The 144,179-nt window shown below is 36.6% G+C and overlaps 4 protein-coding genes across 5 annotated transcripts in view; 2 read left to right on the top strand and 2 right to left on the bottom strand.

Annotated features, from left to right (window-relative positions):
• Nucleotides 1-11,227: 11,227 nt before the first annotated feature.
• On the top strand, nucleotides 11,228-23,765 carry LOC139141714 (terminal nucleotidyltransferase 5A-like). Of its 2 annotated transcripts, XM_070711322.1 has the most exons (3): nucleotides 11,228-11,425; nucleotides 11,979-12,369; nucleotides 20,602-23,765. In XM_070711322.1, the coding sequence occupies exon 3, from the start codon at nucleotides 20,624-20,626 to the stop codon at nucleotides 21,797-21,799; it is 1,176 nt and encodes a 391-aa protein (XP_070567423.1). In that variant the 5' UTR covers nucleotides 11,228-11,425; nucleotides 11,979-12,369; nucleotides 20,602-20,623; the 3' UTR covers nucleotides 21,800-23,765. The 2 variants fall into 2 exon arrangements, with proteins under 2 accessions (XP_070567423.1, XP_070567424.1); XM_070711323.1 differs by lacking the exons at nucleotides 11,228-11,425; nucleotides 11,979-12,369 and adding an exon at nucleotides 19,392-20,297.
• Nucleotides 23,766-58,299: 34,534 nt separating this feature from the next.
• LOC139141715 (2-oxoisovalerate dehydrogenase subunit beta, mitochondrial-like) lies at nucleotides 58,300-97,478 on the bottom strand. The gene is made up of 10 exons (XM_070711324.1): nucleotides 97,294-97,478; nucleotides 89,650-89,727; nucleotides 88,831-88,899; nucleotides 88,296-88,429; nucleotides 85,682-85,837; nucleotides 66,140-66,248; nucleotides 64,418-64,480; nucleotides 64,041-64,186; nucleotides 61,292-61,378; nucleotides 58,300-60,728 (listed from the first exon to the last, which is right to left on the bottom strand). Exons 1-10 carry the CDS (start codon nucleotides 97,451-97,453, stop codon nucleotides 60,588-60,590), a joined length of 1,143 nt encoding a protein of 380 aa, XP_070567425.1. The 5' UTR covers nucleotides 97,454-97,478; the 3' UTR covers nucleotides 58,300-60,587.
• Nucleotides 97,479-101,161: 3,683 nt separating this feature from the next.
• On the bottom strand, nucleotides 101,162-116,863 carry LOC139141713 (monocarboxylate transporter 12-like). The gene is made up of 5 exons (XM_070711320.1): nucleotides 116,754-116,863; nucleotides 110,969-111,183; nucleotides 109,459-109,602; nucleotides 107,978-108,946; nucleotides 101,162-102,183 (listed from the first exon to the last, which is right to left on the bottom strand). The coding sequence occupies exons 2-5, from the start codon at nucleotides 111,180-111,182 to the stop codon at nucleotides 102,011-102,013; spliced, it is 1,500 nt and encodes a 499-aa protein (XP_070567421.1). The 5' UTR covers nucleotide 111,183; nucleotides 116,754-116,863; the 3' UTR covers nucleotides 101,162-102,010.
• Nucleotides 116,864-137,484: 20,621 nt separating this feature from the next.
• Nucleotides 137,485-144,179, top strand: part of LOC139141712 (mitochondrial pyruvate carrier 1-like) — a 16,279-nt gene continuing 9,584 nt past the window's right edge. The window contains exon 1 of the mRNA XM_070711319.1: nucleotides 137,485-137,500. The gene's annotated coding sequence lies outside the window, so the exon portion shown is untranslated. The remainder of the gene's footprint in view (nucleotides 137,501-144,179) is intronic.

Genomic DNA, 144,179 nt, shown 5'->3' with positions numbered 1-144,179 from the left:
TATGATTGTGAAATGGATTCCATCAAGGTACACCTTATGGGTGATATTTACCATTGCAGACCAGGCGCTTTATATTAACCTGAAGTGTTTGATTGATTTAATTACCATAACCCGTAGCAGTCGCTATCTTCCATACTTGGCCATATGGTTACTTCGACGGAAAATAATTAGGCTGCGATCAAAAAGGAATGGTAAGGGGGTGGAGAAATCGCGATTGAAATCTTATTTTTTTTCAGATCCCCTCAATATCCCCCAAAAATTCAAACCCCCCTCTACCTGATCAGATTTTTTCAAGTTCCCCAGAACTATCACATAGCCGCATATTTACAAGTGATGTACGCATAGAAAAAATAAACATGTATTGCCCATTTCTGCTTCCACATGTTCAACACTATATATATCTTGATTTGCCGCGCACATAGATATTATGTAATGGTTATAGAAATGTTATCAGCAGTTTTTAGAGTCATATTCCTAAACAAGTTATTAAATTAACTCATTTTTGAATGCGTCAGTGGATTTTTGGACTTATCATCTAGGCGATTTGAGTTAATCCAAATCTTGTCTGTCAACAGAACCCGCTGAAGAACACCAACAATGATGATCATGATAGAGTGTGCAAATTGTGAATACCTACACTTTGCCAAATAGTGAAAAAGGCTGAGCTGGTGATATACCGAAGAATTTGTTTATAAAAAGTACAGACATATATGACCTAGATGCTACTTATATAAAGTTTTACAAAATTGAAAATCCTGGAAGGTTGAAACATTCCATAAAACAAAACTTTTAATCTCTGAAATTTCGGGTGTAATGATGTCATATTTGGCGAAAAATAATTCACTCATTTTTTCATTTAAATTAGAATTTTTACTGTTCAAAATTTTACTTTTGTGTACGGTAAGAATGTAAACATTTCATTCCCTAAATGAACTTGTAACGAATAGTTTAACATGCATATATTGATTTAAGTGATTTTCGTGAAAAACAATGACTTTTCATCGTAAGTTTGTAGAAAACCAAGCATGGTGACCCCATCTTTTCCCTTTAATATTTGATTATTCTAATATACCAAAATTCAAAAATCCTTAATGCAAAAGTATAACAATAGCTATCTTTGTTGAACTCTATTGACAAATTAATGTATTCATTGTAAAATGACAAATACAGGTAGCCATATAAGAATAGAAGTAAACTGTACCATTTCATTCAAGGAGATGCACTCTTTTTGTGTACCATAGTCAACCCATCTTTGCGAACATTGATACACCTATGTCCCTTTTGGCCATTGTCTATGATCTTGTGTACTGGTATGTTCCACTGTCATGAGCCGTAAGTGACCCAAACACTCTTCAACTACATTAGAGTCAGAGCAATCTCTGTTACTGTCACTGCCGGTATGAATTGACAGTGACACTGCCCGCAGTAGCAGGGCAGTAGCTATATTAACTTTGATAATTTTGACAATACTTTTGTTCAGTTTATACAACTGCGTTCTTGTTCTACTCCCTACAGCACGTTGAACTGTCCAGTATTCAGCTTCCCAACACATTCTGTGTAAGCGTACTGTGTATTTAACACGATTGGAACAAATTTGGGATAATTGGATGGTGAAGTAATGTCTATAAAATCTGCAAATGTAAGCTAATCTTTTTACGTTACACACTTGTTTTTATGAGTAATTTGTAATATTGAGACATTCAGCTATAGGGCACCTAAGATTTTTGAGAAATTTGAAAAATATGAAGATCCAATTATCCCAAAATAGTTCCAATCATGTTAATTTTGTATTATTGACAAGTGACTTTCAGCCTTGACTCTCATTCAATTACGATCAACAGTGTTTACATTTCCGGGCTTTGTAGACAAAATGAATACTGCGTGTTTCAGCATGCTGTTGGGAGACTTTAAGAAACTGTATTTGATACATTGCATAGAAATATTGAAAAAATATCGATAGTTACAGCTTCTGTCCCGTTACAAGACCTACTTCATGTTTTTCTTATAAAATTAAATGGTATTCGTAGGGGTTTTTTTCAATAAAAATCAGGAAATGCGACAAAATGGCTCTAGATTTCATTTAATTATTACTGACATTAGAACCTGGGGAGGACATAAAAATGTTATTCATTTTTCATTGAATTACTTACCAAATTATGGAATCTGAACATGTAACAAGCAAGGGAACCAAAATATTTACAGGTCCCCCATATACGCATAGCAAAACTTACAAGTCCCCCCTACTACCCTCAAACTTTTCAAATCCATCTGAATTCCTCCAGCCCCCCCCCCCTTCCCATTATATGTGAATGCAGCCTTAGCATCATGGCATTATCCACATTCTACTCCTGAGGGTGAGTTTCTGATCTCTCAAAACTAAAATTAACAAACAGTACAAATATTCTTAGTTTGTAGATGCAAGACCGTCTTTTACATCGTCTGCTTTATTGCAGGCAGAACATTTTGGATTGCGAGGAAAAGACTATGTTCAAGCCATAGAAAGGAATTTGTTTTCAATAGGGATATGCAAACCGCCTTACGGTTTCATTCTGTGTCGATTATATCAGAAAATTCTATACCCTCTGTGTAAACGGAAACCACTCCATGAAAAGATAATTGGAAATAGTAAAATACGTTGTAAACGAACATACGTGTCGTCAGAACACGGCTTTCCAATCATAATAAGTGACGTCAAATCACACAACTACGTCATAACGCCATATTGTCCATTTCCAGAGACGCAGCTTCTGCAATGTATACACCGAATGATTATTTCACCCAATTTATTCTGGAATCAAAGACGTCTACATAATACACATGTGAACAGAATAAGAAATGAATAATGCCCTTCTCGTCGCAATAAATATATCTTATTTAACAATTCTAAATTTGGAAGGTTGGTACCAGTATTAAAGTTTCTCCTCCTATTTTTCAAATCAATATCGTCTACCTTACTATTCTCCATAGCTTAAATATACGTTGATATATATATATATATATATATATATATATATATATATATATATATATATATATATATATATATATATATATATATATATATATCAGATTGAAGCAAAATCTAAACAGAAAAGAAGTTCCATGTAACATTTCAGATGACGGCAAGCATCAATATATTGAATTCAAGTATGATAAGCACAAAACAACATCAGTCAGATCAACTTTTTGATTCTTTTATGTTCATGTGTGGTCCTTTGAATTAATGTTTTTTTTGTTAATGCAACAAAGATATTAATGTCAATTACATAGAATAAAATCGTGCTTGTGCTGTTGTTATCACTAAGATTGTTGTTGTAATAGATTGAACATTTTATGTACAGTATAATTGTTGTGTTGTTGTCGTTGACACTAGTCTAACGGAAAAAATATTAGTGTTAACTATGACATTCATGAAATGAAAGCATTATAGATACAAATATTAAAATCTGAGCATCTTCATTTGAAGGAATACTTTTCGAAGAGATGAGTCGAAAAGACAGGAGCTAACCGTAAAAATATTATATTATATTAATGTTATATGACTGATGGAGGAACCTGACTATCGGTTGCAAAACAGTAGTAATAATGATCAAAATTACCGATCTAACGGAGTGTAGACATTATTTCCCTTTCAATCTCCCTCACACATTGTGATTTTATTGTTACAAAAACATTTCATAACAAATTTTGCTAAGGACTTTCTTCTATGTTCGGAATCCTCTTTGTCAAAATGGTGTAACAAAGTTCTGTAAAAGTTTGGAAACTATTTCAGTGTACTTATGACGTATCCATCACAGTTTTTGCATCGAAGTCGTATCCATCGGTAGTTTTATCGATAGACTTCTATGGCCCCTTGCCTAATTTTAGCATATTTTGAACTGTGGCAACACGTTCGTGCCATCGATCAAATATTTGCTTCGAGTGTTGACTCTATATTAAAATTGGGCTAACAGTACGTAGAACCATTTTATTCTAACAGACTGTAAAATACGGCCAAAGCTGAAATATTTACACGCTACGTATATTTTTATAAGCTGTAGTTTTTAAATAGATATTCAGACTGCTGTTTTTTCTAATGCTGTTCCACAAGATACATTTACAGGTAAATGTATTTTCTATGTATGTATGTATGTATGTATGTATGTATGTATGTAAATGAAAACGTTTATAAACCTTGTCGTGTATACATTGCTGAAGCGTACGGAGACAGGTATGAGTATTTACACGAATTAAGACAATTATAACTCAGAAATAAAATATTACGGCACATTAAATGTAAGTGACCGGACACAAGATCTCTCAGAACCTTGCCTGAATTATATAGTGTTGCACAAATATAGATGCCGAGGGATCATACAGTAAGTTCATTCAGCCACGAAAAATTCGATGTACGACTTATTCAATACTATTTATAGAAAAGATCGGATGTGTTAAAAGGAGAGAAATGTCGATGGTGTCAATATTTCGATCGAATCGATTGAAGAATCGATCTGAGTACACTTTTCACGCGAGATTATTAAGTTGTGTTAGTTTGTTATACACACATTTGCCTTCAATCAGCCAAAATAGCTTGCACTTCTGCTGCGTGTACTGCTTAAATATCTTAATGGTAAATTTAAATGCATTATGCGTCAACTGTGAATGAATCGCAATGACGTCATCAAAGATTCAATTAAATTTTCAGGGCAATGCTTTGTCAAGTCTATCTGTCAATTTTTTTCTGTGTACCATCGTCACACTGTCTTCCTGTATTGGACTCTCTTTCATCACATATCTGCCCATAATGGTTTCATCGTTTTCCGTCCAAATATGGACTCAACATATTGACAAAAGAGGTCAATTAAAAGACCTATTATCTCGTGCGTTGTTTGAAAATCCAATGTGTCTCGTCTGTCTCTGTTAAGAGAATACATACATACATATACATATATATATATATATATATATATATATATATATATATATATATGTGTGTGGGGGGGGGGTGTTTGTGTGTGTGATCCCCACAGTAACGCCTCAAAGAAATAGGGCATGTCGGTCTTGAACTCGTCTTTGTGTAACCTAGCGAAAACTGCAATATTCACTAAAAGCACGCATTATTTTTTTTGAAAATATAAATGGAGATAGTAGACAGTAGTCTGAATTTACCAGAAAAGGTTTACTCATCTGTATATGTTGCCCTGACCTTTCCTTCTGAACATGTAAATTGCTTTGCACTTTCTCTTCATAGCTCTGTTGACTGTCCACTCGACGTTTGGTAATTATGTTTGTCTAGCGTGTCACATTATGTGATATCTGAAAGACAAACAAAGCCAATCTACAGGCCTAAATTCCGATATTAGTAAGTCTTGGATGTAAATTTTATTGAATTTTCAATGCTGTTGGTAATTGCACATCACCATTAATTTTACATATTCAATAAAATTTGTTAATTTACATATAATATCAAATTTGAATCTTGTCACTGAGTCAGTAAGACATTTTATTACAAAATCTTGATAATCCCAATGCTAAATATGGCAAAGCAATTCCCTCAGAGTTTAAGCAGTTTCAGTGATCTTGCATTATGTCGGACCTGAAATTGTGTATCAATAAGCTCACTAAGGGACGGCAAAAGTCGGTTAGCTTAAGGCGTCAGCTTTTCTTTGACGTCAGAGTACGGTGTATTTTTAGATACACAATGTCTGCAGTACATGACAGGAATAACAACACAGATACTAGACAGAAACTTCGATATTAAGTTCCTTTCCTCCACTTGTAAGCCTTCGTAAATTATGTTTAATGCTTAATTTCCATCAAAGCGTCACGGTATTTTTTAAAAATATAAATGCACCAATTTATGGGAGAAATCTGTCGAAATGAAACTGCTCGTGCTTTGAATGAAGCATGAATGAGAGGTGAAATTATTCGATGGACGGAAGATGTAATGAGTTTTATTGATAGAGCTAACCGTTTAAAGATGGTCTGTACCTGTATTTTGTCCTAATTTGTATGACTTGCACTGTGGCATCAAAATGATGGCGGGTTAGCTGCGTAGTTGTGAGGGTAACAAGATCAAAAATGACTAGTATAAGAGGTGATTTGTTTCGGAGACTTCGAACACGGTACGTAAATAAGCTCTACCGTAAAATGTGGACGCATATTGAGTACTATCTAGGAATCTTTGCGTTTTGATCATTCGATGTTTCTCAGTAACTCTTGAACCACCTTTGAGAAATAATGTTGATATCAACATAGCTATCCTTTAGTGTATGTACCTGTAAATATTTTTCCATTCTCCTTTTTTCTCGGATAGAAAGCTAAATTTAAAATGAAAGAAACCTTAAAATAGATGAGCAGCTGTGTACGTATAGGATGCAAAGGTTGTGTTTAATTCAAAGAATTGCGCATAAATTGTTACGTCAGTTACTAGTCATAAATCAATGACAAACCAGATGTAATGTCTTACTTATCCGAAAACAAAGATCATTCACATCGATATTCTATAAGTTCTTATTTTTTTATTCTTGTGCCAGTTATTTGTTTACGCTATGAAAATCGATACAATCTAGCCTCTGCTTAAGTATCGATTAAATATCATCTTTGAAGGTCTTACATTACAAACGGTCGCCAACAATGATTGTCACCTTTGCCTCTGTAGAGTCTTCCAGCATCATAGCCCAAGATGATAAAAATAAATACAAACAAAATCCATGTGTTGATCCGTATTCCTGTTCTTAATAATATGATCATCGTAAATGTTTTAAATTTCTCCTTGAAGAACCAAAAGGACATTGACGGTATTTCTTCAGCAGAAATCGTGTTCTCTCTTTCTGACTCTTCAAATTTTGCTCTGCTGATCTAAATTGCATTGCATAACAAAACATTTTCTTGCTGGAACGCGGGTTGTTCACTGCCAAAGAGATACGCATGGGCCACAATTCTTTTGAGTTGTCACCAAATGAAACATATTTTTAAGTTGAAGTTGTTTATTTCATATACTCAAAATTAAATGAAACTTTAAGGTTTACTTGAAGCTGTTTTTGACGATTTTTGGCAACCACTGTTCTGCAATTTTCTTAACCTTTCAAAAGTCAGTACTTCCGACATAAAATATTTATAGGCATCTTCAAACTCGAAAATGAAGTGTTAAAATTGCGTAATTATATGTTTCTTTACTGAACTAAAATATTTTGTTATTACTATTAAATGATTTAATATTCAGTAACTGACGCAATAGAGGTACATGGAGAGTGCCATGGTTGACAAGAGACTGGTATCTGTGAGAAATTGACAGCATCCATCGAGACGCCTAACACCTGTCGTGAAAAAATGACTATTTTAAATCTGGTATTTTTCTTGTTGCTATTTTCGGAGCAAGAAAATTGGCTTATTTGACCATCCCTGTGTTTCTGTATTAGTTCAGAATGCATTTACGAGATACTGAGCAGATTAATCCGGTTTGAATGCGTGCGTGCTGCTGTGTGCGTACCAAGCTATTGCCTCACACTACAACCTTCCCCATCAATTCATTTGAGCACAACGAAATAAATACCGCGGCCATACATATATTAACTCCGGGAATCGGCGTCAATGAAGAATACGTTTGTTAAGTGTGACGTCACACGATTGAAAATGACAAGAGAAGCGGTTTGTACAGGAGAATACTGATGTTGACAAAACTACAGGTGATGAAAGCGGCTGTATTCCTGTACGGTGACAATTTATCCAGCTTTCAAAAGTTAATACTTCTCTAGAAATCCGCTAATTTCGGTATAGCTTTACAACCTAAATTGTCTTTATTTTTATATTCAGACATCAAAAATGAAATGAGATAATATACTAAGTGCATGTAATACACTTTATGCTTGTATCTATCAGTGTCTGCATGTGTAGATGACCATTAAAAAAGGCAAAGTGGACCAATAAACCACCGAGCATAGAAAATGATGTAAAACACCAACGGTATCTTTGGCATCATTTTGCACCATACACTCGCCACTTTACCACCTACGTCAACCCATGCCCACGCAAAATACATTTATAAACGGGCATCGCTGCCCACGCTTCATGCGTTTGTAAAACTACGCACTTCCGATGAGCCAAAAAATAAGAAGAATAGTATCAGTATGGGATAAAATATGTTGCAGTGATAAAAACAACAATTAAGTGTTGCTATTGAGGGGGAAGACTTTGAGAATCGTGACGATTGAAGACCCACTCAAGAACCTGACTGATACGTTTATTGCACGTAGAATGGCGGTCAATGGCAGTTTCGTCCACGCATTGTAAAGCTAATTTACTTTCCCCATATTTTCACGGAAAAACTATGAGTCCATAATCAACCCCATTATCTTCAGTGGATGAGATACACATGCACATCAACCATCCAGTAATAACTTTCAAAATTCGTCGACGATAATTCTCGGTTGATAATATGTTGAAAATAAACAATTTATATGTAACATGGAAATAAAGCACATCATCATGTTCTTGTTGACTTGCTTGGTCATTAATATTGATTTGTATTACACGGCCTCAAGTAATTCCTGTACTTGGGCGTCATCAGACTTCCAAAATAGGTCAATGTAATTGTCCCTAAATACTGGTGAAGAGTAGCACAGGTTGCAACACTGAGACAAAAAGTGGCTCTAGAGTTGACTTACGTGCGTGTATTTATAGAAACTGGACTGTGAAATGAGGAAGTATGTCGTCATTCACAGAACAGTGACGTAAGTCAAAGGCAAACCAAATATACAACATCCGGGAATGTTGAATAAAGTACTACTTCATTTTGATACATTACGCCAATCCACAGCTAAACACACCGTTACTTTGAAAACGTTTCAGTGTCACGAAGAGTAAGAACAAGGAAACTATGAAGATGATAGTTTATGATTACCTGGAATATTATTTTATAGTATTGCAATTAATATCTTTGGTTATCACTCGACATGAAGTATCTGTGTGCAATATTTGCCAATTCAAGGTCACATTCAAAATTGAATTTTCTTTGAAAGTCATTCCGATGTCTTGAAAATTTATTTGTGTTCCATGATTTTAATCTCACTGCCATCACAAGGCTTTCTATCAGAAAAAAACGAAACATAATTTTTATTAAGGTAAAATGCTACTTTTAATTGAGGAAATCAAGACGATTCCGTTAAATTTATTTATCTATTTATTCACACTTTTAACCAGCAACGGATGCACTTTGGAGTGTAATTTTACTCGGTGTTTACATGATACAAATAAAAAAGCATTGCCGTTACAGAAAAAGCGTTGAGAAAGTATTTACAGTAATATACCAAGATTCTTTTAAATTGGAAAATTGGCTTTGATGAAGTCTTTCAACAGAATATGAAAACTTTAAAGAGTAGCAGCGCTTTTTATACAAATTGGTAAGGAATGCCATACTTGTGTCACAATATAACAGTGAAAACTATTTTGCCCACCTTTATATCGGAGAACATAGCGCTTCATAAGAGGGGTGGAGCGTGTTGTGTAAACATTACCATGTCTGCTGTAAATATAACAGAGAAGCAATGATTATAAGCCGAAGAGCGAGAAAGTAAGAAATTTGTTGTTTAACAGATATCACATCGTATATAAGAAAGAACTCGGCAGAGATAGTTGAAGTTTAGGGAATTTACAGTTCTAAATACATTTATGATCGTGAATAACGGAGAAATCACGATTGCAGAGAAAAATAAGATTGTCACATTTATGTTACTTCAAGTTGCTATATACACGAATATATACAGTACGAAGAGTTATTAGCGTTATAGTCAAATACTTGAAGGCTGTCATGTTTATTCATGATTTAGTCCTGATTCCATCCTACCATAAAGTAAATTAGTTAATGCCCTTCTATTATCGACTTACCCTTGTGGTTCATAATAAGCAAACAAATGCGGCTAAATGTAGTCTCGCCAGCTGACTGACAATAGCTGCCAAATTGACTGGCTACAATCTGATTCTAAAATTTGAGTTTCAGCTTATTTTAAATAGATGTAATGTATTTCTAAATAAGTAACCCAATTGTTTAGACTTTTGAAATGTGTATTTGTATGGATTGAACTCGGAAATCATACATGTTCAAATTATCTACAAGTATTCTTTGCCTTGAATCTCAACAATTACAGAGCAATTCCTGCACAGCTTCTTTCGAGTAATAAATTCCGCAGCTTTCATGATTACAACATTTCTTTTATTTTTACGCGTCACGATAATAATATGAAATGCCATTGCGACAGAAACACAAGCCATGGATTAAAACTGTGACACACATCAGCAAATCATTTCATAATGCCACAGTAGCAGTGTCGTTGCAATGGATTTACAAAGAATAAAGCCTTTGTCGCAAATATTGACGATATTCTTTGAGTCCATTGCCAACATACGACCATCGACGAAATTAATAACTGATCGTATCTGAATGAAAATATTGAGGGGATATTGCTAACATACTGATGATTTGTCGCTATAGTTGTCTGCCAATCTCCTCATAAATTGACTCCACTTTATCATTCCCGTCGATAAACCATTAATAAAAGTGTAATTTGTCATTTGTTTCTGGTTTTCCCAGACAAAATACCAATAAAAGACATACTTTTGATATTTTAATACGACAACAATTGCCAATATTGCAAGAAGAGTTGTCAATATTTCTCAGAGATCAATTTGAAATGTTTACTCTTCACCATTCTGTTAAACATATGTCTATTTCACCGCCATCAGAGTTGCCTTGGCAACAAGGTCACAAGGTCATACTTCCAAGAAACGTTAGAATGATTACTTATTTCTGAAATGTGTCGTAACTGATTTAAAGTTATTGATTGACCTCGTTTTTCAAATACAGTGCTATGGAATTTCTATTTTTCAAGACATGCACTCACACGACCCCAACCACCTTTACTTCAACCATCTTCTCATTCAAAAATAAAGCGACTGACAACTGACACTCAGGATTGACAGGCGACAGTACAGAATACGATACTAATCTATATGTTTTGTCTTTCAAAACAATTGTGCCGTTTAAATGTATCTTCTATGTGTCATCGACATCGAAAATCCTGTTGTCATTTTTCAACATGAACATACCTTTGCCAACCCCAATTAATGCCAAAACAGACTTCATTTATTTCACTGCGTAAGAACATCTCCCGGGCATGTCGCTCTGACGCTCACATTACCATGGTAGCCCGATTGTCACCATGGCAACCGCGCGTCAGCCTGAGAGTCGTCATTTCCCCCAATCTAGGGAGTCATAATAAACCAGAAACGACAGTGAGTTGATCTGTATATGCGATGCAATATTCAGTTCGAAATCAGTGTGTCTGAATAGTCGTAAAAGAGTAACTGAATCTACATTAACACGGAAAGAACATAGAACTGTAATATTATATGCTAAAATTTTGTCATGGCTGCAGCATACTGCGGACCGGTGAGTATGAATTCGAATCATTTTTCCCTCGTTCTGCGTCTCTCTTTTTATGTCTGCCTCTTACTAGCCTCATTATTGTGTTTGCGTAGTTGGTCAGACACAGTGGATAGACTGTCGTAGCTTTATGCATATTGCGCAAGTGTTGACAGCGTTGCAAAATGACAGCATCGCCACATGGACGATAATCCTTGCCTGCTGCTGTTAGTTCTATATTTAAGTTCCGAGGATCGATGTTTTAACTGGAAATTAACCAAAGTTTAGATATTTTGATGGAAATACCAAGCATCATAAGTTTCGTTCTCCTTGATTTGTAATATTATTAGGTCCATAATGATTACATTGATCGTGGAAAATCGATTACCACATTAGTTGAAGTTATTTCAGGATGTGATGATAGTTTGTAAATGTAAATTCTACAAAGATATTATGACTGTTCACAACCCCGACATCTTCCTCATTCCAGCACGTATCTTATATTGCTTGTAGTGATTGTTTTAAAGAAAACATGTTTTAACATCTCAGCATACTAATTTATGTTTCTTTTCGCTTTCAGATAATGTGATGACGGATTACCCTTGACATCTTTCAATTGATTACTCTGTGGTATATCTAAGTATACGATTGATTAAGCCAGTCGCTCACTGACCCAAAACTTTGCCGTAATTTTTTCCTTGTCGACTATTTTAGGTTTATGTTAAATTTATGCTGATGCAAGCTAAGTTCACATTGCATCCCAATTTAATAGTCAACTTTCCGTCAATTTTAAACGACGTTTCCGACGTTCTTTTAATAACGCGTGCCGTCATCAGGAAAGCTGAACAACATCGGAGGAATCTGTGTTCTGAATAAAGACCAACGTACGGCTGACATTGGAATCAAACAGGAAATAATCCGAAGAGAGAAGAAACATACATAGCTGAACGAAACTGCATCATCTGCCAAAGGTAAGTCTTGCATACTAACACGCTATTGTGATGATTGATGCTTTGCAAATTGGTTGAAGTACGTGATATTCACAATTTTGCTGAATGTTGTAATTAACAATATTTGCAGTGTGTCAGAGAATGTGTAGTAAAAAAATTTTAATTTCAAAATCTCATTGCATAAATGTAATAGACACAAATATGAAAAAGGGACTCTGTTCGGGAAACAACTTCAAACAGACGAGTGACATCAAAATACATCAGTTGCGACGACGTCTTTTTGAAATACATTTCCTCGTGTGAGGTCGTGGAAAGATAGATAAAGTTGTCGCTTTGCATATTTATTTACTTACTTGTTTTGTCGAGAGACCGATTTACTTTAGCGAGAAATATTCTTCATGGCTTACAGACATGACAGAGTACACATTCAGAAAGGCATTGCATACAGGAAATCCTAATGGGATTTTTACAAAAATACGGTTCTGCCATTTTAACAGTAGATGCAAAATTAATAACCTGGCAGTAAAGTCGATCCATGGCTGTCGTTGCACAATACTGATTACATATTAAGCCATCTAAATTTATGAATATTTAATCAGGAGTGTCTAAAAAGGGAATTATTCAGCATGATTTGACTGAGTTTAGTGTTCTGCCCAAAAACTGTTAAAATGCATTTAATGCCGACCACGGGTCGACAGGCTAACAACCACGGCTGCATTTTCCGATGAATGACGGTGAAGCTTATTGACTTTTAATACTGAATTATTATTATTATTATTATTATTAGTAGTAGTAGTAGTAGTAGTAGTAGTAGTAGTAGTAGTAGTAGTAGTAGTAGTAGTAGTAGTATGGTGTTTAAATTAACGTTAATGGGAACAACTTCCACTTGTGCAAGTTTGACTGATTAGAAGGATGCATATATCAGTTTGTGAATTCAAACCTAAATTTGGATATGTTGGAATAAATCCTGTCAGGAATTGGAAAGCCACTATAACACTGAAGTTCAATGATGAAATATCATATTTCGGTCACACAATTATGGCGCAGTTTCTTTATGATTCATATTTGCAAATATGATGTTGGCAGCTGTACAGTGGTCAGAACTTATGAACATGATAATTCTGACATTTATTCAGAAATCGTTCGGAAAAGTATGTGTTATGTCATTATGATATGAAATTTTTATTGAAATTTCTTTGGCGATTGTGAAGGATCTTGTCCACATTTGTTACGAAGGACATTTTGAGGTGAAGAGGACCTATTTCAGACAATCTACTCGATTTGTCAGTTACAGATTGTAGTTCTGTCTAAATGTTGTCATTGATGGAGGTTGATCGAAAGAGTATGTTCCTTTTAGCAATGCTTTTCATTGAATAATAAAGAACCGCATTTTTGCCCTTTTCGATAACTGTTTGGATTAGCTTATCTCTCATTATTCTGTCACCTTACGTCTCTAGAAATGTAAAAAGTCTCTAGAAATGTAAAAAGTCTCTAGAAATGTAAAATATCAAATATAAACAAGAAAGGAAGTTATATCGGTTGTTTTCAATTTTTCCGGCTAGCCTGATGTGATCGATGATGGAAATGACGATTAGACAAATACTCCATTTTTATAGGAAGTAAAACCCGCTGTGGGGTGTTTTAGATCGCTAGGAGTATTTTCAATGTCAGAAGGCACACTAAAAGCAGAAGTAATGAAATTTAACATGCGTATATGGGGATTTCCAGCTTTGTAGGTAATCACGCTACGTGCAAACGATGACATGAAGAGCCATTGACGTCATACAAATTACCGCTATTGCACATCCGTTGTTGTGTTGCCATGCAAATTTCAAACGAAACAAAACTTCTCATATTCAGTCAGTTTTTCAGAAAGAAAAGCGAGTTTTTACAAAATGGAAACCATGACAATTGTTTTCACTCTGTTATATGTATTAGTTCACTCCATAATCGATAATCAAATACCCATTAATAAGTAATATTGACATATATGGCCTTAACAAAATTGAGCGTTATTTTAAGGATATAACACAAAATTTAGCGTTATTTCAAGAATGATATAAAGATTACGATAATCATATTTTAAGTAGTTGATGATATTATAGGTGATTGATATTCTTTCGGGTCACAGCAATCATGAGATTAAACATATTTTCTCTAAAGAGAATATTGAACAGCAAAAGAAGATTGTTTGTCATATTTCCCATCAAATATTCACGGCATTATTACTAGATCTTTAGCGACTTATCTCTTAACGTGTATGTCAATACATTAACGAATAATTGCAGTCTTACTAGAAATGCTTTTGTGATTTACTGACATGAAACCATGGAGACTTTGTCAATAGAGCAGCTAGTATTTTAATAAGCCATTCTCCACTGTCGTTGAACTGGTTGAATGTTTGGCTACCCCTCGGTAACCCTAATGGAAAGGCATAAATTATACAAGTTAAAATTAAGGAAGAATCCATTTAAGTTCTTACGAACTTAAGAATATCCTAGATCTCTCCTCAAGTGATTTTCACAAGGTTCAGCTTGAATGGACAGTTAGAAGACCTACAAGGGACATAAACGTAATCAACTTTAATACGCACGGCAGTTGAATAGAAATGTTAAAATATGTTTCTTGAGATGTTGATGATGATGATAGCATTATTATTATTATTATTATTGATGTAGATCCGAAAATTGATAAAATCCAATGAAGATAATGTATTTATATGATTAGTTATTTGACTATCATCGTTGGCATATTAGTTAGCATTCGCTGCCGACTACATAACGCAATCTCCAACATTTTGAAGATGTTTTTAAAAGGGGGAAAATAAAGTCTCCAATGGCGTATATGCAGCTGCGCTGCATACATCACCATGCGACCATCGTTTTAGAACATATTGAACTACAAATTCGATGATGTCAAAATGTATTCAGCGATTGAAGATATGTATGTAGGACTTTGATAATGTCTGATATCCCCATGAACAATAAAAATTACAGTTGCTCGCCTTATATACAAGTAATGTTCGAAATAATCATATAGGGTCTGGCGAGGTTAATTTTACCTAATTGCTCATTAACATCAATATAACTTCAAGACTGTCTTCTAGTTCATCATTTTCGATTGACTCTTTTATTCAGTAATGAATTTGACTTTGAAGGAGGAGGAATTACGAATGTAGGGTCTACCCGACAATAACATGAAATTGCTCCTGCAAACCTTGGCACGTTCAAATAGAGATGGAAACGTATTCGAACTTTAAACAATACCAAATGTAATTTGTAGGCACAGCTGTATTTCAGAAAGTCTTCTACTGTCACGTAAAGGAAGTCTACACAATGTCAAAGCACACAACAGGGAAGCCGAAAGGTACAATTTATTGCCCACAAATCTAGTTTCATGCTCATTAGCATTTCTCTGCGTACCCGGATGTTGACCGCTATATTCATGTCGGTGTGACGGCGCACGACAGTCTTGGCAGAGATCAAACATGCAATTTTTACATTAATTACCACCTGTATCATGTAAGTCTGCTTGATCTCAAACGTTTTAGTGATGAGTGAATGACTCTGGGGTATAATGTCTCCTGTGAGCTGAGCTTCCATCAGAGTACAAGATATACCGTAAGGTATGTACAAGCCAAAGTCCCCGTGCTTGGAAAAAAATGTTTTCATAAATTTTGTCGGACACAAACATGTTATAAGATTGTAAGGTTTTTATAGTACAAAAAACAATACGTCAGTTTTCCGATAAAATCAAATTTCAGCAATAGCAAATATTACCACCTGTATCAACAAGACACGGAATTTTAGAGAGTCAGGCAGATTCTGCCCTCCTATGAAACTGATCGTGCTCAATATCATCTTAACAGGTGTGTTTATTTCAATTGTGATTCTACAGGTTGTAGCTTATAATAGAGATGACTCCCCAACATCTTCAAAGACTAAAGCAACGTTGTCCTCGTTCCACGGCGAAGGAAGCCATAGAATATAAGATTCCGGTTCATTACTCCCTTATAATGATTAATATGTAATTTGTAGTTTGTCGCACAAACTTATTTAGAAGATACATCGTGTTGACTGCTATTATGACACTGTGTGCCACTGTTTCCGCAAAATCACTTCTCCGAAAATTTAGTTCCTCAAATCCCATTTTTATTGCTCGAATATACTTGATAAAGCTGATTGCTCACGCCTCTTGTCATTTCACCATTTTACCTTCAAACAGCGTCATTTTCTACTCCTGCTTATTGACGTCATTGGAAGTTTGATGTGGCACTAGATTTGGTGGAATCTAAACTGTCGTTCAAATGTGGTTCAGTATTTGAACGCTTCATTAAAAGTGTCAACGTAACTACCAATATGCACTATACAATTAGCAATATTACCTCGTTGTTGTTCTGAAGATTGTACATCACTACAGTCAAATGGACAATTATAATAGATATATACAATATACTATATACTTACCTATATCTATATACTTAACAACCATTAGGCCTAAGTGAAAACATTTTTAATTTTCTTTGGTCTTCTGTAAAAAAATTGCCTATTGCTTTGTCGACTTCCTGAATGACGTAATCTGGCATTGCAATCATTAACCAATGCCAAATATTTCAAGTGGGAGATTTCCAACGAGTTGACTGAGGTCTTTGCCATAAAAGTAAGATCGTTCATAACATAAATTGTCATTCTCAAACCCACATTAACATTAATTAAAGATGATTCATGCATGTATTGATAATAATAGCATCTGTCGAAAGGATGAAGGAATGGTTCATCTGTCATATGAATTCGAAATGTTTGGAAATGGTACTATGTTTGTAAAGGGTTCATAAAGCCGTATTTATTTCTGAATGATATAAGTCACCATACATGAGTACGTAAGCACAGTTCTAGTTATCAGCGGCCAATTTAAGTCCCATTTGACTCGGAAGAGTTGAAACAACGTACATCAATGTAAGATAGCGCCCCCCCCCTCTATGCAGTGAGTTCTCTGGGTGTCCCTTGACATGCTGCACTCACTGATCACGTCTAGGATTAACTGTCAAGTCAAGAAATGTCTTTGATTTCTGTGAAGTATATGAAGCCGAGCCATGGGTGGAAGTTCGCCACTCAGTATGAAACCAATTGAAAACGCTCAGGGTAGAAAGTATTGCAGTGGAGAGAGTATCTTGACATATAATGTATTATCAAATCGTGATGAACAATAATAAGTGCTTAGGGTTTTTCACCAATTTCGTCATATTTCTTGTTTAGGGTGTTGTCGGTCAGACCGCTCTGTCATTTTCCAATCCAAGACGTTTTACGTTTCACACATTTTGTGACATAATACCTAACAATTATTTTAATCTGCATGGAAAATCATCATATTTGGAGATACCCATCAGTCAGATAGTCTTCATCAATAAAGACTTCAAATAAAAGCCTCGTTGACAATGATTCCTCAGAGTAATATAAATATGGCACTAGAATATCCAGAAATTCAAATCCATGGTATACAGTCACGATGCTCACAATATCTGTAATTATCATGGCTAGTATTATGACTCAGGGAAATAATGGTGGGTACGCTAGTGACGCCCACGTTAACATCATTCGATCTACTGTACATTTCCGTCATGTGGAAAGGAATGGAAATTTACCTGAGTGTGTGGGGTATTTCATAGAGAAGGATATAGGGGGCGTGAACAACAGAGCCGACAGACTAGTTTGTCGGTACTTGCTATTTCATTCAACAAAAAATATGATTTAATACTTAATAGTGCGACGACAGCAATGTCAGTATATACATTCGCATTAATTTGAGCACATTTCATGACAACAATTTTCACTTCAGATGAAGAAACCATCGCCAGGACAGGACTGTTACAATATTTGTTGGGATTCGACATTCATATTTACATTGAACCTATGATGAAATTGTCCGATGAAATCGTGAAAATGAAAATGTGGCAAAAATTTACAAGCTGTCATTAACAAGTGTTTGAAATAAAGTTTCAGTAATCATACATAAAGTGACATTTACAAACAACCTGATATTCGTATTGTTGTGATTCCAATGTTTGACGGTTGTCTGCATTTTGGTGACGTTTTAATGTGTTTTTTGAAGTACTAAATTTGTGATAATGGTGTTGCGTTACAATAACTATACATGGAATACGCAAACGATGTCACAATGTCTGTTTCATTACACTTGATAGTTGTTTTTGCAATGTGACGTAAAGCTACTAACCACGATTATACAATTGATGTGATGTCATCGCTCTGACGTCACTAAAACGTTCCACAGCTCTATTTGTCGTGGCTGAGGGAAAAACCTCTTAGATGTCAAATATGTAAATTATGTACGCTTTTGTATTCTACTCCAAATTGGCGAACCCTACCGTTTCACGTTTTTGATAACGTACGCGTTTAACAAAGTTTGCCGCTTTGTGTTGGGATGACTGTGGGCAAAATAACTAGGTAAATAAATAAATAAATAAATAAACGAACGACCTTCATGCCCGTGTTTACAAAAAGCATAATAAAATATATTTTACAACGATGACGCGCCATTGACCGAGACAATTGTAATTATTGCGGACAGGATGTGATATCGCACACTGTGAGGGAATAAAATTCGTTAAACTTAAATAAGATTAGTAGAAATGATAAATTATACAAATTAATATTAAAATATATTAGAGTTAACATTATCCATATTGAGACTGGCACTTGCAACGCATGAATCTTCGGCGTACGATAAAGATTTCCGACAAATGCATCGGCAGATAAATAGGAAACACGCCTTTTTTGTGTTGAAAAAACGGTAGTAGTTCAGAGCAATTGGCAGTCCCATATACATTATTCCTGTCTAACCATTGCATTCAAGATGTCGGGTATCTTTATTCGCTTGACGTGAACTTACAGTTGATAATATTTCATTACATACTATGAACATGGTAAGCTTATTTTCTCTTCTGCAATTGCGATGGTCGTGAATTGTCATATAGGCTTGTTGAATAATTGTTTTAGGCTATTTAGAAAATATAAATATTACAATTCCTTCCTATGAATTGGAGGGGACTATCATAGGTTACACAGGCAGTCATATGTGCAGTAAGGCAAATGAGCACCAACTAGCATGATCATAAGCCAAACCCGCTCGTCGTCTTTCAAATCGGGCTGACGATTTATATGTAGATTTTCTATCATTCATAAGTATGCAAATACCAAACCGTTGTCATGGTGACTGTCTCATTTCGATTTGTCAGTCTATTTTCGTGCTCGGCTGCTGCGAAATGACATTATCACCTCTACCATATGGAACGTTGTTCGGAAAAAAAATCGCCATTTTAAAATTATCAGATATTATTGCTTATTTCTTTGTGGTCACTGAAATATGTCACTGAAATATCGCCTTTGATATCACATATTAGGCCTATGTTTTCACATTAGATTTTTTCAAGTTATTTTAATTTTATATATGTTAGTAGGCCTATATTGAACTCTAGGCATTATATTCCCTAAGATATCCCCAGCAGGAATGCCATACATATTCACTCTACCAGCATTGTTCATACCTTGCGTTTTTGACAATCTGCAATTCATGAAAAGTGTGGCCCTTCGCCATGCACTATCCATTTACAATTGGGGTTACTCATCAGGCAGTCAATGACCCAGAAACTCCGAAGGGAGTGAGTGAAGTAAAGCGAACAGCTGTGTACCAGTGTTAGAATTGCCTGTTGATCCGATTCAGTATTTTGTGTCAATCATTTAAGAACCGATCGATGGAGAGATAAATCTTCTCATTAGCATTTCTATACATGGCAACGAGCCCCGTTCAGTTCAGTCAACCAATCAGTGAACTCTTTACGCTGAGAACAATCATGCTGACTGTGCACGCAGCAACGTTACGAAACCTGTTTTACGGAGTTAAAATAGTCCTACACGACAAACTAATCTTTACCGGTAAAGACTATTTCCTATATATTATTTTGTACCGTCTTTCAGTAAACGTGTTATATTGATCTGTCTTTCGACAAATATTTCATATTTTATATCACAGGAGCTCTGAACTTACCGCAAACATCGGCGGATGTATTTCATGAATCCCAGTGAAGAGGTGTTATTTGCAAAATTTGCAGTTTTTGAAGCTTGTAAATGCTGTGTCGACACTTGCGAATTTCGCAAGCTCAAGCACAGTTGACGTTCCACCTGTGGACTTCAAATCACTCTGTAACGCACTCTAAACTTGACATCTCTTTCATTTTAGCTGCTGCAGTTCATCTGTGACAATGGCTTCTACCGACAGTCTGAAGCGCTTCCAAATACTCAGTTACGAGCAAGTCCAACGACTTGATGAAGTTCTGCAAGATGCAATTCCTATACACGGCCGGGGTAACTTCCCGACCCTCGAGGTGAAATTGAAAGACCTGGTCAAAGTTGTGCGGAGAACACTGGAAGCTGAAGGGGTAGAGGTAAGGGATGTACGTCTTAACGGTGGAGCTGCAAGTTATATCTTGAGTACTGAACACCAGTCTTATAACGATCTGGACCTCATATTTGGCATGGATTTATCGGAACAGACTTTCTCGGAAGTGAAAGACGCTGTGCTCGACTCTCTGCTGAACTTCCTACCCGAAGGTGTCAGCAAAGATAGGATGACACAGTCCACTCTGAAGGATGCCTACGTACAGAAAATGGTTAAAGTGTGCGGCGATTCTGATCGATGGAGCCTCATATCACTGTCAAATAACAGAGGTAAGAACGTGGAATTGAAATTCGTGGACACAATGCGCAGACAATTCGAATTCAGCGTCGACTCGTTCCAAATAATGCTTGACTCTCTGCTACTTTTCTATGAGTTCTCCGAAGTTCCAATGAACGCCAATTTTTACCCAACCGTCATCGGGGAGAGTGTATTCGGCGACTTTAACGAGTCTCTCTTTCATCTCCGTAACAAGATCATTGCCACGCGAAATCCTGAAGAAATTAGGGGAGGTGGCTTACTAAAATACTGCAATTTGCTTGTCAGAGATTACAGCCCTGCCAGCCAAGCCCACATTAAACAGCTGGAACGGTACATGTGCTCGAGATTTTTCATCGACTTCAGCGATTTGCCTCAACAGCAGCAAAAACTTGAAAGTTATTTGGCAAACCATTTCATCGGTGACGAACATTGCAAGTATGATTACTTGCTTACTCTCCGGCGGGTTGTTGACGAGAGCACTGTGTGTTTGATGGGGCATGAAAGACGTCAAACGCTGAAGCTTATTACAAATCTCGCGCAGCAAATCCAAAACAACAACAACATGTCATATGTAATACAACACAGTCACCATCGTCATCCACAGCCGAACTTTACGTATTCGCAACATCAGATGTACTACAACAATTATTCGCATCATCAAAATCTGAATTCGTATTACGTACCGCCTTACCCAAACGCAAACTGGCTTCCTTGTGCGTGAAACGCACTTCTCCAATTGTACTATAAGTGCTCGCTTTGACAACGAATATGCTTCCCTAATTATAAAATGGTTTTTTTTTTTGAAAGTTTTTGAAGTGATCATATTGCAGAGACGACCGCGAGAGTCAAGAGACATTGATATAAGCAGCCTTGTCTGAGGAGAGATCTGATTTACATGCTAGAAACAATACAGTAGCAGCACTCGTTCTCAAATTTCAACCAATCGTTATCTCGATCTCTCTGAAGCTGTGTATTCTGTATGCGGACCTTGCACTGTCGAGTCATTTTATTTTAATCTGTGGCGCAAGGTCCTAAAAATCTGCCCGTTAGCTATTCGCAGGTGGCTATACGGAGCATCAAACGTTACAGACACTGAATTTTTTCAACTCCACTATGGAATTTACATGTAAACTACTTCTGATATGACAATGTGGAAATTGACACATTTTTACGAAATGACATTTACTTTACCAGTTGCCACGACCCTAATGACCATGTTTATTCCGCTTTATTTACAAATGTGCCAGGCTGGTGACTTTATGTCGACTTAAAATTCCAAATTTTCAGTAGATTTTTTTTATTTAAATAATGGCAAATATGATGTACAACTAGTATAAACCATTCCAATTTGAAAGTTTCACTTAACATTGTGGAAATCAGCCAATTCTTTGGGCCCATCATTGAAGGTGTCCTGTTAATTTACTTGATGGCTACCAGGTACAGTTTTCTGTACTGTTGTAACATATGGAAAATAGAACTGTAAATTTAGAAATGACTGAATGGCTGAAATAATACAATTTTAGTTTCCACATGAGAAACATTGTAGTGTTTCTCAAGACGTGTGAAAAAAATTGTTAAAAAATAGCTTTAAATATATTCAAGAATGGAATGTGAAAAACTACAATCCAAAGCAACAACTATTCCTCATAATCACTTTATGACTTTCATTTTGAATGTTAATGTATTCATGTTAGTCAGTGTTGAATGGTGGTGGTTTGTTATCTTTATTCAACATGTACAGACTGGACTTATTTTCTCACGGTCAAGTTAGGGGTAGCAGCACTTGATTAGTTTTAGTTCAAAAATATTTTTGCATGTGTACATGTACCTAGTGTTAGAAATGTTATATAGTTTTTCTTACTTAAGTTGACTTACAGACTGTAAAGCCAAATATGTGAGAGAGAACTTGTATTTTTGTTACGGACACTATACTGAATTTGTGTGAGAAACAAAATATGGAAACTGCCAAGAGAGAAAGTAGTTTTAATCAAGTTGTAAGTTGAGCGTTTAACAAAGAGCATGACGAAGTCTAAAAGACTATCAGTTTGCATATCTGGAATCAAAACTTCCATTTTGAGTTCTAAAGAAGTACAGCAGTAATGTTTCATCGCTGTATATTGAGGTTGACTGTAAACTTAATATATTTAGAGCATGGAGGTCATATATATGAAATCAGAAAAATGACCCCTTTATTCTGTATAAAATGTATAAAAAAATTTCACTATAATTTAAAAATTGTAAAAATGAAAAAAGTGTAAAAATATAGGAAAATATAACAAAAACATGATATATGATTATATACATATATATAAATATCTATATATTTGTAGTGATCAATCCTAAAAATCAGGGCTCTTCAAATACAGTATTCTTGTTTCCCTGGAAACATATCATGTGATGACTTTTTAAAACAAATGTTGTGCCTATGATTACCTCTCGTATGCGTTAACCATATCACTCTAGCCCTGATTGTTAGGAATATGATTACTAAACTAGTTGAAATTTCCAAAAATGCCACAATGCTTATGTACCATGCATTCTGCTTCCAACAGGTTCATCAACCTCTTATGGGAATTTCACTTGCATACCTTATAGATGCAGATATTGGCAAAGCTGTTCAGGAAGGAACAAATCAATATTATTTCCATCAGAGTATCAAAAGCTCATTAAATTATTTTACAACCTAATATTGTGTACTTTTGGTTGATGTGTCGAGTGAGTGAGTGGGAGATCCATTGCGTTGACTTTAAGAAAGCCAATACATGTGATGTTCAATTAAGAGGTAAACAAATCATGTTCAGCGCCTTTGCTCATGGGCTAATGGCCAAAAAGATATCAATAGCCCAAGTTTCACTTTCCATTAGCACATTAGTCTACATTCTAGTCTTTTAGTGACCTGAAAAATTTGCAATAATCTAGTCTGTTTGCCAGGAGAAGTAAAATATAACTTGCCTCTGGGCACTGGCTGGCTAGGCTGACCAGTTTACTGCTGCAGTTGCTAATCAACAGATGGGAAATTTCTGTCTTAGTATTCGATAATACGAACAACTTCCATGAATGTAGCCATACACAGTATCTTTCATATTCAACAATGAACATCAGTGGTCATCATTCCAAACATTTTTAGAAAATACATATAACCTAAAATTTATTTAGGTTTTAATTTCAAAATCACATTTACCCTTTGTTCACTCAAGGATGAAATTAGATTTTCAATTCTCACAAAACAACGAGCGTATTACCATCCAAATCAGCTTAAAATGGTCAATGGAGTAGACCATTTCCCTGAAGTGCATGCTACCTTAATCTATGCAAATAAGTAAACTGTGTTCTCCCATTATTCTGCTATCGAGAAAATTAAAGGGACATATACTTTTGGCAAGTTTTTCAGTATTCTGCTTCTGTGTATCAACTACCATGCCTGACCCTAATCCGTTTGTCACGCTAAAATTTTGAGTATTCTTTTTGTCAACACAGCTTGTATGTGTGTAGTGATAATTGTTTACAAATGTTTGTAACTCCTGTAGCTCCATGCTCAGCCAGTATGAGGCTCTCAGCTTTGCCAGGATCCAAGTAATGTTGGTAAAAAGTCATAGAAATATATTTTTGATGGATCAATGTTCAGTAAATATGTCTTTTTACAGCAGGTTATTAATTCTGAGAATTCCTTCATTTTATAGCATTCAAAAATATCTGTGGGAGGCTGGATATTGTGCTTGAGGTCAAAGGCTATAAAGGCTATTGTTAATTTCATTTTCCATGTTAAGCTGTTCCCTTACCAGAAGTCCTCCAGCAATTTACTTGATATATCAATAATAGTGTTGTAATAATAACGAAATGCTCACACCAGCAAAATATCAGGTTTATGCAAATTGCAAAACTACTTGCCTAAATACATTTATGTTTCGCTGTTAACGGCAAAGCAACAGATTTTACAGAGCCAATTCAAGATACACCTTGTTATTTCCAGCTCTCTACACTACTGCTTTACTTGAAAATATGTAGTTCATGGAAGTGCTTCAAGTAACTGTCACCACATAGCCTTCTCCCTTTTCAAGATGATCGCTACATGTAGATACAACTTCATACAAGTGCAGTCAGTGTGACAGTGATATGAATATCCATATATCTTTCTTTCATAAACATGACTTTGTTTGTGTACTGTCTATTTACTGTCTTTTCTGTGCTGTGTTGTGTCTATGTTTACAACTATTGTCTTACGAATTCTGACCTGTCATTGGATTATGGATCGGTATGATTGTGATTATTTTGCATATTTGTGAATATGCACTAGCAGGTGTATATGCCTGTATGTGTGTACATGATAGAAGTACCATGAGCAGATGTCAGAGATTTAAATTCAACAACATAACAGCTCAGTTTTGAATCATATCTTTTTGAAAGGAGATTTTCCAAGGTAAGTTGTTTAATGGGAGATAGTGAGTTCAAATCCCGCATTGTATTTCATGCTCGAGAACTGTTACTTTAAAATAGGTGAACTCAGGGCTTTATTTTCAGATCATTTTTTGCTAAAGATTTTGAACGAAGGTAAATACAAAAGCTGCCTTGGTCTTCAGCTTTCGAATAAATTAAGAAATTTTAATGAGTTTAATCTAAAACCTTAGAAGGTTAAATATGGATTGTGAACAAGATTAGGAAGTACAATAAAATCTTGGTGATATGCAGTGTAAAAAAATCTTTTATGCATGGACATTTGCAGACTAGCATAACTACATAGACAACAATGAGAAAATAATTTTGTTGCTGTAGAAATATTGTTGACTTTGGCTGTACTTCACACACTTTCAAAGGTGGTGATGGGCTGGCATATTGTACCTATGCTTCTGTCAAATAGTCATACACCACCCAGTCACCAACAAAACTGATATCCCCAAAGAATATAATAAAATTTCAAGACCTAACCACTGTTTTAATAGTCTGACTGAAATGATAAGTCCACCAATTGACATCACAGTCAGATTGTTGCATTTTGAATACTGTCACACCACCTAAATTGCCAGAATATAAGGTCATGTACGGGTCATGCCTACTGGTATTGGGTAAGGAAGTGTTCAGTTGTTATATACGAGGGTGTGCCTCCATCAAAATAATAGAAACCCCTTATCCCACTCAAAATAATTTTGATGACCTTCTGAGAAGATGAACAGTTGATAAGACCCCCTCCTTGCTGCATGCCATTGCTAGAGGAAATTTTTGTTTTTTAATTTCTAATTTGCATACATAATGAATTTGTGATGTTAGATTGAATGTCTAGAAGCACTGCATCAAATTTTATGGAAAATGGTACAGGTGATAACCTGTCAGAGTTATAATAGGATACAAAATTGTTTAGCAACATCCTGTGAATTAAAGTGAAGCAGCATGTTGCCAACACAGTTTTTTTTCAAAGGAATATTTCTCATCGTAGATGAAAAGGAAACACCCTCATCTTAGATGACAAGGAAACACCTTCATATTATATATTTTCAAAAAGCAGAGAATCTAAAGTTTAGTATGGTAGCAATAGTTTACTTGAGGGATGAAGGGGATGTATATTTGGGGTAAAGAAAAACCAAAGTTGGTATTAAAGATACAAAATAATTTAAGTCAAAAACTTGACACTATTTTCTGAAATGTAATTTTTCACTTGAAAGAATAGAATATGTAGGGAAAAAATGACTGTTGTATAGCATTTAAAGAACATAATGTGAAAATTTCACAAAACTTTGATCCAGCCTGAATGGATTAAATTCTTTGGAAACATTGAAATTGAGAGAAAAGAGAAGCTGGTGAATTAGGTAATTAACGTTAACTAATTTGCATACATTTAACTTCTTTATCACATAACTTATCACTTCTTTACAAGCTCAAAGGTGAAAACTACCAAAATTTTTATCTTGGGTCAACAAATTAAATTAAAATTGAATGAATATTTGTGAAAAAATGATTTTGGAGCAAAATACATTGTTTGGTGCAGCACCCACTTAAATTGACTTATTGAAAGACCTTTTTGTAATAAGGTTGGCAGGCAAGATTGGAATTACATTTCCACCACCATGGTATGGACCTATTCCTGTGGTGGCCTTCTACCAACCTTTTAGCAGTAATTTCAGTTTATTCCTATCTTAGCCTCAATTACTACTTTCAACCTTTATTTCATTCAGATTTCCTTAGTTAGTGTATAATTTTGTTACCTTAATTACTGTCAACTTAGCTTTGTACCACTCGCGTCGGTGATTGGTCATGTCTCTTGGGAGAAAGCTGTATCTTACTGACTTGGCGAAAACACGAAAAACAATTTTTGCTGATTTCAACAGATTTCGCATAGGTGACTAGCACAGTTACATAGCGACCGCCACATGGTATGCATAGACGCATACCACGGGGTGAACCACACGTAACTGTGTGGCAGACGACAAAATGTAGTCATCAGAGGCAGCTAATATTTTACACGTAAAAACTGATATTTATGTGGTATTGTTTAAAAATATAATACAACTGATTGAGAAAAATGATAACGACAAAAACTAAGGAGAAGTTTTAAAACGTAGGGCCAATGTCCCTGAAGCTACTATGATGGATACAAAATTAAGTATTTCTTAATTGTATGAAATTATCTCACTAAGGTCATCCTATAGATCTGTAAACCAAATATTAAAGCTGCAAAAATACAAAATTGATGATTTGATCATAATTTCAATATATAACATTAAGATAAAGCCTAGGAACCTGTATACCAAATATCAAAGCTATCACATGAGTAAGTTTTGAGAAACAAATATTTTGACCAAAAATAGCACAAATTGCACCAAAAATACAAAATTGCAGATTTCATCATATATTCAATATATCATATTTAGTTGATCAGTAGGAACCTGTATACCAAATATCAAAGCTATCAGACGAGCAGTTTTGATCAAATAAATTTCAGACTAAAAATGACAAAAAAATTCCTTAAAAATACAGATTTGCATATTTCATCACAATTTGAACAAATCCAGCTTGGGTTATCCCCGGGGACCTGTATACCAAATATCAAAGCTGTCTGACCAGCAGTTATGAAGATTTTTTACCAAAAACACCTTTTTTGGAGCTAATTTGCATATTTTCAACAATATCAAAAAATTAAAAAAAAATGTTTCTCAAAATCATATTTTGCATCTACACAGCAAATATAAAATCAGTAGTACTGCGGTTCTCAAGATATTTGAGTGGACAGATGCCTCACAAACGGACATACATACATACATACATACAGACTGACGCCGGACGGATACCTATCCCAATAGCTTCTATAGACTAAAGTCTATAGTAGCTAAAAAACTTACCTGAGGTAAGGGCATAATGCTGTATATAAAGTCTTCGGACGGACGCCGGACGGATACCCATCCCAATAGCTTCTAAAGACTAAAGTCTATAGTAGCTAAAAAACTTACCTGAGGTAAGGGCATAATGCTGTATATAAAGTCTTCGCAGTGGTAGGTAAATTAATTGCATCATTCGAACTTATGGCCCCTAGAATATCATCAATCAGCATAACAACAAACCTTCGGGGGATTTCAGGTCATAATCAGAAACAATCATAAAACTTCAGGATGTGAAAAATACGCTCGTGAAATGACATGTTTTTATCAATATCTCACGATCCGTCATTCTCGCGAGCCAGAGCAATAATTTTCGCTCCGCTGACCTACGCAAAAACTAGCTCTGGCAGATTACGCCGGGAAACTGCGGAAGTATGAATGGGGGTTAATTAATTATTCATGAGAACATATCATCAGAATTAGCCAATCACGAATACGTTTTACAAAGTCATGTCGGATCGTAAGCTCCTCATTGTCTGTGTGTACACAATCGAGCTTTCAGGGCCTGAGATCCTCTGGTTCTGTTGCACCTCTTCCGATATATGTTGCATTAAATCCGACAGCTTTCAAAATTTTGACCGTTTTTCTGTCATGATCGAGAGCAACGGCGACACCATGTGAATACTATGGCTTCGATAGGTACACAGACTACGGCCATCAACGAACCCTACCCGGTCCCACTGCAAGGTCGTCCCCGTACACTCAGTGTGACTATTTTCGGACGATCTCGGTTCGGACATTCAAAGACATGCTGTTCGTTGTACTCACTTTGCTACGTATTGATAGCGTTTTACAAGTCATGATACCGCATATTAAGTCAGGTGATGCTGCTGTCCCATTTTGAATAGTTAGTTTTTTTCGGTAGAAGCTATTTCGGGCGCTATAAAACTTCGTGAAGTTAACACACTGTACGATCTAAAGCAACACACAGAGACAGCCCATATCCGATGTAAGCACCATACACGTCGAAATATAGTTGCGTCGTCCATGGGTTGAACGTAACTAATTTATCACAAAATTTTTACAAACAGTTTTCTCAACACATCGAAATTGAAAATCGAGGGTTTGAAGTTTCAAAATATCAATATTTAGCCCCTATAATCACATTCCAAATACGACGTCCGATTACTATGCACTGATGGAGTCAACAATTTGGCAACTTTGACCCCCAAATACCACTTCCGTCCTGTTAACAGTTTTAGGATAAACACAATAAAGTTTCGAAGGGTATGGTAATAAGATTTCGTACTGCTCGTTATTACCTTCTCGTGTCTATTTATAGACAGAGAAGGTATTAGAGTTGAAAACCAGTATGCTGGTGTCAACTACTTCCGTCTGTCAATACTTCCGTCTGTCAAGATCCGTTGACGTCATGCCATTGTAATGGGTCATATCATAAAGTGGTGGGGGTGTTCATGGTTCAGGTTGAGGTGTAGGAGAACGATTTTGAACTGTTACAAAAATCAAAAGGGACTTAGCGGCATAGCCACAGTGTTTAACATGTAAGCCTTTCTCCAAGGTTCTTAGTTGACTACGATCTATTACAGACTACTGAGCTGACGTTAGGGTTACTCACTTTGTGTTTGCTCACTCTGTGTGCGCTAGTGTTTGGTACTGAGTTGCGTGGATATCCCCTCATGGCCTCACGTGATATGGGCCTGTTGCATAATCTGCAGATGATCATATGCCTCTGAGTCTGAAAACGGTCATTGTGTAAGCCTGTCAGCATTTTCCTTGCATTTTTTCTCATTTAATTTTGCAAAATATCGGCGAGCACCTCAATATTTCAAGATAACTCTTTCTTCCCAATCGTTTCCTGGAGTTTCAGAGTCATATGAACGAAAATGAGTGAAAGTTTTAGATAGGAAAATCGGACGTCGGCCATGTTCAATATTTACAGTACAATCAGAAGTTTATGGTGAGGAAATAACTAACAAACACTGCTCATGATGCCCGCCCTCTAGAGGCAGACCTTCCTATGAAGTACCACATTGATGCTTGTGGAAAGCTTGACTACACAAAGGAGCATTTAACTTTTAGAAAATGACAAATTGAATTAGAAGGTATTCTGAAAATGTCAAATACTGAGGAAAAATGCGCAAATATTCAAAATAAAGAGGTTAACTGACTGGTCAGCTATAAAAAACAATGAAAATTTTTATGATCAAAAGTTTTTGAGATGCGCACATTTTAACAAATACAGAAATTATTAACATTATAAATATAAGACCAAACTATTTTTTCAGGGATGGGACAGGTTGGAAATGAGGGGTGAGAGACAAAGGCACTCCTATTGCTGCATGTGGATGCAGCCACACCATTTCATTTACAGCATACTTATTCACTGTGTTGTGTTCAAGTTCCATCTGACTGTCATACAAGGATAACATAAGCAAATCAAATCAAATTAGAAAAGGATCAATGCTGTTGTGTGGATTTTGCTGAACATGGCTGATTTTAATATTTCGCCCTACATATTTGATATCCAGCAAAGGCATATTTTGATGTAAAGTCAAAATTAACACTACATTGCTGACAATATATGTTTCTGCATGAACTTTTCTTTTTTAAATTATAGTATATTAGTACTTCAAACAGATTAACAATTATCGTGATGTCAACCCATTTTACATCACAAAGGCTGTAATTCTGCCAATTTTTTTTGTTTTTAAGTCATTTTATAAATTTTGCACTGCACAAGATGATTGAACAAATTGCAATGTTTGAATTTGTAAACTCAAAGAATAAAAATCCTTTGGTCACAGATTAAATTATTTTTTGAAAAGAAATTTACTCTTAAACACTTTTAGCATATATTCTTTACACGGTCATGTATTTCAAGGAAAATATGCCTATTAAAAACAGTAATTTCTTCAATTTTTTTGAATACTATGACAATTATCAGTGGGATAATCAGTTTTTTTTGAATACTATGACAATTATCAGCCATGAGGTTTTACAAACACAAGACCAGATAAGCATTTTTCATCATTTCCACAGGACTCTTTGGAAAATCCATTAAAAACAGTTAACAGTGACTTAAAATGATCACTTGGTATACATTTAATTTACAGATGCCAGGTTGTGTATTTCACATGCACTCAGGTCAGTAGGGAAGTGCGTCATTACTATTTTGGACTGTTAATTCTTATTTCTGAATTATTTAACTTTTTTCCACATTGAACTATCTTTAGGCAGTTTATACTGTAGCTTAGAATTTTTTTGATTGATGTATTTATTCTTTTGGGTTCTTTGGGTCCATATCCCACCTCATGCCCCTACATCATCAACTATTTACCAACAACTCCATGCCAACAACCAATTACCTGACCTGGCCACACATTAGAGAAGGTACAGCGTCATTGACGGTATTTTTTGTGAAACGGCTTTGGGCGAAATTCACTATACCCTGTCCGAAAATTGTCACCAGGTCACAGTGAGCGAGTGTACGCATAAGCTTATACGTGTTCGTACCCCGCTGAACTGCAAACCCATGGAACAAACTAAACCTCTCTTGGTTTGATTCCGTTGTAAGCGTAACTTTTGTGATGAATTAATGAAACATAATGGGACTTGAACAACTACGCAATTTCCAGAGATCTGTGATTTCGGCAGTGTTGAGACGATCGGGAGCCTAGCGTACATTTGTGATTTGTATCGCGGAGCACCAGCTCGAATGAAAGGGCCCAATATACCATTCATACGTTTCTAGCTCCATGTATACCCACAGCACGATAAGAAAGCTTTCAGTGTGAACCTTAATGAAGAGATCGATACATAAACGTTTATACATAACTTGTGGTAAAGTAAATTTATGATCAATAGTTTTGACCAACGGGTTTTACACAGTGGTGTTGTTCTACGTCTGGGTCGGACACTGTGCATAGCGAGGCGTGGGGCCAGCTGCTCCAGTTATGCGATACCCTTCGATATAACGCCCGTGAAACATGATGGGCCGGACGGCCTGCCATGCCTGGTAGCATACAGACTTGCCACCGCTGGTCCTTGTGCAAAGAAACCCATCTTTTCCTTGTAAAATAATTATCAATGGCGTCTTTTTGGTGTGAATAGAGCGGTTGAGTCCAAAAACATTAAACATTTACACATTGTGCGCTCTTCGTCGACAGTGAACGCTGTGTGGTAAACACCAAGATCAGCTCTGTAATGGGCAATCTGATTGGCTCGTAGGTTTTTCCTCGACTATCATAGAGCCTTGCAGCAATGCGTGAACGCTAAACGTGGCCAGTGATACCACGGCCTTTTCGGCGTTGGGTGATAAGACTCGCCGAAGAGGGCGTGGTGTACGACGATGACGATCCGTTGGAATTAAAAAAATGTGTTTTAAAAAGGTTGCCAAGTGGAAGTGCCACTTTAAGGATGCCAAAAATAGGATCCGTGGAAATCATGGTGGAATTCACATATGTGTATTTTGGGGAATTTTTTGCAATTTTTAGTCATAAATCTTCTTTGAAACTGTCAATCTCATCACGTTCAAAGTAGGTGCAAAAGCCATTATGAGTTGCAGCATTTCATATTGCTGGGGTATAAGATTAATTTGCACTTGCAATGGAATTTCTGAGTAATCATCCTGTAGGAATGCAAATTGTCATGTGTGTAGAAGTACTTAGTATTTCAGTAAAATGGGAGCACAGTGTCATTGACACTATTTTTTCATGTTTTTGAACCATAGCTCAACTATCCCTGAACAGATTTCTTTCAATGTTGGCACACAGACATTTTATTGTAGTGTTCATGTGCACGTCAATTAATGGTGTGATGCAATCAAATATGGCTGCCACAGTTTATAACTGCCGTAACTATTGATCTTGCCATGGAAAACACCAACAGCCATAACTTTACTGTCCCAAGTACACAAACATGACTGCCCCTACAGACTACTATCATGTGATTTCTAACATTTAACAAATTCACCACTCTCCCCTGTAATGAAGCTACCAAGCATGTAATTCAATCACCGTAATTCAAACACCATAATCCACTTGGGGACTTTGTCATCAGCGATGACTTGTTAATTATAAAGCTTGTATGTGTGGCTTACCTATTATCTCAACCAAAGTCTACCAGGAACATATTGTTTCCACTGTACAGGCACAATTTATGTGAAGGCTAAAGGTACTAATGAAATGTAATTCTGGTATTTAGACTGGAATGAAATGACTTCAGTGAACAAAAACATGCAGCAGTGAAACACCTCTTTCTTGGAAACAAGAATTTCAATAAGACTGAGTGGGCCTTTTTTTGAAAATAAAATTTCTTTGAATCATGAAATGTGTAAATTCTATGGCTTTCTGAAATCATAGGAGTGCCTTGTTTTACAAACTTGGAACATAAACAAGTTTACTGATTATCATGAGTATCTGGAAAGATTATAAGAAACTACAATGTTTGAACAAATGATGCACAAACCAGGTTTTTAAAGTGAACTGTATTAGGTGTAATACAGAAAAACTGTGACACATTTTTTTAATCATGTGACAGCTTTTGTAATGCTCAAGTTCAAAGTGGTCACATAGAAATAGGAATCAAGATTACTATGTTGTTATTGTTTATGGCCATCAATTTCATGTGCGTTTGACAAGACAGATGATTGGTAAAGGGAAAATTGTATCCAGTTATTAAAGCTCTGGCGGTTTTTTCTCTGGAAAAGAGTTTGTATAGTTGAGGAAATGATCTTTGCATACATGCAACTCTATGAACAATTTTTTTCATTGTTTCACATGTATTTTTGCTCAAATGAAGTATATGAAACGCAAAATTATGTATGGCTATCTCTTTGTTGATGTGCCACTCTACTGTTATACTAGCTACTATTTCTATTAACTGGGAAAATTCAGATTAGCTCAACAGGTGGCCTCAGATTTCAAGGCATTTATAAGTTTAATGATGCAATGAAAGCTAGCTTTGATAATATGCGTAATTAAAGTCATTGATAATATGCTTAATTAAAGTGTGAAAAATTCCAAACATTTCTACAATCCTTGCAATAATTTTGCAATAATGAAAAAAACCCTGATATATGCTAAATACCAGTACACCCTTATTAAGAAGTATAGCCTGATATCAAACAAACATGCATCTCAATTTTGTTTATGTCTGTTTATTATTTTTCAGTAACTGATCAAATCACTTTGCTCAAGTAAGTATAACACCTATTTGAAATTATTAAAAATTGTTCTATTAATTAGATGGTTCAGGAAGGGGTTTCACAGTGACAAGCAATTCCGAGAAAAACAGCGGTATTTTATTTGAAGTGCATACAGTTGTGATCTTTCAATCAGTTTCAACATCGATAGAGACTTATTATCATCTTGTGTCTTTATAGCACAGAATGCAAGTGATTCATTGTCAAGGTCTTTATATTACCAGAGTCTCTTGAACAACTAAAAATATAATAGGATTTTAAGGTGATTCACATTTCATACAGTTTCATTTCTTTTCATTTCCAGATTGGTGGCACTACACAACACAAACTCAATCCTTTCTTTAAATGTTCTAGTAGGTTGTCGAACTCACCATTGAATCAAACAACTATACACAAATTTAATAAATTCTCTTCATTCTTCATTTATGTTCTAGATTTTTCTTAGGTCATTAAGCAGTTACCCGGTAGCTGTTGAGAAATGTTTTTGATTAATAGACCATTCTTGTTTTGTTAAAGGATCTATTATGTCTACCCACACACATACACATCGGTGTGTGTGTGACTCATGTTGTACATTGTCTGATTCTAGGTCATCAACTCCCACACAGTATGCCCCCAGTATTGCACTCTGATCTTTAGAACATGTATAGCTTGACGAGGCGAAACACAATACTCGTGTTACAAGAGTGGCCTTCCAGTCAGGGGTGATGCATTTTAGTTTAGTAGGAGGGTTTGAAGGGAGAAGTTGAATAGGAAATACACAAAACATTTTTTTTTGGGGGGGGGGGGGTTAAATTTTGTAGAGTAGCATTATCCAAAGATATCAACCCTTTACTGGTGAATATGGAGCTGTTTACAGAGAATCAGAGGTGAAAAGGTTAAGCATGACAGTTTTTTTACCTCCTACCTAGGAAAGTAAGCCACTCCCCTCTTGCATAAAAAGCTCATTTATTTATTGTATGATAGAGAGTGATACAAAGGTATCACAAATATTAACTCAAACATACTTGACACAATTTAGTTGTTAAATTCCCTAAGCATCATGAGATGGGTGCTATCAATATGGTGCTCAAGTTTCACAAGAAACTTCTTCAAGAAAACTTTCTTCGCAAAGAAGTCAAAGGTCACTTTTGGTACAAGTTGGTTTCATGAGTAATTATGGCATAGATTTAGCAAAACAAATCTGAAGAAACCGCCAAGACTACACAAGGGATATTACCGTATAATGCACACCATGCAGTTCAATAGGATTTGATGGTTTGACCAGATTTTAAGTATTCCAATTGAACTATTTACAATAATCATGATATAGTGATGACTATTATGATGACACGTATGTTGCTTTATTTATAACAAGTAGAAATTACTAAATATTTACATAATCACTGAAAATGAGGATTGACAACAGCTAGCCTATCAAACTAGATGTACTTGGCTTAAGCAAAACTTCAGTGGTTTTTCTGTAGCCTTATGTACAGTGTCCTCCAAGTGACACAATATTGTCATCTATGTAAATCAAAAAGTAATTATCTCGGTGATGCAGTAATGAACATACACCCACATCTTCCGTGAGACCAAATAAGGTATACACAACTCAGATTTTCACTCTGTAATCCTATTTATTCTTTGACTTGCAAGGCAAGTAGATCTGACCTTATAATAATTTTGCTTCCTGTTTCATTGTCCATCAAGTAGTGGAAGTCTGATATATCCATTTCAACTGTTGTCAAATTTCATCATACATGTACTTTTATTGTATCATACGGTAGAATGTAAAATTGAACATGATAATTGACAGTTCCACCTGTTAGCAAATAATTACTGTCCATCATGTACTTAAAAACTATCCAGGCACAATGTTAGGTGACTAAGAAATACATTGAATTAACAAGCTGACATGTATAAAATCGGTTAATCATGTCTTCATTTCATAAAGAAATTGATCAGGAGTGGTTGTCAAACTCTCTTCTTAATTAGGCACAGCAAAACTATAGGGTTTAGGATTAACCATAGCACTATATGTAATGTTCAATAAACACAGCCTGTGTGTGTGTGTAATGAATGTGTGGCATTTTCAAGTGGCCCAAATTTTTATATAGAAATCAAAGAAACAATACTGAAATGTTGCCACATTTCTTCCTTTGATATTTGTTTTAGGTCTGGCATATCAAATATTCAATATTTAATAAATGAAATGTTAATTCTTATCCATAATAGAATTCACTTGTCAACAGCATAATATACACAATATACACATATTGACTGGCCATGAGGGCAACAACATACAGCTGTACCCCGAGGGACTGTGAGTCACCCCCAAAACGGACTGTTTCCCGAGGCCGAAGGTTGAGGGAAGCAGTCCGTTTTTGGGGGTAACTCACAGGCCCGAGGGGTTAAAGACGTATGCTGTTGCCCTCATGACCAGTCAATATGTGTTTTATAACACACCTCATCCGCAGTCACGTATAAGAACGTACCATACACAAAACTTGTAGCATGGAATATGTTGGAGTGGTTCAGTAAGAAAAAGTTTTCCCAACAGGATCGCAATACTTCTGCAAAACATTCAATGCACCTTTGATTATAGTTTTTGTCCATTTCGAGTCCTTATTGGAAACCAGAGTACTCACTAGTTCTTCAGAAAGTAGGATAACCCTAGAAATTTCTCAACTATCGTTACGATCAGCCGCAGACGACATCTTTGTTTACATTCCGGTCCGCTCATGAGTCAATGTCGTTTTTGACGTCAGCGGGCATCATTTTTCGGAACTGATGCCTGGCAGGCAACAGTTCCAACAAATGATGTCTGATGACATCATATGTGGATCAGCACATAAAGAACGCATCCCGCGTGACTATCAATTGCAAATTAGAATACAGACTGCAGATGAGGTGTGTTATAATACGTTTTGTTTGCAAGGAAAACACTGTGAATTTAAACATTGTTTGAAGAAGAAAAAACGATATTAGTTTAGCAGAAAAAAGCTGTGAAAATTTTGTCAAAAATTTCAACAATAGTCCCTGTAATATATCTTTGTAGGTGTTAATATCCCTGAAGGTTTGCCATCAATATTCCTTTGAAAATAAACTGATCTAGGCTAACTATTGTTAAAGTCATTTTATAAGACGCATCTGCATTATAAGTCGCACCCTCGTTTGATTGACTTGAGTAGGATGAAATCCTTAAATTTTCAAAAATGGAAAACGTATGCATTTTAAGCCCCACCCCTTTTCCAGCACAGCTGTCATACTACCAGCCACCATTGAGGTCGGCTCTATTCATCAAAAGTTGAAACTTTGTTGTTCCTTTGGGTTCAATAAAATTGTATCACTTCACATGTTTCTCAACCATGGGCAACCACATCCTCCAAAAGAGAACTACCATAAGCAAACTCTTCTTTTAATTATCTTTTACTGTTATTTATTCAATAAAGGCGAACTTCTATCAGTAGGCCCCCCCACTCCTCTAAAAAAAAATAATCTGAGAATTTCCATGTTATTAGTGGCACGGGGTATACCCTACCCTGTACTAAATATACAACTACGTGTATTAAGTTCCAGCGAAATCCAAAATGAACATTCACCATGTTCACCAAGTGGGCAATGGTAAATATCAAGTATATCAGACAAGTGCAAATCATCGAAAAATAGAAAACTGATTGAAATCTTTAACATACAGACAGGCTATACACATTAAGACACTATGTATAGGCATATGATAGTTGCTACTGAACAATCTTTGTGATCAATAAAACCAAACTCAATGTGAATATGCTAAGCCATCAATTTTATATCCATGTTTATTTATTAAAGTTTATAATAAACATTTACAGTGATTATACTCCAGAATGTTTGTTCTACAATTTTATTCCTCCCCTTCTTTCAGTCGCCATTTTTTAATAACTCCCTTGAAACTTCTCACTCATTTTTTTCCTGACCTCTCTTCCTAAATTCCTCCAACCCCTCTGGCTGTAAACAATGACAGCTCCCTAAAGGTTGGCTGTACTAAGTTCAGTTATCTTACAAGTTTGACATATGGGCACTGACTATATGCATATTCATGTATCAACAACGATTTCTTACTTGAGGCTCACCAGTTCTAAATATTGCAATAATACAAAATTTTTCACTTTATAGTAACTAATATTTGGAAAAAAACATTCAGGATTAGCAAGTTTTGAAATAGAAAGGTTGCATTTTCAGAAAAACATTTTTGTTAGGTCTCAAAGAAAATGACTGGTATATGCCAATGAAATGATTTTTAACTTTGAGATCTTACCATTTCTCTTTTGAATAATGCAGAAATTATTTAGGACTTGCGATCACAATTGGAATTGCAGAACCAACTCAACAAGCACAGTAGAGATTATAACAAAGATCAGTGTACATCACACATTTGTCTTGAGAACTGCTCTTTAACAGCAAACCTAACATCAAAGTTATCAAACAATTAAGTGCCTCTGGAGATAATTTTAGTAAAACATTAATAAATGTATGATGAAAGCTTTACATGTGCATGTGCAGTCTTGAGGGGGAGGTGTAATTTTGTGTACAGGTCTTGCCTTGGCAATTAAGCAAACAGAAAAGTTACAAGGACAATAATAATTTTAATATTTCAGACTTAAAGCGGCCCGTGCTCTAGAAAAAAAAAATAAGGAAAAGATGTATGCCTATCTCAAAGTTACTTGCAGTTTGTATCCATTACATTTTTAGTGTGGCGGTATGTGTAAAGTTTGTGTATTTTGTTGTTTTGTAGATTTTGGTTGTTTTTGTGTGTTGATCAAAGTCAACTGAATGATGTATAACTTTTAGATTTTATGTGGTGCATGCATGTACTTGTTGAAAAGAGATGATATTAAAGTACACTACCTAGAATTGCAGCCAGGTTTGTACCAACCACAAATAGAAGGTATAATCTCATTCATAAATCATGCCTTATTTATTGGCTCAGATGCCATTGTATTCAAAACCACAGAAGAGACTGTAAGTAATCTTTTGACTTCCGGACATGATGACATATTTATATATCCACGACAAGCCCACACGGCTTTGATTTGGTCATATAGCAGCAACTGCTGATGACCTTTGACATGAATTCGTCAGACACATAAGGATTAGATTATCCGTGAACACAAAAGTTTTGTCAGCTTTGAAAGCCATTCCACCTACCCACAATCTGGTAATTCAGTCAGGATTTTTAAAGTTTTACAAGGTGTAAGCAGGCAATGAACATCTATACTATGGTATTTTAGCATTGTTGATAAGCTGTTTACTTTCAAGGATATATTGACTTGCTGGCAACTCAAGTATACAGATCCTGATTCCTGAAATTTTCAGTTGTTTTATGATTAATTGTTTGAACCTCTTGAAGAAGGCAATATTGATATTAGGCTGTGTTCACAAATAATGATTAGGGAGGCTGGAGGAATCGCGATTGAAATCTTATTTTTTTCAGATCCCCCCTCAATACCCTAAAAAATTTTCAAATGCCCCTCTACGTGATCAAAATTTTTCAGGCCCCCCCCCCCCCAACTATCACAAGCACGCATATTTGTAAAGGATGTGCACACAGACAAAATAAACACGTATTGCGCCATTCTGCTTGCAGATGTTCAACATTACCTGTTATCAGTACTTTATAAAGTCGTATTTCGAAGACAAGTTCTTAAATTGATTCATTTTTAAACGCATCAGTGAACTTTTGGGATTTATCAGTCTAAGCCAACTTGAGTTAATCCTAATCTGGCCAGGTCAATTGCTCCTGCCAAAGAGCACACAAAATGACGATCATGAGAGAGTATGCAAATTATGAATTCTGGCTAATCACCATATTGTACCAAAAATTTGTTTCAAAAGTACAAGACACATAAAAATTAGATGCTACTCAAAATTGACAATATTGGAAGGTATAATATTCCATCAAATAAATGTTTTAGTCTCTGAAATTTTGGATATAATAATGGCAAATTCGGCTAAAAAAAGATAAAACAATTTAGTCACATATTTTTTCATTTAGTCTATTGTTCAAAGTTTTACTTTTGTATTATTTTATGATGTGAATATGAAAATTTAGAAAATTGAACATGGTGACCCGATCTTTTTTCTTTAATATATTCTCATATGCCAGAAAGTCTCCTGGTCTTCCATGTGTTGCTCTCTGGCCTAATCTTGTGTACAAGTATGTTTCACTGTCATGAGCATCATTTGACCCAAACTCTTCTTCAACTACCATGTACATCAGAGTCAGAGCTATCTCTATCACTGCTCAGGTATGCAGTGACAGTGACACTGCCATAGCAGCTAGGGCAGTATCTGATAGTGACACTGCCCGTAGACAGTAGCTGTATTAATTTTGATAATTTTGACAATATTTTTGTTCGGTTTATACAACTTTGTTCTTGTTCTACTCCCTACAGCATGTTGAACTGTCCAGTGTATTACATAGAAATACTGCAAAAATCATCAACAGTTGCAGCTTCTGCCCTGTCACTAGGCTTGTTTGGTTTTTTATGACAAATCACACGTTTAGATTTTTTCGAGATAAAAAGCATGAAATGTAACAAAATGGTTCTAGATTTTGTTAAATGATTACTAACATTACAAGAATTAGATGACATAAAAATGGTATTCATTTTCATTGAATTACCTACAAAAATTTGGAATTGGAAAATGTAAAACATAACAGGGAACAAAAAGATTGTCAAGTCTCCCCTACAAGCAGAGCAAAATTGTCAAGTCCCCCCTCTACTACCCCCAAAATTTTTTAATCCCTCTGAATTCCTCCAGCCCCCCCCCCCCAACCATTTTTTGTGAACCCAGCCTTACAGCAAAAGCTAGATGACCGTGCAGAGTTGTCTGATCAAGAGGATTAGAAAGTATCTATACAAGCTGTTAGAATCAATTGAATTTTAACACATTAAATTTTGATCATGCATGTCACAATGATTTGAAATAAATTGGGGAACTTTTCTTTATTTGTAAATTGTGGGACCTTCAAATGTGATGATTATGAAAATATTGGCAGCATCAAAAAGCTGTGTCAACTAGATTTGTACTCTGATTTGATTAGTATAGACGTATATCACTACATAACCATACTAGCTCAAAATGATGAATGCTTACGATTTATCAATACTTATATCCATACCAGCTTCAATTCAAGTAGCTGCATATCTAGGAATTTTGTGGAAAATATAGACGTCCAAAATTTGGGCCTGAAACTTTGAATAGATGCCTGCTCAAGCAAAATCATGCCTGCCAAGATAATGTATTTATTGCATACTGTTTATCCGTTATACCTCTGCCCCAGACCATGACAAGCAAACAATTATTTTCACCTACTATAACATTTAGCCCGCCCAGCAAAACATTTACTTGGCTCAGGGTTGGCAGGCAGGCACTTGGGTATACTTTCCTACTTTGCTAGTTATGGATGGACCAAGCCCAAGCTCAAAAACTCCCGGTCAATTTACAAAGAATCATGACAGCCCTACACTACATATGAGTCTACAGAATGTTGGGATAATCAAACCGTGTGGTTTTTGTTGTAATTTGAAAAAGGAGAACAAGATGGTCAAATCCTATAACATAAATTTCAAGACATGGACAAGACATTTAAACCAAAATCCATCAAAAAGTGACTGATGACAGACTTACATCAGAGTTTCTACATTTATTGTTTTTTATAATTTTGTATAGGTGTTATTTCAAAAGATTTTGCATGGGACCTATGAACGTTAACACATGCATACACATACAGTACTGACAGATAGAAATACATATGATGGCTATACCAAAAGCAACCTCAATATTTCTTCCAGATCTCCACTAGTATCTATATGTCAACTTTTTCTGAAACTATAGAATCAGTTTAATTGATAGTAAATGATAAAACCTTGATTACAGCAGGATCTTATACCAGGCTAAGAAAATTCCAAAAAATAATCATCTGCAAATCATCAATATATGTGACATAAAATGAAGACTGATATATAAAAAAATAAAGACTTGTTCTGTCAAATAATCTAATAAATATTTCAACCATTGACAAAGTTATCTGTAGTCCAATCCCCAAAATAGACCACAATAGCTTGGAACTTGAAACTACCAAACTAATCTCTTCTTATTCTCTTTGGAAATGATTATCTTAATTACTATCTATTATTATACATCTACTATCGAGAACAATAGAATTTAGCATGCACTAAAAAAGCCGTACGGAACGCGCGCCCGTTCCATAACACGTATGGTTTCAAGGCGCCCCATTCCCAGCGGCTGTATCTGCCCGTTCACTGTAGAATGGTTTCAAGGGACCCCTTGGACGAGTGCCAGAACAAATCTCATGCGCGCTCTGTATGTACGTATGTGTGTAGTGCACACACTCCAAACCTTGTAGAAGCGAGTCCGACGTAGCGTTCCACACTGGCGCGATAAAATTGGAAGAAAAATTGTTGACATTGCACGAAAACGGTCACTACTCCGACATTTTGATGCCCCGATCAGGAATGTAAGATGTATAATAATAAGGTTATTATGAAAATACCGCAGGATGCACTCGGACATTGGCGCCGCACATCGCCCGACGCGAATACGCTGCGCCAATGTCCTCGTGCATCCTTTGTGGTATTTTTGTAATAACCTCATATTATTGATGCTAGCTAACTTGTACACTCTACATTGCAATCTGACATTGTATGAGAAAAGGACATTATAAGTCTTGTGCTTCAGCAGTGATAGGTTATTGAAGAGGTATAACTGGAAAGCTGGGAAAGATTAGAGATGACATATTACATGTGAATAACTTACTAGTATCTGAATGAATGAATGTCAAGTTCAAGAATATTCTGTAGTAATCAACATTAACAAAATATCTAATCCTGAGAGTTGATTATATTTTTGAAGATTCATCATCGTAAACATTCAAAAGTAAAATCAGCCTTCTACAACCATCTGGAAAGCAAAATTCTAAAATGACATTTTAAATTGAAGAGGTTATTTGACAAACATTTATTGCAACACACATCACATACCTTGATCCATACAAATATATTGTACATACATACATTGAGGTAACATACAGTTACATAAATATGTATCATACATAAATGTACATGCATAGAATGTCTAATCCTACAAAACATCATTTGCTATAAAGCCTACTTAAAGCTGCTAAAAACTGCCAATGACAGTGTCTGATGGTATATCCGTATGCAAATGAATTAGAAAGGACAACCTGTTAGTTTTGCGGTACCCTGGGAAATGTAAGACAAAGATTGAGCTGTAACAGTACATCACAATGAGACAGGTCACTGAAAGGACAGCTTATAGCTTGTGTATAGGCACTGTAATAGCCGTACCCTGGATATCATCAACTCACAATATGTTTAATCTGTACTGTACAGTATTTGCATGTTATAAACTTCCAATTTTTGTTTTTACATTAAGAATATTTTTTCCTTACTAATAGGATATGATATCTTAAAAAAACAAGTCATTTGATTAATATTATCAATCTACACAATCTCCACATGTGATGTGGCCTGCAATTATTCATGAGATGTGGCCTGCATGTCACACATGAGATGTGGCCTGCATGTCACACATGAGATGTGGCCCGCAATCACACATGAGATGTGGCCCGCAATCACACATGAGATGTGGCCCGCAATCACACATGAGATGTGGCCTGCAATCACACATGCGATGTGGCCTGCAATCACACATGAGATGTGGTCTGCAATCGCACATGTGATGTGGCCTGCAATCGCACATGAGATGTGGCCTGCAATCGCACATGTGATGTGGCCGGCAATCACACATGAGATGTGGCCGGCAATCACACATGAGGTGTGGCCGGCAATCACACATGAGATGTGGCCGGCAATCATACATGAGATGTGTCCCGCACTCACACCTTGGATTGTGGATCAATAAAATGGTGATATTGAGCAATAACATTAACTTAATAATTTACAAAAAGTCAATGATTTGTAGACTTTCAAAGACTTATCAGTCCCTATAAATCAAGTGCTTTATATCAAGGATATTTTCAAATAGGTGAATCATCTAAATATGTTTCATGCAATTCTGGGATCATCAAAACACAGACACACACAGACACACAGACACACACACATATACATATACATATATATATATATATATATATATATATATATATATATATATATATATATATATATATATATATATATATATATATATATATATATATATATATATATACCACACACACACACACACACACACATATATATATATATATATATATATATATATATATATATATATATATATATATATATATATATATATATATATATATATATATATATATATATATATATATATATATATATATATATATATAGGTATACGGTAAATCGCTTTGCCATACAGGTGTTGAGCACACCGTGAAGACTTCCGAACTTTATAGGATATATATAAACAAACGCTGTCTGAAGATTGCAGGATGCATGAAACTTTAATTAGCAACAGATATTACTTTGTACTTGAAGTAATTTGTGTTATACATTTTGGGGTTTGAAATAACCCAAATTCAGTTAAGATGCTCTACCAATTGAACTAACAGATCAGTTCAAGTTTGGTTGATGTGTCCTGGGGCTGTGTCTTGCACCTTTGAGTAACACCATCTACTTGACCTCTTTGTTGAAATGCTGTAAATTACCACGTAGTAATGAACACTACCATTGATGCCTAACATTGAACATTGGGGAAACATGGCATTTATCTTTTCCAGTTGCTGTGAAGACATTTTGAAACTCAATCAAAGGCTATCTAGGATCTGACTTCCTGATATGGTCATTTTGTCTTTAAACAGATTCCAAGTTTGAATAACGCACAAAATGAATATTAAAGTGACTAAGTCAGCCACCACTTCTTTGACAGTGCATCTCTGAATTTGAAAATCTTAGGATGGTATATCCACTTATACAAACAGACATAGTCCAAACAACACCTTTTTGTGTGTAACTCTTAAATCAACCAACAAACAATATAATTAAAATATATCACCATGCCAACCTGCAAACAAGCACTGATGAGTCATTACCAATTGAACTGTGACCTTTCAAAGATTGCATAGAAGTCAACAGCGTATTTACATATTGAAAGGCTACTATATGGGTTTATCACTTCTACAGAACTGTCTATCTGCCAAGGAAATAATAGGATTGTTAATCAGGGAGTAAAAGGGTGAGTTGACAAGTGTATGGTTTTTAGTGATTGTGAAATAGAGTAACAGGGTGAATTGACAAGTGTATGGTTTTTAGTGACTATGAAATAGAGTAACAGGGTGAATTGACAAGTGTATGGTTTTTAGTGACTATGAAATAGAGTAACAGGGTGAATTGACAAGTGTATGGTTTTTAGTGACTATGAAATAGAGTAACAGGGTGAATTGACAAGTGTATGGTTTTTAGTGACTATGAAATACAGTAACAGGGTGAATTGACAAGTGTATGGTTTTTAGTGACTATGAAATAGAGTAACAGGGTGAATTGACACGTGCATGGTTTTTAGTGACTATGAATTAGAGTAACAGGGTGAATTGACAGTGTATCGTTTTTAGTGACTATGAAATAGAGTAACAGGGTGAATTGACAAGTGTATGGTTTTAGTGACTATGAAATAGAGTAACAGGGTGAATTGACAAGTGTATGGTTTTTAGTGACTATGAAATAGAGTAACAGGGTGAATTGACAAGTGTATGGTTTTTAGTGACTATGAAATAGAGTAACAGGGTGAATTGACAAGTGTATGGTTTTTAGTGACTATGAAATAGAGTAACTGGGTGAATTGACAAGTGTATGGTTTTTAGTGACTATGAAATAGAGTAACAGGGTGAATTGACAAGTGTATGGTTTTTAGTGACTATGAAATAGAGTAACAGGGTGAATTGACAAGTGTATGGTTTTTAGTGACTATGAAATAGAGTAACAGGGTGAATTGACAAGTGTATGGTTTTTAGTGACTATGAAATAGAGTAACAGGGTGAATTGACAAGTGTATGGTTTTTAGTGACTATGAAATAGAGTAACAGGGTGAATTGACAAGTGTATGGTTTTTAGTGACTATGAAATACAGTAACAGGGTGAATTGACAAGTGTATGGTTTTTAGTGACTATGAAATAGAGTAACAGGGTGAATTGACAAGTGTATGGTTTTTAGTGACTATGAAATAGAGTAACAGGGTGAATTGACAAGTGTATGGTTTTTAGTGACTATGAAATAGAGTAACAGGGTGAATTGACAAGTGTATGGTTTTTAGTGACTATGAAATAGAGTAACAGGGTGAATTGACAAGTGTATGGTTTTTAGTGACTATGAAATACAGTAACAGGGTGAATTGACAAGTGTATGGTTTTTAGTGACTATGAAATACAGTAACAGGGTGAATTGACAAGTGTATGGTTTTTAGTGACTATGAAATAGAGTAACAGGGTGAATTGACAAGTGTATGGTTTTTAGTGACTATGAAATAGAGTAACAGGGTGAATTGACAAGTGTATGGTTTTTAGTGACTATGAAATAGAGTAACAGGGTGAATTGACAAGTGTATGGTTTTTAGTGACTATGAAATAGAGTAACAGGGTGAATGACAAGTGTATGGTTTTTAGTGACTATGAAATAGAGTAACAGGGTGAATTGACAAGTGTATGGTTTTTAGTGACTATGAAATAGAGTAACAGGGTGAATTGACAAGTGTATGGTTTTTAGTGACTATGAAATAGAGTAACAGGGTGAATTGACAAGTGTATGGTTTTTAGTGACTATGAAATAGAGTAACAGGGTGAATTGACAAGTGTATGGTTTTTAGTGACTATGAAATAGAGTAACAGGGTGAATTGACAAGTGTATGGTTTTTAGTGACTATGAAATAGAGTAACAGGGTGAATTGACAAGTGTATGGTTTTTAGTGACTATGAAATAGAGTAACAGGGTGAATTGACAAGTGTATGGTTTTTAGTGACTATGAAATAGAGTAACAGGGTGAATTGACAAGTGTATGGTTTTTAGTGATTGTGAAATAGAGTAACAGGGTGAATTGACAAGTGTATGGTTTTTAGTGACTATGAAATAGAGTAACAGGGTGAATTGACAAGTGTATGGTTTTTAGTGACTATGAAATAGAGTAACAGGGTGAATTGACAAGTGTATGGTTTTTAGTGACTATGAAATAGAGTAACAGGGTGAATTGACAAGTGTATCGTTTTTAGTGACTATGAAATAGAGTAACAGGGTGAATTGACAAGTGTATGGTTTTTAGTGACTATGAAATAGAGTAACAGGGTGAATTGACAAGTGTATGGTTTTTAGTGACTATGAAATAGAGTAACAGGTGAATTGACAAGTGTATGGTTTTTAGTGACTATGAAATACAGTAACAGGGTGAATTGACAAGTGTATGGTTTTTTAGTGAATATGAAATAGAGTAACAGGGTGAATTGACAAGTGTATGGTTTTTAGTGACTATGAAATACAGTAACGGGTGAATTGACAAGTGTATGGTTTTTAGTGACTATGAAATAGAGTAACAGGGTGAATTGACAAGTGTATGGTTTTTAGTGATTATGAAATAGAGTAACAGGGTGAATTGACAAGTGTATGGTTTTTAGTCACTATGAAATAGAGTAACAGGTGAATTGACAAGTGTATGGTTTTTAGTGACTATGAAATACAGTAACAGGGTGAATTGACAAGTGTATGGTTTTTAGTGACTATGAAATAGAGTAACAGGGTGAATTGACAAGTGTATGGTTTTAGTGACTATGAAATAGAGTAACAGGGTGAATTGACAAGTGTATGGTTTTTAGTGACTGTGAAATAGAGTAACAGGGTGAATTGACAAGTGTATGGTTTTTAGTGACTATGAAATAGAGTAACAGGGTGAATTGACAAGTGTATGGTTTTTAGTGATTGTGAAATAGAGTAACAGGGTGAATTGACAAGTGTATGGTTTTTAGTGATTGTGAAATAGAGTAACAGGGTGAATTGACAAGTGTATGGTTTTTAGTGACTATGAAATAGAGTAACAGGGTGAATTGACAAGTGTATGGTTTTTAGTGACTATGAAATAGAGTAACAGGGTGAATTGACAAGTGTATGGTTTTTAGTGACTATGAAATAGAGTAACAGGGTGAATTGACAAGTGTATGGTTTTTATGAAATACAGTAACAGGGTGAATTGACAAGTGTATGGTTTTTAGTGACTATGAAATAGAGTAACAGGGTGAATTGACAAGTGTATGGTTTTTAGTGACTATGAAATACAGTAACAGGGTGAATTGACAAGTGTATGGTTTTTAGTGACTATGAAATAGAGTAACAGGGTGAATTGACAAGTGTATGGTTTTTAGTGACTATGAAATACAGTAACAGGGTGAATTGACAAGTGTATGGTTTTTAGTGACTATGAAATAGAGTAACAGGGTGAATTGACAAGTGTATGGTTTTTAGTGACTGTGAAATAGAGTAACAGGGTGAATTGACAAGTGTATGGTTTTTAGTGACTATGAAATAGAGTAACAGGGTGAATTGACAAGTGTATGGTTTTTAGTGACTATGAAATAGAGTAACAGGGTGAATTGACAAGTGTATGGTTTTTAGTGATTGTGAAATAGAGTAACAGGGTGAATGACAAGTGTATGGTTTTTAGTGATTATGAAATAGAGTAACAGGTGAATTGACAAGTGTATGGTTTTTAGTGACTATGAAATAGAGGAACAGGGTGAATTGACAAGTGTATGGTTTTTAGTGACTATGAATAGAGTAACAGGGTGAATTGACAAGTGTATGGTTTTTAGTGACTATGAAATAGAGTAACTGGGTGAATTGACAAGTGTATGGTTTTTAGTGACTATGAAATACAGTAACAGGGTGAATTGACAAGTGTATGGTTTTTAGTGACTATGAAATACAGTAACAGGGTGAATTGACAAGTGTATGGTTTTTAGTGACTATGAAATAGAGTAACTGGGTGAATTGACAAGTGTATGGTTTTTTAGTGACTATGAAATAGAGTAACAGGGTGAATTGACAGTGTATGGTTTTAGTGACTATGAAATAGAGTAACAGGGTGAATTGACAAGTGTATGGTTTTTAGTGACTATGAAATAGAGTAACAGGGTGAATTGACAAGTGTATGGTTTTTAGTGACTATGAAATAGAGTAACAGGGTGAATTGACAAGTGTATGGTTTTTAGTGACTATGAAATAGAGTAACAGGGTGAATTGACAAGTGTATGGTTTTTAGTGATTGTGAAATAGAGTAACAGGGTGAATTGACAAGTGTATGGTTTTTAGTGATTGTGAAATAGAGTAAAAGGGTGAGTTGACAAGTGTATGGTTTTAGTGACTATGAAATACAGTAACAGGGTGAATTGACAAGTGTATGGTTTTTAGTGATTGTGAAATAGAGTAACAGGGTGAATTGACAAGTGTATGGTTTTTAGTGACTATAAAATAGAGTAACAGGGTGAATTGACAAGTGTATCGTTTTAGTGACTATGAAATACAGTAACAGGGTGAATTGACAAGTGTATGGTTTTTAGTGACTATGAAATACAGTAACAGGGTGAATTGACAAGTGTATGGTTTTTAGTGACTATGAAATAGTAACAGGGTGAATTGACAAGTGTATGGTTTTTAGTGACTATAAAATAGAGTAACAGGGTGAATTGACAAGTGTATCGTTTTTAGTGACTATGAAATACAGTTACAGGGTGAATTGACAAGTGTATGGTTTTTAGTGACTATGAAATAGAGTAACAGGGTGAATTGACAAGTGTATGGTTTTTAGTGACTATGAAATAGAGTAACAGGGTGAATTGACAAGTGTATGGTTTTTAGTGACTATGAAATAGAGTAACAGGGTGAATTGACAAGTGTATGGTTTTTAGTGACTATAAAATAGAGTAACAGGGTGAATTGACAAGTGTATCGTTTTTAGTGACTATGAAATAGAGTAACAGGGTGAATTGACAAGTGTATGGTTTTTAGTGACTATGAAATAGAGTAACAGGGTGAATTGACAAGTGTATGGTTTTTAGTGACTATGAAATAGAGTAACAGGGTGAATTGACAAGTGTATGGTTTTTAGTGACTATGAAATAGAGTAACAGGGTGAATTGACAAGTGTATGGTTTTTAGTGACTATAAAATAGAGTAACAGGGTGAATTGACAAGTGTATGGTTTTTAGTGACTATGAAATAGAGTAACAGGGTGAATTGACAAGTGTATGGTTTTTAGTGACTATGAAATAGAGTAACTGGGTGATTGACAAGTGTATGGTTTTTAGTGACTATGAAATAGAGTAACAGGGTGAATTGACAAGTGTATGGTTTTTAGTGACTATGAAATAGAGTAACAGGGTGAATTGACAAGTGTATCGTTTTTAGTGACTATGAAATACAGTAACAGGGTGAATTGACAAGTGTATGGTTTTTAGTGACTATGAAATAGAGTAACAGGGTGAATTGACAAGTGTATGGTTTTTAGTGACTATGAAATACAGTAACAGGGTGAATTGACAAGTGTATGGTTTTTAGTGACTATGAAATACAGTAACAGGGTGAATTGACAAGTGTATGCTGGTTGTTCCAGTGAAACAAAAAGCATAAAACCAAAAGCTAACTTTTCATGAACAAAATATCACTCTAGAAAAATTGACTTGTAATCTTAATAACCATGGTTAATTTTCACAATCAAGACAACATGAAATGAGTATTCCCTGAACATATGTTATCATCACAAGTCTCATATATACAATATATATATATATATGCAAATACACAGAGAAAAAATACATCTGCACACTGACTATACCCAAACAACATCAGTAATGACTAAATGCCTAATGGGTCAGGATTAAACCTACACATATAAGTATCAGGCTTTGTTATAGATCTCAATTGATACATTTCTGTAAGGGGTGGACCATTTGATATGCTGGGGGGGGGGGGGCTTGGAAGATTTGGGGGAAAAAAAGATGCCAGGTGGAGTTGCTTGGAAAAAAAATCTGGCTTTAAGTGGCTGATGGAAAAAAAATTATGGACCATTGCGACTTGGAAAAAAAAAATCTTGGCAATTGTTCGATGCACACTGCAGCATCAATAAAAATCAAGCAGTAGCTCTGGAGTTTTACAAAGCATAAACCATTTCAAGCTTGAGGAACAATAATTAAGAATTTATTAAACGAGGAACTGAAATAAATACACAAACAAAAGGCTTGGAAGATTTGGGAAAAAAAAGATGCCAGGTGGAGTTGCTTGGAAAAAAAATCTGGCTTTAAGTGGCTGATGGAAAAAAATTATGGACATTGCGACTTGGAAAAAAAAAAATCTTGGCAATTGTTCGATGCACACTGCAGCATCAATAAAAATCAAGCAGTAGCTCTGGAGTTTTACAAAGCATAAACCATTTCAAGCTTGAGGAACAATAATTAAGAATTTATTAAACGAGGAACTGAAATAAATACACAAACAAAAAGGCTTGGAAGATTTGGGGAAAAAAAGATGCCAGGTGGAGTTGCTTGGAAAAAAAATCTGGCTTTAAGTGGCTGATGGAAAAAAAATTATGGACCATTGCGACTTGGAAAAAAAAAATCTTGGCAATTGTTCGATGCACACTGCAGCATCAATAAAAATCAAGCAGTAGCTCTGGAGTTTTACAAAGCATAAACCATTTCAAGCTTGAGGAACAATAATTAAGAATTTATTAAACGAGGAACTGAAATAAATACACAAACAAAAACACTGAAAAATTGTCAAAAGTTACAGCTACTATCACTGTAGCTTTCAGCAACTGAAAACAAGAACTCGTCTGAAGTGGTCTCATTGAGGAAGATTTTCAGATTATGATCTTTATTAAGCAGGTTGTAATTCAACAGAATTTGTATGCAAATAATAATAACCTGGTGTATCAATAAACATATAAACTCTGAAATACTTCTGTTTGTCTTTCATAATTTATTTCACAAGATTCAATTTCATGTTGCTTTTGATACTTCAGTTATAATAAACTTGACAGTAAATTGCCCTCAAAAGTGCCACCACAGGCCACCAATTGAAGATGAATAATTAGAAAAGCTTCAGCTTCAGGAGGGGGGACACCCCCCTCCTGGCCTCCCCCCGCGTGCGCTTGCGCGCACGCCTTGCTCCGCTTCACTCCGCACAAGGCTGTACCCTCCTGTTCTTTCACTTGTACCCTTCTATTCTGAAAAACATTGACAGCCCTCATGTAGGATACCATCATCTCTTCTGATGACACCAGTGATGTTCTCAGGAAAGTTTTCACTGTAAGTTTGTTAATGCTTAATGTAGAACTCAGTAATCAGGTTGTTTGATTAAATGCCTTGCACAAGGAAAAATTCTCACAAAAAAATGTTTTATTCCCTCAGCCATTTTAAACTCTGAAGTCTAGTAGCTTTTGTATTGTTTACATTTAGCAGTTTTTCTGCCTGCATCATTCATAATTTTGCAAAATCTTGTGTTCTCTACACTTTGTTATATGGCCTTGTAGTAAGATACATAAATGACCAAAAGACAGAAATTCTACTTGATTGTGAGTGAATTTGTGAGTGCATTTTACTGATGGTAAGTATTTGTATAGTTTTAGAGTGGTCAGAAGAAAAGTTTCCATTGTTATAAGCATTCACTTAAAGCGCAGTGGTCGTTGCGCTGGGCATGCGCGATTTTTTTGTTGATAAACATGAATTTTTGTAAACATAAGTCTTCTCAACTTCAATCTGAGTGAGATGGGAGCGGTCCCCCACTTTGTTAACGCTTTTGTAAGACATCATGCAATAGTAAAATATTAAGATCGGAAACGAACTTCAGTGGTGTATTTCTATTTAAAAACTCATGTAAGGCTACGAACATTGCAGGTATGTAAGGGTCCCAAATTCGACAAAGTGAGCGTCGAACTGAGCGTCGAAAATGACAAAGTGAGCGTCGAACTGAGCGTCGAAAATGACAAAGTGCTCGATCGAGCACTTTGACGCTCACTTTGTCAATTTTTGGGGTCTTACATACCTCACATTGAGACACTACACTCGGCACATTATGTCACAGTGAACAAAGGTTTGATCGCGCGCGGTCACGCTGGTTGTACACAATGCTATGTACAGTACAGTAAAAATACATCACTAAAATGATCAACATTGTATATATATGTAGGCTAGCAACAAGCACAACGCCTAACACAAAAATTACACTCAAGAGCATGATCGGCAAGCCAGAGCAGGGCACGGGAGATGTCACCGCGTTGACGTACACGGATATAAGAGAATCCGGTCCCACAACGTACCGACCCGCGACGACTTGGCCCACGACGGACTGTTGATCACCATTTCTAACTTCTTCTAGTAATACGTGGCAAGAAATAGTCAAATGACAGGAAACAACAGACGAAACGAGTGGGTTTTCGCGGCATTTGGCAGGAAAATTGCACAGTATTTCTACACATAGGGACATATCGAGAGATCCTATGCACGGTCATTGCAATGATCCAACGGCTAGCTAGTGTTGGCCTACCGGTGCTACGAAACTTCGTTGTTGTACCTCCTGATTGCCGGGTAGGTCTGAATCCCCTTTCAAATGAGTTAACCCCCCACATAGCAAGAAAACCTATGAAAGTTCCTTCGCTTGACTTGATACCTGTACTCGGATTTCTCGTTTGCATCCCCCAACGGGGTAAACTTCGTAGTGGAGTTGGATTCTCCACGGCCGAGTGTAGCGCGCCATATACCCGGTTCTCTTGACATGGACGTTCATGCAGACCACGGAACGTATGCTTCTTGCTGCAGCGGGCATTGCTCTGACAGCTGTACATTTCTGTAGCTTGCGTTATTGTCAATTGTACTCCTGTTGGGCCTCTTGAAATGAAAGCTCTCGTGCTTGTTAGCGATGTCGTAGACTACAGCCCGATCATTGATAGTCTGTGTGCATATACACGCGTACAGGCAAGTGTTTAGCTTCATGGCTCGAGCGATAACAGTAGCCGAGCCCCATTCAACTGATTCAAGAAAATCTTGATCAAATGTGATCTCAATCCAGCGTGTAATTAATAGATTTGGTAAGTTGGTATGCTTGTGACAGATCAGCCGCCATTTTAACAAGCGGCAATATCGCAAACATTATAATATAATCAACCCGTAACGTATAGTGCACGGCATTCTTGGATATGTTGACAACAGGGGGACCCCCCTCAGGAGCATGCGCAGCGCGACGACCACTGCGCTTTAATGGACAAGAAAGGTAATTGAGTTGAGTTGAGTTGAACTGAACTGAATTAAAATTGAAGTGGCATAGTTTTCTCTGGGCAGCTTAAAGTCAAGCATTTCTAACACACTTGTTTTTCCCACATTAATAGGTTTTCAACAGGTGTCATGCAATACTGAACTGGCAAAGTGCTGTACACTTAAGTCTTGGACAAATAATCTAATTACAACTAGGCATCAATGTTACTTGCATGAAGATTGCCACATTCAATCACATAGCACTCCTTGCAGGCGAATATTTTTATCCAATGGATATTAATATATAGAGAAAGTTACATACGTCATCAGGGTTTCATTAAGAGCTGGCAGCTGGCTGAAATGACTGGTAACTTTTGCAATTACATGGGCCACTTTTTTGAAATTTGATCTTTATGGTTAAAATATTTTGTAAATTCTTGAAAACTGTGGAAATAAATCACAAATTACACAACTGAATTATTCTATGGGTTTTCAGTAAACAGTCGTCTACAATTGTCAAGAGAGTTTTGACCGAATAAAAGAAAATAGTAATGGATTGCTACAATCAGATCTGTTGTGTACAGGTCTGTTGGCTACAGCAATTGTCGGGCCATATGTGCAGATCTTTTCATCTGCCAATGAAAAAGTACACACTACCTCGGCCTCACAATCATTATTCAGAATGGTTGGAAAACAACAGAAGAAATAGTCACTATGTCATGTTGTTCTTTGACATAGGGGATACCAAGCATAGCTAGAAACAAGGGAAACAGAAAAATTTCCAACGTTTTTTATAGAAATATAAGCCTGTTTCATGATGGTAATGTGCATCGTATCACTCAATGAATCAACTGAAGAAATGAAGAAATGTGTACAGTATGCTGTAGGGCCGTTGCATACTTTTAGAAATGATAGATGATTCATACAGATTGCCTGCCCCTTCTCAAAAGTGAACAGTTAAAGATGGCTGTTTCATTTTTAGTTAGCTTTCGAAGTTGGTAATGTCGCGATACTCTGTGCTACACTGTATTTGTACATCAATTTATTTATAGACATGAGGTAAATATACAGTTCACTGCTCTTGGACGTCTTCATCCCCACTATCTCAATTTGCCAACGTTACATGATGATTATTATTTGGAGATTTTCAAATTTAGATCAATCATACTGGTGGTATACACTCTTGACTATTGATGACACTTTCCCATTGAAAAAAGTCAACTGTATAATTAGAAAAATTGCATTATGAAATAAATATATACAATTGTATAAAATGCTGTTCAGAACAATTTTTAAAGCTCAATGTTTCTATGTTTTTCAGCCTTTGACTGGGAGTGAGGTGCACCAATCCCTGCAGGTGGTCAGATGCTTACTTTGTAGTTTGGATCTCTACATTAAAACTTGTGAAACCTTTCCATCATACCAAATGTCACCTTTAAATAACATACATAATATACTTTGGGGTCAACACATTTTTTTTCTTACCAAATTTTGGTTTTTCATCTTTGCTTTTTCAGTTGATTAATCTCTCCTTTGGATTCAATTATTGAACTGGTTACCTACTTGTATTTTTATTCATTGAGAATGTCAACATGCACCAATATTGAGAATATCACAAAAACACTGTCAATCTGAAAAAAAAAAATTTGGTCCGGTATTCACTTTTTGATCAACATGAGATCGAAAAATTTAAGTATGTAGTCAGCTACAAACATCAATTTGCCTTTTTGTTCCACACTGCAATAAGTAAATCACTGGAATTTATTGGAAGACTCCACTAAAACCAATTTAGTTAATTAAATGCATATTGTAGTTTTCTTATTTGTTCTGTCTTTTGCTTTGCTTTGATAGAGGCCTTTGCGAGGTTTATGATTGTTTAAAATTGCACCTGACAAGTCCAAGTTATGGATGGTTTTATCACTAGCACCATGCAAGGTGTAACTTCCAGGTGTCATGGTTGAGATGGTAGCCCATATTTAGATGTAAACAGAATGTATAATGTATCATATTATTACATGCCTTAATGTGAGTGCAAATCAGTGCATTGATTTGAATAGGAACATCCACGGAGTTAGCGGGCCATGTGAATGATGTACTGACCGGTAGTTACTGGTCCGGTGAAGCCCTTCAGCGTCAAGGTAGATGCTTAACACTAGAAGTAAAATATCCATGGGCACACTGCTATTTTGACTTTTGTTAAACCTGTTTGATGCTGGATGATAATGCTAAAATTGTTTGAAAATGCACTGCATGTAACTAAATGTCATATAGCATTAACTGTGAAGAGGCATGTAATAAAAATATTATTACCTAAATACATGGGTTTATGTGACATCGCAGCAGTAGACAATTTGCCCTCCTGGCGATGGACAAGATGTCACCTGTACTGTACCTGTACTGCTCTCGGGCATATAAAGCCATGTATTCAGGCAATAATACATATCATCAGCCAGGTAGTAAATTGTACATTGCACTGAGTGATTCACTAGATCCCTACAGATAAACACATTCTCTGTTAGTTTACTATTCCAACATCCCTAAACTAACAAGCTGCTCATGGCATAAAAAGCAAACTGTCATGGTTTGAAGTATGGCCAACATATTGAATAAAAAATACCGCAATTATACGGTGTCGCTCAAATTTAATCAGAATTGGTATATACCAGTATGTATTATCAATGATCAACAATAAATATTGTTTCTATCTGTTCAGTGGAGGAAAATTCTACGTTGATGTTATGACAATGATTTCTGCACAGTACAACCAGAAAAACAACAAGAAATATTTAAACCAGAAAAACAAGAATGACAAAAGTAATTAAGGTCTGAAACTTTAGGTACTGGAGGTCAACTTTAGCAACATGCATAGCAGAAACAAGCCCCTCTTAGTTTAGTATAGACGGTCTTCCCCCATCTACTGTCTATGGTTTCAGCTGGTCTGTTAATATGTATCAGTTCATAAACAATGACAGGAAATAAGTCAAGATCAGTGGAGTTGGCCTGTTTCTCACTGGCATGCCTCCTGCAAATTTGCAGGATCTCACTTTTTCTTACCTCATTTGCACATTTTTGACACTGATGTGTTCATTTGAACAAATTCACATCTCAACCCCTGCATCTACCTGTACACCAAATACTGAGATGGTAGCTTTGGCGGTATGGAAGCCTTTGTGTGTGACGGACATACATCCGCACATACCCACAAATATACAGACATATACAGACATGCAAATCAGATGCAAATGAACTGATTCAGCTTATACGATAACCTCACATTGGTATACCAAATGTGAGCTAAAAATGTAAATCATTGCTCCCTACTGTAACTGCTATGATACATGAAGCTGGCTAGGAGTTTGATGGTTATGTTGAACAGTAATAGCCAGTTTAAATAAATCCAAAGACAGGTAGCCACTGGAGTTCACAAACAATTTTATTTTCAGTGATGGAGTTGAACTCCAGCTAGGTTTTATACAGAGTTGGGTTTTAGCAATTCATAAATAAATAGAATTGTACAAGAGTGTGAACAAAACAAAGGACAACATCAATGTTCATGCACTGAGAATCTGATAGTCTTAACTTAAATAAACACACAATAAAACTGGAAAGAACGCTTAAAAATCAGCCATTTTTTTGTAAAATGCCATCTATTATCAATGTCTGAACTTGGGAATCAGGTATCCATCATTATTTGTAATTCTCTCTGTATTGAAAATCTGCTATCACACAGAGCTACTCACACAATACTTATAGTAATGATGTTGTTACTATGGCCACAAAAAGTTAAAATCGGTATGAAACTCAGGTGAAATCGAGATATTTACTTAAATAGCTGTCAACTCTTGCAAACATTTTTCTGGTTGAGCATATGGTACACAACAGAAACTCTGCTGAGTATCAAAATATGACGCAATCAGCTGAACTTTATATTTTGTGAATTTCCATGAAATAAAAAACAAATGCTTGCATCAAATGCAGGAAGTGATACATCTTTTTAAGACAATTAGCTTTCTCCCCTTTTTTGGCAAGATGTACATGTAATTCTTCACTGATAACATCATCAAATGGCATAAAATTACACATCTGTATCAATAATGCAAATTACATCTGTGTCTTTCTTACATACAACGTTTATCAAAACTTATCTCTGAGTTTCATACATGATTTGTTGAATTTTACAGTTCAATGAGCAGCAAACCAATTAGTCTGATAGAGCCTGATAAAGTTGGCAAAAACAAATGTAAAATCTTTGCACTGCATGTATTTTTAAAAGGAAAGCAGATACTGGCATTACCTTTGTGAACATGCATAATATAGATAATAGTTATAAAGAAACCATTATCTAAAACCACTGGCTGTTTAAAGGTTACACTTACATGTTTATTATCAAGAGGGGTAATTAGTATTACCAGAAATATTCCAGTGTAAAGAGAATTACAAACAACATATTTCCCATGCCTCACGGCTAGTGTTAATGAGGTCTGAAAGACGCTAATTTACTAGTTACTCATATCCCCTGTGAACATTAATAGCTAAGAAAAGTTTGTGATACAGTCTGTAGCTTGGTTGCATTTTTCAAAATGTCAAAGAACATGATCAAAAACACTGTTCCAGAAATTATCAACTTTAAAATTCTGAAGCTCAGTTCTTGACTTTCTCACTGTGAAAAACTGTTTAAGTTGAAGTTTTTGCATGTTATGTTTTTGTTTTGCAGATTAATTCTGTTGTAACTCATTTGACTTTGTCCAAAAAGAAGTCTGCATACTTGATACTACTCTTTGTATAGAAACATCAATGATACCAAACCATTATTGCAGGAAGTACCGGTATTATCCACTCAAATTTTCCTTCAAAACTAGATTTAATATACACTCCAGAAAAAAAAGCAAATCTCTGTTGAAGAAGTGTGCAACCTTTACAGGCTCTATGAAGGGATATAGTACAAGAAGACAGCACCAGTTCTGTCTGTCATTATTGTTTGCATAATTTTGTACAAATTCAATTCACCAAGAAAGTAAAAACACCAATGGGACTCCTAAAAGCTGTCCTTTTTGGTGTCAATCATTTGCTGTGAAGAAGGAACAACTGAGAGTTGTCAGTGTCAATCATTTTCTATGAATAAGGATATTGCCAAATTCTGTTCGATCTTATGAGACATTAAAATATCTGCTTTCATTCCTTCAAGATAAACACACAGTGCTGGTCAGTAATCATGCAATTGTTTAGGTTATTTCCTGAGAGAAAAAAGTTGCTCTATTTCCTCATCATGTGACCTACTTAAACCAATGACAAGGCAGCGAGAGTACCATGTGAATTCAAAATACTACACAATGTACTACATCATTCAATCCACAGTCGTCATGGTAAGGCAATATTCTATAAATGTACAAAGACATTCAAATATATGTGAACTATGAAGGAAAACTATGTTTTAGTGAAGCAGTTACCATTAATTTTCAGATTGATGTTACATCCTAATTTTTATTTTCACAGTCTTTGATTTCACAGAATTTGACAAAGTATTGTTTCATTGATTTAAAGCCACTGCAAATGGTGAGTATAGGGATAGTTTGATGTTCAACAACACACAGTTGGAGCAACATAAAGTTCAATGGTTTTGATTATACTTTTGGTCAGGTATATGATTATACCATTGTGCATATCAACCTAACATTGAATCCAACAGTGTTAACTTACTCATAATTAGTAGTTGACCATTCTCTTGATGGCATCTAGACATCTCCATTTATCAGGGAGGTAGAATGGCTCAAATACATGAGGGAATGGTGTATCCCATCCACAAACCCTCTCTATTGGCGCTTCTAAGTTTAAGAAACATTCAGTCTGAAAGAGAATTGAACAGTTTGTTCTGATTTCACTGATTATTTGCTTAAATTGTTGGTGTAATGTACTGGTAGCGTTAATCCTTCATTACAAGTACATCATCACTAAACTTTTTCCAAAAAACGTTGGTGTTAAGCATGAAGAATACTTGTACATGTAGCTTTAGAAAAGATCACTGTTTAGAGATGAACTTTTCTATAAGCTGGACAAACACATGGTGGTTTTGGCAGCATTTCATATTTCTGTATTGTCAGATTCAATAGACCAATCTCTGTTTTGGTATTTCCACTATTCACACAGGGATAAGAAATACAGAGGACAGAAAGTTGAAAACAAGCAATTGGTAATGTGTCTATGTCAAATGGCCAAGATCACAGGTTATTTGCATAACAATATGAACACAAGTTACTGAATACACTGTTTGATCTAAGTAATGTCAAGATTTTACAGTGAACAGTTTGGTTTTACTCTGTGATACACAGACCATAGATTCAGCCCTGCTAATCATGTAATATTTGATTTCAATTTGTAATGTGTATAAGGTGCGGTATTTTGTCTCTTACCTGGATTGTTGAAGCTATCTCTGCTGCAAAGCCACTAGTTAATGGGGCTTCATGGGATACCAGTAATCGTCCAGTTTTAGAAACAGACTGAAATAAAACACAACCTTGTTAGACTGTAATATTGACAGGGGAACAAAGACAATGCATTCATGTGTGCTATGTCTAGTTGATAGAGGTGTGACCTCTTAGCTCTATTGGCTTGCCCACAATTATATATGGGCATAATTAACGAGGTAAAGCATGTGTTGTCATAAGGTCTCCCATCCTACTAAATATAAAGGACATAGCACTTGTGGTTACTTATTTATTGACATAATCGTGTATTTTAGGTAAAAGGTTATCGAGGTCACATGACATTTTGTCAAAAAATTTCTATCCTATAGTCTATCCCTATATACTAAAAATCATACATTTACCTCTATTGGCTTGTTCAAAATTAGATATGCACATAATGAATGAGGTACAATATGTGGCGTCATAAGGTGTCCCATCATACCAAATATGAAGGGTGTAGCACTTGTGGTTCCTGAGTTATGGACAAATATGTATATTTGGGGTCAAAGGTCACTGAGGTCACGTGACATTTTGTCAAAAAAATTGTATTGCTAAGTTTTCCCTACATACCAAAAATCAGACCTCTAGCTCTATTGGCTCGCTCAAAATTAGATATGCACATAATTAATGAGGAACAATATGTGGCGTCATAAGGTGTCCCATCATACCATATATGAAGGATGTAGCACTTGTGGTTACTGAGTTATGGACAAATATGTATATTTGAGGTCAAAGGTCACCAAGGTCACGTGACATTTTGTCAAAAAAATTGTATTGCTAAGTTATCCCTATATACCAAAAATCAGACCTCTAGCTCTATTCGCTAACTCAAAATTAGATATGTGCATAATTAATGAGGTACAATATGTGGCGTCATAAGGTGTCCCATCATACCAAATATGAAGGGTGTAGCATTTGTGGTTACTGAGTTTTGGATAAATATGTATATTTGAGGTCAAAGGTCATTGAGGTCACATTACATTTTATCAAAATAATTGTATTGCTAAGTTATCCCTATATACCAAAAATCAGACCTCTAGCTCTTTGGCTCGCTCAAAATTACATATGTGCATAATTAATGTGGTACAATATGTGGCGTCATAAGGTGTCCCATCATACCAAATATGAAGAGTGTAGCACTTGTGGTTACTGAGTTATGCACAAATATGTATATTTGAGGTCAAAGGTCATTGAGATCACTTGACATTTTGTCAAAAAAATTGTATTGCTAAGTTATCCCTACATACCAAAAATCAGACCTCTGGCTCTATTGGCTCGCTCAAAATTAGATATGCACATAATTAATGAGGTACAATATGTGGTGTCATAAGGTGTCCCATCATACCAAATATGAAGGGTGTAGCATTAGTGATTACTGAGTTATGGACAAATATGTATATTTGAGGTTAAAGGTCACCAAGGTCACGTGACATTTTGTCAAAAAAATTGTATTGCTAAGTTATCCATACATACCAAAAATCAGACCTCTAGCTCTATTGGCTCGCTCAAAATTAGATATGCACATAATTAATGAGGTACAATATGTGGCGTCATAGGGTGTCCCATCATACCATATATGAAAGGTTTACCACTTGTGGTTACTGAGTTATGGACAAATATGTATATTCGAGGTCAAAGGTCACCAAGGTCACATGACATTTTGTCAAAGTGTCTGAGATATCTGCGTGAACGGATGGACTCACGGACTGACATGACCCAATCTATGAGCCCCCTGGACTTTATCAGTGGGGACTAAAGACTGTGTCACTGCATCCTTTTTGCAATATGAATACGATGAGAAACTAAATTTTTATTTATCTTGGCCTTATACATGGGAGCCTATGTACTGCCTTATACATGGGAGTCTATGGACTGCCTTATACATGGGAGTCTATGGACTTCCTTATACATGGGAGTCTATGGACTGCCTTATACATGGGAGTCTATGGACTGCCTTATACATGGGAGTCTATGGTCTGCCTTATACATGGGAGTCTATGGTCTGCCTTATACATGGGAGTCTATGGTCTGCCTTATACATGGGAGTCTATGGAGGTGAAAACTAAAAAGTCCTCTACCATGGCCAAATTTGATCGCATTGTGAAACAAATCGACGTGCATCTGTATGAGGTATGTTACTATCCTTGTACCAAGTTTGAACGAAATCGCTCCAGGCGTCTCTGAGATATCTGCGTGAACGGACGGACGCACGCACGGACGTACGGACATGACCAAACCTATAAGTCCCCGCGGACGGTGTCCGTGGGGACTAAAAATATTGCAATGGCTTTCTGTATAGTGAAGAGATTTACTACACCCAAAGCCTTGATCTCCGTGAGTACAAATCTGAACGAATCATTAGATATTTCACTGTGTATGATACATGTGTCCAACCATATTTCTATCTGCACCTACAGTTTTATGTGATAACTCCAAACAATATTGCTTCAGCAGCAATAACTGCATAAATTACACAATAATCTGCACAATCCCATTTTCATTACATTTCATGAATATCTCATCATCACATCTATTCAAATCTACACAAATTCTGTAGATTCTATGAAGCAAAGTGTGTATCTTATCATCTAGTATTGTTTGGATTATGATAAGACCATCTTTCACAGAGTTATTGTGTTGGTCAATTTCTGAGACGCTGAAATATATAATATACCGTTAAGTATGTGCTTTGTACCTGGGCAACTGTTTCTGTATCCCATGGTAGGATGGTTTGTAGATCTATAAGTTCACAGGATACTCCTAACTTCTCCTGTGCCATCTTGGCTACCTCTCTCAGCACCTGAACTTGTGTTCCCCAGGCAACTAAGGTGACATCACTTCCTATATGGAAAAGTCAGAAAGATTGCTAATTTCTTGTAGCATGCAAAACAATACTCTCAATATCTGAAATACCTACTTAATATAACATTTCGTAAATAAGACTCAACTTATCAGTGTCAACTTCCTGTGAGAGAGACAGATACAAAGAGAGACAAACAAAAAGCATCAACTCTTCTCACACTCTGAACACCTTCAGAAACACTTGTAATCTGGTAACACCAATGTACAAACCTTCAATTAGGATGTCAGCCTTTGATAACGGTATTGTATATTCCTGTACAGGAACTTGTTCCACTGAAAAAATTTAAAAGAATCGTTACATGTTGAGGCTCCTATTGAGAAGATTATTCTGAAAAAGATGAGTGATTCATTAGATAAAAAGGGTAAACTCTAATAAGTACAAGTGATAGAAGATAGTTGCTAGGAATATGAATGTTGGCTTTACAAATGTGAATGTCCCATGGTAAAATGAACACTTAAAACAAGTCATCATTGACTAGACAGTGTCTGCCAATAATTTGCCATATTAGATGCTAACATACTGTTTGTTAACATACATGTGAAAGGGCCATATGAGTTTAAAGTATATGTATAGTCCTTTTCATTTCCTTATAACACAGATATGCTGATTTCAGTTTCTAGTCGAAATGTGCCATCAATAACTAATGGCCAAGTAATAAGTACAGAATGTGTTTGTCTTCAATGGTGAAGTTTACTTATACAACTTTTTCATTTTATGAGTCGGAAAAGTCATACCTACAGGCATAAATCTTGTGCTCACTCAAAATTTATAAAAATTTAATTGAGGCATCTCTATGAAATGGCTCAAGACATGAAAAGTTTAAGGTAGTATGCATCGCAAAAGTAAAAATGACAAACACTGTTGCTCAAACTTTCCTAAATGAAGCTTTCAATCATTCTCTTACCAAATCAAGAATAAAACTTTGGGGAAAAACAAAATTTTCAATTTTCAAAAAAATAAGATGGTGAAAATTTTTCTTACACAAAGAGCTTTAAAATGATTCGAAAAGAATTGTAAATATTTGAAAGTCCAAACATCTGTCCCCGTGGTGAATTCTACTGTAACAATAATATGGCCACAGGCAGCAGTATTGTATCATGTAGAGACATACATTGACTTGCACATGTATGTCACGGCACAGTGTTCTTGTGCTGTCTATGAATAATATCTATTCAGGTATGTTTCAGGAATGACTGTGGCTGGACTGATGAATGAATGAAAGTATGCAGAAAGAATGGACAGAAATATGGAGCAGTTTGCCCAGAGAGGCTGTACACTCCATCTTTTGAATAGTTAATGAGATGCCCCTCATTCATAACCTGTTCACCCCCAATTCCCTGTATACAGGTCCACAATTGCCATTGATAACGATGGGTTTGGGCCAAACCATGGTGGTGAAAGGGTTAAAAAGCTGTGTGCTTTTGCTTTTTTAATTTTATTTTCTGTGTTTGCATATTTTGTACCCTAATTGTGGCCTGGCTTTTTTTCTGTTTTCTGCAATTTTAATGTATATATAGTAAATTTTCATTGCTACAATCCATAATTGTCCATAATTATTGTAATAATAATAATAGTTTGTTTTGGTTCACTCTTAGCATCAGCGGATAAATTGAATCATTGTGTTGGACATGAACAATGATATAAAACATTGCTCTGAAGAGGCAGTAATTTGTTATGATGAGCTAGAATGGTATCTTGATAATCAGGTCAAACACTGACACAGGCTGTTATTATTGTGGGACACATGACAGTTTACCAAGCAATTTTTGAATCTGCTTGCAAAGTTATGAAAAATACTGTTCACTTCACTCATATCTTGATAAATTCATAAATAAATTTGGAACAGCAATATCAAGGCAGTTTCCTAATGACAGGACAACAGTAAATTTCTCATTGTACATGTATGGGTGAATTGATATAAAATATGTTACCTGCTGCTCTATAGAGAATCTTGGGTTCAAAGAATATGCAAGGATTCTGATCTTGAATACAGGACAGCAACAGACCTTTGGCTTGGATAGGACCCCTGGGAATCACCACCTGTTACATGAATGGAAATACAATACTTAAAATATCTACAATATTCATAGATACATGTACAGTCATTAACATTTCATTATATGTACAGTAAATTATTTGTCTGCCAAGTAGCATTAAACAAACAAATCCTACTACTTGTTAAATCAACACCTGTAATCTAAAATGGAAGGTAAAAAATCCAGTTTACATTTGAGTGAAGGCATTTCAACTAAAATGAAAAACTAGTTACAAACTTCCAACTAGCTCAATTTCAAATGTACCAGACAAGCAGCTTCACAGAAGAATAATTTCTTTTAAGAAAAATAAGGAAAATTTATTTGTAAGTTTCCACACAAAGATGCCATGCTTTTTTTAGATAAATTTGAATCAGGTAATTCCTAGGAATATCTGTATTGTATATGAAAGGAATTAGAAAATTTCTACATTTTCTTGATAATTTGCATAGTTTGAGGACTGATATGCTCAGTTGAACAAAGTCAAATGTTTGAGCCATGACACATCTCCCTGACAAACATTAAGGTAATACATGCAGTGGTTCCATGTTCTCAAGTGTCTTCCATAAGGTTATTCACAAAATACGGCCCTGTATGGACGAGGGCTCAGTGAGTGACGTATTGCCAATACGTCACTCACTGAGCCCGAGTCCATACAGGGCCATATTTTGTGTATAACCCTATTATTATACACCTCCCTCCATAATAATATGTCTATAACTCTCGTAAAATAGTTTGTTTACATCCGATAATCGCTAGGTCAAAGGTCAAACAGGCGCGTCATACGTCTCCTGTATTCGGGACTCCGCGTACTATACAAAATACGGAAAGTTATTGGACGGTCAAACTCCCATAGGTTACGGCAGTAGGTGTATAATAAGGTCATACACAAACATACATAGAGATATACATGTATGGCAAATGATCCAAATAGCTGCCAATAATACTATACATACATGTATACATATACATATACTATATACATATGCTATACATATGCATAGCTGGTTGGAGCTCCACATAAAAAAGTGTACCATAACACAATTTGTTCTTTGGTACGGTGTAACATAGATAGTGAAATTATTCATAATTATCCTTGATTTGACATATTGGATATGCACTACCAGAGTGCAATTCCATACAGATTCCCAGCAAATGTTTCTACAGTCAGTCCCAAAAAATGTCACATTTGACTTTGATCTACAGGAAATTCCCACTTATTAAGTACAGCTAAACATAACAGCAATGACCTTTTCAGACACATTCACTTACTTTTAACATTTTTAACCAAAAATTATTAAGTACTGCCTTCAACACATGCATCTTGATAAATTGTCTTCAAATCAATGCATACCTATCATCTATATGCACAGACTGACCTTGCCACCACTCTGTCACCAATGACAAGATGGAATTGCATCATGAATAAACCTGACATATCAATTTTCTATCAACAGTTTGCAGTGTGGCCAATATTTACTAATTTCCTGTGTCAGATGAGATTGTCCATGATAAAATGTTATAAATCTGTCAGAAATGGCAGACAGATAATTACTGGCAATACTATGAATCTGATTGCAATGGCGACATTGATATTCAACCATGTAACAGTTTACTGAAGTATCATCAGAGACAATACTTTCATTGCATTTGAAATTCATCAATTTTGAGACAGCCAGCCTGATAGATATCTATGCATTTGCTTATTACTAATGAATGTAATACTCCTACCAACCATACTATGACAGAACCCCATGGCGAGCGAGTGCAAGCGCGCCGTACCAGCGGTATTTGCACGAGTGTTTGCGGGGGATCCGGCGGTCGTGCTTTCACGAGCGCAGCGAGTGAAAGGACAGCCGGATTCAACGCAAACACGAGTGCAAATACCCCAGGTACGGCAAGCTTGCTCGCTCGCCATGGGGTTCTGTTATTATTAGTCCCCACGACACCGTCCGGGGGGACTTATAGGTTTGGTCATGTCCGTGCGTGCGTCCGTGCGTGCGTGCGTGCGTGCGTGTGTGTGTGCGTGCGTCCGTCCGTCCGTTCACGCAGATATCTCAGAGATGCAATAAGCGATTTCATTCAAACTTGGTACAAGGATTACTTCATATGTCATACAGATGCACGTCGATTTGTTTTGTGATACGATCCAATATGGCCGCCAGGCGGCCATTTTATTACGATTTTTTCATGTACAGAGCCATAACTCAGACATGTTTCAACCGATTTTATTCAAAGTTGGTACAAGGACATTGACCAATGTCATAGATATGCACGTCAATTTGTTTTATGATACGATCCAATATGGCCGCCAGGCGGCCATTTTATTACAATTTTTTCATGTACAGAGCCATAACTCAGACATGTTTCAACCAATTTTATTCAAAGTTGGTACAAGTACATTGACTGATGTCATAGATATGCACGTCAATTTGTTATGTGATACGATCCAATATGGCCGCCAGGCGGCCATTTTATTACGATTTTTTCATGTACAGAGCCATAACTCAGACATGTTTCAACCGATTTTATTCAAAGTTGGTACAAGGACATTGACCAATGTCATAGACATGCACATCAATTTGGTTTGTGATACGATCCAATATGGCCGCCAGGCGGCCATTTTATTACGATTTTTTCATGTACAGAGCCATAACTCAGGCATACCTCAACCAATTTTATTCAAAGTTGGTACAAGGATATCGACCTATGTAATATATAATAATTATATATGCACATTGATTTGTTTCGTGAAACGATCCAATATGGTCGCTGTGTGGCCATTTTATTACGTTTTTTTCATGTACAGAACCATAACACAGACATGTATCAAGCAAATTTATTCAAAGTTGGTACAAGGAGATTGACTTATGTCATATATATGCACGTCAATTTGTTTGTGATACGATCCAATATGGCTGCCGTAAGACATTTTGTCATGATTTTTTCATGTACAGAGCCATAACTCAGGCATATCTCAACGATTTTATTTAAAGTTGATACAAGGACATTAAGCTATGTTATACATATGTATGTCATTTTGTTTCATGATATTATCCAATATGGCTGCATGGCAGCCATTTTGTTACAATTTTTTTGTGTCCTTAGCCAAAACTTGGGCATGTCTCAACTAATTTTATTCACCGATTTTATTCATTGTACAAGGACATTGACCTATGTCATACATATGCACATTGATTTGTTTTATGATACAATCCAATATGGCCACCGTGTGGCCATTTTTTCCCGATTTTTTCATGTCCGAAACCATAACTCAGACATGTATCAAGCAAATTTATTCAAAGTTGGTACAAGGACATTGACTTATTTATACATATGTATGTCGATTGGTTTCACGAGATGGTCCAATATGGCCACATGGTAGCAATTTTGTTATGGTTGTTTCATGTCGAGAGCCATAACTCTGGCAAGTCTCAACTGATCTTATTCAAAGTTGGTACATGTACATTGACTTACGTCATACATATACATGTTGATTTTTTAAACAGTAAGATCAAATATCGCTGCATGGCGGTGATTTTGTTACAATTTTCAAATGTACAGAGCCATAACTCAGACATATTTCCACCAGTATCATTCAAAGTTGGTACAAGGACATTGACCTATTTCATACATATGCTCATCAATTTGTTTCACGTCATGTAGCAGTAACATGTCAATTATTGAAGTTTCGTAAGTAGGCTGATATGTCAAGAAATACATACTGCATCAAATTCATGAAACTTTATACAGATGTTACTGATGTTAAGCTCACATTGCTTTAACATTGAAAAAGACATTTATCAGTGTCATTTTAATTAATTTGTAATTGCATAAGTAATGAACTTTCCTAGTTAGGGTGATATAGCCACAAATTAATACAACATCAAATGTGATGAAACTTGGTACAGAAGCAGATCTCAGAGTGTTGTAAATACTGCATCAAACTTTATGAAATATGGTACCAGTGATAATCTGTCAAGTGTTAGAATTGTATGCAAAAATGTTTTGCAACATCCTGTTGATTAATTTCTAGTTGACTCATTTTCTGAACTTTAGGATGGTGGCCTTCATGGGTTTTATGTTTTCATCACCATGGAACTCATTCTTGGCCATTGAGCGCCATCTGTATCAAAGTATTTTTATCACAGACCTAATTAATGAAGAGGACTTTATCCTCTCTGAGGACCTGTAATCAAAGTACCCATTAACAAGTGGGGACTGTGTCATCAACGATGACTTGTTACATATGTTTCCCCCTGTTTATTTTATCGAGAAAACAAAGGAACTAAAAACACAAGCGAACACATTTTAAATAGTTTACGCGACACACATTGAAAGAGCAAGGATCACGCGCTGTTCTATTCATTTGCATGCAGGTATGGAATAATGTTTTTGGTATTTGCACTGCAGTGCAAATACCGGTAGTACGCGCGCGCTTCGATGCAAGTAAACTGTGGTACATATGTAATACTAAATAGTATTGTAGGTGTACAAAAAGGGTACAGAGGTTCATTGACATTCTTAATTCTCAATCTAAATAGACAATGCCATTCTTTCAGAGACAAAAATGACAAAATTGTCAAATAAGAACAACCAAGTCACTTGATCTTGGGAGTTAGTCAGGCCTTGCAATAAATACTGTGATATCATTCTTTGATTGATGGTTTTAACTTTTATAGATTAGCCATGAATGCAAAAATTGTTGTTCTGTGGAAATTAACATTATGAATCAGTCAGTGTCATGGTCTCTACTGCATCAATCAGCTGTCATTGTCTTTGATCAAGAGTGCATGACCTGTGTAAAAGTGCTGAATAAACTCAATCGCAAGACCTTGCAACAAGGATTTCCTTCTTGTACAAATGTACTAACATTTACAAACAGAAGAAAAGTAACCATACATGTAGTTCTAAAGCTGTTTACTGATGTTCTTCACCGAACCTTAGAAATACAGATTCCTGCCAAGAAGCTGTGAGGTTATCACGAAAATGTCACAAAGGATGCAAGAGGATATTGGTGCAGCATTTTGCCTGGCATAAAGCAGGACAATGTGCAGCACCAATGTCTGAGGGTATCCTTTGCAGTATTTTTGTAATAACATCATTATTATACATCCTACATGCGTGACTTGGGTATCAAATGGTCTGGATATTGATAGTTTTAACGCAAGTTCAACATTTTTTTTTTCAATTTATAGCGCAAATATGGAATGCTAGCTTGTACATGCTTAGGTAGGTACATGTAGGTAGGTAGATAGGTAGGTAGGATACATGTACACTATACCATGCATAATCCTATTATGAATTAACTCAATGTGCATGTGTCTGCTATGATGTGCTGTCCATATGGAAAGAATAAATGGTAAATCTGGGAATGAAAGTAAAGAAGAATACCAATGGTTTGTACTTCAAGCCACAGTGGAAGGCATTTCACTTGTTTAGTAAAGAGTCATCAATGACTTCTTTATTGTAACACCACCAAGTGACTTTGAGATGTATTTTGATTAAAAGCTTGGAGTTAAAAGTTCAGAACAAAACCTGATGAAGGAATGTATGAACCACAAGGTAGATTGATTTTCGCAAAGTATTGTGTGTCACTTTTTCACATGAAGATTCAATTAGGGAATTAGACAAAGCGGTGATACATTTCTAAAACCTGGACAGCCATCATGAGTGACAAGCCCAATGTTTTGCTACAACATGTTGAATTAGGACTGCACATGAAGATTCAATTAGGGAATTAGACAAAGCGGTGATACATTTCTAAAACCTGGACAGCCATCATGAGTGACAAGCCCAATGTCTTGCTACAACATGTTGAATTAGGACTGCAATTGTATAGGATCTGCAACAGTGCTACGTGAAGCAAGTGTGTATACATGTAGATCACCGGTATGAACACCTCTTTCAGTATTCTACTTCCAGTAAATGTTACAATCACCTCAAATATAATAATTTTACCGCGCGCTCTCATTGATTTATCAATTTACAAGCAGGGTACCACCATCCAACCGCATGGGTCCGTTTCTTCCCACTGGCTACCCCGCGCGTGATGCATCTGGTACATCGTTTGAGTGAAGTGGGTTGCAACTTCAAAATTCAGCGCACCAATCACAGAGCGTGTCACACATGTTACAAACACAGACGAGACTAAGGTGGCACTGGCCAAATGCTGAATATACAACTGCAACAGTAGGTCCAACACAGTTACTTGGCAAGGTATAACTGTTATACCTTGCTGGTGCGCTTGTTGTTGACTTTGTCACAGTTAATCCGGTGATAATCTGGTGACAGCGTCCACAGATTAGTCATTTACCCTTGCTTACTTTGGCAAATTAGGCACTCAAACTCATCAAATAATAGACTAAATTACTACCTTGCTTGCTTGGCAAATTAGGCAATCAAACTGGTCAGATAATAGATGCAGCATGCTGATAAAACGTTTACGCAAGATTGTCAAGGGCAGTGCAAGACCAAAACACCAGAGTTTGGTAGAATAAACCTTTATTAGCAAAACAACAAAACACCTACCAACGTACCCCTGGGGATGGACACATAGGCTACCCCCTATGCTATGACAGTGCAAGGGACACAGATTACAAAAAGTGATGATACTGATTTGGCAAAGTACAAGATATGCTCTAATGAGGCTTGTTTTAAAGATAATTTTCTGAACATAAACGCTACTCTTTTGATTATCTCTATGCATTTCATCACATAATTAGCCCTTAAATGTGTATTTTTCCACCGTCTATACACTCTCTATCTCAACATTGACTTGCTATGCTAGTTGAGGGACCTTGCACTGGTACATAACTATTGTACCTCTGCTACCATGAGCTCTTGTCCATCCAGAACAATTACTGCACTGATATAACATCATTTGTAATTAAGGATATCAGAATCACCATAATCTGTATAATGGTCTGCAGCTCCATGTCAGCACACATGCATTTCATCAACTTGGAGAAAGACATGATGAGAGTTCTACTTAATGATGGTCCTACTTCAATTTACAAGTCACAAATGTCCCATGGACCTGGTAATGCATTACCTTGAATGGAACTGAGTATTGGACCAGTTTAGTGTCATATTCTACACTAAATACTTGGAAGTCACATTAAAATTTTTACCACAGACCTGTCCAGAGAGTTGGCAATCATAATATGTAGTTGAGGGACATTGTTGAAAGTGTCTACACAGTGTGTCAGTATGAAACTTACAGACAAGGGATTAGCATCACTTGTACCTGAAGTTGTGATTTGTATTTGCAGTTGTGATTTGTGATTTGTAACTGTAGTTGCGATTTGTGATTTGTATTTGCAGTTGTGACATGTGACTTCTTCGTGGATAAGAACTTCTTCGTGAATAAGAACTTGGTTGAAATTCAAAATTTCCTGAGTTATGGTGACAACTTTAATCTCTGAGCACATCAAGCTTGCTATTGCAACTTTGATGTTCATAGTTACTGACATTATTTGTATCTCTGTCGGTCAACACTTTCTTTGAGAGAAAATCTTTCTGGCTAAAAGAACAATTAGAATCAGTCAATATTAACAATTCCTTATCTTGAATCTGCAATAATACCACAATCTCGAAAGGGTATACAGTTTTAATTCATGAAAACAATACTTATTTAAGGATCTGCTGTAATCACTTATCACAAGATGATAAGGCTTTGAAGGACAAAGCTTTAGAGATGAATGAATTACAGTTTGAGTATGCTAATTTGTCGCTGTTGAATAACATTAAACTGACTGACACAATTTATTTAACATTTTGTTTTGTTTTTTATAACGAGGTCAAGTTTGTTTTCCACGACAAAGCAACTGTCTGTCTTTTGAAACAAATATTACTTGATTCTATGGCTGCAAAATTTTGATTTCTGATCAACAGATATCGACAACACAAACAACTTTGCCATGTTCAGGAGATACCATAGTAAGAATCATACTAAGCACCGTAAAGGAGCTAGAGCAAATTAATTGGCATCACATGATGACTGAAATCTTGTCAATATGGACATAATTAACTGTAGAGGTCACAATTTTGCCTTCGTTTTCACCTGTGAAGTTTATTTTATTCACAGAAGATCTCATGAGAACTGTCATAACGATGCATGGACAATGTTGGAAATGGCAAACACATTAGCAATGACCACTGACATTTTGTCAACAGGGGAAGCATGGTAAATATTCCTAGGAGACCACTGTGGCAAGGTCTGAAATACGAAAACAACACCTATAGAGTAATACCTAGAAAATGATACAAGCCATTGCTATACAAGACTTAGTGTATTTGTTAAGTTCCATCAATACTTGATCAACATGTTATAGAGTACAAATTCACAGTATAGGCAAAGTAACCGCTATATTACATCCTACATGTTTCACAGCTTGGAAAACTGAGGGATGACCAAATTTACATAATATACATAATTTGCATATTGTTTTTCAGGGAAAGTGTGTTCTTTTGTATGTTTATTAATATATACAAATAGATTGCTCGAAAACACCCATCAAAAATCCCATTTTGGATAACACTGTTACGGTTTGATTGAAGCTTTGACAAACACATTATAAACATGATTATAACAAACCACTTGTATACTGTAGCATCATAGATCATAAAAAGTTTACAGGTAAAAATGTTAAACGGAAAATAAAAAAAAAACAGCAAGACTCCTATTTTGTCTTCTGTATTTAATTTACTACTCAGACAGTTTTAGGCTTCACAGTCTGTACAATGTTAATAAATATATTCATTATTTAGATTGTCAAACCAATGATTTCCATAAATCATAAAACACATGGCAGAGACCACCTCTGTTATAAGATTTAGCCAAGAAGATGTTACAGGGTTCAAAGTTGCGACCATTTTAGTCGCAAAGGCGACCAAACTTTACGAGATTGCGATTTAAGAATTACAGTTAGTCACATTTTGCGTTACATATTGAATAAGCATTGCCGCGGCGTTACTTAAAGGTTTCAGCACGTTCCCTTTCACTGCACAGCGCTGCCAATGTATCTGCTGAAGTTATCTTGATCTGTCAAAATATCCCATGAATTTAATGATAAATTTTACTACAATCCAATCAAATATCAGAAGCAACTTTAGTGTTGTCACATCACTTTCAATTGAACCAATCGTAGTCTCAGCATAACTGTTATCAAAACATAGCTGACAGAGGAAAACAAGCCCAACAACGTGTAACTGCAACATGTTACATGCATTCAAGTGCAGTGAATACGGCTAGTTAGCTCACGTGTGTAAACACATGGGCTACTGTCATAGCGATGTCTGTCTGTCTGTCCGTGTGTGTGTGTGTGTGTGTGTGTGTGTGTGTGTCTGTCTGTCTGTCTGTTTACACGATAACTCAAAAACGCCTGAACGGATTCAAGTCAGATTTGTTACACGGGTACCATATGCTACTTGCAAGAACTGATTAGATTTTGGTTAGTGTGGCTTGCATATTAATGAAGTTATGCAATATTGTTTTTTTCCGTACAATGGTTTCCCTATGGAGACGGTAATGACAGTGTAGACATATATCAGGAAATACTGCACAAAATTTCATGAAACTTTTCACAGATGACAATCTAAGAACATTATGATGATACTGTGAGTGTCATGTCAATTATCTTCTCATTTGCATATTTAATGAACTTTTGTTATTAGTGAGATAACTCTGAAATTCCTGCACCAAACTTGATGATACTTGCAACAAATATTGATCTGATATATATCTAATTACACTTAGAAGCATTGGGCAGTGTCAAGTTAATAAATAGCTCATTTGCATATTTTATGAAGGTTTGTAATTAGTCATGTAACTCCGATATAACTTCACCAAATGTGATGAAATCTGCTGCAGATACTGATCCGACTGATATCTAACTGTAGTGTAAAGCATTTAGTAGTGTGAAATTAATTAAGGGTTCATTTGCATATTTAATGAACTTTGTAATTAGGTATGTAACTCTGAAATTACGGCACCCAAGTCAGTGAAATTGGGTACAGATATTGTTTTGATAAATATCTAATTGTACTGAGAAGCATTTGGCAGTGTCAAGTTAACAAATAGGTCATTTGCATATTTTATGAAGTTTTGTAATTAGTGATATAACTCCAAAATAACTGCACCAAATGTGATGAAATCTGCTGCAGATACTGATCCGACAGACATCTAATTGTGGAGTAGAGCATTTAGTTGTGTGAAATTAATTAAGGGTTCATTTGCATATTTAATGATCTTTGTAATTAGTGATATTACTCCAAAATTACAGCGTTAAATTTGATGAAACTTGCTACAGATGTTGATCTGATAAACATCCAATTGTACTGAGAAGCATTGAGCAGTGTCAAGTTAATAATTAGCTCATTTGCATATTTCATGAAGTCTTATAATTAGTCATATAACTCCTAAAATAACTGCATCAAATGTGATGAAAACTGCTGCACATACTGATACGACAGATATCTTACTGTGTTGTAAAGCATTTAGTAGTGTAAAGTTAATTAAGGGTTCATTTGCATATTTAATAAACTTTGTAATTAGGTATATAACTCTGAAATTTCGGCACCAAAATTTTGTGAAACATGCTACAGATATTGATTTGATAAATATTCAATTGTGCTATGAATCATTGAACAGTGTCAAGTTAATTTAGGGTTTATTTGCATATTTAATGAACTTTGTAATTAGTGACATTATTATAAAATTACAACATTAAAATAAATAAAACGTGCTACAAATGTTGATCTGATGGATATCTAATTGTTCCATAAAGCATTGAGCAGTGCCATGTTAATTAACAGCTCATTTTCATATTAAATAAAGTTTTGTAATTAATGATTAAACTCTGAGAGTACTGTGCGAAGTTGAAAAGAACCTGCTACATATAGTGATAACATATATCTCATTGTTCTGTGAAGCGTACAACTATTAATGAATCTGTTGTAAAACACGTGAGCATATGCACTTCATATCTGGTTTTCAATCGGGTTTGCGTTAGTAGCATGTGAGATGCCAAGCCCGCTAGTATTGATCGTTTTCAGAAATCGTCCTTTGGAAGGTAGATTGAAGCAAGCTTGAACTTGATTAGCCCGTTTTATAAAGGTTTCCATTTTCAGCTAGATCTGAATAGCAAGCAAAGTTGTTGAAATATCATAACATTATGAGAATCTGCCAGGTAGCGACTGCAATTATTTAGAACAGACTTTAATATCTTAGCAATCGACCTGGGCGATCGACAAACGCTGTGATTTAATGCGCATATACTTTTGAGTTTTGTTCTCTTGCCTACAAAATATCTATCGAAAGTTGATAGTTGCTGCATTTCTATTCAGAGTTTTTGTTTTGAAAAAAGTAATTATCTACGGCTAGCAGCTTAATTGCCCACCCCTCCCTCCCTGAAATAGTACTGCTGAAAGTTTTTGGAATGATCTGCAGAACGGAGTTGTATTGAATGAGGAGTGGTATAAACTACGTAACACTAAAACACGATTACACAGTAACAAATGACAGAAACCGATCGAACCGGTCTTGACTGAAACTACATGTAGACTTGCTGAAGTCTGTTTATCCTGGAATACAGGTATTTCTCAATATTTCACGATACAAATCTATTTCAATGCAATCTGATGTATCTTAGCGCAACACCAGTTGATCAACGTGTATTGGCTATGACTTGCAGTTGACGCAAATGTAAGGGACTGTCTCAGATTGTCGCATAAGTTCAAGAAACGAAATTTCTTCGTTTACATCAAAACTCCCTCCTCTCCCCTAAATGAAAGTTAACAGATGCGCAAGTTTGATGTCTGCCTTAGAGTACAATGTAGCATTTTGCTATAGCTTACTGAAGAATATGTATCCACTGAGCACATTACATCATCAAGTAATCAATCAAATGTGAGTACTAACCATAGCATGACATGAGTGAGTTGGAAACAGTTACAGCAAAATTTGTTTGTACAAGTGCGCAGTTTTTGTTCATTTTCATACACAATGTAAAGAGTACTTGTAATAAAAAAATAAAAGTGCAAAAGTGAAGTTCACTAACCGAATGGAGGTCAATCCCCCCTCCCCAATAAACAAACAAATTTCGCTTTTTGAACTTAAGTGACAATCTAAGACAGTCCCATAGGAAAGAAAACAAGTCATCGTTGATGACACAGTCCCCGCTTGTCCATTTTGTTATAATCTTTGACCGCAATGCAATGTCATTACACATGAAAGTATGTGTACCATACTTTACACCTAATAATATTGATGAGACACTGTTCGGGACGATCATTTACATTTTACAGTCAAATACCAATGTACAACTCTGAAAACCTTTCTCAAAATGTTGCTTTTGCACAGTTGTCCTTTCTAAGAAGTGATAAGTTTTAAAAATTTTACTTTGATGTCTGATGTCACTTTTAAACCACTCTGCTTGCATAAAAGAATCATTTATATCGCCACCAAACACATAGCTAAACCAGTACAGGAGTCCATTGCCAAAACTTTTGTCCATCATTGCCTGTATGTTGTAGATATTAAAAATGTATTTCCATAACGCCAAGAGTGTAAAACTTTAAGATTTGCCAAACTATTGACCCTAAAGGCAACAACTGTCAGTAGTCACCTGGAAAATCTGAGCTTTGCTAACGGCTGACATTGACAGTGTGGCAAAGCATTCACGAAACAACTGTTTTACACCACTCTGACTGTAATACTTCCGTTTCACACATACGACAATCAAATCTTTTATGCCTAAGTTCGACAATAAGAAGTTTCTATGGTATTGATTCCTACTGTGTACGTATCTTCATTTAACTTGACTTTCTGGCCTGAAACACTCCCCTCATCTCGAGACAATGAATCTTGACCTTGAGTCACTTTGTAGCCTTTATTTGAATCAGACAGGCCCTCTGAATCAGTAATAAGTTCAGCTTCTCCGTTGACAATGATACAGTCAACATCTCCTGCCAACCATCATCTTGGGCTCTTTTTCTTGGTTCCTCGCCGGCGTTTCAGAACTCAAGTTTGCATGTGCCTGGTCATGTCCATCTTTTCCATATTGTAAGTTATAAAGATACACTGCTATGATCTGTCAGCAGGTCAGTGTTTATTATAGCTAATCGTTATTTGACCTTTTGTCTTTTACTTGAGTTTAACATTCATGTTAATCCATGTTAATCGTGCCTCAAGAGGAAAATGGCTGTGCAAATGACAGTGCATTTATTTTAAAACAATAAAAAACAATAACAGTCCTACATGTATCTTGCCAAACATTTTTAAAAACAAGATTTTTGACAAGCAGTCATATGTTTATCAGCATGCAGTTGAGAACATTTAAGTCAATCATAGACAAAAAAATATTTGTAAAAAAGTTTAAATTGCCAAAAATCACAAGGTTTTATGCAATGTCACCTTCAGGTGTCAAATCACTACTGTTTTAATGTCAACTACAGTTTTTGTTCTACTCCCTAATGAATGTTGTGATACACAGTATTCAGCTTGTCAACTCTGCCTGTACGGTACTGACTGCATTGTTATTGTTGATAAGTGAATTCTGGTCTGGACTAGAACTCAAATGGAAACAATGAATGTTCATTTTACACTTATAGACACTATGGTGACAAGATCAATAGTTGGTATTTCAACATGCTATGGGGAATTAAACAAGAAACTATGGTTAACATTTCATGTAAAAGCAAAAAAATATCATCTAAAGTTGGACTTACTTGCCCTTTAAGGGGGCGCTGCACCCAACACAGCGTATGTTCTTTAAATTCTATATAAAAAAGGCTATTTTGTTTGGCAATAAAGTTCTTACATTTTGAAAAAGAGGCATTTTAATTTTGCCAATAATGATCTTAATCACTTTGAGTGTCAGTCTTTCAAGCAACGCCATTTTAGAATGAGGATAGATAATGCAAAATAAAATAGTTGTTTTTTAGCTACTATAGACTATAGTCTATAGAAGCTATTGGGATGGGTATCCGTCCGGCGTCAGTATGTATGTATGTATGTATGTATGTATGTCTGTTTGTGAGGCGTCCGTCCACTCAAATATCTTGAGAACCGCAGTAGTTACTGATTTGATATTTATTGTGTAGATGAAAAATATGATTTTGAGAAACTATTTTTTTTTTGATATTGTTGAAAATATGCAAATTAGTGCCAAAAAAGGCGTTTTTGGTAAAAAATCTTCTTCTTCATAACCGCTGGTCAGACAGCTTTGTTATTTGGTATACAAGTCCCTAGGGATAACACAACTTAGATTTGTTCAAATTGTGATGAAATATGCAAATCTGTATTTTTAAGGTATTTTTTGTCATTTTTGGTCAAAACTTTATTTCATCAAAACCGCTTGTATGACAGCTTTGATATTTGGTATACAGCTTCCTACAGATAAACTAAATAGGATATATTGAATATATGACGAAATCTGCAATTCGGTATTTTTGGCACAATTTTTGCCATTTTTGGTCAAAAAATGTGTTTCTCAAAAAGTACTGATGCCTTTGATATTTGGTATACAGGTTCCTAGGGTTTGTCTTAGTGTGATATATTGAAATTTGATGAAATCTTAAACTTTTGTATTTTTGGGTAAATTTTTGCCATTTTTGGTCAAAATATTTGTTTCTCAAAAGTTACTCATCTGATAGCTTTGCTATTTGGTATACAGGTTCCTAGGCTTTATCTTAAAGTTCCATTAGCTGTATCTTCTGGCGATTTTTCCGTTAGTTTTGATTGAAATGATCACTGGCTCATGTTGAATAGCCTGTCAAATAACAGAGAATCGCATATTATTCGGAAACATTACGTGCCCTACAACTAAGTAACATGTGATTTTACAACGAAAATTTCAATTTTTGTCCGGACAGAAATACAAACTCTGTTGACACGCGGATTGCAACGTAGGCATTCTTCTGCACCTGCGCGAGCCATTTACAGCAATTTCAAAATAAATATTCATTACTTATGCCCGGTACTTACGTCGTAGTCCATTGTCCGAGCACCTTGCGTAGCCAGATGTTTGGCAATCCACGACGCAATGTTGTTTTGATCCCGCAATAAACGTGAACTTGTACATCTCGCGTGATCGCGGCGTCACCATATCTGCGTTCTCCCCAGCACGCTGAGCATGCCAGACGTCAACAAACGAGCTCGGAAGGGCAAAACGTTTGAACAAAAATTAGCAGTTTTATGTGGCTATAACATCACTAATCATGTTTGTTTCTTCGTAAAACAACATTTTGAAACAAATATGAGCCTCCAACATGGAATTTTCCGAGGTAAAAAAGGTCAAAAGTTACAAATAATGGCCCTTTAATGTAATATATTGATATTATGATGAAATCATCAATTTTGTATTTTTGAAGCTAATTTTGCCATTTTTGGTCAGGCCATCCTGAAATGAGCTATCAAAGATATCCACCTTCTTCATCAAAACATGTGTCACAAAAGGTTATTCTCTACATAACACAGCAGAGCTCTGTCAACTGTTGGGTCACTTGTTTTTTCAAAACCGCTGGTCAGACAGCTTTAATATTTGGTTTTACAGGTCCCTAGGATGACCTTAGTGAGATAATTTCATACAGTCAGGAAATACTTAATTTTGTATCCATGTCTATAGTAGCTTCAGGGACTTTGGCCCTATGTTTTCTACATGTACTCTTCTTTTAAGTGAAGTATTACATTTCAGAAAATAGTGTCAAGTTTTAGACTTAAATTAATTTTTATCATTAATACCAAAATTGAGGTTTTTTACCCCAAATATACATCCAATTCATCTTTTGAGTAAACTACTGCTATCATACTAAACTTTAAAGTCTCTGCTTTTTGGAAAATATATAGTATGAGCCTTAAGGGTGTTTCCTTGTCATCTTGGATAAGAAATATTGCTTTAAAAAACTGTGTTGGCAACATGCAGCTACACCTTATCTTTGTGTGCAATTTCCACATTTCAGCATGCAGGTCAAAGGTCATGTTCCAAACTGAGTTTCCATCTGACAATAGCACTAAGCTTTGAAAATGATGAACCAGTATGTTACAAATGTTATAAAACTTAGCATGTTATGGCTACAATGCAGATAAAATGCACAAGGATTCAAACATACTAAAATCTTTATTTTTTCTCTAGTCCTTTACCAAAGGTTGTAAAATGTACAACAACTCCCTTGTGTCTTTTGTACTCCCTTGAGTAAACATTTATCCTTTATAACAAGTACTAAATTCCTGCAGAGTGCATTGTTGTACAATGTCATGTAATCACTCAAACATTGTCTGTTTTAGTCACTCAGATCTATATTTTTAATGGCATTGACAAATTCATCAAATGGTAAGACATCTCACCCTGTAGTGTAATTAACTGAACTAAATGTATACATGAAGGAGGTCTTATGAATACGTCATCATTGCAAAAACAGACTTTTTCTCTATGTTGTGATGGTGTTACTCCTTTCAGACATTAATTCACCATGCATGTACACGTATGATGATAGTAATTGAGAGGCTTAGTTACCCAAAATAATGTTCAATCAGTACATATACTAAGTTTGTTACACGATAGCTAGACATCACACAAGTGTGGCACAGATGTTGGGAATAGCACACAACACTGATACACATAGTAATAATTGCGTGTATAATAACATCTAATATTTTTTACATTTTCTGGAGGTTTTCTGTAAATTTAGGCAAAACATCTTGTAAACAGTTACAGTACAGAACCCACTACATGTATCTTTGATATCTAAATATTAAGCAGTTTACATCAGTAACAGGTTCTTGCTATACTTTCTCCACATGAACTTATTAATATTGTATTCTCATTCCACTTTTTAGCTTACACTTGGATAAGATTTCTTTTTAACTTTGTAATAACTCTATATAAGAAAATCAGCCAATGTAATGCATGGATGGTAGAGTTTAACGAGAGTCATCTTGTGACAAGAATAAACTAATATTAATTACATATGAAAATATACCAATTTCTCATGTATCCTAAGTGAAACTACAGGAAACATATTATTACTAAACAAAACAAGCGACCTAGCGGCCGATATAGCTCCGCTATGTTTATGTAGAGAATAGTTATTTTTGACACATGTTGATGAAGAAGGTGGAAATCTTTGATAGCTCATTTCAGTACCCAGACAAACAAGCCATCGTTGATAACGCAGTCCTCACTTGTTAATGGGTACTTTAATCACAAGTCCTCGGAGAGAATAGAGTCCTGTTCATTAATTAGGTCTGTGATTGAAAGTACTGTGATACAGATGGGGTTTAATGGCCAAAAATGAGTTCCATGGTGGTGAAAACATAAAACCAATGTAGGCCACCATCCTAATTAAAAAAGGTCATTAAATGAGTCCATTAGTAATTAATCGACGGATGTTGCCAAACATTTTTGCATCCTATCATAACACTGACAGATTATCGCCGGTACCATAATTCATAAAGTTTGATGCAGTGCTTCTGGACATTCACGCTAAAAACAAAAATTCATAATGTAAATGCAAATTAGCAATTAATTTAAACGATACTGCTAAGTGTCATTGAATTGTATTTACAACACAATGAGATCAACATCTGTACCAAGTTTCATCAAATTTGATGCTGTATTTGTGGACATATCACTCTAATTAGGAAAGTTCATTATACATGTGCAATTACAAATTAATTAACATGACACTGATAAATGTCTTTTAAAGCAAATGTGAGCTTAACATCTGTATTAAGTTTCATGAAATTTGATGCAGTATTTCTTGACATATCAGCCTGATCACGAAAAATTCAATGATTGACAAGATACTACTACATGTCGTGAAACAAATTGATGTGTATATGTATGACGTAGGTCAATGTCCTTGTACCAACTTTGAATAAAATCGGTTGATACATGTCTGAATTATGGCTGGGGACATGAAAAAAATTGTAACATAATGGCCGCCACCAAGCCCATTCTATTTGATATCACCGTAAAAACAAATCAACGTGCATATGTATGACATAAGTCAATGTCCTTGTACCATCTTTGAATAAAATTGGTTGATACATATCTGAGTTATGGTTCGGGACATGAAAAAATAGTAACAAAATGGCCGCCACGCAGCTATATCGAATCGTATCGTGAAACAAATTGACGTGCATATGTATGACAAAGGTTGATGTCCTTGTACTAACTTACAATACAATCGGTTGAGATGTTCCTGAGTTATGGCTCCGTACATGAAAAATCGTAACAAAATGGCCGCCACGCGGCCATATTGAATCGTATTGTGAAACAAATTGACGTGCATATGTATGACAAAGGTTGATGTCCTTGTACTAACTTACAATACAATCGGTTGAGATGTTCCTGAGTTATGCCTCCGTACATGAAAAATTGTAACAAAATGGCCGCCATTTTGGATCGTATCACAAAACAAATTGACGTGCATATGAACAACATAAGCAGTAATCCTTGTGAACGGACGGACGCACACACGCACGCACGGACATGATCAAACCTATAAGTCCCCAGGATTTGCAGGATTTCCTCTTTTTCTTACCTCATTTGCAAATATGGCAAAAATTGCCTCAAAAATACAAAATTGCAGATTTCATCACAATTGCTATATATCACATTTAATTCATCTGTAGAAATCTGTATACCAAATACCAAAGCTCTCACATCAGCACTGTTTGGAAACACATTTTTTGACCCAAATTGGCAAAAATTGCCCCAAAATTGCAAAATTGTAGATTTCATCATAATTTGAGTATATCACATTTTGCTCATCCCTACGAACCTGTTTACCAAATATCAAGGCTTTCAGACAAGAGGTTTTGGTGAAACAAATTTTTTGACCAAAAATGATAAAAATTGCCTTTAAAAAATACAAATATGCATATTTCTGCACAATTTGAACAAATCCAAAATAGATCATCTCTTGCGACCTATGTACCAAATATCACAGCTATCTGACCTGTAGTTTTGAAGAAGATTTTTAAAGATTTTTTGACCAAAAATGACAAAAGTGTCTTAAAAAATACAAATATGCAAATTTCACCACAATTTGGACAAATCTAACTGAAGTTATCCTAAGTAAACTGCATAATCAAATTTCAAAGCAATCGGACATGTGGTTTCAGAGAGGGAGATTTTTTTACCAAAAACAGCAAAAAATGTCCTAAAAATACAAATACGCAAATTTCACCAAAATTTGAACAAACTTAAGGGAAGTTACCCTAGATGAACTGCATATCAAATTTGAAAGCAATTGGACCTGTGGTTTCAGAGGAGAAGGCAATTGTTGATGGACGACGATGGAGTATCAGCCTATTTGATAAGCTTCGTGTCGCTGACAGCGGAAGTAAAAAGGTCAACTGTTAGTTGGGATGCACACACATACTAAAATGCTGTCAGATGAACGTGTAATATCTTTTTGTACACAACTTACCTTGATGCCAGGTGTGTGAGCAAAGTAGGCTTCTGGGCTTTGTGAATGGTACAAGGCACCATGTCCTACAGCTCCCCATGGTGCTCTAATGGTCAGTTTACCACAATCAAATTGATTGCCACACCTATATCGAAATTTAGCTGCTTCATTTACAATCTGATGATAAAGAAAATGAATTGTTTTTGTGGGATTTTTTTTAATTTTTTAAAAATAATTAATAGTATTTTGTTTTCAAAATATTAGTTCTTGAAGGTTTTACCTTCAGTAAATAAAGTCTAGAAGTTAAAAATTCTGGAATATTCCAGCAGGCCATGTTTCCTGTGACTACATTGATAGAGCACTATGAAAATGTCCCTTTAGTAAAAGCTGTGTATGTATGACTTACAACTAACAACTTACAAACATTGCCAGAAGATTGCTTTCTATATCTCATGCTAAAAATGTGCAAAAATAACACCCAGTACAGGTGAAGTTGCCTTTATGCAATTGTACACCATCATTCCATGGAACTGGAATTTGACATACAATGAATGACAAACCCAAAGTAAATTGAAGGTTAATTACAAGGGGCTCAGCTTTTGGAACTTCATGTTGTCCTTTTCATTTGGCGATGCACTTAATTGATGGTACATGTAGTATAAATGATGTAAACTTGTCCGGCTATTGATTATAGTACAATTGGCACTATTCTAGTGAGTATAGTACAATTGGCACTATTCTAGTGATTATAGTACAATTGGTACTATTTTAGTGATTATAGTACAATTGGTACTATTCCAGTGAGTATGGTACAATTGGTACTATTCCAGTGATTATAGTACAATTGGCACTATTCTAGTGATTATAGTACAATTGGCACTATTCTAGTGATTATAGTACAATTGGCACTATTCTAGTGATTATAGTACAATTGGCACTATTCTAGTGAGTATGGTACAATTGGCACTATTATAGTGATTATAGTACAATTGGTACTATTCTAGTGATTATAGTACAATTGGCACTATTCTAGTGATTATAGTACAATTGGTACTATTCCAGTGATTATAGTACAATTGGCACTATTCTAGTGATTATAGTACAATTGGTACTATTCCAATGAGTATGGTACAATTGGTACTATTCCAGTGATTATAGTACAATTGGTACTATTCCAGTGATTATAGTACAATTGGTACTATTCCAGTGATTATAGTACAATTGGTACTATTCCAGTGATTATAGTACAATTGGTACTATTCCAGTGATTATAGTACAATTGGTACTATTCCAGTGATTATAGTACAATTGATACTATTCCAGTGATTATAGTACAATTGGCACTATTCTAGTGATTATAGTACAATTGGCACTATTCTAGTGATTATAGTACAATTGGTACTATTCCAGTGAATATAGTACAATTGGTACTATTCCAGTGATTATAGTACAATTGGCACTATTCTAGTGATTATAGTACAATTGGTACTATTCCAGTGAATATAGTACAATTGGTACTATTTCAGTGATTATAGTACAATTGGCACTATTCTAGTGATTATAGTACAATTGGTACTATTCCAATGAGTATGGTACAATTGGTACTATTCCAGTGATTATAGTACAATTGGTACTATTCCAGTGATTATAGTACAATTGGTACTATTCCAGTGATTATAGTACAATTGGTACTATTCCAGTGATTATAGTACAATTGGTACTATTCCAGTGATTATAGTACAATTGGTACTATTCCAGTGATTATAGTACAATTGGTACTATTCTAGTGATTATAGTACAATTGGTACTATTCCAGTGATTATAGTACAATTGGCACTATTCTAGTGATTATAGTACAATTGGTACTATTCCAATGAGTATGGTACAATTGGTACTATTCCAGTGATTATAGTACAATTGGTACTATTTCAGGGATTATAGTACAATTGGTACTATTCCAGGGATTATAGTAAAATTGGCACTATTCCAGTGATTATAGTACAATTGGCACTATTCTAGTGATTATAGTACAATTGGTACTATTCCAGTGATTATAGTACAATTGATACTATTCTAGTGATTATAGTACAATTGATACTATTCCAGTGATTATAGTACCATTGGCACTATTCTAGTGATTATAGTACAATTGGACTATTCCAGTGATTATAGTACAATTGGTACTATTCCAGTGATTATAGTACAATTGGTACTATTCCAGTGATTATAGTACAATTGGTACTATTCCAGTGATCATAGTACAATTGGTACTATTCCAGTGTTCTATTAAACTACAGATCCTGTAGATGGATTGTGCCTATGGCAATAAGCATTGCAAATTTTACCATGTAAATCAACCCATTAGTAATGAACCCAGTATTTCCAGTACTTTTGTTTCAGAAAACACAAAACTGAAAATTTAATATGTAACATTCCGTATCTTGTGGCTACACTACTACATAAATTATGAGTTCTGAGCTGACCAACCCTTGATTAAATTACCTACATGCTTTCACGCTCTAGAAACAAAACAATGACATTCTGGGACCAGATTCTGTAGTGCGGTGTGACCTTTACAAACAATTTGTTGTTTATTTTGACATGACCTCACCAGCAGATACTAACAATTACTCACCTGATCAAATGCTGGGAAAATATAATCAGCAAACTGAATTTCTGCAATGGCAGTGGCTCCAGCAGCAGCAGCACCTATACCAAAACCAACAATGCCTTGTTCACACAGCGGTGTATTGAACACTCTGTCTTTACCTAGAAAAGGAAAAGAACCATTCAAGTCTTAAAGTGTACATATCATATTGTATTGATACACATGTTATTGCATTCGACTACTGATACAGATCACCATATTTTTTTGCAATATGTGAAAACTTGAATCCAGATCTCCAAATGCAGTGTGCAAGATTCTGCTGGATGTTAAGTTGATTTGAATAGATTTCAAGAATGATTCTTCCAGCCCACCCCCCCTCCCCCCCACCCCCAACCATTATTTGTGAAAGCAGCCTTACAACACAAGTTTTTCAGATTTTTTGGAGTCACTTGTCAGTCTCTGGAGATTTCTTTATGCTAATAAGCATTTCATATTGGCTTGGAACATATGCCATCTAAGCTATCATCATATTTTATGTAACTTGCAACTATGACAGACTTACCATACTTATCTGCCAGTCCAACAGTGCAACGGAACACACCACCAAATGCTACATCTTCACCAAATATGACTGAAAAAATTACAAAGTTCATGAATGTACAAATGGCATACCAATATTAACACAGCTATTGATCTGGCAAGATCAATAAAAATGCTGATTTTTTTTGTCAGTAACAACTAGAAGTCTCAGTATTTACATATCATTTTACATATCAGTTAAGTTTGTTGTATAGTTCCTTTGAATACAAGCACAACATCGTGTAAGTGTAAACCACCGTTGCACCACAATATACTGTATGAGAACACATTCATGAAAATACTGTCTTTACCGATACAAAAGTCAGTAGTTTATGTTCTAGTTGAAATGTCCAAATTAAAGGACAACATGTGATTGTTGACGTACTATAAGTAAAATATTGGCTTTGGTAGAACAACTCAAGTCCTCATGCATGGTAAAAGGTTGGCTTTTTATTGCTAAAATTTCAAATTGACTTTCTTTAATCTTTTTACATAATTTTTATGAGTCTGCAGGATTTTTCTGTGTTTTTCTTCTTTTATTTTCAGCCCTTGATGAAGGCTGTCTGTCTGAAGGCTGTCTGTGTACAGCAGAAACGTCCAAAAAAGGGCTTGTATCAATAAAAACAAACCTTATACCAGGACTTGAGTTGTTTTGAGGACTTGAGTTGTTTTGCCAATCCCAAGTTGTATACTCTTCAAGTTCGGCTACTTTTTCTTTTGTGTCCACTGACTATAGTTTGACTGATCCTCACAACTTCTACAAACTAAAATACTGGACACTGATCAGAGATAAATAACTTACTTGCTGTCGGGTCTTTGGCAAGAGACAGATCCATTGCATTGGTGACTGACTGGAACAAGTTCATTTTAACTGACTCTCCTGAAATATTCAATATTTAAATGAAATGCATGATTAGCATTGGAAAAGCTGATAATTAATTATGGTTTTCAGTGTTGACAAGATCTTTTATTTCTGGCTTATAACTACATTACCGATATTTGCATTTTGCTAGAAGCCTTCAAAATATCTGCACAACTCAAGGAAGGCAAACATGTATGTGATGTAACATATAAGATGGAAATGGTTCATTGTATTATGATTTCAGAAGAAAAGGAAGACTGATCAATCTTTAATATTGACCTGAAAGGGGCCAGTCCATTGAAGCTGAATTTTTGTTTTGAATGTCGATTGCAAGTTTTTGTTCTACATGTACTTAAACAGGCATTTAAAAGCCTGATAATTCGCTTGTCACCAAATTAAATGCACTATTATTGTTTGCATATGAATTCCAGTCCCGACCAGAATTTAATTTTCAACAATGACAATGCAGTTTATAGATGTACAGACTGAGTTGACATGCTGAATACTGTTTGTCTCCATATGCTTTGGAGAGTAGAACAAGAAACTATAGTTGACATGAAGCTAACAATGGTGAAAAAACAAGCGACCTTGCGGCCGATATAGCTCCACTGTGTTTATGTAGAGAATAACTATTTTTGACACATGTCGATGAAGAAGGTGGAAATCTTTGATAGCTCAATGCAATGGCCAGAAAAAAGTGGCTAAATAAGCTGCAAAAATACACAATTTCATCATACTTTGAATATATCACATCGAATCATCCCTAAGAACATGTCAACCAAAGCTATCCGATGAGTAGTTTTTTGAGAATGAAATTTTCTGACCGAAAATGGCAACATTGCCCAAAAAAATAAAAAATTGCTGATTTCATCATAATTTCAACCTGTATACCAAATTTCAAAGCTGTTAGACCAGTACTTTTTGAGAAACACATTTTTTGACCCAAAATGGGAATAATTTACCCCAAATATTCAAAACTGCAGATTTCATCATTATTTCAATACATATCATTCAGTTCATCTATAGAAACCTGTTTACCAAATTTCAAAGCTATCAGATGAGTAGTTTTGGAAATAAACATTTTTTGACCAAAATTGACAATAATTGCCCCAAAAATACAAAATTACAGATTTCATCAGAAATTCAATATATATTACTTAGCTCATCTGTAGAAACCTGTATATCAAATTTCAAAGCTATCAGACCAGTACTTTTTGAGAAACACACTTTTTGACCAAAAATGGAAAAAATTGCCCCAAATTACAAAATTGCAGATTTCATCATAATTTCAATAGATATCATTTAGTTCATCTGTAGGAACGTGTATACCAAATTTCAAAGCTATCAGATAAGTAGTTTTGGAAATACACATTTTTTGACCAAAAATGGTGAAAAGTGCCCCAAAAATACAAAATTACAGATTTCATCAGAAATTCAATATATATTACTACGTTCATCTATAGAAACCTGAATACCAAATTTCAAAACTATCAGACCAGTACGTTTTGAAAAAAAAACATTTTTTCACCAAAAATGGCAAAAATTGCCTTTAAAATGCAAATTTGCATATTTCTGCACAATTTGAAGAAATCTGAAATAGATCATCCCTAGGGACATATGTACCAAATATCAAAGCTATCTGACTGGTAGTTTTGAAGAAGAAGATTTTTAAAGATTTTTTTACCAAAAATGACAAAAATTGCCTTAAAAATACAAATATGCAAATTTCACCACGATTTGAACAAATCTGACTGAAGTCACCCTAAGTAAACTGCATATCAAATTTCAAAGCAATCGGACAAGCGGTTTCAGAGAAGAAGATTTTTTTACCAAAAACACCAAAAAATGCCTCAAAAATACAATTTTGCAAATTTCACCACAATTTGAACAAACTTGAGTGAGGTCACTCCTATGAACCTCCATACCAAATTTTAAAGAAATCTGACTTGCGGTTTCAGAGAAGAAGACCATTGTTGACGGACGGACGGACGGACGGACGACGACGGACAATCAGCCTATCGGATAAGCTCCGCGTCTCTGACAGCGGAGCTAGTATTGTAAAAAATTACAGCAACTGGCACTTTAATCAAAGCAAACATAAAACAAGTAATTGAAAGATACACATAGAAGATACACATAGAAGGTTCCACAGCTAGGGACATGTACTTGGATTCTTCCAATTTGCAGTTTTCTAGCATGCCACTTGTGTGAACTCAATTCACAGGTTGTTGACTAAATGACATTTTCACTGTATTGTTTTCGTGAAAATAATAAATCCATCTTATCCCCTAGAGTTAATATAGAGTTAGTAGCCATTTTGTGTTTCAAATATTGGTAAATTTTAGGCACATTGTTACTTCAGGTGTACCCAAATTGGCATTGTGACATGTTTTGGGGCATGGACGTACTGTACCATGCATGTTTGTAGAGCTTAGCACATGCACGTCGGGTATAGTAACTGTATCATCACACACAAACAGAAATAATTGAGACAGACACACATGAAATCATGAAATGACTGAGATAGACACACTAAGTTACAAATAATGTACCTGAAAAACAATCTCAATTATAGATATTTTCAAGAATATGTACATCTCTATGAATTAAGAGATGTACCCATAGATGTTTATCTTTATGTACTGCATTATCCATAACATCATTCAAGCCTGCTATGCAGCTGCAAGCTGTTAACTGATTCACATTATTAATTATGCTGCAGTAAGATAAGAATTTTTCACCTCAACATCAGTTGCTGCCATAGCAATACCACAATGCTAGTGAGTGCACATGATGACTCCAGCTTAAATATATTTTTACTTTAATTGATACAGTTAGTGAGGTCAGGAAGGTTTTGGCATGACAGTTCTCAGTAAAACTAAGAAATACTATACTGTCTTGTGTCATCACTTTATGATCTGTAGTTCTTCCACTCGCTTTGTTAAGTAGTGCTGGGTAGTACAATACTACACAAACATGATGATGAGTGCAGTGCTAAATCCTAGAAAGTCAACATTGCATTGATAATACCCATGTTTGTTACAGCATGGGTATCACAATGAGATGGTTACCAATAGTAGTAACATTCATCTAGACCCAACACTTTCCAGTCTAATTGGACCAAAAATCAATTGGGCCCAGTCAATTGTACCCTGTTACCATTGCATGTGGTATGATCTTGAGGGCCCTTATGTTTTACACTTAAAGGTTAAATTATGGTACTCTCAATAGTACTCGACAGTCTATCAGGAACAGGCAAACTTTACGAGCTTCAGATGACAAACTTTACACTTGCAGTGGAATCTGCAATGTACATGTACATTGTCATATTGAGTATCACAGTACTGGGGTGCAGCTATCACTGCTGGTGTTTGTGCTATCAGTCCCAGGCTGGCAACATGTGATTCAATGTGTCAATGATAAAACAATGTCCTCAGGAATACCTTAAACAGACAACGTCCTGTTCATGTTTGTACATAAATTTCACCGGTATATATAATGACTAGCTGAATGGCAGCCCAAAATATAAACAGCTTCAAATCAGGACTTGGGTCCAATGGGCATGGGGAGTACTAGTATAGGTACACCTGTACACCGCTAAAGCCCTTCAAAGTGCTATGAACATCGATCAAACCCGACAATGTGCTTTCGAGATAATGATACAATTTGTCCCTTTTAAATAGCGAAGGAAATTAAGACGGGGTAAAGGTGACTAGGGTAGAGGTGTCCTAATAATTACTGCCTGTCCCTGCCCATTCACTGCCTGCCCATTGTTCGTCAGGAAATTAGCCTTCCAATTACTGTAATAAGTCAATATTTCAATACCAAAGATAGGGTGACCAGTTGAGAGGTCTTCCTATTCCTTAACAATGTGAGTGAATGTTCCAAATTGAAGGCATAAAGTGGGGTTCAGGTAATGATAACTTGTACAAATTCACCTTAAGTATGCAACATTTGTGCAAATTTATGTTTATGAACTAGGTAGTCCCTAGCTACAAAGTCTTGAAAGTTCCGAACTCACAATGTCAACAAATGTCAGAGGGGATGCCATCTTGTAAGTAGTCCATCTCCCACAAACGGTTGCAACGGGAGATCGCGTGAATGGAAATAGTTGCATTTCAAACTGAACGCTGTGAAGGTTGGTACTAAAATTTCCCCCAAAATGCATTTTTTCATTTGGGAAAATGCTCACGAAATTTACACTTGAAACATGTATGACGTTTTGCATTGTTTTCCACAGGAAGGGTAAGGATGGCCATGCGGGCAAATTGTACCTTAGACATTTTTCTACTGGTTCTGTGCTATGAACAGGCTCTGCTATGCAGCACAAATCAGCGCCTAAGGATTTCCCAAAGCAGAAAGTAAGTGACGCAATAGTGCTGTACTTGATCACCACGCATTTTTACCAGTGCACACCTTTCACTGACCAGAAACAATGGTTTGTGTCCATGATACTGGCAACACATAGGTCAGTGTGAGGACAATCTTCCATTTTCTTTCACTGGACTTCTCTACCTGTAGATACAATATTCTCTACCTGTAGATACAATATTCTCTACCTGTAGATACAATATTCTTACGGAAATAATTTGGAAACTGTAAATGCACCTTTTACTGGACTCATTATTGTACAGTTAGTCGTCTTTCAGCCATTTTAACCATATTGGGTCCAATTTTTGGTCACACTGTCCATGGAGGTAGCAGAGACTACCTCCATGCACTACCTCAGTATCCTTCATTACAATATGCTCCTAGAAAGAATTTGGAAAGTTTGCCTTTCCAGAGGCTGCCGAATTGCAATTATTGTAATTAAGCCAAAATAGTTTTTTCCAGATTTGGACTTCATACGAACAAATTCAACAGGTGCCATCAAGATTTGGTCACCACACGAAAGACCACTATTCTGAATTTATAGCGAGCGCAGCGAGAGCGGCCAAAGGCCGCTCGCGAAGCGAGCATTAAGACTAATGCGTGTACAAGAAATTTAGAATGGAATCTCTATATACCTACGAGTTTGAAAAGAGAGCACAGTTCCATGGAGGCGGCCATTTTGAATACTTTTACACGGATTGCGTGAAATTAAAGATATCATCTACCACAAAAACTACTCGACAATGTGTATTGCCGACAAAAGAATCTCTCTGTTCCAAAGAAAGTGTGAAATTTGTTTCAAAATGACTATTTTCGATCACTTTTGAAGGCCCGGATCGGTCATCACTAGGCGCCGCCATTTTGAAACAAGCCTACTCTCGCGAGAACGAATGGTCAACTCACGCAAGAATTAAAAACAGTGTGCTGAGAGCTAGCTACCGACGGGAATATCAAGTACGTGTTTTACATTAGACTGCCTCTGTTCCCGCCCCTGTTTAATATAATAAACTGATCGGAATCATATAATTTACCAGTTTTAAATAATTTTCGCTAGTGAACTTGGCATTTCCGAGTTAAATGGCTATAAATGTTATTCTAGAAAACAATTGACAACAATTCAACCTGAATGGTAATGGCCAAGATATGCATCATGATCATGCATCAAACACAGAAATTAGCATGCTATTGCCTGAAAACATCAATGACGATGTACCCTAACGCTGCGCTCGCTCTCAGGTCAGACCTGTTACATATTAAAAAGCTAAAATTAATAGTCCTAACCTAGCTCTGCCAGGCAGGGCTGTGTGTTACCGGCGTTATAGGCTGTATAAACGCCGGTAACTTTGGAAAGCATTTGACAGGGTTTGGCGTACAGGTTTACTTTGGAAATTACAGAAATATGGCATTAATGGTAATTTTTATAGCTTAATTAAGTCCATGTACGACAACATTAAGTATTGTGTGAAAAGTAACAACTGCTTTACTGAAGAATTTGACTCCAATTTAGGAGTTAAGCAAGGGTGTAACTTAAGTCCACTTTGTTTAATATTTTTATAAATGATCTTCCCAGTACATATGGTTCCAGTCAGGACTGTCCTATCAAACTTGGTAAACTCCTTATCAATTGTCTAATGTATGCTGATGATCTTTTATTGATTTCAGAATCTGAAACAGGCTTACAAAGCTGCTTAGATAAACTTCATAGTTTTTGTCGTGAATGGAAATTGTCTATTAATATAAAGAAGACGAAAGTTATTGTGTTTAACAAAAGTAATCATCTTGTAAAAGGAGTTACACTCACTTACAATGGAGTGACTCTTGACTTAGTGAAAGAGTACTGTTACCTTGGTTTTGTCATTACCCCAAATGGTAAATTCAAAGGTAATTTTCATAATCTTAAATTGAAGGCAATGAAAGCTCTTTTCAGCCTTCGTAAGGGCCTTCAAAATGGTTCACTTTCTGTAAAAGTTGCATTATCACTCTTTGATAGTTTAATTGTTCCTATTATGACATATGGCTGTGAAATATGGGGACATGAAATATGGGACATGAAATTAATGACAAATGTAACTTTCTCAATGATGTTAGTATATCTTTTTATAGATTTATCCTAGGAGTCTCTAAACATGCACCGTCTGATGGTGTTGTTGGAGAGCTGGGTAGATATCCAATTCACTTTCTGGTGATAAAGCACATGCTCAAATACTGGCATAGATTAGTTTTATCAGATGACATCTTACTGAGATCTGCTTATACATCCAGGTTGAATTCAGATTGGTCTAATTATATACAAAGCATTTGAACTCTTACAGTGGGAGTGATATATGGTCTTGTGTTTGCAATATCAATTCCACAGTTAATAATGTATATGATAGTTTATGTGAAACTTATGATCAAACATGGTTGAGAAATATTCATAATGATACAAGGAAGTGTGGAATGCAGAGGAATAAGCTCCGAACTTACAGACTATTTAAGACAAAATTTGAATTTGAAAGTTACTTGCTAGATATAAGATCTTTTACCTATAGGAGGTGGCTGACAAAACTAAGAATTTCGGATCACAACCTAGAAATAGAACTGGGTAGAAGGTCAATTCCAAAAGTTCCTGCAAATGAAAGATTCTGCAAGCATTGTAAGTCTTTAGTTGAGGATGAATTTCACTTTGTAATAGAATGTCCAAAATACAGAGCTTATCGAGATAGTCTATTTTCATCCACTAGTTTGTATAATCCTGGCTTTCATGATTTGAATGATAGAGAAAAGTTCATGTATATCTTTACTCACGAAAACAAACTACCTCTTGCCAAATTTATTTCTTGTACGTTAGTTCCTCCCCCAGCAGCAGCTTCATCCAGTGTTTGCGGCTTCATCCAGTGTTTGCGGAGTTTTGTAATTTTTGCCTTACCGCACTCCTTGAGTGTGTTGTTGAGCAATAAAGTAAAGTAAAGTAAAGGTAACACACAGCCCTGCCATGCATTGCTAGTTCTTAAACCCAAAACACAGCATCAATGACACTTGGCTCACATTTGTATTCGTATAAATTCCGGACATTCCTCTAGGTTCAAGGATATAACTTTTAATGATAGTCTTTGAATTTGTAAGAGTACAAGTACATTCAGCGTAAATGTGACCTTGTGTAGGCAGATCGATGACCCATTTCTCGACTGTGAGTTAGTCGTGTTGCTTTCGTTACTTCAAAATAATCATTACCTAAATCCTCTGGAGGTGATTCTGGTGTGTAGGCCCATCCTGATGACAGTCTGGAAAGTACTGGAGCAGACAAATGTGTGGGATACTTGGAAACAATCCGCAAGCGACAAAATAGGTTTGCCGCAGAAGCTTTCAGGAAGCCTCTGATGATAGTCGCCATGTTGCAAAGTACGCCCTCAGTGGAAGTAGTCACTGGGTTGGGTCAAGGGTCATGGGAAGTTACGCTGAGCAACCTCAAGTAAAACTGGATATGCAAGCAAGTGTCAGGCGCCTTATAGACCAGGGGCTGCGCTGTAGCGTACGGTATCACAGACTGGGCGTGTAATATAAATAACGAAATATTAAGTTAATAACGTACAATTCTGAAATAAAATAGGTTTGCGTTGCCTTTCTGCTGTGCTTGGCATGTAAGAAGACGTCACTCTTGGACGCGCAATAAACCCTACTCGTTCAGTGAATTTCCAAGTAGGCTAACGCACACCTAATCATAACTATGTTAAATATGTTTTCTTAATTACGATGGTCATTTATACAGTTTTTTATCTAGACTGTTCAAATCGAGTTAGCCTATATGGTATGAGCCCGGAGGAAAAACGCAAGCTTAAGCTTACAAATCAAACTTTCGCCAGGAAAGAAACAATTGTATAATCATTGAACATCAAAAGGTGGAAGATTTCGAAGATAAGGAATGAAAATGACAAAACTCCGATTTCAAACGTCACCCACCGTTATCACTTCTACTAAGTCTTAAGAGGGGCCTTCCATGCGGATAAAAACAGAAATTCAGAAATTCAAATATGGGCCTACTTGATGAGATTAAAAAACTTAACTTTTGTAAGCTTATAGTTGACGAAATGTGATGGAAAGTAATGAAAGAGGTGGATATTTTAGCCCGGCGATGATTGAAGATCGAAGATGCATCTCGATTTTCAATTTACAGTGACATTGTATTTTTTATCGTTTTTATAAAATATAGCAAAATACGAGCCATTGTTAATGACACGGTCACAGATGTTGGTCATAAGCAACTTTGGTTTGTAAGCTTAACTGTAGTGATGTATGAGAAAGACTCTTGGGGGTAAGAGCAACGGAATGAACACTAGCAGCTTGAGTATTACACATTATATTACAGACTTTTTTGCAAGCTACATTGCGTAGTGTTGTGGACACAATTATACTTGGAAAATGTATAAACAGCTTTGTGGTCAATAGTAGTTCTGTTTGTTGTTTCAAGATGCACAGATTTCTAACATAGTTGTTTTCATCTCAGTATTAGACACTTGAATCCATGGCAGGCCAAATGAGGGGAAGTATCACAATTTGAACGATTTTAATTTTTTTTTTAGCTTTTATCGACAATTAACAAATTCCAAGTCATGGTGACGACCTTGAACAGATGAAAGAACATAGAATATGAACATTCTCCAATCAAACTACACGTTTCATAAATTCTGACAAATTACCGTACCGGCTAAAATAAGTTTCTTTGTGATTTCAATCAAAATCCTGAGCATGAATACCCCTCAATTTATGGCTGCAGAATTGCGATATTTCATCAAAGGGACTTTCGGGATTAGTTAACAAAGTTACTCGACCTAATTTTAATCATGCGCTGTTCCGTTTCTTTGTTTATTCATTTTAGACTCTCAGCATTTTCTCCACTTGCGCGTTACCTTACCCAATTAACCAATGTGCCAAGTAGACCTATTGTGCCTCGTATTACGTGCAGGACACTGCTTTCTTCATTGGTGACAGTTTGAAAGTCCTCTAGGGGTCAACTGTGGCTGTATTCAGAGCACTGACGGGTTTCCAGAGTTATAGGAACGAAGTTTCATTGTAACCGTAAATAACGAATTATAATATTTATCGAAGGTCTCGCTAAATCGGGCGAACTTACAGGTTGTAAACGATCGTGATTAGATCATATTTTTGCAACCAAGATGTAGTGCATAGCCCTTGTACCGTGTTTCGGCGAATTCAGTTCGAGTGTATGATCTATTTGAGTATGATGAGGGAAAATCATGTTTTGTTTAAATCCGATCTGCCCTATTTCTACCTCGACCCTATTTCTACCTCGACCCTATACGGTGAGACGTTTCCAAAATTTACAAAAAGTTAATCTTAATAGTTTTCTTTTAGTTAAGAAAATGAAAAAAATGTTCTTAACAACTCTGTATTTAGGGGAACTTATAACCGGAAACACGCATTTCTCATCTTGGCAAAAAGTTCAGGATATAAAAAAGTTGTCAACTGGCAACCACATTCGACCATATCGCTGCACAGCATGCTGTGCCTTCTACGCCATTGTACACTGTCCTTGTGTCTTGTATAAACGAAATCAGTTCAATCATGTTTGAGTGGTGGCCCTTGATATTAGAAAAATTCTTGACAAAATGGTTGTTGGCTTGCCATTACGGGTATATTGCAACTAAAATGTACATCTTCATTTTGCAGTAACTCACCATTATCTCAAGTTTGAACAAAATCAGCTCACGTGAGTTTGTGTCAAGGGGAGGGGAGGTCTTTGGACTATACTTCTATCAATGCATAGGCATCATAAATGGTCTTTCGTATTTTGTTGGGTTTCGTTTATTTAAAGCAATGATTATATGCGAGTCGACTTGCTTTGGTCAGTTATTTGATGAATCATGGGTCAGTAGTACCAGTATGTATTGAATTGTCAACTTGTTTGAAAAGGTTCCATTTATGGTACAGATTTTGATTAAAAAGGTCGCTCTATGATGGCATGCTGATCTACAAGTTGTGTAAATACTGTAGGTTGGAAAGAGAAAAACATTGTTGGCGATATCGGAATACAGGTGTTTGCACAGACAGATTGCTCATTTCTGTCAAAGACGGACATATATACGCGTAATTCGTCAACGACATGAAAGCTTTATCGACCGATTGGCGTTCTTTTTCAAAATGTCAAATCAAATTGTAAACCTAGAATTCGTTCAACGAATAGTCATCTCCCTCGTTTGAAATAGCCTTCGTTTATATCTGTGTATTTCACTTTTTGAGTTTGGTGAGAGAAAATATTACTAGTAGTTCCTGGTGAGAGTGGAGTCTGCGCAGTAGGAACATGCTTAACGATGACTTCATATGGCGTCTGGTATTGGTAGAGACAGATATTGATAGAGATGTTTTCACCTCAGTGCTAGATGATATGAAAAGAAAACCCAAATCAATAGGTTCTGCAAAGTTAATGTGGGGAAATACAGATCACAGCATATAAACGTTATTTTCTATGATATCTTGAATACTTATACAGTTTCTAAGTCTTCATAATACTCGATATTCGTTCTGATCGACGTTTATCTGGAGGAAATTGATATTTCTAACTAAGGGTGCTTTCAGTTATATGTGAAGGGAGACATCTGGATGCCTTCCGTAAAAATGAGACCCTCCCCCGTCCCCTTTCTAAAATTTGACCCCTTTTTTCAACTTTATTCCGAATAAATATACCACATCACCTGTGACCAGGACAGTAGTCACACATACATTGGAGAGTCAAAACGTCCATTGTGTGTCCGCTTTAAAGAACACACCAACAGGGAAAAGACTACTGGAATTGGGGAGCACTGCAACGCCACTGGTCATAGCGTTTCCTGGCATAATACCAAGGTCCTAGCCAGGGAACAGGACTGGTTGAAACGTAAAGTAAAAGAAGCCATCTACATAAAACAACGGAGGCCAATCATGAATAGAGACCAAGGATATCAATTACCATAAATTTACGGACATATTATTCCGCCAGCTACAGAGACATATTAACGCTGAATAATTAACATCATTGCGTGATCAAGCTCCGTTGTAGTTGGATCGAAACGTCGCAACCGTTTCAAAAAGACCGTTCCAAAGTGACTATATTTCACTATCTCCTTTATTCCGAATAGTTTGAAGTACGTAAATGTCTACCTGGCTTAAATAAGCTTACATGCAGATATTTACATAGAAATACGTGGAGATAACGCCCAAGATGTCATATTTCATATTTGTATACAAGAGAGGCGTACGCGTGTTTTACCGAGTTATTAGAATGATTTCACAGCAAACTTAGGCTTGTCATTTGTTTGATGTTTTTGTTTTGTCATACAGAAAATGTTTATGTATCAAACTTATGGGATGTACTGTATGTATGGTAGGAATCAATTTATTTCTCCTTCAGTGAATTGTCATTCTGTCACTTTTCAAGTGATACTTCTGGTAAAAAAGCAAGATTGAATTAAAATAATTTGATAGTGAAATTAAAGTCAGTTAAAGTACTATACTTTAGTCAAAGGAACTTCTTTATAGTATGGTGTAATACTTCCATCCAGCTAATGGCAATGGTCACTGGATTGTTGCAGTTTTTTCTTTGCGCTGTAACCAACACACTGAGATTTTGTTTCTAGCAAGCGTAAATTAAGCCCCCTCCCCCCACCCCCACCAACCAGGCCAGGTTTGCAGAATGTGAAAGTCCCTAAGGGCAGGATTGTAAAAAATACACCATCCTCCAATCCATCCGGCCTATCCTCATAATGACTGAAAAGCTCCCAAATTGTTTGATAGTGTGTTCTAGCAAGCGTGACTGACATCACCAATTGTGGGTGATGACCGGTTGAAGTCATTTGTCAATCTTTCCCAGGGCAACCCTGGCAGACTGCAGTGTATCTGCAAGTCTGTATGTCATCATCAGGGAAGGGACAGGGCTAGAGATGAGGCTTCGGCGATTCTACACAACGTTGTGAAACTTCTCGCTGTGTATGTTCGACTGACGATCTGCATTTCTTGAACACAAACTTCCTAAACATGGTGCCAGTATGATCAATATGCCACCAGCAAGCAGAGTTGCACCGGCCACGAAGAAAGCTGCTTTGTAATCCCCCATGGTATCATAAAGCCAACCTGGAAAAGGATGGGAAAATTAAAATCTGTAAAACTTTATATTCGTGGTTTTTTGTTGAATTTCGATGTTTCTTTTCCTGTTACTCCTTTGAAATTAACTGAAAGACACTTTTTGGAAATAGTACACTTTTGGCAGCCCCCGAGAAGTCGTACTGCTTCGAAGGCATTTTCTACCTCTAGGTCAGCTATTAAACCAGCTCATACATACAGACATTACATTCCCTTACATTACATACAGTGAGTCTGGACGTCTAGATTGACAGTGCAATCATTAGTATTTTTACTGCTAGGACCGCAGTTAATGTGTTTTACCCGCAGGTGCTTGCAGTGTTGCTTGGATAGTCGATCGAATGCCCGGGATCGAAGTCTGAGGCGGAAGGCGAACTTCGGTAGTAGTGTAAAGAACAGTACCACTACCTCCGCGGTTCGGCCTTCTGCCTTAAACCTGTGGATTTACCTACACTCTTAGAGAGGATTTATTAGTCTGGCAATATTAGATAGTGACATGGTCACTCACCCACTGAAGATGCTGCAATAATTGTAGCCCTTGGTTGGTGGCGATTGGGCTTCTGTCGTGCGGCTCGCGCCTTGCCCCAACCAGGGCTACAATTTCTCCCTATACCTGCTAGTGTAAAAGCTGCAGTGCGGATCTGCACTGCATGGTCAAGGCACACACGGGGCCGCATTATTAGAGAATCTCGCCTTACCGTGTGCAAATTTCACTATAATCCTGCTCCCGGATAATGTTAGAGCCCTTGTAACTCCTATCGATGGTCAACTTTACTCCTTGCAGCTGAAAAATGACAGTTTAATGACTCAGGCGCGAAGTCAATTCGAACTGGACCGCCGTCGTTGAACTCTGTACCCAGCCGACTTGTATCATTACATTTTAGGGGTGGCCGACAGGTGTGAGGGAGCTGAATGAGCATGCTTATGGGTAGCCCTTCACTGCCTCCGGAGCCAAAGCCGGACACTCTTGCCATACTCGTAGGACTAGTTTATGGGATTGAAAGGGGTGGGTAATTTTCATGACAATATATAACTCTTGGTGAATAAAGAGAGATACTTTTGCCGAAGTTCAACTACGCATTTTAATTAGTTCATCTTCCCAACTTTCTCAAATATGTTACGTACTAGTTCAATAAATCCTACACGGGAAAGGGTCATTTGAAGCAGTTAGAACTTTGTGTCCATGCATATTGTTCAGAGGCGTGTGCCTAAGTTAAACTCCATAACTAGTTCAACTTTCACAACTAAGTTCAACCATCCACCTCATTGGTACAACTACATTTACAAGATGCCGCTGTTGTTCAATGTGGAAAGAGTGGTTCCAAGCAAAATCTGTTCGACTAAAAAGGTCACAATGTGTGAAGTGGGATGCCAAAACGGCATTCTTGTCCATGACGGCGTGACTTTGAACATTTTTTTTAAAAATCGGATATTTTCCATCTAGTATCAAAGTTTGACATATCGACGATTTCGGGATTACTGTGAAATCGCCGATCGACACTGGACTCAGCACTCTGCGTCTGTGAAATCGCCTATACTTAGGGATGGACCATTAGACCTTGGGAGGGGGGGTGGTCACAATGAAATTGTGAAAATTTTTTTTTTACTATTGTAAATTTCTGAAATTTTTTTTTTCCATTTGAGATTAGCTGTGCAAATTTTTTTTTTCAGAGTAAATTTTCAGATTTATAATTTTTTTTTGTTTGTCGCTGTCTGAAGATAAAGAGGGCAAAGATGTGGTGCCAAGCACCACAAGCGGCCACGCAAGCGGTCACGGGGGGGGGGGAGGTCAGGAGAGGGGTGTCCCCCTGCTGCTGTTGGAGCTTTTGAAAAATAGAGATTACAATGGTGTTATTTGGTGGCACTTGGGGAGTATTTTTGAAGGGGAGGTCAGGAGGGGGTGTCCCCCTCCTGCCGTTGGAGCTTTTGAAAAATAGAGATTACAATGGTGTTATTTGGTGGCACTTGGGGAGTATTTTTGCGGGGGGTGGTCAGGAGGGGGTGTCCCCCTGCTGCCGTTGGAGCTTTTGAAAAATAGAGATTAAAATGGTGTTATTTGATGGCACTTGGGGAGTATTTTTGCGGGGGGTGGTCAGGAGGGGGTGTCCCCCTCCTGCCGTTGGAGCTTTTGAAAAATAGAGATTAAAATGGTGTTATTTGGTGGCACTTTGGGAGCATTTTTTTCGGATTACACATCTTCCTCTGAAACATGGTCTTCTTGCTCCTCAGTAGCTTCCTATAGTTTTGAAAATTGACTATTTTGGTTTCCTGGCTTCCCTTTCTACTGCGTGGTGAAATGGCTACATGCACCCCACCAAACATCATGCATATCTCATGATTCAAATTTGATTTTGACAAGCTGAGAAGCTAAAATAAGCTAAATAATATAGTTAAATTTGCATATTGTGTTTTTAGAGCAATTGTTGCCCTTTTTTGATCAAAACATCTATTTCTCTGTAGCAGCATGTCCAAATTGATTGGATGTGTATAGATGTGTTGAAATTTCAATATTTGTCTTTTTAGGGCAATTTATGCCATTCATGGTCAAAAAATCTGTATTCTCTGAAAGGGCTTGTCCAATTTCTTTGAAATTTGCTACACAAAAACGATTAACCATGCAGATTTATTCAGTATTTGCTATCGAGAAACTTTCAAAGTTCAACCCCTTTTGTGTGTTTTGTGTTGGGATTTGTTGGATAGATGGCATTCTACGTAGTGTATTCTTGAATGTTAAAACATGTGTTGCTGTTGTTTTTTGAGGCTGTTTTTTGAGAAAAAAGAATTGAAAATGCCTTTTTAAAAGCAAAATAATACATAATGACTTGATATGTTGTTTTATCATTATTGACGTGTTTCTACTTGTTCACCCATTCTTGCAGTCATCATTGCAATAAAATGCTGTGAAAAAAATGAAACTGATGTGGCCTGCATCTGTTTACCTTGATCTTAAAAGGCAAATACAACTTTCTGTCTTGACAACCATACCATAGTTTCAATGTTTTACCTAGTGTACCTGCTTGGTTTGTACGCAGGAAACAAGTAGAAAACAGGTTCTATAATTTCATAATTTTCAAGTGATCAGAATACAAAAGTCCTGAAAAGATAAGATAATCACAACTTCCAGTATAAGGGATACAGTCACTCTTAATGTATAAATTAAAATTAAAAATGTGCCGGGAGGATGTACTAAAAAATACAGAAAGTTGCTTTCTGTCGGTAAAATCTAAAAAAATCAAAATTTTTACAGACTTTTGCAGATTTTTTTTTACGCCTTTGTCTTCTTATTTTTTTTTTTTTATTTTGCAGACTAGTTTGAAGATTTTTTTTTCCTAACTTTCTGCTCTGAAAATTTTTTTTTCTGTTTTTGACCACCCCCCTCCCAAGATCTAATGGTCCGTCCCTTACAGAATATTTATCGGCAATTTCCGGACTCTAGACGATACTACAATGACTAGCCTTGTGCCACGGCACGCCGGGTCTGTGAAATCGCCGATATTTATTTATAGTTACTTATAGTGCAGCTTTGCCAAATACTTTGCTATTTGTATACAACACGTAGGTATTTTACTGTTTTTGTAGGGTCGTAGCATTTCTTAACTCATTACACAAACGCGGATTACATTCCAGATTAATTTTCTCACAGGACATTTATGTAGTCTCGCTTCGAATCATAGTGAACTTTACAGTGTGCATGATGAACTCAGTATGGAAATAGCCTAATATAGGAGCGACTTCCTCCAATCTGATTAAAATCAGATGTAGAGTACGGCGACGTCTTCTTATGCGTACGCGGTATTCTCTCGCTGTCGCGTAGTGAGAGGCGACAGCGACTCGGAGAGAATACCGCGTACGCATAAGAAGACGTCGCCGTACTCTACACCTGATTTTAATCAGATGGACTTCCTCCATCCGTTTGCTCATGACTACTTCAATAATGCAGTGTTTATCAATTTAAAATTTCGGCATTTTCTTGTCTGTCAACATACATCTTAATGATGAAGTAGGCCGGGTTGTATGAGGATTTCTTTACAGCATTTTCACATCTGTGCTTTTTCATGGATACATCTTTCTTTTTGTAACAAATTCCTTGAATCAGCATGTTTTACATACATGCTTTGATATTGACCTCAGCAGTTTTTGAATAAATCGGATAAAATTTGAAGCACCGAAGTAGTAGTAGTCACAGTACAGTAGTAGTATCTATTTAAAGCTTCCCATTTTCACACAAAGTTGAGAATGTTCCGGACTAATTAAACTCATGTCATGATGAGTGTGGGGGAAAATGACATACATAACATGATCAAAAACAGAAGTGGACCAAAAATGGACTCCTGAGATACACCGCACCAATCGACAAAACATGAGCGTGTACACCTAAATAGCTAACATTGACTTCTTCCTGCAAGGTCTGATCGAAACCACTTCAGTGACAAATCAGAAAACATGTACACAGAAAGTTCACTCAGCAAAATGTTATGATCAACGATGAAAAAAATCTTTAAGTATATCTAAAAACAATTATCTTCATCTATATTCTGTAAAAGTATAGACCCTGGTCAGTTAACTTGACTAAAGCAATGTGACAAGAGTGATGTTGTCTGATGATTGTGAGTTGTGACAAAAAAGATTAAATGCATAAAACTGTAAAAACTAATATAAACATGTTTTTCTAGTATTTTAGATTGAACTGGTAGAAGGGAGATAGGCCTATAGTTGTTAACATCGGAACTATTTCAGCACATTTGAAACAGTCGGAAAATGTACCACTATAAGCTTCAAGATTAAAAAGAGTCGCGAATATTTGTCAGACATTTCACCACTTTACAGCTCTGGCCAAGCGCTAGTCTGGCTCGAACTTCGCTACTAGATGATACTAGAGTTTGTTAATTAGGCGGGTAAATATCCGATATATATTGAAGATTTTATAGCCTTAGAGATCTATATCGTATAGTATAGTAGCCGTAAATGTCGATTGGATATTTTATAATTATATTGCGGTGTCCTCTTGTTGTCAGAGCATCTGTATAAAATGGCAAAGACGAGACGACAGACTTTGCATTGCGTGAATATCTCTTCACTTCTCAGGAAATAAAGATGGCAAGTTCTTCAATGGTCACTGGTCTCTCTTTGCTTTCAGCGATAGTGGTATTCTAGCAGTAATTGAAAAGGAGCAAACAGTCCTATTACCTTTTTCAATCCTCCAAAAAGATAGCGTTAAAATAACAATAACTATACTGCCACTAGCGCGCTACTGTACTGCTAGTGCCACCGTTTTCATTAGTCCCTCACTGTCGGCCACCCCTAAAATGTAATGGTACAAGTCGGCTGGGTACAGAGTTCAACGACGGCGGTCCAGTTCGAATTGACTTCGCGCCTGAGTCATTAAACTGTCATTTTTCAGCTGCAAGGAGTAAAGTTGACCATCGATAGGAGTTACAAGGGCTCTAACATTATCCGGGAGCAGGATTATAGTGAAATTCGCACACGGTAAGGCGAGATTCTCTAATAATGCGGCCCCGTGTGTGCCTTGACCATGCAGTGCAGATCCGCACTGCAGCTTTTACACTAGCAGGTATAGGAAGAAATTGTAGCCCTGGTTGGGGCAAGGCGCGAGCCGCACGACAGAAGCCCAATCCCCACCAACCAAGGGCTACAATTATTGCAGCTACCACTGAAGATGCCTCAACCAGTCCTGCCATACGAATGTGATTATCCTTGACCCGAAATGTAACAGCGATCATTCATACTTGCTATTGCTGCAATATGTAATTAAAAACTTTCTCACCCGAAAACGGTGGACCAGCCACGTAACCAATGCCCATGATAAAATAGTCAAGTCCAACACCTGTAGATAAATGCTGCTCTCCAATACATGCCCTGATTGACACTGGTACAAGAGGTTGATATGTACCAGAAGAAAGTCCAAGTAGAGCTGCTAAAGCCACTAATATTCCGTAAATGTTAGTCAGAGGGTTCAGTAGCATTCCGACACCACCTATTGCGATGGCAATGCCAAAGAGACGAATAGGAGATATGAGTCCATGGTCGACGATGATTCCATGGCAAGTTCGTCCTAATAGACTGGTGGCGCCAAGTACTGTCAACATGAGTGATGCATCCATTTTTGAAATCCCAGATGAGACCGCTCGAGCTACAAGGAGAGTTATGGCAGTGTTCCAACCGAATCCTTCTAAAAACTGAGCTATACAGATTATTGTAAATGTAGGATATTCCATGAACAAAGTTATTCCTATCATCGAAAAGAAATTTTCAAGTTTTTGTCGTATTTTTCGTTTTAAATTAAAATTGCTTGAATCGAGAATAGATTTGTCAGTTATCCAAGTACCACTGCTTGTTGTGTTGTAGGTCTTTTTGTCATTTTGGAGATGGGCATCTGTTTCTCTGCCCAGTAACGACACAACTTGTTCATTAACGTTTGCGACACCGGTACGATTTTGGTCATCTGCCCTAACTTTGTTCTGTAAATGTTTGTTTCTCTGAGATCCCCTCATCCTTAATGACAATGGCCTCATTAAGGCACCACATACCATAAGTTGTGCACTGAGACCACCAGCAAGGAGCAGGGCGCCCCACCAGTAGTATTCTCTGATCAGAATATTGTATATAGGTGGCAAGACGAGAGTTCCAATTGCAGCTCCGGTAAAGGTTATTCCGTTTGCAATAGCATATCTTTTCCTGAAGTACTCGCTAATAATCACCACAGTTGGTATTACGGCAATTCCAAATCCCCATCCTACGAGTAAAAAAGAAACGCTGAGCTAAAAACAAATAATACTGTGAACAAAAACACATGACTTATTTTGTTCACTCGAGTCCGGCGTTCGTTCCATAAAAAAAAACATATTGTGTTAAATGTGGTTCAATAGGTCTTCGGAAAAATGAAAACACACGATGTTGGTAAAATCAATAAATAAATTTCCAAGTCGACATCGTAAAATCAACCTAATCCTCTGAAAGGAACAAAGCCAGCCAGTGACAATAGAAGAACCTGTCGCCAACAACAATACCACTGAATTCGAAGTTTGTGAACGGTGATATAAAATATAATTTACTGCACAAGCAACGTAATATGAGTGTGAGACAGGCTTCTCAGTTCTGCTTTCTTCTTGTTTCGTACATCTACAAAAATTCAATTTACACAAATTTAATAGCAGATGTCAGTACCGACTTCACAGCTGGAGATATCGATTATCCTTAACTTTAATCCAACACCAGCAAGTAAAATCTGCATGAACATGTACGTACCAATACACACGCCATATGACAAGTACAGAAACTTGAGAGACGGTGCAAATGATGACAAAACGAACCCAATGGTCGAAAGAAAACCACCAAACATAACCGTAGGACGTGATCCAAAGTGAGTTGTCATCAGCCCAGCCAAAGGTCCTGGAAAACAATCCAAGATGTGTGAATATAGTAACGTTAGGGATAATTCAATGTCACAAGGCTCCCTGCTTCAATAACGTACTTACCTTCTAGTAGCTTTTCCTCAGCCATATCTGCCGTTTTGACACAACACAGAGAAATTACATCACCGACTTCAATGTATTTATGGTGCATGGAGATATACAATCGTGGTTTCTGCAGTTTTTATTTATTTATTTTTTTTTTGTATCATGTTGGTCATTCAATTGCAAATAAGTCAGTTTGTTATTATACTTTGAAATGTACAGCATTGAGTCAGAAATGAAGGTTAACATACAATCTTTCAACGGAATATACATAGCACACGACCAGATCTCTTGTATGGTCCATGCACTGCCCTATGTGACCGAGGGACGGGAAGACAAGCATGCCCGTCCCTCGGGCAGTGAAGTAATTGAAATGGGGCAGGAATATGCCCAAACTGAAGAGATTGTCGTGCTGCAGACAAGATTGGGTGCCCTACTGGAGTTAACACTCTGTGTAGTATGATCGATGGTGAAGGACCGAATAGTAGGATAGGAAACCATGCACTGTCACTTCTCAAGGTATGGTAAAGTGGTTTGTTTCCTTTATATTTGTTTTTTAGACATTGAATCGACCTTTGGACAAGTTCTTGTTTGCGTTTATTGATTTAGTACTAGTAGATAATGATTCAGAACAAGCAGTGGGTTGAAAGACGTCAGTAACAAGTAACTGACAAACCTGTCTTATTAAAGGAAACCTTGAACGATCTCCTTTCGAGATAAAAATTAAAAATCAGAGGTCACCGTTCGAAATTCGGTGCAAGAAAAACACTTGATACACTTGATATTCAAAATGGTTGGCATCTTTGCGTTAACTCTATGGGTAAAATTCCATTTTCAATATTCACAAAAACAAGCAGATGAAAACCCATTTACAGATTTATTCCATGAACTTGGATACTAACCCCCGAAAAGTGGAAAAGTTTGAGAGTCCGAACATTGGCTGAGGCGCATTCTACTTGGTCTGTCGGAATAGAAGATATGTGGATGCGTGTCTATGATGCGATGTAGTAGCGCAATCGTCACTGTTTTTTAAGTTACGGTTTGGAGTATTCCCTACATATGTGCAAGTGCACCGCGAGATCAGCTCCACAGACTCCGTTACACTCCGTGTGGTTCAGATTGCACAGCGATTGTCTCACTCAAAGAGTTTCACACAAAAAGGATCATCATCACGGTTATGACCTGAAGTGATTTACAATGTAAGTTCACTTGATCACCGATTTGAACCAAGTCTTGCTTGGCTGGTGCAAATACTACAAATTACGTTAAAAGTACAAAATGATGAAATCGTGAAAGCTTACCTATACTAGTGATGTTAACTCCAAACAAAGCTCCAATCCACGCAGCCTGTGCAGCACCTTGCTTAAAATATTCCATGAATTCAACTACAAAGATTCCACCGACGGCAAAGGTTCCCCCGGCGATGAAGAACACAACAAATCCAGCAGCAACTACTACCCAACCATAGCCACCATCAGGAGGCTCACAACCTCTGTATTTATTCGCATCACCCATCCTTCAAAGAGAGGAAATTGATTTATGTAAAGTGAACATGCTTTTTCTAATAAGTTTTGGTGAGACTTTTACCAGCTTCAGTTTATATGTTGTGTAAGAAGCACAGTGTGCTTCCAGACGATTTGTCATTTTAGAAAGTCTGAGATAAATCTTCACACAATGAATCTGTAAAGCGAAAATGAGATATTGATTGCCAGGTCTTAGATTTTAAAAGTAACTTTTTGTTCTTCCCTCAACAAAGGTAAGAAACTTATTTTTGGATAAAAACATTAAATTTATGTATATGATGTAACAAATAAGCTGTGTGAAGGTATAAGACCTTGGCAGAGGGCCGACGATCATGTCAATTTTTTTAAGTAGCGTGGCTGTTCCCATATTGAACATCCTAAGATTTAATTTAACACCTGTAGCGTTCAAGTTTTCAAGCTTATTATAATTGACATCCAACAAGATATTTTAAATGTTTGTTTTAGCAATATTGTAGAAGAAAATGAGTCAATATTGAAGTATAAAAAAGGAAAATCAAAAATTGCGCACCACAGGCTGAGTTCAAATTGTCAGACCAATTTGTTGCAACTTTACGCAATTACAGATACATCATTGCCATGTCACTTCATGTACTACTGCAAGCATGATTTTCTGTTATCACTGGTTTAGATAGCCATGGGAGCTATAGAAATCATGTTATAATTATCACTGGTTTAGATAGCCCTGGAGCTATAGAAATCATGTTATAATTATCACTGGTTTAGATAGCCCTGGAGCTATAGAAATCATGTTATAATTATCACTGGTTTAGATAGCCCTGGGAGCTATAGAAATCATGTTATAATTATCACTGGTTTAGATAGCCCTGGAGCTATAGAAATCATGTTATAATTATCACTGGTTTAGATAGCCCTGGAGCTATAGAAATCATGTTATAATTATCACTGGTTTAGATAGCCCTGGAGCTATAGAAATCATGTTATAATTATCACTGGTTTAGATAGCCCTGGAGCTATAGAAATCATGTTATAATTATCACTGGTTTAGATAGCCCTGGAGCTATAGAAATCATGTTCAACTATTGAGGGCTATTTTCTGTCATCACAAGGTCTATCTGTTAGGGTCTCTACCCTAACTACGTACATCATATATATCAATAATAGGAAACATCCTGTAGAGCAGTAATTTGTAATACTTTCGTAATTTGTAATACTGCAGTAAATTGTAATGAAATTTGGAGTAATTGAACTAACGCAATTTGTAATAAAATTTGGAGTAATTTGTAATAACAATCACTGCAGGGATTTGTAATAAAATTTGGAGTAAATTGTAATAAAGCTTTTTTGATGAACCAATCTCTAATTTGAATGGTGGTACTAGTAAGTGAACAGACGCTGATTACATATCATTTTATTTCGAGCAAACATGTTTTCTTGTAATCATGTTTTAGCACAGTTTTAACATAGATGGATTTTCAGGTAACAGACGGCCCTTCGCAGGCGGCAGAAGTTGCAACTGAAAAATGACCTTAGGGCAGCGCTGCCCTTAGGGCAGTTCAGAGCGGAGTAGACATGTGCACAACATCCAATGACGTCACTGAGGAACTGTATGTCTGCCCTGAGGGCAGCTCAGATATTGCTGCCCTCAGGGCAGATTGGCAGATAGGATAGGAAATGTATGTCTGCCCTAAGGGCAGCTCTAATAAATTGCTGCCCTCAGGGCAGATCGGTAGATATACACTATGCAAAACTTATTGCTGATCTAAGTCCAGATTGGTAGATTACACTATGCAATACTTTAAGGATAGGATATATAAATATGTCTGCCCTGAGGGCAGCAATATGTCAGAGCTGCCCTCAGGGCAGACAGACATTTCCTATCCTGAAAGTATTGCATAGGGTATATCTACCAATCTGCCCTGAGGGCAGCAATATATCTGAGCTGCCCTCAGGGCAGACATACATTTCCTATGCTCACACATCATTGTGTAATTGTATATCTATCAATCTGCCCTGAGGGCAGACATACATTTCCTAAACTATCTACCAATCTGCCCGAGGGCAGCAATATATCTGAGCTGCCCTCAGGGCAGACACACATTTGCTATGCTCACACATTATTGCATAATTGTATATCTATTAATTTGCCCTGAGGGCAGCAATATATCAGAGCTGCCCTCAGGGCAGACATACATTTCCTATCCCATCTACCAATCTGCCCTGAGGGCAGCAACATATCTGAGCTGTCCTCAGGGCAGACATACATTTCCTATCCTTTCTGCCAATCTGCCCTGAGGGCAGCAATATATCTGAGCTGCCCTCAGGGTAGATATACAGCTCATCAGTGACGTCATTGAATGTTGTGCACATGTTTCGTCCACTATGAGCTGCCCTTGGGGCAGCGCTGCCCTCTGATCATTTTTCAGTTGCAACTTCTGCCGCCTGCACGGCCTTCTAACGACGCTGAAATTAGACTCGGTTTCGGATTCGGTTTCGGATTCAGTTTCGGATTCGGTTTCGGATTCGAGTGACTGAAAGAAAGTTTATATTTTCAGCCGATTTAGTTATACTGTGGAATACTTTATTTTCACTTGGAATTTATTTTCATTACTTTCGCCGGACCTGTTTTTCTGCCACAATAAAATCAAATCAGACTAGACAAAGTTAAAATAAGACAGTGAAACAATGAAAATCTGTTTTCAGTTAATATAAATTTCTGTGAAAATAAAATAGTCTTCAGTATTTTCGTATGAAAAGATAAATATTTGTCGTCAAGAACAAGTTTTTACTGGATTACCTACCGGCATATGTAGTATATATTTTAAAGAATAAATTGTGTGCATATGTTCACAATCAAAATGGTTAAAAAATAGAAATTACAGAGAACTTCGAAGCACTTTAATTCGAAATTAAAAGGAAGTGTCGAGCAAGGACAACGACATTTACAAAACATTTATACTATAATTTGTTTATATGTCACAATGTGTGTTACATGGTATAATGCTAATGTGCTGTATTACTTTGCTGTTTTGGTTGATGTTGTTCTACACAGATTTCATTTTGAATGTACCATACCAAACCTGGACTAAACTATCAGTTAATATGTTGTATAATAAAGATTGCATTGAATGCTTTCCTTTGTATTGTGCGAAGTACTGTTAGCTTGAATAGTCTAAACTGCATAATACCCATAATTGCTCATGAGTTGTAACTTTTGACTAATTTTCCAGCAGTTTTGTTTGGTGTATTCATGCACTATAGTTTCTTGCTCTACTGCCTAAAGTTTTTTGTATTTTAAACTGTATAAATTATGATTATGTGCGAAACATTTATGTCATGAAATATATACTACATGTGCAGTAAGGTGATCTAGTTAAAATATCTCCTTGTGTATATCAGTAGTTATCATATTTTCGAAAAAATAATAACATAAGCTGGAAATATAAAACTATTCTCAGTTATTCGAATCCGAAACCGAATCCGAAACCGAATCCGAAACCGAATCCGAAACTGAGTCCAACTTCAGCATCGTGGCCTACTATCTATCTATCCACGTTAGGGGGCGCCCTGCCATCCTTCCCTGAGAACCGAAACTTTTGAATAGCTTAAGCGGGGCTTAGCACACTAAAGTTTCGTTCGAAAGAATCAAGGAGTCATTGGTTATGTTTTTTACCTGGAGCGATAGTAGCTGACTCCTTTCCAGGCTTATAATTCTTGCATTTCTTTAAGAGTAATAATGATTGGAATATTTTCAAAACTTCGGCAATGTATCGAAATTTTGTAGGAAAAAAACCTTTGGAAATGGTAAAGGTATAGGATATTTTCCACTCGAAACATCGCCAAGTAAACCTATGTCGCCGACGCAAGAAGTTTATTGAAAACACTTACACAGTGCTTGTTGATGACTAGGTTCTAAGGGAAGGATAGCAGGGCGCCCCCTACGATTGCTAGATAGCTAGAAGGCCGCCTGTTACCTGAAAATCCATCTATTTTTTTACATGTCAAAACTTTGCTAAAACATGGTTGCTCGAAAAAATCATGTTTGCTCGAAATAAAAGGATATGTAATCAGCGTCTGCTCACTGACTAGTACCATCATTCAAATTAGAGATTGGTTCATCAAAAAAGCGTTATTACAATTTACTCCGAGTTTTATTACAAATCACTGCAGTGATTGTTATTACAAATTACTCCAAATTTTATTACAAATTGCGCTAGTTCAATTATTACAAATTACTCCAAAGTTTATTACAATTTACTGCAGTATTACAAATTACGAAAGTATTACAAAGTACTACTCTACACACCCTTCTCCTTGAAATCTTCATTTAGGATCATATAGGATCTGAACTAATCTGTATTTTACTTCCAACGCAGTTTTGCTGGATTTTTAATTGAACGCGAAACAAACTTTCCAATGACACTCAACAGACACAGCCCTATAGACTCTGCAAATTGTACTGACAGCCATCGGATACCAAAATTCTTCTCTACTTTTTCTGGGCATAGCCTTGTTTCACTAGTTTGAGACATGACAAAATAAAATATTATTTCTCATTTATTGAATAAATGCAGATAGAGCACTGCCGGCTGGCATTTTTAATTCCAATTATTTAGTTCATGAAACAATACAAATGATGACATTTGCTTCCCAAATACCTCCCCTGGTCACGCCACTGACCTGCGTGGTATCTAATAATATCACGCTGCTTGAATACAGAAGGTCATGGGTCATCTGAACCCATGTTCTGTGCTGCTGCCGTAGATCGAGATAACTTGTTAAGTTTGTTCGGCCTCCTATTGTTGTATACCTTTACGTTTTTCGAAAAATAAACGAAAAATTGTGCCTGTTTTGGGTTTTAGAACATTTCCTTGTCACTTAGTATTTGGTTTACCAGTACGATTCCTGATCATGTTATTACTACAAGAACAGATTCGTTGGAAATCGTCCTTGTTTAATCCAATGACCGTGTTTGACCTGCCTGTCAAGGAGGTCTGCGTTGAATGATGAGAGCTTTTCAAGGCCGTTCCTATGTTTGAACTTATTGTGAACAGCCTTTATTTCTGACAGGTGCAAAATTGCACAAAAATTATCTGTTTAATTAAAAAAGATCTTCACATAATTAAGGTTCTTGAAGGATGACAATAAATTAAAGTCAACATTTTAAATAATTTGTAAAATGGATCCCGTTGATTCACGCGAGTTACAATGTGCACTATTTGTAATGTCAGAGATTAAACCTCTAATAGCTTGGCATCGTTTCTGAGTTCATTCAACGATCTAAATGTCTGTGACGATATCCATCACTAGTTACCCAGTCATATATACTAATCGTAACACCAAACGCTTTAGTTAAAATGTGGTTTCTTAACGACACACTCATAAAGCCAAGTCGATGTGCTAGTTTTGATTTTCAATCGCATGGCTAAGCATAATGCAAAACTTTGGCAACTCACTGGCATTAAATTTTATTCTACTGTCATCAGTTAGTTTTTCAACAAGGAAAACCCCGAAAATTGCATGAATTCGTTTGATAGTGGAGAGTCTTAAAATAATTCCAAAGAAGAGTTCTAGACGGTCTTACCTGGCTGCGTTTGTCTCAGATGTGGTTTGTAGCTCCAGCTGTCAAGTAATAGCACCACGGAGAAGTTTGCGGTTGCACGCGATATGGATGCATTGTTCACAGGAGATAACCTGATATAGGAGATAACTTGATTGGTCAAGTAGATGCCAATCAGAAAAGACCACTCCTATATATCTTTGTGAATTGTTTTCTGGCTTAGCCACGCCTCTCAATGTAAGTTGCTGATTTTAAAGGTATGATAATTTTTATAACGGTGGCCGCGTTTGCATAAGGCTACAAGAAGATTGCAGAAGTGTTTCAGTATTGTGTTTTCCATCATGTTCTAGGTAGTGTGTAAATATGTAGGATATACAGTCTCGAATAGGCATACCTTTAAAGGGACAAAGTCGCCCATTTGTTGTGAATATTGTTTGAAACGAGATAGTACTTATATTGTTTGACATGTTGAAAGATACTGAATGAATGGTTGACCATGCCTATATTCGACCCCGGTTTTAGACAAATTAAATGAAACCATCGCAAAAATGAATTAATGGTCATGACCATTAATTCATTTTCGCGATGGTTTCATGTACCGTGTCTACAACCGGGGTCGAATATATGCATGGTCACCCATTCATTCAGTATCTTTCAACATGTCAAACAATATAAGTACTATCTCGTATCAAACAAAATTCATGATAAATGGGCGACTTTGTCCCTTTAAAGAGTAATATTTCGACCTCAAGTCAGGAATGCTTAATTTCCATAATCTAACATCAACAAAAGAAGATCAAATAATCATTGTTTTCCTTTATTTTCAAGTGTACGCTGCCCGGGGTTCGCTGCCAAACGTACAGGGAGCATTCGGGTTTTTTTAGGAGGAGGGGGGCGGTGGAACTTAAGCTGCAAATTAAATGCAAAAAGCGACCCCGCTCCGAATTCAATTTCTAACATTTGACCCCTCAAATTCATCAGTCGTAAAATGTGATGCCACCCCCCTCAATTATTCATCTGATTTGATTAATAAACCCATTGCACCCTAAGGCCCTGAGGTTGAATTGAAAGTACTAGATTACATGACTTCTGACTCCTGAAATAATCAAAGACTGTCCCCATAACCATACATTTTTAGAATCAAAATAAAACACTTGACCGAAATTTGCAAATGATGGTCATGCGACCTCATAGCCACCAACGTATAAAAACTTGTAACTTTTCCTTATGTTAGTTAATCGTTTGTTAAAATTGTTGTGAGGAGCTCGAAATCCTTACAAATTTATCATTTTCCAATAGCAATCAGTATGGACAAATTGTGAAGATACACTGATTTTTTTGTTCTGACTTATGACGTGTCGTGTAAGAAAAGGCATGTACATTAAGTATAAAACAGTTGGTGTCTTAGAACACAACACTGTCGATATTGATGATGTTGCTGTCTTTGTCTGAAGTATCCATGTCGTTCCTTTTTCATCCAATATGAACTGATTTAAAAAATAAAAGAAATGCCTGCAGTATGTTGTGTTTTCAAAGTACTGTTTATAAACCCTGTTTCTCGATTGCAAATCACATATCAGTCTGTCTTCACTTGCATTGTTTTACTGTTTATAAAACAAATGACTCTGAAGAAAGTAAAAGAAAAATGCGTGCAGTGTATTGTTTCGAAGTATTTTTATGAAAAGGCCTTTTTTTACATTTTGTAATGTATCCCCTTCCCAACCTTATACTTGGAGACAAATACTAGAGGAGCATCTACAAGGTCCCAATATCATATATGATACTGGTACACAGTCACTGGCACACCATTGTCCTCCGACTGGTGAATGAATAGTTGACAGAAAATAGTGACTCGCCAGAATAACTGATTAAAAAGCACTTGTCCCATTGGTGTTCTTATTTCTACATGTATTTGCTAATCCTTGTTGTTTAAATGTATGTAATCACATAGTCCAAAATTCTTTGCAAACACTACATATAACACAATATTTTCAAAACTTGGAGCTACTTTTGCCAATATTGAAAGTGTTATAAAAGTTTTATCGTCAATATGGCATGACTCTTTGCGAGGTGCACTTTTCTGCTCGTTATCACCTTTTCAGAAAGGTCAGTTTTATTTTTGTAGTTCGGCTGGTTTGGGGAGGTTTTTTGCCATAACTCCATACAAGCATTCATAAAATTTGCCCCTCCCATGCAGTGATACCCACTAAAAGCACAAAATTGCCTTGGTTAATAAATTATATATTTATATTTTATATTGTACTCCAGACCATAACGAGGATAGGACCATTCGTTTGGTCAGAAATCGAGTACTTATTAATGATATTTCAAACTTACAATATGATTTGGTAACTAAGACATGATTTCGTCCACTCCATTTTAAATGGCAGATAATGCAAATATATTTCTGGAAGGATGATAATTTCAGCTCAAAGTAGTTCATGTCTCGAAATAGAAAGAGTTTAAGTTTTGTTCCTGAAGGAGACTTTAAACCTATTCTGTTCCAAAGCAAGAACAAGAATCACGGGTTACCGTGCAAACTTTGGCACGAGAGAAATGTGTGACCAAATATTTATCGACATTTGAAATTCCAAGTTTGCCTTCCCTGTTTAACTCTATAAGGGAAATAAGTTTTGTGTTTTCGATTTCCACAAATATAGGCTCACAAAAACTTTATTTACTCCATGAACGTTAAATGGGTCTCAAAAAGTAGTACACCGATGTGTTGTGAACGTTTTGAAGTCCGAATATCAGTCCCCGATACGTGAATGGGATGTGGAGACGCATTCAACGTTAAATTGATTATTAGCTTTGAACCCTGCTGAAAGCATTGCTGACAAGCCATTTTAGGTCAAGAAAAATACAAAATTTGTTTCTCATCCTCGCGCGCATCATTCAGACACGCCGCGTCAACATTTTTTTCTGCTCATGGGCAAAATAAAAAAAACCCGCAAAAATACGAGACGATAGTGTACAACACAGTGCTGTATAAAACAGAACTGTTAACAAAGTAACTGATACTAACATTCCATTCAGAACTGTATACATATTTAAGCTTTCAAAACTGTGCAAATGCTGCAATAAAAGTCAAACCGCAGGACTGTTGCAGTACAAAATTACTAACGCAACACTGCTGGCATTTACCTCTGCGTACACTCCTGTGTTGTTTTAATGTTTTTGCGAGTTCTTGTTGGTCGGAGAATAAACAAAATTGAGAAGAAAACAAGCGACCTAATGGCCGATATAGCTCCGCTGTGTTTATGTTGTGAATAACTATTTTTGACAATGTTGATGAAGGTGGAAATCTTTGACAGCTCATTTCAGTGGCCAGAAAAAAGTGGCTAAAATAGCTGCAAAAATACACAATTGAAGATTTCATCATAATTTGAATATATCACATTGGATCATCCCTAAGCACATGTCAACCAAAGCTATCTGATAAGTAACTTTTTTGAGAATGAAATTTTCTGACCAAAAATGACAAAAATTGCCCCAAAATATAAAAATTGCAGATTTCACCATAATTTCAATATATCATATCTTAAAATAATCCCTTTGAACCTGAAAACCAAATATTAAGGCTATCGACTTGCAGTTTTTGAGAAACAAAGTTTTTGAACAAAAAATGGCAAAAATTGCCCCATACATACAAAATTGCAGATTTCATCACAATTTCAATATATCACATTTAGTTCATCTGTAGGAATCTGCATATCGAATTTCAAAGGTATCAGACCATTACTTTTTGAGAAACACATTTTTTGACCAAAAATGGACAAAAACTGCCCCAAAATTACGAAATTCCAGATTTCATCATTATTTCAATAAATATCATTTAGATCATCTGTAGGAACCTGTATACCAAATTTCAAAGGTATCAGACCATTACTTTTTGAGAAACACATTTTTTGACCAAAAATGGACAAAAACTGCCCCAAAATTACGAAATTCCAGATTTCATCAGTAGAAACCTGTACAAATTTCAAAGCTATCAGACCAGTACTTTTTGAAAAACACATTTTTTGACCAAAAATGAAAAAAATTCCTCAAAATTACAAAATTGCAGATTTCATCAAAATTTCAATAAACATCATTTAGTTCATCTATAGAAACCTGTATACCAAATTTCAAAGCTATCAGATGAGTAGTTTTGGAAATATACATTTTTTGACCAAAAATGGCAAAAATTGCCCCAAAATACAAAATTACAGATTTCATCAGAAATTCAATATATATTACTTAGTTCATCTATGGCAACCTGTATACCAAATTTCAAAGCTATCAAACCAGTACTTTTGAGAAACATATTTTTTGACCAAAAATGGCAAAAATTGCCTTAAAAATGCAAATTTGCATATTTCTGCACAATTTGAACAAATCTGAAATAGATCATCCCTAGGGACCAATGCATCAAATATCAAAGCTATCTGACCGGTAGTTTTGAAGAAGAAGAATGTTTTACCAAAAACAGCAAAAATTGCCTTAAAAATACAAATATGCAAAGTTCACCATGATTTGTACAAACTTAAGTAAGGTCACCCCAAGTGAACTGCATATAAAATTTCAAAGCAATCGGACTTGCGGTTTCAGAGGAGAAGGCAATTGTTGACGGACGACGACGGACGACGACGACGACAGACGCCGATGGAAAATCAACCTATTTGATAAGCTTCGCGTCGCTGACAGCGGAGCTGAAAAACCCACGTCTCCGCATCATTTTTGCAATAAGTCTAGGATGAGAAACAGACTTTTTATTCATCTTGGCTTTATGAAACACACAGAGAATGAACAAATCAGTGACGTATAAAATTATGGTATGTACTAGCAGTAGACGGACTTTGGTTCTCAGGAGAGGGTAATCAGGATGCCGCCCAGTATAATTGTCGCTTTCCACAATTTGACATTTCTAAATATAGGATGGACCACATTGGTATGGCAATTATATTTTTTTCACCCACCCTTGCAGCAATTTTTTTCCAAAGGTTACCTTGAAGCAAAGTTCTTTTTTTGTCCATTAACTACATTCAAAGCATATATTTTCAACACAAACAAAAACATTGAAACACAGTCTTTGTGAAATGCAATGTTCTTAAAGTGCATGACAGGAGTTGTAACTATCTAGATCTATGAAAGCTTGGCCATAAGTAACCGCCGTCGGCGAAAGCGCCAGAGACTGCTGACGACACAGTCTGTCTCAGGGTACATGGCAACAATTTTTTTTGTACAACCTTGAAGCAATTTTTTATTTCATGTCCGCTGGGGAAACAAATATTTTCCCCTTAAAAGGCAAGCAACAATTTTTTTTCGAAAATCACCAGCCCTCACCCCCGACATCAAACGTCCTCCGCCCCTCTGTACACGCAAAACTTTTTTCCAACCTGTAACTGGCCGTGGAGCAAACATTACAGGAAAAACCCAACTCTACTAAAGGCCATAACATGACGACTGGTCGTGGGGGGTCCCGGAAAGAAAAAATCAGTGAAAATTCGTCCGACTTCTGGTGTCGGAAAGAACATCCGGCGAGAAAAGATTGGTGGGAATTACCTTATCACGCATGCGTGTTTAAAGCTGTCATGACCGACTCGAACGGTGCCTAATACGATACCGACCAATAAACGTTCGCTCACTTTGGGCCGACCACTTTGAAATCTCAGTACACTGTTTCCGGTCGACCTCCAGCTCTAGCTCCATCATGTGATTATATTTTTTAAGGGCAGTAAGATAGCAGACAACGAGGGTTTGAGTTAGAGAAGATATTTCGTTAAAACAGTTTTAACTTGCCCCCCCCCCCCCTCTCTCTCTCTCTCTCTCTCTCTCTCTCTCTCTCTCTCTCTCTCTCTCTGAAAACAAAAGTATTCAGGAATTCCAACACTTGGATTCCAGGAGTACATGTTGACAAGATGGCGGCCAGCAGGAGTATATTTCGCCGGGCTTTGAACAGGCTGAAAAGCAAAGAAACAAGGGATTATTTTATGAGGTTGGTTATAATACCGGTAAGACTTAAGAATACTGGGTCCAGTTATATCACTGATGGTCAAAATAATCCTTGGGCGTCCCGTCATTTTACAAAGCTATTGAAGAGAGCACCAGTCTGAGATTTGAAAAGGCATGAAACCATTTTTAGCTCCATGGGTAAAGGCAGGGAGGTAGCTCCATGGTAAAGGTAACCTTGCTTTGAGAACCAGAAGTTTGGGCCCAGTTTTCTTCAGTTGCGCCTAAATACCATTCTTCTCTTATATGACGATAGCAAATGGAGGTATGCTCTCACGATCCTTCCAAACACGATGACATAAATAAAGTTCACGGAAGGGTCCAGAAACTCAGGGAAGGCCATCACCCCACAGCTGTAGAGAAGGGTGTAAAAATCACAGTCGCGTGTGAACCGATACACGACGGCCGCTGTCTGGTATGCATTAGAAAATTAGGGTTTCTAATGCATACCACAAAGCGGTATCAGTGGTAGAAATTAGGCCAGCTAGCAGAGCAATGCTAACTAGACTGGTGGGTCGCAACACAGGCACTTGACCTGTCGCTTCGCTATCATCGGTACTGTCTTTCTACTGTGAATCAGTAGCGATCGCAAAGCGACGTGTCAAGTGCCGGTGGGTCACAGTGACATCATGCAAAGATGTGCAATAATTGTTTACCCACGGGCTGTACTACGGCTTTTTCTGTCGTGTTGGTTTTGTACTTGCTTACCTACTTGCAGCTAGATGAAGTAAATTGGTACCAGTGTAAATTTCTCTCCGTGTCCACTGAAGGCGAAGGGGCAATTTCTGCCCCATGCATCAAAATTAGGGGGTAGACTTGACAATTTTTGGGGCAGAAACAACAGCAAATTCACAGGTCACTTACACTATGGGCTCGAGTCACCATCATATGGGCATATTTGCTTGCTGTGTTTTGTGTGCAATTTTTGAACTGTCAGTAACTTTTAACCCTTTCACCCAGTTCCCTGTATACAGGTCCAACTTTACCATAGAAAACAATGGATTTGGGACAAACCATGGTGGTGAAAGGTTTAAAGGACAGAAAATGGCTCGAAATGTGCAGTTGCACAGTCGAGAGAAAACCCTGTGGTACCTGGACACTTCACACCCAAACAACCTAGTACCAAAACCTCTTCGCCTCACGAGTCTTGTCGGTCTAGAAACCAATTCGCCCACACCCCAACCCACCCCTGAACAACGCCACTTTGCCCCATCACCAACATGTAAAGCTGAAGACAACTACTGCCCTCAAAGCTTTCAACACCTATCTATCATCCCATGACTAAATTCTGCGCATTTCCACACAAAAAAGCAGTTGTAGCTTTTAGTAGTCGTATCATATGTTTAGGGAGGGTAACTGGTCAACTGACCCCTCGTCAACTTGACCCCATACCCGAACTAGACCCTAAAATATTTTTTTCCAAAGCACCCTGGCCCTAATCAATTTCATCCGAAAGGCTTGTTTTCGAGGTTATGATCGTGGAGGTTCTTCTGGTAGCTCCATGTTACAATCTACTTGCAGTGACATTCTTGAACATGATGAATAATTAAAAACCAACCCCTTAGTACTCTTGACTTTCATCGTACAGACAAATGTAAATTAGGTGAAACTTATATTACAAATAAATACATGTAAACATGTTAATTAGGTGAAACATATTACAAATAAATCCAAAAATAAGGATAGAATGCTTTGTACCCTAACTAGTAAGATAGTTATGTAGGTTTTGATTCTGCAATCTGGCAACGCAATTACAGACATAGACAGTTGTGTTACAGGCAAATAGGGCATAATTACAAGGCTCCATAGACAAACCATAGAAATAAATACCACTTGGGAGAGAGAGGATTAACTACCAATGTTGGTCCATACACATATACTGTATATATAGAGTAACTCTCAACACAACAAATGATTTGAACAGATAAAATGTTTAGAAGGTAGAGGTGGTCAGGGCACGGTTTGGGTAGAGTAATCGTGTGTAGGGTTTTGGGTCGAGTTGACAAGGGTCCAGTTGACTTGGGGTCCAGTTGACTGGGTTCCAGTCCGTTTGGGGTCCAGTTGTCCAGAAACCATAGGGAGATGGCATATTATAACCATCAGGGTTTCTAGATGTTTTGGCACCAAGTCATTCTGGCCCAAGTTGTTTTGGCCTCTCAATTTCTGGCCTAAGTCGTTGAGACACCATAACCCAAGACGTTTCAGCACTGCTCTATTGACCACAGGTTTACCAGAGCCTAAAATCAATTAAGGTTGTTACAAATCTAAGCACTCAAAAGGTATGGTGTCTACATTCACATGCTAAATTAATTGTGAGAACATGGTAAGAACCTGTAAGAAATAAAAAATCTTACTATTTTCAAGTCTGTGACACTATTGATAGCATGCAATAGCCACCAACACAGCAAAAGTTTGAAAACAGTGCAGAAACAGTATGGCAAAAGTCACACAAAATGCACATAAAAGTATAGGTCAGAAGGCAAAGGTCAAGCTTATGGATATTTCTGGTCAATCAGTATAAACTAGTTAGGAAAAAATCATCAAAATAGGAATGCCGAAACGTTAAGGGTTGCAGTGCCAAAACAACTTGGGGCCGGAAACTGAGAGGCCAAAACAACTTGATGCAGAAATGACCAACTACCACCACCACACTATTAGTTATGGGTCCAATGACCTAGTGTACACAGTTTCACTGGCACATTTGCAAATTTTCTATTTTGTAATTCTACATGTACCATTTTTGATTTTGTTCATGTTACCCAAAATGTCTTGATCCAGTAATGCTTTCGTGTTGCATGTAAAAACAACACTGTGATACAACATGGATTTAGGTTACTTTTAGGATGTGTTGTTATATGAAGGTACTTTACTTGGGGTGAAGTGGTTTTACCGGTAGTATGGCTTAGGGCGAAGTGGCGTGCGACGAGATGGTTTTGGTAAAAAGTGGTTTAGGACGAAGTTGTATGGGGCAACCTGGTTTTGGTGCGAAGTATCTAGACACGGCAGCAATACTGGATTACTACATAATTCCCTTTAATAACAGTTAGGTGGCCAATAGCTGGGCTAGCCATTAATGTTAACTTGGCAATTCCAGCTGTTCTGAATTTCCACAGGATTGTATTAGCTGCTAATAGCCACTGTCATGGTTACTGTTCGGTAGAGTAAGCGTGCCACCATGATGTAGATATGAGCTAAGTGGTGATTTCCGAGATAGGCTGGATAGTAAAGTTATTAGCAGTTTTTAGCTAGCTATTTAAGCTGGATAGTAAAGTTATTAGCAGTTTTTAGCTAGCTATTTAAGCTAGCTACCAGCTAACCAGTGGTAACTTCTGAGGAGTCTTAGCTAACCAGCTATTCAAGCTACTTACTGTTTTAGCAATTATTAGCCATATTTAGCAAGCTATCAGCTAAGCAGTGGTGATTTCTGAGAAGGCCTGGCTTGTCAGCTCTAAAGTGCTTGGCTGTTCTTAGTTAGCTATTAGCTGGCTACAGGTATACAGCATTGACTTGCTAGAAGTTCTGGCAGGTCATCTATTCAGGCTATCAGCCACATTTAGCCACAAATAACTGTTATTAGCCAAATATTATCTGTCTTAAAGCTGAGCAATGACATATCTTAGAAGGCCTAACTAGTCAACTACTTATAATATTAAGAAGTTATGAGCCAAAATTATTTATATGTACATTGAAGACATCTCATAATTATACTGCATAATATTGTAGAACTATGGCAGTGGTTACTAGAAGCTTACACCTTCTTAGTGATAATAATTCCTCTGTAGAACTAGATACTACATGCTTGCCATGATTCTACAATATTATTCAGTATAATTATGAGATGACTGCAACATACACATAAATAAGTCAGGCTCACAGCTTTTCATATTATAAGTATTTGACTAGGGGTAACCTTAGTTGAGTGTCTTCAAATTGTTGTGAAATTATCATATTTGTATTTTTGGAGCAAAATTTCCCACTTTTCATCAAAAAATCATTCTCTCTGAAACCGTTTGTCTCATTGCTTTGAAATTTGGTGTGCGTCTTTCCAGGGGCAACCTTAGTTAAGTTTTTCAAATTGTGGTGAAGTTTGCATATATGTATTTTTTGGTCATTCTCTTCCTTTTTTGTCAAAAAATCTTCTCTGAAATGGCTGGTTTGATAGCTTTGAAATTTGACATGAAGATGATATATATTAGGAAAGTTTGACAAAGCCTGCAATTATTGTATTTTTGGACAATTTTTGTTGTTTTTGATCCAAAACAAATTGTCAAATATCTCATTCTTCTATTCCCTGGTCCAATCGTAAAACTTGAAAACCTTTGGACATTCTCCTTTGTCTTTGGTGTGTAGATTCATGCTCAGCTGAAAGTGGAAATTTGTGCAATGATGTTATTATTTACCAAAAGTTTGCTAATTAGCAGAAAACGTATAAACTTCATGAAAATCTCCATAAATGTTTGTCAGAATTTTATATATTGTCATTTGTCTAGGAACACAACCAAAGGCCTATGAGCTTATATTATAATGAGTTGTTTCCTTAAGTAGTACTGTCACATTAATCACAAAATATTGTTTACATTGACCCTTTTCCTGCCAAGTCGGTGAAAATCCACTCAAAATTCGGTGTAGCCAGAATCTAAGCACTGGTTGCTGTTATCCTACCAACTCGGTGGAAATCGGGCCGTTTTTCGGTACCCCCTTTCCTGCCAAGTCGACGGCACTACGTTGTGCTATCCCCTGTGCGTTTAGGGGTCATCCGAGGATAGGTTTTCTGACAAGGAACGCCTTTTCCCCTGGAAAAGGGTTTGCAGGGAGTCGAATGACAGGGAAAGGTGCAGAAACCTGTCCGCCAGTCCCCCACACCCGAGGGGGGGCTGGGTTTTTTTATCACGGTAACACTCCTAAGCCAACTCCCGTACGAGCTGGCTAAACTACATGGAAGCTGTGCCTCAATGGCTCAGCCATGTCGTTAGAACAACGGCAAAAACGTAGTTTTTGTGCTACACTGCCAAGTCGTTAAAGGTACATATTCAATTGACCCTACCCTGGGAAACAGGACAGGTTTGCCGGTGCTGCTTCACCCCTAGCATGACCCCCAGGGTCTCTGACTAACAGACGAGCGAGGTGATGTTTCAGAGGTCGCCCTAAAATATTTTGTCTTTCGGATTTTTACGCGTTCATTAAAAAAATGTGACAAAATAATTTGACTGCGCGTCAAAAACGTGTTTACCTCAATTAACAGAGCAATGTAACCACAAGAACGTAACTAAACATTACTGGATACTACTTGAATCGTTTTCCTGTCAACGATGGGATCTACTTGAATCATTTTCCTGTCGACGATGAGCATCCTATTACATGTACACATTAATTTTGAAACAATGTGATCAAACTAACGATGATTGAACTCAATGATTAATGTTCAACAATAAACGCCCCAAAAATACTACACTGGGGTCAGACACCATTACAAAGTCATGGATTTGATGTCAGAAAAACGGTGGATAATCAAAATCTTTCACTTTTTTAAACTCTTTTATAGCTTGATATTGCTCTGTAAAAATTCTGATTGTGTCACTGGCATTGAACCAGAGTGAACACACCAGCACTATGGCTGAACACATGCAAAAACTACAGTTTACAGTTTCCGGACAATCGTCTCTTAAACATTATTGTCATGTTGTTATTATATCATTATTTCTTTCTGTTCTTTGCATTAAATGCTGTGACGGCGCGATTTATATCAAAGTCGGGTAGCTCGGGCCCATGTATCGAAATCAGCATCAAAGTGTCGACGTGTTTGTCTGTTAGTCTACTACACCGGGCTGTCTTGATTCTCTTCTGTGTACTAAAACCTCGCTCACATGACACGCTGGACATCAGCAAAACTAATGCCAAAATTGCCAAAACCTTGAACTCTGGAAAAATGCCCGCATAATCTTCAATGAGGACACCACAAGCTTCTTCAAACCTACGAACGCCGTGACCCGCCAGGGAACGTTTTACTGTCACGAACTGTTCACGTAAATCATCCCTGTTGACAATAGGTGGGACCTCCACATTGTCATTGTTGCGTTTTGGTGTACCATAGAAATCAGCCAGCACTTCCATTTCAGCCGCAGGGATGTAGCAAATTTTTGTCACAGCAGGAAAATTATGGTTGACAGCCGGAAAAGTCCAAAATGCGACAGAATGGCTCTCCAGAATGGCTCTCCTGGACCCAATTTATGAATTTTTTTGTCAAAACTTGCACACTTTTACATCATGTGTGATGTACAAGGTAAGGACAGTCAGGTGATCTCTCTTCAGGTATTTTTATTTCTGAACGTTTAACATTATTTTTTAGTCTCGTTTTTCGATGTACATAGTACATGTACACTGGCCACTATAAACCGGTAACTTCATCAAAGCCCAATTTTCTGTTCAATAGCCACGCGTGAGAAACTTTAAATTTACTTGTAGATTGTCCCCATATTTGTCGTACGTTGGAATCGAAGAACATCAGCTTTTGCTACACATATAGAAATTATGAAGGCCGATTTTTCGCTCATCATTGCCGTCGTATACATTGCTAAACACAGCTAGGATTTATTTCTCACCGTTGCTCTGAGATAACAAGCACTGTTGTTGTTTGATTCACTACCCGATGAATTGACATCACTAGTAGCGAAACTTTGGTTGTTTCAACAGTTTCACTTGAACAACGGTTCACATTCAGTTGTTTCGATAATACAGGAACACGGCTGGCATTGCATGGCCGTGTGGGAACTCGACTCAGTTGTTTTGGTTGCGATTTTCGGAGTAGGACTTGCACTGACGCACTGCTAAAGTGCTTGCAGGCTTGCTGGCAGGTTCATCGGCAGATTGTCACCGAGAGTTTGTTCAGCCTGTTTATCAAAGAAACCACTGAAGAATTTCTTGATACTTGGCTGTTTATCGCCCGAACATTTACGTTCTGCGTGCAATCTCTGCAAAGTTGACATGGGCTTGTCATACAAACACACTACGTGACTGTACCGAGTCACTCCGAAAGCTAGCCGAACACATGCCGACAATGATGTACCAAAAAAAAAAAATCAGCGAGGTCAACTGCAATCTGCATGACCTGTGCACTACGTTCCGACACGTTCAAGCACACGTTATACCGCATACCGATCGCGTATTGATCACGTATGTAGATTTTTTCAGCGTACACTTGTTTTCAATTCGATTTCGTTCGACCAGGAATTTTTGGGAGTCCGAAAAGACACGAAACTCTCTGATTTTTGTAAACGTAGTACTCAAATAATGCATGATCCTGTAGCGGACTGAATTTAACATGTGTGGCCATTTCCGTGTGAAAGGATGTATGATACATCTTCGTACTCGATTACGATTGATTTTTCAACACACAAATACAAAAAACTGCTGTTTCTCATTGCAGTTACATTTATTTTTAAAGATTTGTGAGAAGATTTTGGCATTTTTTACACTCCAGCAGAAATGACATCGATTTACATCTACAAATAATTTTCACAGCCGGCAAAATTTTGTTAACAGCTGGTTGTTTTTGCCAGCTGCCGGCTATTTTCTACATCCCTGCAGCCGTAGCGTAATCATTCAGGTTTTCAGCGGGTATTTCCGTACATTTAGAACCCTGTCTAAACAGCTGAGTAAATTGTGAAGATATTAGTCGGAAAATCACTCACAGAGACTTGGGATTAGATTATCAATGAACCCACTGCAAACCCAATTATAGGCATTGACGTTGGCATTTGACGCATACGTGAGACGGTGCCCTCTGAAGTGACGATCGGTCTGTCGAAACTCCCATTCAAATTGCTGCTCTTTCACACCATACATACCTTGCGTCATAACTCAGCTAGACTGGCAACTGTAGCATTGACCACGGGTTTCGACACCGACAAATTCACGTCCTCGCGTTGAATCACCAAATTCAGTCGATCCATTACAGGAAGTACGTCAAACAAAGTATGGGTTAAAGCTACGAAAGATAACTGCTTTATCTGTCGTAGAATTCCATCGGCAGTTGGGTTATTGCGAGCCTCTTTGTCTAGCTCCATTATCAATGCTGGCCAATTACATTTGAAGGCTTTTATTGCCCTTGACAGTGACAACCAACGTATGGATAACCAACGTATGGAGCAAGGTTGTTTTAGACTTAAAAAGTCTGCGTTGTCCATGGCCCTGTTCAGTTCCTGCAGACGCTCATATCGGGAGGCTGAATATTCAAACTTTGTAAATGGAGTTGACAGTGCGCCTATAGTTAGCTACTGGTTCAATCCCTACTGGTTCAATCCCTTTTGTTGCGTCTGAAGATGCCAATGCGACTCTGTGTGCAGCGCAATGGATTTGCCTCAAAAATGGGTCCACTGGCTGTATACGAACACCAACACCATTGTGCCGGCCAGTCATAACAGATGCTCCATCAGAGCCCAGGCCAATGACCTTGGCAGTATCGATATTCAATTTCTCAAACTGAAAAAATATTGCGGCTGTCACAGTTTCTGCATTGCCGTTATTATTGGGGCAAATCAAGCCGGTGACCTCAATTTTGTTTTGCAGTAACCCTTGAGCACCTTCCCCTGTCTACGGGCATGTAGAAATTATCGAAGTCTAACACCTATAAAGTACAGCTAAAACTACCCTGAAAATGGGCGGTTTCTGCCAAAATGCCTGGAAGGATAACGTGCTGTAGAACCAATCTTTTGCAGACACATATTATGGGGCGGTTTTCTACTCACTTGGCAGGATGGCGGGCAAGGGGGCTCGGCAGGAAAAGGGTTAATACATGTACAAGGGCATCTTTACTTCGGTATTATAGAATGTTAGCATGTTAGAATGTTGATGCAGTCTGGCGGGGACTTATAGATTGGGTCCTGTCTGTCAGTAGCCGTTTCTCTGTCACCCCTGAGCCGATTTTCTTCAAACTGTGTGCAAGGATAAAGTACTGTGCCATACATATGCTAGTCAATTTATTTTGCGGTACGATCCAATATGGCTGCTGGGCGGCCATTTAGTTGTGAATTTTTCATGTTTTTGAACCATAACTCAACTATCCCTAAACCAATTTTGTTCAATGTTGGTACATAGATAAAGTACTATTGCATATATATGCACATCAATTTATTTTGCGATACGAGCCAATATGGCCATCGGGGACAATGTCGTTGCGATTTTTTTCATGTTTTTGAACCATCCCTGAACAGATTTCATTCAAACTTGGCACACAGACATTGTATTGTAGTGTGCATTTGCATGTCAATTAATGGTGTGAGCGGGGACTGTGTCATCGGCGATGACTTGTTTCACAAATTTTGATGTACCATGCTGGATTGTGTTGTATATGTGTGTGTCCATTACAACAGTTGCCAACCATTAGGTACTTTGCCCTGGTGTTTGATGGACAGTGCATCAAACTACATCTATGAGGAACAATTTTAGCTTTAATGTTTGAAAATTACAAAGAAACTTCAAGTAGGACCTGTAGCCACACCACTAATTTGGAACATGAAGGTAGTGCACAGAACACAGGACAAACAATTACAACCCAAGTCTAAATTACTTTAAGGCCAAAGTATCATGACTGAATGTCCACATCTACTATGAGGTTGACTGATTATGGTCAATAGTTCACTGAGTTACACGTAGTCAGTGTTTTGTAATGACAGGTACCCTGGTCAATTTTTCCAGGGTCCCCAATCATGTTACCAGTGTTCCCTTAAGTTAGCGTGTAATTACTTAGAGGACAATAGAAATAGTGCTGGGGTTCCCACTTTTTTTACCTACCTTCCAAAACCTTAGCAAAAACACCGATAGTTGACTGATACAGTATTTGCAGCAAAACTCTAGTCCCGTCTACACAACAAAGTAGCATGACAAGGTGGCATGACAAAGCGGCATGACAAAGCTTTACAGTTCACATCACATATACAGTACCTGTCTGAATTACCAAGCACACCAAGCATACATCAATTAAATACTAACATTTTCATGTTTTAACATTTTTATTCAAATTCACATGACTTTTTGGGAAATACATGTCGGATTTTTGTTCTTTCTGAAAAAATGGTCTGGTAATTAGAAAGTGTCACTCAGAGTTCTCAGCATAAGAGTGTTACTGATTGCTATGAGAAAAACTACTATGTGATTTGTTTGATCTGCACTGGATAAGAAAATTTAACAATACAATGCCTTAGATTTCCTTGGAAGCTAAGACAGACGCTTGCAGGAGAAAGTATACGGTTTAAAATATTCACATGATTAAATAGTCATGAATCTTTTACTAGACAGATTCTGATTATCTGGCAGATAAAATCTAGTACTCTTAGAATGTGGAAAGAAAAACCAATATGCGGCAGAGTCAAGTCATGGGTCTAAGGTCATAAGCATTATCTGATTCTGGATAAATATACATAGTTGTCTCAGATAGATTAAAATGTTTTGAAGGATATATTTTATGTGTCTGTTTGAACACTGATATGTTACAGCAAAGCACAGATTCAAAAGGTCATGTTCCTTGTGGTAAAGTATTGACATGTATTTTTAAATATTGTGATTTTGATAACGATGATACTTGAATCAGAGTATATGTATCTTGTATTTCAAGTATAATCAATTGTCCGCCTAATCTTGGAGAACAGTGGAGCATTGTAAAGTCAGTGATTATTTTGCTGTCAGTTCTGTTACATTATTTAACAGATATCTGTCCATGACATACCGTTAGATGTACCCGTACAGTAGTCAAGAATTAGTTCTTTCTCCATTCATAATATTCATATTATTTGATAGGATTTGAAAACATCATCTTATCTCTTTTCGATATTCTAATTAATTCTATTTGTACAAGTACCACTGATTTTCAAAAATTCAATGAATATCCTACTGAAAGGATAATAATACACATGAGATATTGCTGTAAAGTGTGGGCATTGTCAGTGAATCTCATTACTATGTTTTAGTCCCCACAGACTGAATCTGGGGGAAACTTATAGATTTGGTCACGTTTGTGCATTTATCAGTACGTCCATTCACACAAATTTGTCAGAGATGCCTGGAGCGATTTCTTTCAAACTTGGTACAAGGATTACTCCCAATGTCATACCTATGCATCTCAATTTGTTTTGTAATACAATTCAACATAGCTGCTAAATGGCCATGTCTTTTTTGTTGATGGTGTTATTATGAATAAGTAATTGGCTACAGTATGTCAAGTTTCGTTCTTTGTATAAGGAAAAATATGGTTTGTGAATGCATGTTCCGTTGTTTGTTGTTTTTGTTGTATTGAATTTGAATAGAAATTGACCACAAATTGATGGTCTGTATCTCTGATGTCTATGATGGTCAATATCTCTGGTGTCTTTGATGGTCTGTATCTGTGTTGTCATTGATGGTCTGTATCCTGATGTCACTGATGGTCTGTGTGTCTGTTGTATTTGATGGTCTGTGTCTCTGATGTCATTGATGGTCTGTTCCTCTGTTGTCATTGATGGTCTGTATCTCTGATGTCATTGATGGTCTGTATCTCTGTTGTCATTGATGGTCTGTATCTCTGTTGTCATTGATGGTCTGTATCTCTGATGTCACTGATGGTCTGTGGATGTCATTGATGGTCTGTGTCTCTGTTGTCATTGATGGTCTGTATCTCTGATGTCATTGATGGTCTGTATCTCTGATGTCATTGATGGTCTGTATCTCTGTTGTCATTGATAGTCTGTATCTCTGATGTCATTGATGGTCTGTGGATGTCATTGATGGTCTGTTTCTCTGTTGTATTTGATGATCTGTATCGCTTATGTCATTGATGGTCTGTATCTCTGTTGTCATTGATGGTCTGTATCCTGATGTCATTGATGGTCTGTGTGTCTGTTGTATTTGATGGTCTGTATCTCTGATGTCACTGATGGTCTGTGGATGTCATTGATGGTCTGTTTCTCTGTTGTGTTTGATGATCTGTATCGCTTATGTCATTGATGGTCTGTACATGTATCTCTGTTGTCATTGATGGTCTGTATCTCTGTTGTATTTGATGGTCTGTATCTCTGTTGTCATTGATGGTCTGTATCTCTGATGTCATTGATGGTCTGTGTGTCTGTTGTATTTGATGGTCTGTATCTCTGATGTCATTGATGGTCTGTATCTCTGATGTCATTGATGGTCTGTATCTCTGTTGTCATTGATGGTCTGTATCTCTGTTGTCATTGATGGTCTGTATCTCTGTTGTCATTGATGGTCTGTATCTCTGATGTCATTGATGGTCTGTTCCTCTGATGTCATTGATGGTCTGTATCTCTGATGTCACTGATGGTCTGTGGATGTCATTGATGGTCTGTGTGTCTGTTGTATTTGATGGTCTGTATCTCTGTTGTCTTTGATAGTCTGTATCTCTGATGTCATTGGTGGTCTGTATCTTTGTAGTCTTTGATGATCTTTGCTTAGGTCTTTTGGTGGTTAACATCTTAGTTATCAGGGCTCGAAATTAACAGCAGTCCCATGTCCACAGACTACCAACTTTTCCCTGGGGCTACCAAAATCCATAAAATGGTAGCCCATACGGACTACCAAAGCCAGGGACATGAAATTCAGTCAGTACTTTGCGTGGGATGTCAAATTCTTTGGGATGGACAAGTGGAATGCAGTCAAACGTAGTTGGACACAGAAAGACCAGACAATAACTTTGTTATGCAAATCACAAAGACTACAGTGAGGTGGAATTTTGCAACAAAATATTCAATATGTCTAAACTGATGTACTGGCACAGAATGATAGGCATGGGAAATGATGGCCAATGAAAACGCATTTTCACTACATTTAGATCATAATGTATCAATCACATTTACATCTCCTCCCCTCTACAGAAAGCCCATGCTCTGTGTTTAGCCCTGCTGTGCTACAGTATGTCTCACACACGTACGTACAAGAGAAAGTTGTTGTCATGGCAACTATCCAAATTTGCATACAACTCTGAATATGAAACAGGTTGTCAGTGGGTCACCAAACTTTTGAGTGTCACTGCTGTCCATTATACCATATTAGTACCAGGTTCCTTTGGGTATAAGGTGTGCGAGCATTTAGATTAAATGACTAGAAAATTCGCTTCATCGGTGGAATCTTGAAAAATTAAGGTCTTTTCTTGCCTGGTTAAGGAAAAAATATCCCTAAACTACAGAATGCATGGGCTGCCAGCCATTGTCACTTGACTACCAACTTCAGAAAATGATATCCCAAGTGGACTGCCAGGGAAAAAAGTTAATTTTTAGCCCCAGTTTTTATGCTGTCCCCCAATTCACATAACATTGTTGAAATTTTGTGATCCAAATGATTGTTTTGATGTCCTAATTTGCCTATAGTCAGTTTCAATTTATTTAACACAAGTTGTACACTATGGTGTACGGTACATGTTTATTATTTTGGATGCAAACATTCAGACTAGTGTTTTGCAAGGGTTTCTGATTGTGTGAGTTCCCACCTCCTGTACTCAGTGCCTGATCACTTTATGAGTTCAGAGTGACAGTCAGACATGATAACTTTACATATCAGCTGATAAACATTTGAGTGTAACAGACTGTGTACTTCTAAACAATGTAATTGGATTGTACTGTTATCTGACTTCGTTTAACATTTTTTTCTTTTTCATGTTTGTGTTTTGCCATGATTTGCTGGCCTGTCTACAATTATCCTGTGATTTGATTATGGCTGCTCTAATGATATGATGCAGTACTGTAAGTAAAATTCTTCTTTAAATGTTCTTAAATTGCCTGAGCATTGTTACTTAATGTACCTTCAAATATGTATCTGTACTAACATTAAAACTCAAAGTGAGAAATGATAAAAAATGATTACAGTTTATTCATTTATCATCCATATTTAAAAATAGGAAAACTTCAAGATGAATCTTTAAATACATGATAAAATCTTCCACAAGATTGCACGCCAATATATAATTCTCAATTAAAAGATGTGAAAATGTTCTTTGGAACTAAACTGTCCACTTATCTCTCTGTTTTTCTCGGTCTACATCTCCCTCTATAGTCCTTCATGTAATTCTGATATTATATCGGGCTTTTCATGCCTTTATAAAATCTTCAATTTTACTGCCGTGTAAATGTACATGTATGTGCTATCTATTGAACTTTGACCTCCAAAACTATGTTGCGACCCTGTATTGTTCAAAGTATACATGTTGTAGGATGATTGGTGTTGTAGTGCATTGCAGCAAACTGCACCAATATTGAATTGTTTTTAACGACAACTGCCTTTCCTGCTTTCAAATAAACAGCAAATCAGAGTTGTTTCATTGTGATGTCTATTCACAGTGTTGAGTCAGTAAACAAGATCTGTTACGATAAAGCATAAGATTAGAAAAATGATACCTGATTGTGTCTGCATTACATCCGTCACAATTCCATCACATTGTCTAGACTAGTGATTTATTTAATACTACGATTTCAAAATCTCTGATGAATTCAGTGATTGATTTATGTCCTATTGTTCAGTTCATGTACCTTGCATGATGGGAAGGACTTCTTGTCCAGACAAGTTTGGTTTAATCTATTAACAGAGCTTGTTTGATGGAACATTACTCAAATTTGCAATGCTGCTCTCCAAAGATTGAAATTTATTGAGATTTAGATATCTACCTAATGTGACAAACATAGAGTATAGAATAATGTATTTAATTACTTTGAAATCTTTTTTTGGTCTTGTTGTAGTTTTTAGCTTTGATGTTCTTATAGTTATTAACATAATTATTTTCATTTTTCAGCATTTCTGGGGACCAGGTGAGTGATGCATTGTTTCATTTTATGAATCAAATCAAATATATTTGAATGTTTTAATTCTTGTGTATGGATAGCATACACGTGGGTGCCTGTAGGAATAACATGCAGAATGAAAAATTTATGTATTAGTATTTTCAACAACACCAGATGTAGATACACACTAGCACTCAGACCACACAATATCAAAAACACATTAGGTATTACTATGTGATGATGAGCTGGACCTGCATATATGTGCATTATCATATACATCTAGCAACGTTCCTGTGTAACACTATGGGACAAAACACTCTCGCATTTGTATTTTCATTATCACACCCATGCACACTTTGCCTAAATACGGGTAAGCGCTTGCATTTCATAACTGGTTTAATTCTGGTTACTATGCGCGTTGCTATCAGCAAACATTCCATCGTGTAAACGAAGCCAATGCAAGATTCTAACGTCTCGACATTCTGTTCTTACAGGCGACACTTAAGTAAGCGAATTCGGATAATATTTCTCTGGGTTTCATAATAAAATCCAGTGGAAACTAAGCAAACTTTACACAATGTCTGCATTTTTGAAAGATTTGAAAGTGAACTGAATATACATGTAATTCAGATCGAGTGCAATCATGTGACAGATAAGCTAAGCATAGACATCACCTGTTGATCAGCTTCAACTACACGATCATTTTATTGCAAAAGCCTCGCAAACTTACCAAAGGCACAATATTTCTTTCAATCATATCGCTGCTGACATAATGTAATTTATTGATCTTTTCGGCCCTGATATGGCTTTTGCGGCCTGAGGTTGTACTGCGGAAGGGCCTGAGCGTGCGAGGGCCCGTACGCCGTACGACCAAGGGCCGCAAAAGCCTTATCAGGGTCGTAAAGATTTTATCATATACCTTATGGAATGATAATCATGTAGTTTACATAATATTCAGCATCGTTTTGGAGATAAAAATGCGTGCGATATCAAAAATTCATCGCCATTTGATTCAATATTTCAGATAAGTGATGTCCGCTTCCCGTCGCGGATTGACATACATAATGACGTCATTTGTTTACCTGTAGAATTCTAGAACGCGCAGAGCAATGTTCGTAGGCCTCCTAGTACATGACCAACAGGCTCAGTATAACTTACAATAAATTGACATCACGCTTTTCTTACGCCTCGATTTCAGCCTGGATCACAGGCACTCATGTAGTATACACAGGGTTTCACTAGAATTTAGAAATATAAGCCGATGTCACCGGCGCGGATCCACTGTCGCCACGTGCCACTACAATCTGAGCGAGTAGACGTTTTCCTAATCTCGCGCTGGCTTTGTGTACGAATGGAACGTTTGCGGATAGCAACGCGCGTAGTAACCAGAATTGAGTTAGTTCAGAAATGCACGCAATTGCCCATATTTGGGCACCGGGCAGGGGCGTGATACGTAAAAAAATGCACGGATCTGAGGGCGCTTCCTCCCATAGGTTTACACAGGCACGTGAATGTAGGTATATGATAAGATAAGTTACACCACATAGTCGGCTGAAAATATGGTTTGACCCTAAAAAAATTGCTACAAAAGGTTTCTCAACGGTTTTTTGATAGAGTCAAATGTGCTTAATAACATAGTAAAAGTCTACCAAAATCTGACCACCGGAAACGCGTCATTTTCAAGATGGCGTCCAAGATGGCCGCCATATACTTAAAATGGCCATAACTACTTAAATATTAAACCTAGACTAGTGATGTCTGTGTCTACCACCATGTTTTAGTGGTTTAGGAATCCAACTATCATATCTAGATTATAGGCAAGTGGTCATAAGTCCCATAATTTGCATATTTGTACATGTATTAAAAATAATCACTGTCACATTCTTCGTCCAGAACATGTTGCTCATGTGGATTTTCACAATTTCCGAGGTTAGGTAGTAAAGGGAAAGCAACTCCATACATCGTTCATATTTTGGGTGATTGCGTTTTGTGTATGAAATTGTGTATAATATAAGTGAATATCATGCTTGGCTGTTTTAAGTAAAGTGTTGCTTAGCCATGGTGAGACGTACCCGTAATCGACGTGTCTTGATGTTACTCCACACTGGAGCGGAGAGACTAGTGTGACACTGCGATCCTTTGGCACTGTGTTTCGAAAACCGAGTTTTTTTAATCAGTCGCTTAAAATTCATTCTTGATTGGTGAGAAGTGTTGAATGGTTGATTGTTTTTATTTGGCAGTATGTTGTTCCACTTACGTTTATTGTTCAAGTAGGGAAGCTAGAATGTCTACTGGTTGGTCTTGATGTGTTTGTGTAGGTTCGTGTGAACCTGAGTTCAAGCTGTTGTCGCTTTTTGAAGTCTGGCACTTATAAGTGTATTGCCTATATTTCTGTTCCTTTTATATGCGATTATTGGTTGATTTTGGAACAGTTTTTTAGTGTTTCATCTTTTACTAGTTCACTCCAGTTTTCTCTCAGGGATTGCTTGATTTTTGTCATTTCAATGTACGGGTTATGTTCAAAGTTGTTATGAAGACTACTGTATTGTTGGTGGCGTTCTTTCTTTCTTTTTGTTGTTCAAGCTGTCTTTTTCTGCTTTTATGATCTGTTTCGCTGATAATGAGTTCTATTTCATCTTTTCATATTGTCGGTCTTGTAATTTTCACTTAATTGAATGTGTGACTTTCTCTGTAAAATCGGTTTCGTTGTTGCATGTTCTGATGTATCATAATGTTTCACCTTTGATCAGACCTTTGAATGTTGCTGCCGATCATCAAACAATTACATAATCAAGCAGCCACCAACGAAATACATGATAGCTCTGCTAAAAATAATCTTAAAAACAACACATTTGAATTAAACGATGAATTCTACCGGCAAATATGGGGGTGCTCTATGGGGTCTCTCTCGTCTCCGAAAATAGCAGATATTACATTTCACGAGACAGAAATGAAAGTAATACAGAAACACAAACAACAAATGCTGACCTGGCTGAGGTTCAGGGACGATGTTTTCCTGATTTTGATCGGAACACAACACGAACTCAATGAATTCATATCAAACATCAACAAAATGGATCCTACTTTCAAATTTTCGTTTGAACGCTCCTCTAAAGAAATCACATATTTAGACCTGACTATCTACAAAGGTCGTCGATACAACAAAAAGAACATTCTCAACACCAAGACACACATAAAACCAACAGATACATTCCAGTTCTTACAAAGAAACTCATGCCATCCGGCAGCAACATTCAAAGGTCTGATCAAAGGTGAAACATTATGATACATCAGAACATGCAACAACGAAACCGATTTTACAGAGCAAGTCACACAATTTAGTGAAAAATTACAAGACCGACAATATAAAAATACCGCAATTATACGGTGTCCGTCACATTTGATCTGAATTGGTACATACCAGTATGGGTACCAAAGATCAACAATAAATGTTGTTTCTATCTGTTCAGTGCAGGAAAATTCCAAGTTGATGTTATGACAATGATTTCTGCACAGTACAACCAGAAAAACAACAATAAATATATAAACCAGAAAAACAAGAATGACAAAAGTAAATAACGTCTGAAACTTTAGGTACTGGAGGTCAACTTTAGCAACATGCATAGCAAAAACAGCTAGTCCCTCTTAGTTTGAGCAGGTCTGTTAATATGTAACAGTTCAAAAACAATGACAGGAAATGACTCAAGGTCAGTGGAGTAGCCTGTTTCAGTCACTGGCATGCCACCACTCCTACATATTTGCAGGATTTCCCTTTTTCTTACCTCATTTGCACATTTTTGACGTCCATTTGAAGAACGTCACATCTCAGCCCCTGCATCTGCCCTGTACACCAAATACTGAGATAATAGCTTTGGCGGTATGGGAGCTTTTGCGTGTGACGGACATACATCCGCACTAACATACCCACATACATACATAGAGACACACAGACGCCACCGACTCACCATAAAGCTGTTTTTGTTATTTACAGTATGTACATACCAAATATGAGCTAAAAATGAAATAGAACTCATTATCAGCGAAACAGATCATAAAAGCAGAAAAAGACAGCTTGAACAATAAAAAGAAAGAAAGAATGCCACCAACAATACAGTAGTCTTCATAACAACATATAGCCCGTACATAGAAACAACAAAAATCAAGCAAGCCCTCACAGAAAACTGAAGTGAACTAGTAAAAGATGAAACACTAAAAAACTGTTCCAAAATCAACCAATAATCGCATATAGAAGGTACAGAAATATAGGCGATAGACTTATAAGTGCAAGACTTCACAAAAGCAACGACAGCTCGAACTCAGGTTCACACGAACCTACACAAACACAACAAGAATAACCAGTAGACATTCTAGCTTCCCTAATTGAACACCAAACGTAAGTGGAACAATATACTACCAAATAAAAACAATCAACCATTCAACACGTCTCATCAATCAAGAATGAATTTTAAGCGACCGATGAAGAAAACTCTGTTTTCGAAACGCAGCGCCAACGGATCGCAGTGTCACACTAGTCTCTCCGCTCCAGTGTGGAGTAACATCAAGACACGTAGATTACGGGTACGTCTCACCATGGCTAAGCAACACTTTTCTTAAAACAGCCAAACATGACATACACTTATATTATACACAATTTCATACACAAAACGCAAACACCCAAAATATGAACGATGTGTGGAATTGCTTTCCCTTTACTACCTAACCTCGGAAATTGTGAAAATCCACATGAGCAACATGTTCTGGACGAAGAATGTGACAGTGATTATTTTTAATACATGTACAAATATGCAAATTATGGGACTTATGACCACTTGCCTATAATCAAGATATGATAGTTGGATTCCTAAACCACTAAAACATGGTGGTAGACACAGACATCACTAGTCTAGGTTTAATATTTAAGTAGTTATGGCCATTTTAAGTATATGGCGGCCATCTTGGACGCCATCTTGAAAATGACGCGTTTCCGGTGGTCAGATTTTGGTAGACTTTTACTATGTTATTAAGCATATTTGACTCTATCAAAAACCGTTGAGAAACCTTTTGTAGCAATTTTTTGGGGTATAGTTATGGCCATTTTAAGTATATGGCGGCCATCTTGGACGCCATCTTGAAAATGACGCGTTTCCGGTGGTCAGATTTTGGTAGACTTTTACTATGTTATTAAGCACATTTGACTCTATCAAAAACCGTTGAGAAACCTTTTGTAGCAATTTTTTTGGGGTAAGGTCTTTTTTTTTCATAAATGCAGCCGACTAACACCACACTGTTCTTCTTCACCTTGATTTACACCTCATTCTTTGTTGGTATACATACTGTATGTTGCACTACTAGTTCTACAGAGGTAAACAAATGACATCATTATGTGTATACGCAATGGCATGCGGTTATCGCTTTTCCGAAAAACATACAAAAGTGTCAATAAAATAAATGTTTGATATTGCGTGTATTTGTATCTTCAAATCTTTGTACAATATTTTTGATAACATATTTATCATTCCATAAAGTATATGATAAAACCTTTACATCCATGATACAGGTTTTGTGAACCTCAATTGTATAGCATACAGACACTTGTGCGCTTTAGCCCTTCTGCTACACAACCTCAGTCCGCAAAACCCGTATCAAGGCTGTAAAGATTATTACAACAATGAATGCTATTTCCATAGTCCCTGGGCTTGAGGGACAACAGCTTTTCAAAAATCTCAATTTTTATGGGATTTCATTCTTCATAAAATCATCACAATCGAACCTATCCGTAATCCATAACACTAGGTCAAAATTCGTAATACAATACGGTAGTTATAAACATAGACACAAAACAGCACAGAGCAGACTGTAAATAACCGGTACACAAACAAAGTCAAATTCATGAAAGAAATGTATATGGACCTCTTGCAAAAAGGCCAAGAAGTGATGTCAGGTGTTTCGAAAATAGTAAGCACATCCTGTCCCACATGTGGCACCCACCATATATCAATCTGTAAGTCAAATAGGTAGTGGTCACCAACTAAGGTCCAATGTCACTGATGCCATCAGCAATCATTTGTCAAAGAGAGATGCTGAATTTATGTACCAGCTTGTGATACCTGCCAACTTCATCAAAGAGCCTTCATCTAGACCCCAATATAGTACCTCTATCCAATTTTTATCTCATAGAAATATACTAAAGTCAAAATTTATTCAAAACAGATACTTACATTCCAAAAACCCCATTGTTGACGTCTTTTTCTTGTTCATCAGAGTGTAAAAATCAAAAAGGTAATATACCAACAAAGTAGTGTTGACAGATCTTCGTAGGGCCCTTTAAGTCACAGATTATCCTTCAACAAAGAATATGTCTGACAGTGTGTGGACTGGCATTACTTCCATCAACTGTTAAAGTGTGTCCAAAGTTTTCTGATAGAGAACATTTTATGTTGGATTTTAATTATAGCATTTGACTACTCTGTGCAGTTTATGTGAATATTTCAGTGCAGATATGCACAGTATCCATGGTTTTTGCTTTTCTGCATGGGGCTGTAATTTAATGTTTGGGAAAATATTTAATTGCTGTGTAATCTTTATCTTGTTCAAAATAGCACATACAGTCCCAGCTGGTAGTTGATAATAAGTGTATACACACACCTAAATTAGTACAGTCTCACAAACTTATTTTGGCTTGAAAGTAAAATCATAAAAATAATGC

This window comes from Ptychodera flava, chromosome 10 (assembly GCF_041260155.1).
Source record: "Ptychodera flava strain L36383 chromosome 10, AS_Pfla_20210202, whole genome shotgun sequence".
Classification (NCBI taxonomy): domain Eukaryota; kingdom Metazoa; phylum Hemichordata; class Enteropneusta; family Ptychoderidae; genus Ptychodera; species Ptychodera flava.
Note: the sequence above shows the minus strand (reverse complement) of the source record. Positions and strands in the feature narration are given on the sequence as shown.

Bases quoted from the DNA above. Each gene is read 5' to 3' on its own strand.
- LOC139141714 (XM_070711322.1), top strand. From the start codon at position 20,624: ATGGCTTCTACCGACAGTCTGAAGCGCTTCCAAATACTCAGTTACGAG.
- LOC139141715 (XM_070711324.1), bottom strand. From the start codon at position 97,453: ATGGCGACTATCATCAGAGGCTTCCTGAAAGCTTCTGCGGCAAACCTA. The intron at 64,187-64,417 runs GTTTGTACATTG...TTTTCCATATAG, and splicing joins GGCTGACATCCTAATTGAAG to GAAGTGATGTCACCTTAGTT. The intron at 61,379-64,040 runs GTACAAAGCACA...GTTTTATTTCAG, and splicing joins ATACAGAAACAGTTGCCCAG to TCTGTTTCTAAAACTGGACG.
- LOC139141713 (XM_070711320.1), bottom strand. From the start codon at position 111,182: ATGGGTGATGCGAATAAATACAGAGGTTGTGAGCCTCCTGATGGTGGC. The intron at 108,947-109,458 runs GTACGTACATGT...TTTTACTCGTAG, and splicing joins GTCATATGGCGTGTGTATTG to GATGGGGATTTGGAATTGCC. The intron at 102,184-107,977 runs GTGAGAAAGTTT...ATCCTTTTCCAG, and splicing joins GGCTGGTCCACCGTTTTCGG to GTTGGCTTTATGATACCATG.